The 144,179-nt window shown below is 41.6% G+C and overlaps 1 protein-coding gene across 7 annotated transcripts; it reads left to right on the top strand.

Annotated features, from left to right (window-relative positions):
• Positions 1-46,578: 46,578 nt before the first annotated feature.
• VRK1 (VRK serine/threonine kinase 1) lies at positions 46,579-126,379 on the top strand. 7 transcript variants are annotated; one of them, XM_040257073.1, is made up of 14 exons: positions 46,579-46,680; positions 72,571-72,685; positions 79,771-79,935; positions 84,648-84,703; positions 92,687-92,756; positions 93,630-93,717; positions 97,580-97,688; positions 97,808-97,900; positions 100,231-100,363; positions 101,144-101,264; positions 101,560-101,618; positions 105,296-105,474; positions 121,442-121,532; positions 126,138-126,379. In XM_040257073.1, the coding sequence occupies exons 3-14, from the start codon at positions 79,776-79,778 to the stop codon at positions 126,167-126,169; spliced, it is 1,191 nt and encodes a 396-aa protein (XP_040113007.1). In that variant the 5' UTR covers positions 46,579-46,680; positions 72,571-72,685; positions 79,771-79,775; the 3' UTR covers positions 126,170-126,379. The 7 variants fall into 7 exon arrangements, with proteins under 7 accessions (XP_040113007.1, XP_040113006.1, XP_040113005.1 ...); XM_040257072.1 differs by having other exon boundaries at positions 46,581-46,680; positions 121,445-121,532; XM_040257071.1 differs by lacking the exon at positions 72,571-72,685 and having other exon boundaries at positions 46,585-46,680; positions 121,445-121,532.
• The last annotated feature ends 17,800 nt before the right edge of the window (positions 126,380-144,179 follow it).

The following is a 144,179-nucleotide window of genomic DNA, read 5'->3' as shown; positions in this document are numbered from 1 at the left end:
GATATTTATGACTGTTGCCCAGAAAATTGGGGTTCGAGACCCAGGACGCCTACCATAAAGTCTGCACACGTGTCATATCCCCCTCATTGAAATCTGCCGGCAGCTAGATTCTCTGGGCCAGGACCCCTGCCAGGTACCCTGGTGGATGCAGAGTGAGTCTGGACCACGCACGTGCTCCGGAGCAGCCTGTGGGCGAGAGGGAAAAAAGCTGGAGGAGCCGACGTGGAGATCGTTCTTTGTCACTTAAAAAGCAATCTCGTTTGTTCTTCATTTGTCTTGGTGATGTGGTTCCCTACATCCCTGCCATTGTCTAGATGTAGAAAATGAGGCTTGGACCCCTTAAACAACCTCCTTGAGTCCTTCAACACCGAACTTCCTAACCTCGAAACTCATGTCTTTTCCTTCAACGCTGAACTTCCCAACCTCGAAACTCATGTCTTTTTTTTTTTAAGTTATATTATTAATGTATAGTTAGTTTACAATGTTGTGTTAGTTTCTGCTGTACAGCAGAGTGGTTCAGTTACAGGTATATATACAGCTTTTCATATTCTTTTCCATCATGGCTTATCACAGGATATTGAATCTCGTTCCTTGTGTGATACAGTAGGACCTTGCTGTTCATCCATTTTCTTTCATTTTTATTTTTAATTGGAGGATAATTGCTTTCCGATGTTACGTTGGTTTCTGTATATATATTGAATCTAGGAAAATGGTACTGATGAGCCTATTTCCGGGGCAGGAACAGAGACACAGAGGTAGAGAATGAACTTGTAGACACAGCAGGGGAAGGAAAGGGTGGGACAAATTAAGAGAGTAGCCTTGAATTATATACATTACCATGCTTATCCCTTTTATATATAATAGTTTGCAGCCACTAATCCCAAACTCCCACGCTATCCCTCCCCTCCCCCCTCCCCCTTGACAATCACAAGTCTGTCCTTTACAAGTCTGTGAGTCTGTTTCTGTGTGGTTGGTAAGAAACTTGGGTCTTTTTATCTGCTGGGCTGGATGCCACAGAGACCTTGACAAGGAAAGATTCCTGCCCTCTGGGGATAAGAAGGAAAATGTCACAGCAGAGATGGCGTTTGACTTTGATGTTCACTGATGGAGCTTGGCCAGTAAGAGAAAAGACACAGAGAAAGGCAAGTTGGCGTAGAGTTTGGGGGCCAAAATGTTGGCAGAAGTGACGTGAAGCCTTGTACCTTGCTTTTATGGTTTTATTTTTGAATGATGCCTTGATGTGGCGGTAAACATTTTGGAGCCCCCGTCATGTGTCAGACCCTGGGGTGTTAGAGATGAGCCAAGCAGATGAGGTGGTCCTTCTTATGTTCTAGTGGAATAGTGGCAGGGTTTTGAAGAAGATGGGGCGTGCTCAGATCTGAGTTTTAGGACAGCCCTTGTGGTGATGGTTCGGAGGAGGGGACGGGGTTAGAAGGTCCTTGAGGAGACTCCTGTGAAAGGCTAGAAAGTGACAAGGAGGGGCTGGCTTGGGGCCTCGGCAGTAGGGATCAGGAGGAGTGGACAGACTTGAAAGCAGCTTAACCTGAAATTCCAGAATGATTTCTGTGTGTGCCTTTGTCTGAATTAAGGCATTGCAGTCACTTAAATTCCTCTTTAGAATTGCCTTTGCTAAACAACACTTCCATATTTTGCCCTCAGCAAAGGTTACACAATGATATCAGGAGAGTCACCCAAGGAACACCACTGCATTTTTTTTCTTTTTTGTAAAATGACTATTGGGGACATAATTCATTACGCTGCTCAATGCCACTTATGCAAATATCCCTATGACAAATGCATTCTAGGGCGCTGGGCCAAGAAAAATTGGTTCTCCTGACATGCAGGCTGGATCGTACCTCTAGACAATAAGAACCCCATGGCCTGCCATCCTTCCCGCCAGGATCCAGGTGTCGGGAAACCCAAAGCTAAGTTTAGGCTTCGTTTTTGTAGCATTGTTGTTTAGTCGCTAAGTCGTGTCTGACTCTTTGTGACCCCATGGACTGTAGCCCACCAGGCTTCTCTGTCAGTGAGATTTCCCAGGCAAGAATACTGGAGTGGGTTGCCATTTCCATCTCCAGGGGATCTTCCTGACCCAGGGCTTGAACCCATGTCTCCTGCATTGCAGGTGGATTCTTTATTACTGCGCCCCCTGGGGAGACCTTTTGTAGCATTACCTGAACAATTATACCTCCCTGATTGGTCTGATTGTATTCTAGTTTTATGGGAAGCTTCCTTTTTAGATATGGAGCAGAGCGAAAGCCCAGTGATTGTCAGTCCATGAAGGGCTTACAGTAGCTTCTGACAGCATTGAGTCTGCGTATGGCTCCTGAACATCATTTCCCAAACTCTGTTCCCTGGTGCACAGAGGTTCTGTGACATGTTCCAGAGTAGGGGAACAGTCCCAGCTGGGGGCATCTTTTCATCTTTAGTGCATTTTAAAGTAGATATTACAAAAATATCTACTTAAGAGTTTTGGTAAAGCTGTTCTAACATTCAAACAAGAGTGGTTGCATGGTGTTGTTGAGTCCCTGGGTGTAAAGTGACCTGGGAAATGACTCCATCTCTTTGCAACTCAGTTTCTTCATCTGTAAAATGGCACTAATTGTAGTATCGCCTCAGAGGCTTAGGACAGTGCCTGGCACACAGGGAGCCTTGACTAGTGGCAGTTTTTGTTTCTGAGTGATCGTCCCCTTCTGGGAAAAGCTCTCCTGCCCCTGACAACAGAGGGAAGTCACGTGACAGATCGGCTGATGCAGGAAGCCCGATGTTTAGCAGCGGGTTGTACATTTTGCCTTCCTGCTGCCAAGCTGTGTGTTTTCTATTTAAAAATTGCCGGTCTTTGTTATGCATTTTATCTCACAATTTTAACATTTATTGGTGCAATTATTCAATGTTTACTTTATATTAAGCATATGGATCAAATTTGATCATTTCTTTTCACAATTAATTCAACTGTGAGACCATTTTTTTGCTGTCGACTTTCATTTAAAGGGTATCTCGTGAGCCTCCTATGGGCACCCTGACAAAACAGTACAATTTAAACAATATTCCACGGTCAAACAAGTTGGGGAATACTGCCTGAGGTTATATCTTAGTTGAGAATGCCCCCTTTGGGCAAGATTATTACGTGGAAATGCAGATGAAGCACCAGCCAACTTGCTCCTTCAAAACATCACCCCTCTTTAGAATGAAAATTCGATTTATTTAAGCCATGAGTGTTTTTAACTTGGGTAATAGTTCTACTCATCAGCACCAGCTTGAAACCAGTGTCTGTGTGTTTATCATTAGTTCATTCATTCAACAGTAATGTGCTGAGTCTTTCCTATTGTCCAGGCACCATGCTAAACATTGGCAACAGTGAGTTCTAGCTTCCATGTTCTTGATCTGCGTTATTCAATATGGGAGCCACAAGCCACATGTAGCTACTGAGCACTTGAAAGGTGGCTGGTCTGAGGTGAGATGGGGCACCAGTTAAATTCACACCGAACTTTAAAGACAATATGAAAAGGAAAGCAAAGAACTTCCCTGGAGGTCCAGCGACGGGGACTCCGTGCTTTCACTGCTAAGGATGCAGGTTCAATCCCTGGTCCAGGAACTAAGATCCCCCAGGCCACTTGGCCAAAAAACAAACAAAGGGAAGCAATATACTTTGCTTCCCTTTCCATTTAACTCTTTATTCTTTATTTCTAACGTATTATATATAATTATATATTGCATTTATTATATAATTATATATTGCATATATTATATAATGCATTCTATATGTATATAGAATGCATTAGAAATAAAGAATAAAGAGTTAAAATTAATGTTGGTTGCATATTGAAATAATTGTGTTTTGGATATGTTGGGTAAAATACAATTTATTATTAGAGTGAATTTCACCTTCTGCTTTTTCCCACTTTTGCTTCTGTGCATCCACTGGAAACTTTTAGGTTACATATAAAGCTCATATTCTATTTTTGTTGGACAGCAGGGGTCTAGATGGTTCACAGACACACAGCTGATTAATTAGGACACAACACATGGAGTGCTATAATTTTCTAGATCCCCCTGTCATTGGAGCCTGACTTGGAGAACAGACCTTAAATGCAGGATGTAGGAGTCAGCAAAGGCTCTGAAGTTGGAGTCATGAGTCTGGAGTTGGGATCCAGGGAACTCAAATATATTGGGGTCAAATGGTGGTTTGAGGGTGTATCTGTCAGCTTTTGCTGTGTAACAAACAATCACAAAACCACAGAGACATACAACAATGTGCAAAGCATACATTTGTATCTCAGTCATATCTCTGCAGATTGGCTGGTGTGGCTGATCTAAGCTGGACTTGGCTTCTCCCTGAGGATAGTGCTTAGGCCTGCTCCAAGGGCATTATGCCAGGACCCAGGACAAAGCGGCAGCAGCTCACGTAACTATTGAGCACTTGAAATGTGGCTAGTCTGAGACGAGATGGCAACACAAGTTAAATTCACACTGAACTTTAAAGATGATATGAAAGGGAAACCAAAGAACTTCCCTGGTGGTCTAGTGATTAGAACTCTACGCTTTCACTGCTAAGGATGCACGTTCAGTCCCTGGTCCGGGAACTAAAATCTGGGAAAAGTTCTCACGTGATGATATAGGGCAAGAGGCAAATCCCGCTTGTACAAATAATTTGTAACCCTTAGCTCAGTCACATCTAATAACATCCCCTTAGCCGAAGCAAGTCACGTGGCTGGAACCAGAATCCAGCAGCAGGGAAGTATACCCTGCCCGTGTGTACCAGGAGGCCAAGCAGAGTCCCGGTGGGCAAACCCTACATCTACTGGACAGAGAAACTGTTCCCGTGGAGATGGGGAGGAGGAAGGAGTGGATTTTGTTGAATAATAATCTGATCTGTTAATGAGGTGGGGGGCATGATTAGAAACAGGGCGAAGTTATGAATGCCTATTATGAAGGAAGCAGAGAACTCACGGTCCATGGGTAGGGTGACCACATAGTTGCCATCCACACTGAATACTTCTGACAGTGAAAGGGACATATGCATAATTACACTGGAACAATAGGATAAACCTCGACTGACTCGGGAAAACCAGGACATATATGGTCACCCTAGGGACAAACCAAACTTCCAACACCGATGTGTTTTGTTTTACGGCATTTCATTTACGCTTTCTTTTCTTTTTAAAATGGGCTTGAGTGTTCTTCAAAGAGGCAAATGTTCTCATGCTCAGCGCAAGCCCAGGCACTCTCTTTGGTCTCACATGTAATCAGATCACCTCTCAGGCATCGGAGATGCGGCTCCTGGAAATGGAGCTTGTTTATGGCCCTCAGATCCTGCATGGATGATGTGTTAGATCCCTAGGGCTGCTGTTCCAGTGATAGCCCATTTGGTGGCTTAACAGAACACAAACGTATTTTCTCCCAGTTCTGGAGGCCAGAAGTTTGAAGTCAAGGTGTCGGCATGTTTGGTTCTTTTCGGAAGCTGTGCGTGAGAATCTGATCCAGGCTTCTCTCTTGGCGACCGGTGGCTGCCCCCAGTCCTTGGTGTCCCTTGGCTTGTGGTTGTATCATTGCTCTCTCTGCCTCCATCTTCCCGTGGCTTTCTCCCCAAGTCTCCCTGTGTCTGTGTGTCAAATCCCCCTCTCCTTTCTCTTTTAAGGACCCGAGTCCTAAATCCAGGATGATCTCATCTGAGATTGACTTAATGACCTCTGCAAAGACCTTATTTCCAAATACAAAAGCGTCTAGGGGATGGGACTCGGGCATATCTTTTCTGGACGACACGTTTCAACCGAGGGCAGATGGGTTTCCAGGTGGGCAGTGGAGAGCAGAGTGAGTGTGGGTGGGTGCAAGGTATGTGATGGTGGCCCGAGCAGAGCTACCTGTCTCTCTTGGGAGTGGGGCTGGGGGAGCGCTCTGCAGGGGAGAAGGCTTCAGGGTGGCTCTCGAGGCTAAATGGAATTGGGACAGTGGGGAGAGGGCAGGGCAGCAGGTGGAGATCTGGCCAGAGAGGGGCTCATGTGGCTCAGAGGAGGTGGTCTTCTGCACCCTTATTCCTGCTTCTCTGGGATCAGTCAGGTAAGCTGGCCCAGTAATGCTGAATCCCCAGGGACCCGCCAGGGCTGGCACCCTACCTAAGCAGGTGTTAAATCGACAGAGAAGGATGGGAATCCCAGCCTGAAGCCCTTCGATGGGGTCCAGCATCCTCGGAAGGGAGGGCAGAGGTGTTGCTTTAGGACTGAGAGCAAAGGTTAGGGGCTCAGTCTGGATCTGAGGTGGGATGGAATCATGAGACCCCGGGGCGGAGTATGGAACCAGGGCCATAGGTGGTCTCTGCTTGCTGCCCCTGAGGGCGGGTGAGGCGAGAGGGTGTGAGGTGTCCTAACAGCACGGACTGAAGCCCGAGAAGCATTTCCGGGGCAGTGGGTGTCATTCATTCATTTGCTCATTCATTTATTCATTCTTCACGCCTTTCCTCAATACCCCTGCCCGGCTGGCCCTGACCTGGGGGAGAGCCTGAGACACACATGGGCTCTAGAGGCTTTGGAGATGCTTCCATCCCGGCCCGGAGGCTCTGTGTCAAAGCAGAGTGTGCCTGCTGCTCTGACGGGGAGGAGATGGTGTAGCAGAGGGTCCAGAGGGTATCTCGCCAGAACCCTGAGGCAGGGGTTCTGATCCGGGGAAGCTCTGAAGGGACCCCTCCCACTGCCCCAGGAGGACCCCAGGGTGCCCCCAACCCCAGGACTCTGCTTTTCTCATTTTCCAGGGAAAGGCTCCTTTGCCCCCCTGTTTGGGGAAGGACCATGTCCTGATCTGGGCCTTGGTGCTGTGCTCAGGGGCCAGCAGGCTCTCGGCAGATGTTAAATGCAATGATATCCACTTACTTTGGCAGCCCCTGCTCTGGTGCCCACTGACAACTCAAGGAGACACACATCTGAGCGCACGTGTGTGCTGCACACACACACACACAGCCTGTGGGGTCTGGCAGATGCGATTAGCCTCTGGGTCCCTCAGAATTAGATGCAGGTGGCTAATTGTCCATGCCAGGAGGCAACTGTGGGCACAATTACTCATGTCTCTGTACCCACTTGGGGCTAATAATGGGTGAGGGGAGGGGAGGAAGCCAGATAGTCTCTCCTTTCAGCCTGGGCTGTGACCAACAGCTTTGGGGGCAGTGTTCATCCTTTGGGCCTGGGGAGAGCTGCGGGGCAGGCGAGGGGGAGGCTTCCAGCTCTTGGGAGGATCAGGGGCCCCCTTGGGTCCTCACCCCTGTCCCTGATCTGCCAGCACAAAAGAGTCCGTGCGACCCAATCTATTAATGGTGCCTTCAATCCCTTGCTTTGGTGTAGCTTGTTAGAGTTTTCAAAAACCCTGTGTACATGCTATTGCATCCAGCAGCCATGAGACTGGGGGTATGTGGTCATTACAGCCCATTTTACAGATAAGAAAATGGAGGTTCGCCGGACGGTTGGCAGAGCCTCTGTTCGAACCCAGTCCTGGGATGCCAAGCCCAGGGTTGCCTTTTACTTCCCCAAGCTGTCTTCTGTCCCTCTTTGTCTTCCTTTCCTAGGGAAGGGTCGGGGAGCAGAGGGGTAACTCCCCAGGCACCAGTCAGCAGTGTAAAGCAGAGTAGGGCGGAGACACTCTCAGTGTGAAAGTTGCCTCAGTAAATTCAATATTATTTTATTTTTGGCTGGGCTGGGTGTTCATAGCTTTACACAGGTTGTCTCTTGCTATGGCACGTGGGGGCTCCTCCCTAGTTGCAGTGAGCGGGCTTCTCATTGCGGTGGCTTCTCTTCTTGCAGAGCAAGGGCTTTAGATTGCTCAGGCTCCAATAGTTGAGGCTTATGGACATAGTTGCCCTGCGGCACTTGGGATCTGAGTTCCAAGACCAGGAATCGAACCCATGTCCCCTGCATTGGCAGGTGGATCCTTAACCACTGGACCACCAGGAAAGTCCCGCCTCAGTACATTTTAAACAACACTTGTTTAAACATTGAAGGTCCTCCCTATTCAAGACCTGTTCAAGGAACCACAAGGAGATGGAAACGGAAGAAGTGGTCTCTGTTTGTAAGGTGTCTGCCGTCCAGTAGAGAGAGCAAGATGCCTGCGTGGCATCCATTCTACCAGCCTGGGCTCCAAACACTTCGCTAATCAGTCCCCTAACTTGCGGGGCGACTTTGGAAGCTTCTCATGACCTCTCTGGGCTTCAGTTTCCAGAGCTGCTTAAGCAGGGGACTGAGCCTCAGTGGTTTTTCAGGCCGTATCTGGTTTCTCTGGCTGATTTCCAACAATGCAGTTTAACCCACCCAGAGGAGGCGATTACTTCTGACTGGGGAGGAGGAACTGGAGGCATGTAGGAGTTGGAGGAGGGGCGCAGCCAGAAGCGTGTTTGATTTGGCAGGAGTAGGCCTGCATCATAATCCAGGTTCTGCTTAAACCTGCTTTGGGGATTGTGGGAGTGGGGCTTGTCATCTCAGGGCATATCACGCTAACCTTTCATGGTAGCTGGTCTCTAAGATGCCTTCAGATGAATCCCACCCTTTTATTGTTGTTCAGTTGCTAAGTCATGTCCAGCTCTTTGGGACCCCATGAACGGCAGCATGCCAGGCTTTCCTGTCCTTCACTATCTCCCAGAGTTTGCTCAAATCCATGTGCATCGAGTCAGTGATGCCATCCAGCCATCTTATCCTCTGCCACTCCCTTCTTCTCCTTCCCTCAATCCCAGTATCAGGGTCTTTTCCAATGAGTCAGCTCTTCGCATCACATGACCAAAGTATTGTAGCTTCAACTTCAGCATCAGTCCTTCCAATGAATAGAGTTGATTTCCTTTAGGATTGACTGGTTGAATCTCCTTGCTGTCCTTGGGACTTTCGAGTCTCCTCCAGCACCGCACTTCGAAAGCATCAACATACATAAAGAAAGGGTACTTTCATATTTTAATTATATTTTACAATATTTTTTTAAAAAAGATGAAACCATGAAAGTGAGAATATCAGTGCTGTTTCCACAACAAAAGCAACTCAGCTCTTGAGCTTCTAATTCTGAGAAGTCTGGTGTGCAGTCAGAATGGCCATCATTAAAAAGTCTACAAATAACAAATGCTGGAGCGGGTGTAGAGAAAAGGGAATCCTCCTACACTGTTGGTGGGAATGTACGCTGGTGCGGCCACTATGGAAAACAGTACGGAGTTTCCTCAAAACACTAAAAATAGAGTTGCCATATGTCAGCGATCCATCCCTGGGCATGGATCTGAACAAAACTACAATTCAAAAGGAGACATGCACCGCAGGGTTCATAGCAGCGCCATTCACGATAGTCAAGACATGGGAGCAGCCGAAATGTCCATTGACAAGAGGAACAGATAAAGATGTGGTACCTGTACACCATGGAGCATTCAGTCCAGTTCAGCTCAGTTCAGTCGCTCAGTCGTGTCCGACTCTTTGCGACCCCATGAATCACAGCACGCCAGGCCTCCCTGTCCATCACCAACTCCCGGAGTTCACTCAGACTCACGTCCATCGAGTCCGTGATGCCATCTAGCCATCTCATCCTCGGTCGTCCCCTTCTCCTCCTGCCCCCAATCCCTCCCAGCATCAGAGTCTTTTCCAATGAGTCAACTCTTCACGTGAGGTGGCCAAAGTACTGGAGCTTCAGCTTTAGCATCATTCCTTCCAAAGTAATCCCAGGACTGATCTCCTTCAGAATGGATGGGTCGGATCTCCTTGCAGTCCAAGGGACTCTCAAGAGTCTTCTCCAACACCACAGTTCAAAAGCATCAATTCTTCGGTGCTCAGCCTTCTTCACAGTCCCTCACATCCATACATGACCACAAGAAAAACCATAGCCTTGACTAGACGGACCTTAGTCGGCAAAGTAATGTCTCTGCTTTTGAATATGCTGTCTAGGTTGGTCATAACTTTCCTTCCAAGGAGTAAGCGTCTTTTAATTTCATGACTGCAGTCACCATCTGCAGTGATTTTGGAGTCCAAAAAAATAAAGTCTGACACTGTTTCCACTGTTTCCCCATCTGTTTCCCATGAAGTGACAGGACCAGATGCCATGATCTTCATTTTCTGAATGCTGAGCTTTAAGCCAGCTTTTTCACTCTCCTCTTTCACTTTCATCAAGAGGCTTTTTAGTGCCTCTTCACTGTACACAATGGAGTATTACTCAACCATAAAAAAGAATGAAATAATGCTGCTTGCAGCAACATGGGTGGAGCCAGAGGTGGTCACGCTAAGTGAGGTAAGTCAGACAAAGACAAATGCCATAGGATGTCACTTATATGAGGAAGCTAAGATATGACACGAATGAATGTATCTACAAAACAGAAACAGACTCACAGACACAGAGAACACATTTGCGGTTGCCGAGGGGAAGAGAGGGCTGGGGGAGGGCTGGAGAGGGAGTTTGGGCTTAGCAGATGCAAGCTATTTTATATATAGAATGGATAAACAACAGTTCCTGCTGTATAGCACAGGAAACTAGATTCAATATCTGATGATAAGCCATAATGGAAAAGAATGTAAAAAAAATGTGTATATCTATACACACACATATCTGTATCATCATATATATTATATGTATACTCATAATACATATATATACATATAATAATATATACTATATGTGTATATATATATACACATATAACTGAATCACCTTGGTGTACAGTGGAAATTAGCACAACATTGTAAATCAACTATACTTCAATAAATAAATATAAATATATAATACGTTCAAAAGCCTGGTGTGCATTAAAGTGGTATGCATTCATTAAGCCACATGGTGGGGCATTCGCTCATTCATTCATTCACCTGCTTATCTTCCTATTGTTCTATTAACTCAGTCAGCTATCCATCTGGTCACAGTAGCCTCAGTCAGAGAAAACCGCCAATGCACAGTAGAAGCCTAGAGAGAAATTTTCAGAGCAGGGAAACGGTTAAAATAAATCAAAATAAAATCGGAGCTGGCTCTGGTGCTTATTCTTGATGACACACAGGAAACTATCAACCAGCCATGCTACGTAATTGACCACTGAGGATTTTTTCGCTCTCAGTCAGTTTGAGATGTACCGAATCCAATATCACATCAGTGATTTGATTTGTTAATAATCAAATTGCAAATACCTTTTCATTTGGCTTCAAAAAGCAAACAGCCATTCGGAATAATTTTTATGGGTCTTGGAATGCAATATAAACTTAAAATATTGTGTTTGCAAGTCCTATTGGCATGACCGTATTATAATTTATATTGGCCTATTTTGATGTACAGTGGCATAATGAAACTTTAAAAAATATATTCTGCAGAGCTGCATCTAAAGCCAAGCCGGCAGCACAGATTAATGTAAGAACATCATGGGGATTCTTTGCATATTTTCTTAAGGAGATTTCTAGAGAATAACTATTCTACTCACCCAAACTTTAACTTCAGTGGGGATTGCAAAGGTTTTCAGAGTGTCACCTTTCGCAGCCCACTGGCTCTCCCCGTCCCGCGCCACTCTTCTCCCTCCCGTGCACCCTCACCCCTCCCTACTATTTGCATTTTTCTGAGTGTATTGTGTGTGTACCTTTCTGTAATCAGCGTTCTGTTCCCGCTACCTGTAATGTGCTTCCTCTCTTCTTTGCTTAGGGAATATCTCTTAGACATTCTGGCTAAAATACCATCCCTGCTGGGAACTTCCTCTGATACCCCCAGAAGTTATTATTTCCATCCTCCCACAGTAATTTAAAGAGGCGTCTATGATAGCACTTGTCACAGTGTATTATTGTTATTTGTTTACACAACTGTGACACGTTCAGTATAGAAGGTCCAGTGTCTACCACCATGCCTCATCCATAATACATGCTCAGTAAGTGTTTGGGGAATATGGCTGTGGGTGGATGGATGGATAGATGGATGAGGTGGGTAGATGTATGTATGTATGTATGTATGTATGTATGGGTGGATGGATAAATGAGGTTGGAGGGTGTATAAATGGATGGATGGGTGGGGTGGGTAGATGGATGGATGGGTGCATGGATGAGGTGGGTGGGTGGGTGGGTGGATGGATGGATAAGTGTATGTATGTATGGATGGATGGATGAAGTGAGTGGATGGATGAGGTGGATAGATGAATGGGTGGATGGATAGATATATGGATGGATGGATGGATGAGGTGGGTGGATGGATGGCTGGGTGGGGAGTGTAGATGGGTGGATGGATGAATGGATGGGTGAATGGATGGATGGATAAGCTGGGTAGGGGGTGGATGGATTGAAGGGGCATATCCTCCTAGAGGATAATGCTTTATTTGGCATTTGCAGCCTTCAAGCACAGGTTGTAGAGAGGCTTCAGGATATAGATAGGTTGTTGGACAAATGAATCTATTAGATTTCTTCCAATCAGGGAGCCCCTTACTTCATATATTCTTGTAGAGAATATAATGCATCAGCACAGAAAAGCAATGGAGGCTTACTTTACTTTTAGTGCTCTTATAATAGATAGATGTGTGAGGCTCCCAATTATAGCTGAATGAGACAGAAAGGAAAGAATGTATTTACTGAATGAACTACGCTAGTGGTAAAGAACACACCTGCCAATGAAGAAGACGGAAGAGATGTAGGTTTGAGCCTTAGGTCAGGAAGATCCCCTGGAGAAGAGAATGGCAACTAAATAACCATCGAACCACATCAACTTCACCCCCAATTAATTCGTAACAATTTAAGCTGCCAGATGCCTGAAGATTTGAGATCTACTCTTGATGGCTCCTAGGTTCTGTACCTTACTTGGAGAGGTTTTGCCCATTCAGCACTCTAAAACACGTTCTCTGATGTTTTACTCCTATGCTTTTACAGTTTAGAATTTCACTCAGTTTTCTGACTTATCTTAAATTGATTATTGCATATGGTTTGATGTTGGGTACTAAAATTATTTCTAAATGGAGAGTCAGTTATTCCAAAGTCATTTACTGAATGTTCCATGCTTTCCATTGATTTAAAATCCCACCTTTACCACAAGCCAAATTGTCATTTATACAATGGTTCTTTTTTTTTTGCACTACATATCTTATTTCATTAATACATGTGTCTATTTTTGTGTTGATACTATATTGCTTCAGCTACTATAATATTTTAGGATGTTTGATATTTTTGTTTTCTTAGACTCCCTTTTGTATTTTCTTTTACAAGTGCATTTGAAATCAGCTTACTAAGTTCTATAAAATTTTTATTGAAATACATAACATTTAAAGGTTAATTTACCTTAGGGAGTATTAACGTCTTTATAGCAGAGTTCACCATCTAAAAGCAGTATGCTATTGATTTCTCAGGGTTTTTTCTTTTTTCCAAAGAGGATATGCAGATGGCTTGTAAAGTTTATTTCTACATATCTGTTGGTTTGTTTGTCAATATTTGGCTTTTGACAAATAAAAAGTTTCTTATGTATTTTTAATTGGTCACTGTTATATAGAGAAAACCTATTCTCTCTATATCTCTTCTAGCCCTTTTTGAAACCTCATCATTTCTAGTCCTTTTTAGCAGGAAAGCAGATAATAATGCCTGCACATAATGGAAATTTTAATCTTCCTTTCTGATATTATTACTTTATTCTCACCTAATTGCTTTGGCTGGGACATCCAGGAAAGTGCTGAATAATAAAGAACAGCTATCCTTTTCTTGCTCCTGATTTTAATGAGAATGCTTCTCTGATACATCACTGGAAATTATATTTGTGGTGATTTCTGGTAACTACCGCATGAATATGCTAACCAGAGCATGGACTATCACTGTGAACTCCCCGTAAGAGAGGAATTAGCATTGTCTTATTTAAGCCACAGTATTTTGGAGTCTTTTTGTTTTACCATTTAGCCTATCAACTAATTAGTTCATATCTGGGATTCCACTCTACTGGATCAAGTTTCATTTTTTCCTTAATCAACTAATGATAGTTTTTAAAAATAATTTTTATTGGAGTATAGTTGATTTACATTGTGGTGTTAGTTTCTGTCGCACAGAATATCCAATCCTTGTTAGATTCTCTCCCCTCATAGGCCATTACAGAGTATTGACTAGAGTTCCCTGTGCCATCTATTTTATATAGTCCTTATTAGCTATCTATAGGTCCTTATTAGCTATCTATTTTATATATGCTGCTGCTGCTAAGTCGCTTCAGTCGTGTCCGACTCTGTGCGACCCCAGAGACGGCAGCCCTCCAGGCTCCCCTGTCCCTGGGATTCTCCAGGCAAGAACACTGGAGTGGGTTGTCATTTCCTTCTACAATGCAGGAAAGTGAAAAGTGAAAGTGAAGTCGCTCAGTTGTGTCTGACTCTTAGCGACCCCATGAACTGCAGCCTACCAGGCTCCTTCATCCATGGGATTTTCCAGGCAAGAGTGCTGGAGTGGGTTGCCACTGCCTTCTCCATTTTATATATCAGTTCAGTTTAGTTCAGTCACTCAGTCATGTCCGACTCTTTGTGACCCCATGAATCGCAGCACACCGGGCCTCCCTCTCCATCACCAACTCCCGGAGTTCACTCAAACTCACATCCATCGAGTACGTGATGCCATCCAGCCGTCTCATCCTCTGTCGTCCCCTTCTCCTCCTGCCCTCAATCCCTCCCAGCATCAGAGTCTTTTCCAACGAGTCAACTCTTCGCATGAGGCGGCCAAAGTACTGGAGTTTCAGCTTTACCATCATTCCTTCCAAAGAAATCCCAGGGCTGATCTCCTTTAGAATGAACTGGTTGAATCTCCTTGCAGTCCAAGGGACTCTCAAGAGTCTTCTCCAACACCACAGTTCAAAAGTATCAATTCTTCAGCGCTCAGCCTTCTTCACAGTCCAACTCTCACATCCATACATGACCACTGGAAAAACCATAGCTTTGACTAGATGGACCTTTGTTGGCAAAGTAATATAGGTTGGTCATAACTTTCCTTCCAAGGAGTAAGCGCCTTTTAATTTCATGGCTGCAATCACCATCTGTAGTGATTTTGGAGCCCCCAAAAATAAAGTCTGACATTGTTCCCACCGTTTCCCCATCCATTTCCCATGAAGTGATGGGACCAGATGCCATGATCTTCGTTTTCTGACTGTTGAGGTTTAAACCAACTTTTTCACTCTCCTCTTTCACTTTCATCAAGAGGCTTTTTAGTTCCTCTTCACTTTCTGCCATAAGGGTGGTGTCATCTGCATATCTGAGGTTATTTTATATTATTTATATTTATATTATGAAGCTATTGCTATTTTATACATAGTAGGGTATATATGTCAACCCTAATCTCCCAGTTTATCCTTTCTCTCCTCTTTCCCCCTTGGTGACCATAAGTTTGTTTTCTATGACTCCATCTCTGTGTTGAAAAGGTTCATTGGTACCATTTTTCGATAATGTTTTCTTTAAGATTTGCTTCTATATTTATGAACAATGTTGGCCTACAGGGTTTTCTTAATGTGTGCACTATTCTTGCTTTTAGTATCAGGGCCTTGCCAACCTGAAAGGATAAACTAGGAAAATTTCTGTCCTTTTCCATGCTCTATTATAGTTAACATATCTATGAAACTCTTTTTTGGTGATTTAGAAGAATTTGTTCTTCAAACTCTGTGGCATGGTGATTTTTTAGAAATAAAAAAGTCTCTGCCACCTTCAGCCAGGGTGGCAGAGACTGCTAATTGTCCACAATATCTATTCTTTCCTTTTTTTAAGCTAAACTTAAAAAATACTTGGTTTGTAGCTAGGTATAAGTGCCTGGAATGAGACAACTTTCCCTTGCTTCTCTTGTGGCTGGATGTGACCAAGTTTCAAAGCTCAGGTGGTGAAAGATTTCAGAATTCAGGTTATAAACACACTTGTGTACAACTTCTGGCACATGCCTTTAAAGGTGAGAGTGTTCTCTTTCTTTCCCTCAACGTGCTGCCTATAAAGTGGACCCAAGGAGGAAGCAGCTGACAATGAGGCTGAGATGGAGATCAATAAAGCAGAGGGAACCTGAGTTCTTAGTGCCACGCCAACTCTGGACAGTTGGTGGAAAGTTGATTTTCTTTTAAGCCACTTATTTTGGGTTCTGGCTATAACTACTCACCCCACATCTAATTAGTGTAAGTCATTTAGTCGTGTCTGACTCTTCCCAACCCCATGGACTGTAACCCACCAGGCCCCTCTGTCCATGGAATTCTCCAGGAAATAATACTGGAGTGGGTAGCCATTCCCTTCTCCAGGGGACCTTCCTGATCCAGGACTTGAACCCAAGTCTCCTGCATTGCAGGTGGATTCTTTACCATCTGAGCCACCAGGCACCAGGGAAGTCATCTAATTGGTAAAAACCACCTTTTCAATGACTTCTATTTTTTTAAAGTCTTCTTTCTCTAGTTGTACTGCTTGCTCATTTTCATTGTATATTTGTTTTCTCTTTGTCTCTTATCAGTGTCATTCTGGTCTCTTCTGGAAACACACCAGGCATGGTCTTCATGCAGGGTCCTTGCACCTGCTGTTCTCTCTGCCTGGAAAACTCTTTCCCCGCCCTCCCTCCCTTTCTTTTTTCTTTTCTCTGGGTCTATTATACATGACACCATATAATATGACTACAGATTGCTATTAAAATGATCACAGCTGAGGAAGGGAGGCCCCAGGAGGCACACTCAGGAGTTGCATTCAGTGACAGAAGACAACCTCCTCCAGGTCCAGAGCAGGTCAGCCTTGACTAACCAGGAATGGAGGGACAGCAGAAAATGCTGCTTAATTTGGGCACCTAAGTTCCTGGGTGTATGGGGGCTACTGGGGCCACCATGACAAAACACCACATGCTGGGCGGCTTAAACAACAGAAATGCGTTTTCCCCGCCAGTTCTGTAGGTCAGAAGCCTGAAGGCATGGTATGGGCCCCGGGGGAGCTTTGCAGGGGCCCTGGCCTACTGAGAAGGGTTTGAGTTTCAGGGTGGGCAGTCAGTGAAGATATTTGAGGTCTGGTGGCTTCAGAGCCACACTGCTGACCCCCTGGGCCTCTGTCCTACCCCAGGACTTGCTTTTGAGCTGTTTCATGCCGCCTTCAGTTGCTCAAACACACCCACCATATGTCTTTTAATGAGGGATGTGTGTGTGTGCGTGTTAGTCGCTCAGTTGTGTCCAACTCTTTGTGACCCCATGGACTGTAGCCCGCCAGGCTCCTCTCTCCATGGAATTTCCCAGGCAAGAATACTACAGTGGGTTGCCATTTCCTCCTCCAGAGGATCTTCCCGACCCAGGGATCAAACCCAGGTCTCCTGCATTGCAGACGGATTCTTTACCGTCTGAGCCACCTGGGATGCTTCTAGAAAAAAGGTCTGAGTGAGAACACTCTCCTAAGACCTGCGTGAGTACGTGCTAAGTCGCTTCAGTCATGTCTGACTCTGCCATCCTATGGACTCTAGCCAGCCAGACCTTTCTCCTGAGCCGCCTCCTTTTCTCCCAACCTAAGCACTTCGGCCACATGGATCATGTTCCTTCTCCTGAAGGAACAGAATTCTGTATGCAAAAAAAAAAAAAAAAAAAATCTTTTTAGCAATTTGTCTGCCCATGCTTCCAGAGCTTCTAAAACTCACTGTTGAGAATAAAAACCAAGCTCTAGCTTGAAAAGACGAGATCCAAAGGGTAAGAGATGGAGGTACTACCCATCTTGGCTGAATTATTGGGAAAACTCGTAAGTTCAAAGTTTACAGTTTCTCATATGTATGTTTTTACTTTTAAAATATTTATTTATTTATTTGACTGTGCCAGATCTCAGTGGCTCCAGGTGAGATCTTGTAGTTGCAGCACGTGGGATCTTAATTCCGGCACGTGGGATCTAGTTCCCTGATCAGGGATGGAACACAGGCCCCTTCGGTTGGGAGTGCAGAGTCTTAGCCACTGGACCACCAGGGAAGTCCCTCACACTGTTTATTTTTTAAGAGTAGTAGATGCGGATAAACTGATCTACTACAGCAAGGAGCTAACAAGTAAAACAAGGCAAATTAACAAAACACCGAGATCCACGATAGACTTTCATTTCGCAATACCGTCTATGCACAAAAGCCCCTGGTTGGAGCACTCATTTGGAATTTGTTGCTCAATGAGGATCACACTCATTGAGGCTTGAATAGTGGAAAATTCCCAGTCACTGTTCTGATGAGTGGGATTTTCCAGGCTCCTGTGAGTGACGAGCCAGACAGGCCCGCTCAGCCCAAGCCCGACATGAGAGGGAGATGCTAGCCGGCCCACCTTTCTTCCTCTGAACAAAAGCAGTGATGGCTTTGTCAGGTCCCATTTGGAAACACAATATCAATCTTGCCTTATCCATATTATTGATGGGTTGTGGGTATTCTACTGTAATTATGTCAAAAATGAAAGATTTCAAAATGTGATTGGCAGGCTGATTACAGTAATGCATGTGATTAAACCCAGGGCCTGCTTGTGTAACTAAAGGGAGACTGTCAGCGGCAATTAACTGTATTTTCTTTAAAGTTTGCCAAGATTTCTCTCGGTTTTCATTGTGTTGTTGTGAAAGAACCCACTAAGGCACCTGGTGGTAGGTAGTCTTCCTTACAAGGGCCAATGGGATTGGAGGGAAGGAAAAAAGAAACCCTGCCTCTTACAAGTGAACTTTGCCAGCCTCAGCGGCTAGTACCAAGGACAGGGCCCACTCAAATTCTCTCTCCATCTCCTTCTCTTTCTTTCTGAAACAGTTTTATTTGTTTATTTTTGACTGCAATGCTTCTTGTTATGCCCAGGCTTTTTCTGGCTGCGGCAAGTGGGGGCCACTCTCTAGCTGCGTTGTGCAGAGTTCTTATTGCTGTGGCTTCTCGTGTTGCAGAGCACGGGCTCTAGAGTTCCCAGGCTTCAGTAGTTGTGGTCCACAGGCTTAGCTGCCCCGTGGCATGTGGGATCTTCCCGGACCAGGGATCAAACCTATGACCCCTGCATTGGCAGGTGGATTCTTAATCACTGGACCACCAGGGAAGTCCCTCTCTCACTCTCTGTCTCGGGCTCTCTTGGTGTCCACCTGTCTCTCTTTCATCGTGTGTTTCCCCCACCTTTCAATTCAAACCCTTGGAGGAAGCCAGAAAGAGAAACACCAATACAGTATATTAACGCTTATATATGGAATTTAGAAAGACAGTGAAAGAGGAGAGGGAAAAGTTGGCTTAAAGCTCAACATTCAGAAAACGAAGATCATGGCATCCGGTCCCATCACTTCATGGGAAATAGATGGAGAAACAGTGGAAACAGTGTCAGACTTTATCTTTTGGGGCTCCAAAATCACTGCAGATGGTGACTGCAGCCATGAAATTAAAAGACGCTTACTCCTTGGAAGAAAAGTTATGACCAAACTAGATAGCATATTCAAAAGCAGACATTACTTTGCCGACTAAGGTCCATCTAGTCAAGGCTATGGTTTTTCCAGTGGTCATGTATGGACGTGAGAGTTGGACTGTGAAGAAAGCTGAGCACTGAAGAATTGATGCTTTTGAACGGTGGTGTTGGAGAAGACTCTTGAGAGTCCCTTGGACTGCAAGGAGATCCAACCAGTCCATTCTAAAGGAGATTAGTCCTGGGATTACTTTGGAAGGAATGATGCTAAAGCTGAAGCTCCAGTACTTTGGCCACCTCATGGGAAGAGTTGACTCATTGGAAAAGACTCTGATGCTGGGAGGGATTGGGGGCAGGAGGAAAAGGGGATGACAGAGGATGAGATGGCTGGATGGCATCACTGACTCGATGGACATGAGTCTGAGTGAACTCCGGGAGATGGTGATGGACAGGGAGGCCTGGCGTGCTGCGATTCATGGGGTCGCAGAGTCGGACACGACTGAGCGACTGAACAGAACTGAACTGAATGACCCAGTATACAAGACAGCAAAAGAGACACAGATGTAAAGAACAGGCTTTTGGACTATGTGGGAGAAGGCAAGAGTGGGACAATATGAGCACTGAAACATGTGCATTACCATATGCAAAATAGAAGACCAGTGCAAATTCGATGGATGGAGCAGGGCACCCAAAAGTGGTGCTCTGGGACAACCCAGAGGGATGGGATGGGGAGGGCGATTGAAGGGGTTTCAGGATGATGGGACACATGTACACCCATGACTGATTCATGTCGATGTAGGTCATGTCATGTCCAGTGGTTAAGAATCCATGTCGATGCATGGCAAAAACCACCACAATACTGTAAAGTAATTAGCCTCCAATTAAAATAAATTAATTAATTTAAAAAAAACCCTTGGAGGAAGGGATTTACTAGCTCACCTTGGGTCAGATATCCAATCAGATGCCCAACTGGCTGCCGTTATGTATGATGTAACTCCCTCCCTCTCACCTCTACCCGTGGCCTTGGCCTCAGATGGGTGGACTTGATGAACAGGTTCCCTGCCAGATGTGAAGGAGCAGGCGGTCACAGCTGTCCAGGTGACCCCAGGAATGGCCTGGCTTAAATTCATGTCCATCGAGTCAGTGATGCTATCTAATCATCACATCCTCTGCTGCCCCCTTCTCCTTTTCCCTTCAATCTTTACCAGCCTCAGGGTCTTTTCCAATGAGTCAGCTCTTTGCATCAGGTGGGGGTCACTCAAATCTTAGATGTCACTTCCTCTCAGGAGCCTTTCCTGAGTCCCTAGACAGGGGTCGGTGCCTCTTCTCTGCACCGCGCCGCCGCCATTGTTTTGTACTTGTGTAGAGAGTATCTCTCTCAAGAGGACTCATGAGTGCAAGGAAAGACTATGTCTTACCCACCTCTGTGCATGAGGCTCAGGACATAGAATGAGCTTGATGGATGCATCTTTGTTAAACAAACAACCTCTTGCGTTACCTTCCTATGGCTGTTGTAACAGAGTACCACAAATTGTGTGGTAAATGTCAAGAGAAAGCTCTGTGTCATGGCTCTGGAGGCCAGAGGGCTGAAGTCAAGGTGTCAGAGGTCCATGTGCTCTCTGAGGCTCTGGGGAGGATGGGTTCCAGGCCTCTCTCCCCCTGCTGGTGCCCCCTTGGCTTGTGCTCACAGAACTCCACTCTTCACGTGGTGGTCTCCCCGTGGGTATGCTGCTGCTAAGTCACTTCAGTCATGTCCGACTCTGTGCGACCCAATAGATGGCAGCCCACTGGGCTCCCCCATCCCTGGGATTCTCCAGGCAAGAATACTGGAGTGGGTTGCCATTTCCTTCTCCAATGCATGAACGTGAAAAGTGAAAGTGAAGTCGCTCAGTCGTGTCCGACTCTTAGCAACCCCATGGACTGCAGCCCACCAGGCTCCTCCTTCCATTGGATTTTCCAGGCAAGAGTACTGGGGTGGGGTGCCATTGCCTTCCCCGCCCCGTGGGTATGTCTGTATCCAAATTTCCCCTTTTTATAAGGACATCAGTCACTCTGGAGCAGGGGCCCTCCTTACTCCAAGAGGACCTCATCTGAACTTAAATTCCATCTTCGATGAGTCCGTGTGTAAATAAGGCTATCTTTCTGGGTACTGAGAGCCAGGACTTAAACATGAAATTTGGGGAGACCCAATAATTCAACTCACAGCAACTGCTTAGAAAGCTGGTCTCAAGGCTCATTCTCCCAGACCTAAGAGACAGTCTGCAAGGTCACTGAGGCCCACACACCACCTGAGACTGAAAGGCACAGATAACCAGCTCTCACGTTGCAGAGGCTCTTAGGTTCAGAGCCAGGATCTGTGTGCTGCTCTCTCCTCCCGGAGCAGGGCCCGAGCCTCTCTAGGAGTGGCCTGGCGAGGATGCTCATGCTAGGCCCCCAAGACTCTGTTTCTCCCTCTGAGGAATGGCCTCCCTGCCCCAGCATTTCTAGTCTGAAGACAAAGGCGAGGCCGAGCTTCTCCCTTAGCTCTTCCAGGTAGACTTTGAGCCTTGGGAGGAGATAAATGGCTTGAAATCCCCCGCAAATGCCTTCCTCAAAGGGAGGTTTTCACTGGCTTTGATGCAAGGTCTTGGATTTGACTCAGGAACGTAAGAACTTGCTGCAAAGATGACCTTGCCATGGGAATGAAATACCAGCTGACATGGTGTTTACTGCTTGCTCCTGGAACTGCATGAGATTCTCATTGATTAGTGAAATCCACCCGCTAATGATGTTGTTCAGATGTATGCCGTGTACTTTCTCAAGTGGGCCACTGTCCCTGTGACTTCAGAACTGTGGCTAAATGAAGTGACACCTGCTGGGTCAGGAGGCAGGGTGGGAGGGAACTAGGAAAGGAGCCTGAGAAGCGTGTGTGTGTGTGTGTGTGTGTGTGTGTGTGTGTGCGCATGCGTGCTCGCACACTGCTCCCTATCTTTTCACAGGTGATTTTTTACTCTATTTGATGCTCTGAGCTTGTCTGGTGTTCTGTGAGTCTCTTGCTGGGCACTAAAGCACCGCAAAATTTAGTGGCATAAGACAATGGCCCTTCCGTTAGAGGCACAATTTTGTGGCTTAGGAATGGAGACATTTGTGCTCCACAAAAGGTTGGCCTCAGCTCGGATGTCTTGTAGAATCAGAGATGGCCAAGCAGCTCTACCAAAGCTGCAGGCTGTGTTCCTTGCCTCTTCGCCACCCTGTGTTTGCTAAGACTGGATTATTCAAGATGAATTTTCCCTCGTATGTCTGATGACTGGGCTGGGATCACTAGAACAGCCAGGCCCAGCTTGGCATCTTGCTCCCAGTACACACCTCCGAGTGGCTAGCTCGGGCATCCTTCCAGCACGGCGGTCTTAGGTGAACTGGATAGCTGGCCCTCTTCCGGAGTGAGTAATCCAAGGCCAAGCCAAAACTCCAAGGGTTCTTATCACCTAGACTTAGAATTCAGTGTCTCTCCTCCCACATTCTGCTGACCAAGCAAGTCACTAAGGCCAGTCCCAGTTCCAGAGGAAGGGAAACAAACTCCACCTCTCCATCAGCAGAGTGCCAGAATCAGCAGCCATCTTTATGCTTTAAAGCCCATCCTGCCTATCCGCCGTGACCCAGTGTTCCAGCTGGTGGTCTCTCCACGCCCTTCTCCACAGGGTCCCAGAACCATCCTTCTTAACCACAGATCAAACCATGCCATCTTCCTGCCCCCAGCACACACCCACTCACAAATATAGAGTTCTTCAATTGTTACCAACCAGGGTTCTTGGCCTTCCCCCAATCAGTAGAAATTGACTAGAGACCAGAGGAGAAATTCAGGCAAGGCTTTACTGGGGGCCCTGCTTGCTTGTTTATTGAGGAGGAGGCAAGTTTCTTCCTTCTCCGGGATGAGAGCAGGGTGTGTCCAGGGATTGGGCCAGAGGGGTGGTTTAGGGGGTCTGCCCTCCCCACCAGGGGTACTGTGTACAAGGGACACGTGCCGTACTCTGTTTTTGCTCCCAACCCCCTGGCTTTGCTCTAGGCTGTTCAAAAGTGGCAGTTAAATATTTTTGGTCTCTTTGTATCTTTTGTCCAGAATTTGCCCCAAACATGCATTTTTATTCAGTCACTAAGTTGTGTCCGACTCTCTGCGACTCTACGGACATGCTGGGTGTCCCTGTCCTTCACCATCTCCTGGAGCTTGCTCAGACTCATGTCCATTGAGTCAGTGATGCCAAATGTGCAGGCTTGCAGTTATTTTCAGTACCATACAGTTTCTTTGTATCCTGTTGCTTGATGACAGGTGTATCCAGGTACAAACAAAGGATTCCAGGTCCCAACCTTTGTCATAATCTCCCCTGAAGGCTCCCCGAGTTCCTTGGTGTTCACAGCTCAGGAAGTTCTTCAGGACCCAGCCTCTACACCCTTCTCTACTCCTCTCCCTCATGTCCTGTTCTCCATTCTAATTTAGTCACACTACTCCCTCCATATCCACTGGAGAATTGCTTCCAGCCCCCACTGCCACTGTGGATACCAAATTCTCACATGCTCAAGCCCCTTTTATATAAAGGCCTAGTACAGTCGGGCCTCTGTATCCACAGTTCTAGATCCACAGATTCAATCATCTTGGAACCTGCAGATACAAAGCCCACTGTACTTGTCATTCTAGAAATCCCCCTTGTCTTTCTCCGGGGGCTTTACATGTGCTGCCTCCATAGCAGTCCTGCCTCCTCTGACTATTTCCTCCAGTGGCGGCTCATCTTTCAGACAAAGCATCTCTGACATCCGCCCCACCCCAGCCCACCCTGCAAGGTGTGCCTTTATCTCACACACTGTGTCATATCTGCTCATGCATCCTTCCTCCCTTTTAGACAATGAGCTCCTTGCAGCCAGGAGCCATATTCCTTTCTTTTCATGTTTTTTAAGTCTTTACTGAATTTGCTACAACACTGCTTCTGTTTCATGTTTTGGTCATAAGCCAGGTGGGATCTTAGCTCTCCAACCAGGAGTTGAACCCACGCCCCTGGCATTGGAAGGTGAAGTCTTAACCACTGGACCAACAGGGAGGTCCCAGGAGCCGTATTTCTGAGGGTGTTGTCTTTGCCTGAGAGAGGACACGGAAGCAGTGTACATACTTTGGCCACCGGATGCGAAGAGCCAACTCATTGGAAAAGATCCTGATGCTGGGAAAGACCGAGGGCAAGAGGAGAAGGGGGCAGCAGAGGATGGGATGAGATGGTTGGATGGTGTCACTGATCCAGCGAACATGAGTTTGAGCAACTCTGGGAGATAGGGAAGGACAGGGACTGCTGACAATGCTGCAGTTCACGGGGTGGGAAAGTGTCGGACACAACTTAGCAGCTATACAACCTTACAGACGCAGGGACCCAACCGAAAACACACGCTGGGAGTAACGAAGGGAGCTAGAATCAAGCTTCCTGGGCTTGGTTCTGAATTCCGGATGGCTTGGATGTCCTTGCTCAAGGGACGTGCCTGAAGAAGCTTGCTGCAGTCCAACCAGAACAGTTTCAATATCTGCAAATGGGTGTATGGAAAATGCAGTCCTCGGAAACGTGTCTTACTCACTCGCTGGAGGTCCAGCCCCACTGTGGGGTTAGCTTTTGCCTGGGCTGCTTCCAGAGAAGCCTTCTGGGGAAAAGGATCAATGGCAAAATTGGTAGATCCAGAAAGCCTTTTGCAATAAAAGCTTTTTATGCCTCTTGTTCAAAGCGTTTAAGTGCCTTTTAGATCACAGATTGAACAATTGACATTATAAAGTGGAACCTTTTAATACCAAAATACACTTCCAGAGTAAAATTCCATTATGGGAAAAAGCATTTCACGGCACCAGGCTAGATAATACTCTCATGTGTAATAGGATATATGAAATGTTTGATGATAAACAGAGTTTCTCAGCATTGTAATGAGATGATTCATGCCACTCTGTGTGTATATGTGTATATGTTGTGTACGCATAAGAAGTTTCATCTCATTTTAGACACCAGTTTCTTTATCTATGAGTAGTAAGAATTGGGGTTGATGGGCACTAAGGTGCTTCCTATTGTCAGATTATATGGAAAAGTCATTTTCCTACTCTTGTTTCCATTTTCTCCTTCTTAAAATGAGGGCTTTTGAATCAATCAGGAAACTTTTAGTTGCAAGTGATAGCTCAAACCGTCTTAAGCAAAAAAAAAAAAAAAAAAAGTGACTATCACGGCTCATGTCTCTACGAACCTGAGTGTTTTGGTTCAAGCAACGCTGTATCTAGCAATGTTACAAAGACTTGGTGCCCCTCTCTCTCTTGACATGGTCAGTCAAGCTCCTTCCCTTTGCACCAAGTTCACATTCTCGGCCAGGAGAGCAGAAAGAGAACTTTTTCTCAGTATTTCCCACCAAAGCCCCTGAGTCGAACCTCATCCCTCCCTGGGCCAATCAGCATTTTTGGGTACAATTACACTAGTTGGCCAGGCCTGGGTCACGTGACCACCCAGTGTGGAAGCAGGAAGTGGGGTCTGCCCCTTTCAGCTGTGAAGAAAAAGTTATAGAGGATGGTTCCCTTTGGCCTCCTAGGAAGCTGCTGATAGAGGAAGGAGGAGAGGATGTGGGGCAGAGGAAACGGCAGATATGCATTTGGGGTTGAACTCGCTCTAGCTGGCCTGGAGGCTTGCTCAAGCTGTAGACACTTATGAATAAGAAATGCCTGGTGCCAGAGGCACTTTTGAGATGATTAAATCCCATGTTTTTGCTTCAAGTTAAAGAGACCGAGGCTCAGAGGGGAGAAGTGACTGACTCAAGGTCACTTGAGTCTTCAGTAGCAGCCCTACCGCAAGCACTCAGGCCTCTTAGCCTCAGCTTCACACTCTTGGACTCTCCTCTTTGAACTCTGCAGCAAGAGAGGCCTCCTGGAAAGGGGTGACCCAGGGGAGCCTCTCCTCGGTCTGGTTCAGGCTTTGCTGTTTATACTAGCTTCTGCTGATAGCAACCCTCCGGCACAGCAAATTTGAATATTTCAGGTTGGCTGATGCCTTCTAAGTTTCCTTAAACAATTAGATGTGATTTCTGATTATGTTACTGATTTGCTGTGTGCTCTTGGTCAGGTCACTTAACCTCTCTGGGCAGCAGTTTCGCAATTTGTAAATTTACCCTTATATCAGAGTTCCTCCTTATTGCTCTCTCCCCACAGGTACCCCCAGGATCTCTTGTGTTCTAGAAGACCTCCCAGGGGGATCTCTTGAGTGTATTAGAATACATCTCAGGAATGTATTAAATGGCTTTGTGTTCTAGAAGCTCATCTAATACATTCCTCCACAATCGAAGTTTCCATGAAGGCTTGACTAACTTCTCTAAGGAAGAATTTGTATTTAACAAAGGATTTAAAGAGTACAGGGGCTTTCTTATAATGAGAGTGTTCCAGGTAGTGTGGGATGGACATATACCCAGCTCTGGAGAAGACCACACCTGGGTTCAAACTTTGACTCTACCAGCTGGTTTAACCTTAAACTTCTGGTAAAACCGCAGACGCCCTCTGTTTCCATCTCTGGAGAGTGGGGATCCTTCAGAGTGGTTGTGCTTGTGCCAGAGCAGGATCCAATCTGGGGAGGACGTGCGGCAGCAGAGGACATGCCCAGCAGCACCTGAAGTCAGAAGGAAATTGTCAGCACAGCCCCCCTCTCTGTATCCCATTTAAGGGAATAATGGCAGTGACATTGCCACTCTTGTGTTATGGGTTGAATCATGTCCCCATCAAGATAAGTTCAAGTCCTAATCCCTGTACCTGCACATGCTGCCTTATTTGGAAACAGAGTCATTGCAGTTGTAATCAAGTTAAAGATTTTGAGATGAGATTGTCCTGGGTTTAGGGTGGGTCCTAAATCCAGGGACTGGTGTCCTTAAAAGAGAAAGGAAAGGGAGATTTGATGGACACAGAGGAGGAGGCCGTGAGGAGACAGAGGCAGAGATTGGAGCAATGCAGCCCCAACCAAGGAGTGCTGAGACATGCCCAGAGCCACGAGAAGCTGGAAGAGTCAAGGAAAGGTTCTCCCCTAGTTTTTGATCCTGATGACACTTTGGGGGGATTGTTTTTTTTTCATTTGTTCTTTTAATATTTATTTTATTTATTTATTTGGCTGCACCAGGTCTTAGTTATGATATGTGGGATCTAGTTCCCTGACCACGGATTGAACTTAGGCCCCTGCATTGGGAGTTTGTATCCTTAGCCCCTGGACCACCAGGGAAATCCCCCTGCTGACACTTTGATTTTGGACTTCTGGTCTTCAGAACTATGAGAGATACATTTCTGCTCTTTTAAGTCACCTGTTTGTGACAATTTGTCATGGCAGTCACAGGAAACTAATACAGCTACCAACCTAAGTTTATGATAAAACAGAAACTTTGGGACTTCCCAGGTGGCTCAGTGGTAAAGAATCCACCTGCCAAGCAGGAGATGGAGGTTTGATCTCTGGGCTGGGAAGATTCACTGGAGAAGGAAACGGTAGCCCACTGCAGTATTCTTGACTGGGAAATCCCATGGACAGAAGAGCCTGGTGGCCTGGCGGGCTACAGTCCACAGGGTTGCAGAGTCAGACACAACTTAGCAACAAAACAACAATAACAAAAACCTTCCAGCTACTGTCTGTTCTGCTCGCCTTCATAAGCTCTGCCCTTTGTGGGATTCCCCTGGTGGTCCAGTGGCTAAGACTCCAAGCTCCCAAAGCAAGGGCCCTGGTTTGACCCCTGGTCAGTGAACTAGATCCCACAGGCCACAACTAAGAGTTCACATGCTGCAACTAAGACCCAGTGCAGCCAAACAAATAGATAAATGATAAAAACAGAAACTTTGCAAGTTCTGTGGCCTTGACTCAAACTGCCTTTCTGACTACAAAGTAATTTCATCTCTCTCTCTCTCGCCCCTCCCCTCCATTCATTCTCAGCATGTGCCCTATCTTTATGTTCAGTCTGATTACCCATGGAAATTTCCCCTACTGAGCTGATTAATCAAAATACTGAGTCATTCATATTACGCTTATAAATTCCTGATGGTGCTTAAACATAGTAACAGATACGTGCAAATAAACCCAGCTACAACCAGAGTGATTATTGATGATTTAATTCCCTCCAGAATCATAAGAGGGAGTGAAATTATATGGCGGGACTGCATTTTTAATGATATGTGTTTACTAATAGGAAACATATCAATACATTATACATGCATAGGCTTTGGTGATTCAGCCACCTCAAACTATTCATTTGTTCATTCAACAGATTTTTATGGGCCCGGGTACCAGGCACTGTGCAAGCCCTCTGCTCTTAAGGAATCCTTCTTCTCGTGCAGGAGACAAGCAACTGACTGTGCGAAGACATTGGATGTTGACTTCGAAGGTGAGAGCTTTAAAGGAAGAATACAGTGTGCTAAGAGAGTAAAGTTGAATGCAGTGGTTGAGGGCGTGGGCTCTGGAGGCAGACTCCTTGGATTTGAGTCCTAGCCCTTCCACGCATTAGCTGTGTGCCTAAAATAAACTGCTGACATTGTTGGGCTCCCTTTCTTAGTTCCATAATCCTTCAGTTGGCTTCAGTCCCTCAGTCGTGTTTGACTCTTTGTGACCCCATGAACTGTAGCCCTCCAGGCTCCTCCATCCAAGGGGATTCTCCAGGCAAGAATACTGGAGTGGATTGCCATGCCCTCCTGCAAGGGATCTTCCCGACTCAGGAATTGAACCCAAGTCTCTTGCATCTGCTGCATTGGCTGGCAGATTCTTTACCACCAGCACCACCTAGGAAGCCCTTCAGGCCTGGTACTTTTTGCTTCTCAATGGGTAGCCTGTAATGAACCAGAAATTAACCTGAAATAACCAAGCTCCCCTGACTTGGGTTGGACTCAGTCTCCTTTGCAAGGGGCAGCAGCTGGCTTTGCCTGCTCTTTCACCTTTCCAATTGTTGCTTCCCTTTTGTGCAGCCTTGGAGGTTTTCTCATGCAGCTGATTCTTCAGTCTCAAAGGTCTGTGATTTTCTTCTTGAGTTCTAGCCACCTTGTGGCATGTGGACTGTGGAATGTTCTCAATGGAAAGGTCTGATAACCATGGGTCTCCCACACAGTGGCTCCCTTCTTTCCAGGGTCAAATCCCCTTCAGTCTGCCTGCCATTGGCTACCGTCCTGTGAGAGATGAGCATGACATAAGTGAGTCCACCATTGCCGCTGGAACTCGCTGTTTTTCCTTTTGGCTGAGCTGGGTCTGTGTTGCTGCATGTGGGCTTTCTCTAGCTGCAGTGATGGGGGCTACTCCACTGAGGCACATGATCTCGTTGCAGTGGCTTTTCTTGTTGCAGAGCATGAGCTTCAGGTGCACTGGCTCAGTGGTTGTGGCACATGGAATCTTCCTGGACAGGGGGTCGAACCCACGTCACCTGCATTGGAAGGAAGATTTTTATCCATTGTGCCACCAGGGAAGTCCTTTGACTTATTTATTTTATTTTTTTGATCTATATTCCCTCCTTGGGTTAGTTCATCCATCCTCATGGATAAGCCACTTTCATGTCTTTTCTTTGAAATTAATTTTTATTGCTTTATAATGCTGTGTTAGTTTCTACTGTACAGTAAAGTGAATCAGCCATGTGTATACGTATATCCCCTCTTTTTTGGATTTCCTTCCCACTCAGAGAGCACTGAGTGGGGTTCTCTTAGCTCTACAGGAGGTCTTCATTAGTTATCTATTTAACACAAATTATATATAGTGTATATATGTCAATCCCAGTCTCCTAGTTCACTTTGCTCTCCCTTCTTTCCCCGCTTGGTGTTCATACTGTTCTCTATGTTTGTGTATCTGTTTCTGTTTTGCAAAAGAGATCATCTATATAATTTTTATAGATTCCACATATATTCATTAATATACAATGTTTATTTTTCTCTTTCTGACTTAGAGTCTGCATGACAGACTCTAGGTCATCCAAGTCTCTACAGATGACCCAATTTCCTTCCTTCTTTATGGCTGCGTGACATTCTATTGTCTGTTTCCATTTCTAACAAACTGACTGTCATGATGATTCCCAAGGTTTTCTTTCTACCCTCTGAAATGTGCATAGATGTGAACATAAAGAGAGCAATGGGCCTTAAAGATGTAGAAGTTGGAGCTGAACAAGAAGTGCAAGCAGGCAGCATTGCAAAGTTTTCAGAAAAGGAAAGTGAAACTAGGGCAGACTCTAGTGTTATAAGAACCATTATCACTTCTTTTCTTTTAAATTAATTTTCTGTTGCTTTATAAGAAGGAGGAGGAGCATGTTCAGGAGGAGAATATGCTTTAAGGAGAGATAATGGGCCAACCGTGGGCCAGTGGTCTTGTTCTCCTATCCTGAGAACCTAGCATAGTACCCCAGCTGTAGTAGGTGTTCAATAAACCTTTGTTAAACAATAAGTTAACAAACTTCGATTTACACAAGCAGATTCCTTGAAGGGCTCTGCACTGTGTCCTGAATCCTCTTAAAGTTCCTTCTCAGATTTCTAAAACACCTGAGGCTTTATCTCTATCCTGTAAGACCAATGCCAGGCAGCGGAAACAATGATCCAGCTCATAGATTATCCTGTGGCTTAGTTTTAATTTCCAAAGATAAATGTTACCTCTGTTAGGTCATGAGTTCTGCCTCTGCTGCAGGTGTTAGCTTCTGAAAATATTGTCTGAGCTCAGCTCCCTGGTGAGAAATACAAATCCTGGGAAATTGCAACCTGGGTTTCTTTTATAATGGTCACTAATGGTCTGCAATCAAGGCACACCTGTTAGAGGCAAAACAACAATTGACTTGTTTGCTTGACATGCATATGATATATCAACAGCCTGATTATTCACTCTCTCTCAAGGTATTATCCAGAGAAATATATGCAGAAAGAGTGGGGAAAAGTCCACTGACCTAGTTTCAGTAGGCAGTGTGGACTTATCACGGCTTTGGAGTCAAAGAATCCCAAGTATAAAAGCCCACTGTCACTAATGAGCCACAGTCATGGTTAAAGATCCTATTCTCACATAATAGGAAATTATAACCACGCTTGCCTTTCAGGATTGATAATAAGGATTACGTAAGTCAGCCACCTCTCAATGCCTCCCATAACAGATGTGCAATGCCTTTTCATTCCAGTCCCATTTTGCTGTCTTCTAGGAATTCTGTTAATCTCCACCTGATCTTGACACTTATGTCAGTGATCAGATTTCTGAAGGTCTGGGACCATGTGTGTTCTATGTTCCTTTTGACATCAGTGGTCTTACAGCACAGAGACAAAAGCCTCAGGGGTTTTAAAAATCTGTCAAGCAACTTTAAGAGGATTCAGGACACAGTGCAGAGCCCTTCAAGGAATCTGCTAGTGTAAATCAAAGTTTATTCATTTATTGTTTAACAAAGGTTTATTGGACACCTACCACAGCCCAGGTAGGAAGAGCATAATCATTGACATCTCAGAGTTGAGTTCAAATCCTGCCTCAACCACTTATTGGTTGTGTGACTTTGGGCAAATTGCCTGCCTAAGTTCTCTAAGACTTAATTTCCACATCTGTAAAATGGGCTAATTATGGTACCTACCTCATAGACCTACTGGGAAACCCAAAGTAGACACTAGATATGAAGTACTTGGCGCCATTTCTGGTGCATGGTATGTGCATATCTGCTGAGATATGTTCAGTTCAGTTCAGTTGCTCAGTCGTGTCCGACTCTTTGTGACCCCATGAATCACAGCACACCAGGCCTCCCTGTCCATCACCAACTCCTGGAGTTTACTCAAACTCATGTCCATCAAGTCGGTGATGCCATCCAGCCATCTCATCCTCTGTCATCCCCTTCTCCTCCTGCCTCCAATCCCTCCCAGCATCAGAGTCTTTTTCCAATGAGTCAACTCTTCCCATGAGGTGGCCAAAGTACTGGAGTTTCAGCTTTAGCATCATTCCTTCCAAAGAACACCCAGGACTGATCTCCTTCAGAATGGACTGGTTGGATCTCCTTGCAGTCCAAGGGACTCTCAAGAGTCTTCTCCAACACTACAGTTCAAAAGCATCAGTTCTTCAGTGCTCAGCTTTCTTCACAGTCCAACTCTCACATCCATACATGACCACTGGAAAAACCATAGCCTTGACTAGACGGACCTTTGTTGGCAAAGTAATGTCTCTGCTTTTGAATATGTTATCTAGGTTGGTCATAACTTTTCTTCCAAGGAGTAAGCGTCTTTTAATTTCATGGCTGCAGTCACCATCTGCAGGGATTTTGGAGCCCAGAAAAATAAAGTCTGACACTGTTTCCACTGTTTCCCCATCTATTTCCCATGAAGTGATGGGACCAGATGCCATGACCTTTGTTTTCTGAACGTTGAGCTTTAAGCCAACTTTTTCACTCTCCTCTTTCACTTTCATCAAGAGGCTTTTTAGTTCCTCTTCACTTTCTGCCATAAGGGTGGTGTCATCTGCATAACTGAGGGTTATTGATATTTCTCCCAGCAATCTTGATTCTAGCTTGTGCTTCTTTCAGCCCAGCGTTTCTCATGATGTACTCTGCATATAAGTTAAATAAGCAGGGTGACAATATACAGCCTTGATGTACTCCTTTTCCTATTTGGAACCAGTCTGTTCCATGTCCAGTTCTAACTGTTGCTTCCTGACCTGCATATAGGTTTCTCCAGAGGCAGGTCAGGTGGTCTGGTATTCCCATCTCTTTCAGAATTTTCCACAGTTTATTGTGATCCACACAGTCAAAGGCTTTGGCATAGTCAATAAAGCAGAAATAGATGTTTTTCTGGAACTCTCTTGCTTTTTCGTTGATCCAGTGGATGTTGGCAATTTGATGTCTGGTTCCTCTGCCTTTTCTAAATCCAGCTTGAACATCTGGAAGTTCATGGTTCATGTACTGCTGAAGCCTGGCTTGGAGAATTTTGAGCATTACTGTACTAGCATGTGAGATGAGTGCAATTGTGCGGTAGTTTGAGCATTTTTGGCATTGCCTTTCTTTGGGATTGAAATGGGACCTGTGGCCACTGCTAAGTTTTCCAAATTTGTTGGCATATTGTGTGCAGTACTTTCACAGCATCATCTTTCAGTGTTTGGAATAGCTCAACTGGAATTCTGTCACCTCCCCTAGCTTTGTTCGTAGTGATGCTTTCTAAGGCTCACTTGACTTCACATTCCAGGATATCTGGCTCTAGGTGAGTGATCACACCTTCGTGATTATCTGGGTCATGAAGATCTGTTTTGTGCAGTTCTTCTGTGTATTCCTGCCACCTCTTAATATCTTCTGTTTCTGCTAGGTCCATACCATTTCTGTCCTTTATCGAGCCCATCTTTGCATGAAATGTTCCCTTGGTATCTCTAATTTTCTTGAAGAGATCTCTAATCTTTCCCATTCTGTTGTTTTCCTCTATTTCTTTGCATTGATCTCTGAGGAAGGCTTTCTTATCTCTCCTTGCTATTCTTTGGAATTCTGCATTCAGATGCTTATATCTTTCCTTTTCTCCTTTGCTTTTCACTTTTCTTTTCACAGCTATTTGTAAGGCCTCCCCAGACAGCCATTTTGCTTTTTTGCATTTCTTTTCCATGGGGATGGTCTTGCTCTCTGTCTCCTGTACAATGTCATGAACCTCAGTCCATAGTTCATCAGGCACTCTGTCTATCAGATCTAGGCCCTTAAATCTATTTCTCACTTCCACTGTATAATCATAAGGGATTTGATTTAGGTCATACCTGAATGGTCTAGTGGTTTTCCCTACTTTCTTCAATTTAAATCTGAATTTGGCAATAAGGAGTTCATGATCTGAGCCACAGTCAGCTCCTGGTCTTGTTTCTGCTGTCTGTATAGCGCTTCTCCATCTTTGGCTGCAAAGAATATAATCAGTCTGATTTCGGTGTTGACCATCTCGTGATATCCATGTGTAGAGTCTTCTCTTGTGTTGTTGGAAGAGGGTGTTTGCTATGGCCAGTGCAGTTTTCTTGGCAAAACTCTATTAGCATTTGCCCTGCTTCATTCCGCATTCCAAGGCCAAATTGTTTCTTGACTTCCTACTTTTGCATTCCAGTCCCCTATAATGAAAAGGACATCTTTTTTGGGTGTTAGTTCTAAAAGGTCTTGTAGGTCTTCATAGAACCAATCAATTTCATCTTCTTCAGCGTTACTGGTTGGGGCATAGGCTTAGATTACTGTGATATTGAATGGTTTGCCTTGCAAGTGAACAGAGATAATTCTGTCATTTTTGAGATTGCATCCAAGTACTGCATTTTGGACTCTTTTGTTGACCATCATGGCTACTCCATTTCTTCTAAGGGATTCCTGCCCACAGTAGTAGATATAATGGTCATCTGAATTAAATTCACCCATTCCAGTCCATTTTAGTTCGCTGATTCCGAGAATGTTGACATTCACTCTTGCCATCTCACGTTTGACCACTTCCAATTTGCCTTGATTCATGGACCTAACATTCCAGATTCCTATGCAATATTGCTCTTTACAGCATCGGACCTTGCTTCTATCGTGAAGCAAGGTCCGATGCTGAGATATGTTGGTTGCTATTATTTAAAAATATTTTCCTGTAAACTAATTGATAGGCTATGGGTTTAGTTAAAGCCAGGGAGGTAGTATTGGTGATGATGTGTGGAAAAAAGGAAAAACACTTTCCACACAGTGACTATATTTAGCATCATGTCTGTCCAATTCTTTTGTCATGAAAGGATTTTGTTTTGCTCAGAGCCCCCTTGAGTCTCATAATAATGCTTTTATATAGTGCCTTTTGTCTCAGAATCTTGGAGCAGTCTTGAAATCAAAACATAACAAGAGCTGGGTGGTTGCAAAGATAAAAGCAACAATTTGCTTTTGTTTTTGGAAAAGCTCCTCTAACTTTCCTAGTTTGCAACTTGGCAGCTGGATGTGAACATATATGTGTATGTGACCTGGGTCCATGGCAAACCCCTGCCAATCCCCGATGGCAGCTGCTTGTAGCTTGGCTCTTGGAGATGGAGTGAAGTGCACCTCCTGATGTTCTGAAGGAAGAAAATAAGAGAAGGATGAGCAGGAGGAGGCAAAAACTTTACAGGAGCCAGGAATGTTACACATGCTATATCATTGAATCCCAACAACTGCTAGCATTTACAGATGAGAGAGGAAGCTCAGTGAGGTCAATAATTTATCCAAGGTCATGCAGCAATTAAATGTAGAAAGAAGTTCCAGAATCTGTTTCCTTCATAAAACCTACACTCCTATCACATTACCACACCACTTCCTCCTTTCTTTAAGGATGTTTGCCTTCACTTTCAAAAAGCATGGGGTGGGAGAAAGGAGGAAAGCTCCACATCACTGAGAGAGTTCAGGAGTGTCAGATCCAGTGTGCAACGTGGGGAGTGAAACAAAGAGGAGAGATGGTCTGCAGACAAGTTTGAGGAAGCAAACACCAAGTATCCTAGAATTTAATAAATTCTAAGGCTCCCTGGTGGCTCAGATGGTAAAGAATCTTCCCACAATGTGGAAGACCAGGGTTTAGTCCCAGGGTTGGGAAGATCTTCTGGAGAAGGGAATGGCAACTCACTCCAGTATCCTTGCCTGGAGAATTCCATGGGCAGGGGAGCCTTGCAAATTGCAGTCCACAGGGTTGCAAAGATTCAGATGCGACCAAGTGACTAACACACACAAGGCTCCATCAGTTGTAAAATAACCCATTATTTCATGTGCTACTAATAAGGAAAAAATAAAACCAACACCAGTTACAATGGCATCGATCAGTTATAGGACATACTCTGATTTTAGAGACTTTTCACATTTTAAAATGTGAAAAGCTTGCTTGTTAGAAATGATACAAGATGTCATTTATCAGGGTCAGTTCCTCTCCCATATTAGCTGAAGTTTAATGCAGGGTGCAATGACCATTCCAGGTATTTTAAGCACAAAGTGATTTAATATAGGGAGTTAAGTGAGTGACCTCGCTCAGTCATGTCCGACTCTTTGCGACCCCATGGACTGTAGCCCACCAGGCTCTTCCATCCATAGGATTCTCCAGGCAAGGATACTAGAGTGGGTTGCCATTTCTTTCTCCAGGGGAACTTCCTGACCCAGGGATCGAACCTGGGTCTCCCACATTGCATGCAGGCGCTTTACCCTCTGAGCCACCGGAGGTTAGATACTTATAAAATTGCTGAAGGGCTAGACTAGCGGACACTACTGAGAGCACGACAGAACTGCTTTACCTGGGAAGCACTAGCTCTGCTACAATCAAAAAGAGGAGGAATGAGGAGGCTGCCATAGGGACTAGAGAATTCAGGAACTCTGCTGGAGTTCTAGTCACTTGCACAGAACACAGCCCACCACTCTCAATTCCAACAGCAACTGCAAGTTTGGCGGAGAGGTTTCTTTAAATTAATTAATTTATTTTAACTGGAGGCTAATTACTTTACAATATTGTGGTGGGTTTTGCCATACATTGACCTGAATCTGCCATGGGTGTACATGTGTCTCCCATCCCAAGACCCCCTCTCATCTCCCTCCCCATCCCATCCCTCTGGGTTGTCCCAGTGCACTGGCTTTGAGTGCCCTGTTTCATGCATTGAACTTGGACTGGTGATCTATTTCACATGTGGTAATATACACGTTTCAATGCTATTCTCTCAAATCATCCCACCCTCGCCTTCTCCCACAGAGTCCAAGAGTCTGTTCTTTATATCTGTGTCTCCTTTGCTGCCTCGTGAACAGGGTTGTCATTACCATCTTTCTAAATTCCATATATATGCATTAATATACTGTATTGGTGTTTTTCTTTCTGATTTACTTCACTCTATATAAAAGGCTCCAGTTTCATCTATCTCATTAGGACTGTTTCAAATGTGTTTTTTTTTTTAATAGCCGAGTAATATTCCATTGTGTATAGGTACCACAGCTTTCTTATCCATTCATCTGCTGATAGACATCTAGGTTGCTTCCATGTCCTGGCTATTATAAACAGTGCTGCAATGAACATTGGTGTACATTTATCTCTTTCAATTCTGGTTTCCTTGGTGTGTATGCCCAGAAGTGGGATTGCTGGATCGTATGGCAGTTCTCTTTCCAGTTTTTTAAGGACTCTCCACACTGTTCTCCATAGTGGCTGTACTAGTTTGCATTCCCACCAACAGTGTAAGAGGGTTCCCTTTTCTCCACACCCTCGTGAGATGGTACCTCATTGTGGGTTTGATTTGCATTTCTCTGATAATGAGTGATGTTGAGCATCTTTTCATGTTTTTGTTAGCCATCTGTATGCCTTCATTGGAGAAATGTCTGTTTGGTTCTTTGGCCCATTTTTTGATTGGGTCATTTATTTTTCTGATATTGAGCTGCATAAGCTGCTTGTATATTTTTGAGATTAATTCTTTGTTGTCAGTTGCTTCATTTGTTATTATTTTCTCCCATTCTGAAGGCTTTTCATCTTACTTATAGTTTACTTTGTTGTGTAAAAGCTTTTAAGTTTACTTAGGTCCCATTTTTTAATTTTTGCTTTTGTTTCCATTACTCTGGGAGATGGGTCATGGAGGATCATGCTGTGATTTATGTGATTTATCATGCTGCATGATTTAGCGTTTTGCCTATGTTTTCCTCTAGGAGTTTTATAGTTTCTGGTCTTACATTCAGATCTTTAAGCCATTTTGAGTTTATTTTTGTGTACAGTGTTAGAAAGTGTTCTAGTTTCATTGTTTTACAAGTGGTTGACCAGTTTTCCCAGCACCACTTGTTAAATAGATTGTTCTTTTCTTTATTGTATATTTTTGCTTCCTTTGTCAAAGATAACATGTCCATAGGTGCATGGATTTATCTCTGGGATTTCTATTTTGTTCTATTGATCTACACTTCTGTCTTTGTGTCAGTACCATACTGTCTTGATGACTGTAGCTTTGTAGTATAGTCTGAAGTCAGGCAGGTTGATTTCTCCAGTTCCACTCTTCTTTCTCAAGATTATTTTTGCTACTCAAAGTTTTGTGTATTTCCATACAAATTGTGAAATTATTCATTCTAGTTCTGTGAAAAATACTGTTGGTAGCTTGATAGGGATTACATTGATTCTGTAGAGTGCTTTGGGTAGTATACTCATTTTCACTATATTGATTATTCCAATCCATGAACATGGTATGTTTCTCCATCTATTTCTGTCATCTTGATTTCTTTCATCAGTATTTCATAGTTTTCTATATATGTCTTTTGTTTCTTTAGGTCGATGAAGAAAGTCAATGGTGAATGTGATTGTTTCCTTAATTTCTCTTTCTGTTTTCTCATTGTTAGCATATAGGAATGCAAGGGATTTATGTGTATTAATTTTATATCCTGCAACTTTACTATTTTCATTGATTAGCTCTAGTAATTTTCTGGTGGTGTCTTTAGGGTTTTCTATGTAGAGCATCATGTTATCTGCAAAGAGTGAGAGTTTCACTTCTTTTCCAATCTGGATTCCTTTTATTTCTTTTTCTTCTCTGATTGCTATGGCTAAAACTTTAAAAACTATGTTGAATAGTAGTGGTGAGAGTGGGCACCCTTGTCTTGTTCCTGACTTTAGGGGAAATGCTTTCAATTTTTCATCATTGAGGACAGTGTTTGCTGTGGGTTTATCATATATGGCTTTCATTATGTTGAGGTATGTTCCTTCTATGTCTGCTTTCTGGAGAGTTTTTATCATAAATGGATGTTGAATTTTGTCAAAGGCCTTCTCTGCATCTGTTGAGATAATCATATGGTTTTTATCTTTCAATTTGTTAATGTGGTTGTATCACATTGATTGATTTGTATTTAGGAGTCCTTGCATCCCTGGGATAAAGCTCACTTGATCATGATGTATGATCTTTTTAATATGTTGTTGGATTCTGTGTTGAGGATTTTTGCATCTATGTTCATCAGTGATATTGGCCTGTAGTTTTCTTGTTTTGTGGCATATTTGTCTGGTTTGGTATTAGGGTGATGGTGACCTCATAGAATGAGTTTGGGAGTTTACCTTCCTCTGCAATTTTCTGGAAGAATTTGAGTAGGATAGGTGTTAGCTCTTCTCTAAATTTTTGGTAGAATTCACCTGTGAAGCCAACTGGTCCTGGGCATTTGTTTGTTGGAAGATTTTTGATTACAGTTTTGATTTCTGTACTTGTGATGGGTCTGTTAAGATATTCTATTTCTTTCTGATTCAGTTTTGGAAGCTTATACTTTTCTAAGAATTTGTCCATTTCTTCCAAGTTGTCCATTTTATTGGCATATAGTTGCTGATAGTAATCTCTTATGATCCTTTGTATTTCTGTGTTGTCTGTTGTGATTTCTCCATTTTCATTTCTAATTTTATTTATTTGATTCTTCTCCCTTTTTTTCTTGATGAGTCTGGCTAATGGTTTGTATATTTTATTTACCTTCTCAAAGAACCAGCTTTTAGTTTTGTTGATTTTTGCTGTAGTCTCATTTCTTTTTCATATATTTCTGCTTTATTTTTATGATTTGTTTCCTTCTACTAGCCCTGGGGTTCTTCATTTCATCTTTTTCTAGTTGCTTTAGGTGTAAAGTTAGGTTATTTATTTCATTTTTCTCTTGTTTCTTGAGGTAAGCTTGCATTGCTATGAACCTTCCCCTTAGCACTGCTTTTACCGAATCCCATAGGTTTTGGGTTGTTGTGTTTTCATTTTCATTTGTTTCTATGCATATTTTGATTTCCTTTTTTATTTATTCTGTGATTTGTTGGTTATTCAGAAGCGTGTTGTTTAGCCTCCATATGTTTGTATTTTTAATAGTTTTTGCTTGTAGTTGACACCTAATCTCACTGCATTGTGATCAGAAAAGATGCTTGAAATGATTTCAATTTTTAAGAATTTACCAAGGCTAGATTTCTGTCCCAGGATGTGATCTATCCTGGAAAATGTTCCCTGTGCACTTGAGAAAAAGGTGAAATTCATTCTTTTGGGGTGAAATGTCGTATAGTCCAAACCACCCTTAGTTTTGATAATTTTCTAGAAGAACTCATGGAACTCACCAGAAGCTGCTGTACTCATGGATACATTTTATTGTGGGCCAAGGATGCAGATAAAAATTGCAAGGGCAAAAGCAGAGCCCAAGAGATTTCTGAATGTGGAGCTCCTCTCCCTGTGGAGTTAAGACAGTTCTACCTTCTCAGCATCAACGTGTGACCGTGCACACAGAGTGTTACCAACCAGTCACCTAAGTCTCAGTGTCCAGGGCTTTTACTGGGGCTCCATCACAAATGTGTGATTCATTGTCCATGTGCTGAGCTCAGTCTCCAGTCCCTCCAGAGGTTGACCGATACCATATGACCCAAAGAATCCACGCAGATTGCATTATTGATCCTTCTAGCATGGCCAGCCACCACACCAAGTCATATTGTGGGACAATACGGTGACCCAAGGCTCCCAAGCAAACATAGACACTCCCAACTGACATTCCAAGGTCTTAGAGATCACCTTGCTGAGGACAAAGGCCAGAGCTGTTTTGGGGCAAGGTTAAATTCTTTAGGATGCACTCACAATTGTACCCACCACCCCTCAACCAGGAAGCTCCTACTGCCACCCACACAGCTGCCTTCTGACACAAATAGCATTACACACGGCACTGGAATATTGCTGCAGAAAAATCCCACGACTCCACGACTGCATTGACACTTCACTTTGCCTCCACATCTTCCTTGAAGAATCTCACGGGAGGAACCTAATTTACATCCAGAATCCAAAGCCCTAGGATGCCTGGGAAACACAGCTTTTAGATTTGCAGCCTCTGCAGCAGGCAATGACAGTAGAAGGCACTAGAAATGCGTGTAAGTCTCAGTACCATATCTGCCACTCCTCTCGACAAGTAGACAGAAAGCAACCCATTCGCTGGCCCCTCACGTCACCCCCGGCTCAGGGAGTTTCACCAGCAGAGTGTGAAACATTTCAATCACTCTCAGAGGCTCACACATTAAATTTTTCTGTACCATTAATTTCTCAAATCTTGGGGAAGACAAATAACTATGGCATCTTTCAAACCTGCTCAGGAGATACAAACACACGAAATGATGAATGGTTGGTGCCCAGCATGGAGAGCAATTAAATGTTTGGTCTTCTGGATCAGTCTAAACCTTGGCTTAAAGTCCAGATGCATCAGTCACTAGCTGTGAGACCTTGAGTCAGTTACTTACCTTCTCTGAGCTTTAATTTCTTTATCTCTGTAGTTGAGGGAGGGATAATATCAAACTCCAAGGGTTATTGTGAAGGTTTCTTGAAATGTTTGTAAATTATTACACAATTCCTGGAAAGTGCTTAAAATTTAATAAACGGATGCTGCCATCATCATTATCATTATCATCATCAATGTCATCATTATCAGGATGAAGGAAAGGCGAAGGAAACATTTTCCTAGGACTTTAAAGCCTCTTTCATCCATTTCTGACCTCAGTGTGTTAGTCGCTCAGTCGTGTCTGACTCTTTGCAACTGCATGGACTGTAACCCTCCAGGCTCCTCTGTCCATGGGATTCTCCAGGCAAGAATACTGGAGTGGGTTGCCATTTCCTTCTCCAGGGGGTCTTCCCGACCCAGGGATTGAACCATGGCTCCTGCATTGGCAGACAGGTTCTTTCCCACTGAGCCACTAGGGAAGCCCGCAATCATTGATTATTGTATCATTAAATCTGAAAGAACCTATCTCTTCTATTGTGAGAGGTGCTAGATTAGTTCAGCTGAGTAACTAGGTCAGTTTTACCTTGACTATGAGGTCTGGCAGAACAGTGTGTTCTTCCTGCTTTCTCAGTGCACGGAGTCTTAAGTGCCACCATATTATCTCATTACATTTTCTAAGAGTCAGCAGGTATGACTGGTACCAAGGTGGATTTAGAGTTAGCCAGCCCTCTTGGCTGCCACTAGCAGTACAACCTTGAGCAAAACATTTCATTCCTCTGGGATTTTGTATCCTCATCTGGACACTGGGGATTATATTACCTACCTCTCAGAGTTACATGAGATAGTTTTCCCAGCATATAATAAATGCTCATAAAAATCATAGTTACTAGAATTTGCAATCATGTCTGTAATCATGTCTGGATTATAAATCTGTAAGGATACTGTAGATTGTATCAACCACTGTATCAAGTGGTTGGCACATGGTAAAATTGCCAACTTTATCCTCAAAAGTCCTTGCTAAATTGGAAATAGGGTCTCTGGACCACTGGGACGAGATCAAAAGGGGATGGAGGAGTAGGAACCTGGGCCAGGGCACTCAGGAGACTTCAGAACATATTTTGTTCCTCATTCCTCTCCCTTTCCCCTCCCCCCAGGAGGTAATAATTTCTTGGGTTGTTGTTAGGATGCCTACACTGAGCAAGGGCACCCTAGCAGCTTTGTTTCATGAAGATCAAAGCCCTTCTCAGACACAACCTTGTCTACCTCTCATTGGCCTTGGGAGGCGCGGAACTGGTTGGTCCAGGATGCTTGTGCCCATTCTATAGATGGAAAACAACAAGGGCAAGGACTCATAAACTGACTCATTGTTAGGTCCAGCATCTGCTGAAGCCCGCCAGGGCAGTGTTGCTTGCTAATGACATTCATGCTTCTTTGAACTTCACAGACTGAGCTTCTGTTATGATCTAGCTACTGCCAATCTCCTCTCCCTTTCCCAAAGTTCCCTGTATTACTGTTCCCCATCTGTGTCTTTATACTCATGTTACCAGGGTTGGAGAGTGCCTGGAAATAAAGGAGGGCACTTCAGAGCCTGACTATGCAGCAAATCAACACAGATGCCATGCATAGATTTTCAGCTGGTCTGTTTTTGCCAGGCAGGAGGAAAACAATTAATTCAGGCTGAACCCACTCATGACTCACCTTGCTTTATCTACCATGATCCATTGTCCAAGAATCTCTTTACCCAACTAAAAGCCAGCATCTTCCATAAATCTTTATCAGAGCATTGAAATTATTTCCCTCTAAGAAGTATCCTCGTGCACTGAGGCTATGCATGCTGCTAAGTCACTCAGTCGTGTCTGACTCTGTGCGACCCCAGAGACGGCAGCCCACCAGGCCCCCCCCGTTCCTGGGATTCTCCAGGCAAGAACACTGGAGTGGGTTGCCGTTTCCTTCTCCAAAGCATGGAAGTGAAAAGTGAAAGTGAAGTCGCTCAGTTGTGTCCAACTCCTAGCGACCCCATGGACTGCAGCCCACCAGGCTCCTCCGTCCATGGGATTTTCCAGGCAAGAGTGCTGGAGTGGGGTGCCATCACCTTCTCCAGAGGCTATGCATAAAGGGGCAGTAAAAGAAAAAAAAATTTTGGAAGCTGCAAGTAGATTCAGGCAGCCTGGAATCATGTAAAGTTTTCCATTTTTCCCCCTCTTTAAGAACGGAGATAATACATGTGAAAAAGCGCAGTGTCTAGTACATAGTAAGACTTCCGTAAACAATCATTAAATTGGAAACCCCAGAGTTCCCAGAGGTTAGTCCAACTCCTGGTCACACCTGATGTGAAGAGCTGACTCACTGGAAAAAATTCTGATGCTGGGAAAGATTGAGGGTAGGAGGAGAAAGGGACGATTTTAGCATGACAGAGGATAACGTGGTTGGATGGCATCGCTGACTCAATGGACGTAAGCAGTCCATGGAGTCGCAAAGGGTCAGATATGACTTAGTGACTGAACAACAATGAATATTTGTTTGGATGGCACAGATATTTTTGAATATATGGCAGGACTATACTCAAGAACTTTTCCTCTCAAGTTCAATTCTTAAATCCTAAAGCCCAGATCTATCAAGTCCTCATGGGTCATCTTCTGCAGAACCCAAGGTATCAATGCATAACATCCTTTGAGGGCTCCTGTGCACACACAATCAGACACACAGTCTCTGTGATAGCAGTGTGGACTGATGTCCTGCCATGCACCGGTAGGACATCTCAGCACCTGTGGTGGTGTCGAAGATGTTGTCAGTTGCCTTGGTGCATGGTTGCATCTAAGCATTGTTTAACAGTAAGTCATCTGAGTGAGGGTGAAGGAGCCATGAGCTGCAGAATAAATACATTCCATTCTCACCTTGGAATATTCCAGGCCTTGTTGATTTAAGTGTGTTTCAACGCCAGGCAGTTTTCAACCTGGTGTGAAGGGAGGGACCCTTTGCACATATATGGTGAGGTTAGGGGAACATGATGATGGTGGGAAAAATAAGTCCTGTTCCAAGACTCCTTTGTGTGTGTGTGTGTGTGTGTGTGTGTGTGTGTGTGTATGTGTATGTGTGTGTGAATATGCGTTTGTGTGTGTATACATGTGTATGTATACATGTGTGTCTATGTGTGTATACATGTGTGTATACATGTGTCTGTGTGTGCACACATATGTGTATATATGTGTGTATGTGTGTGTCTGCACATGTGTGTGTGCATATGTGTGTGTCCATATGTAGACTATCTTTCTCTCAATGGATTTTGGCCACAGATTCTTGCTGGGGAATTCCACACCTGTGAGATGTTTGAATCTTGAGACCTTTTTGCTGACAAGTATTCATTGAGTGCTCACCTTGTGCGTGTGTTTCCATCAGAGTCTCCACAAGAAGCAGACGACACATTTAAAACAGAGTTTATCTGCAGAGGGTTTATTTGCAGTAAGACTACTGGCAAAAGTGTGAGGGCGGGAACCGTGGGGATGGAGCAGTAACCTTGGCGCAGCAGTGGTCCTGGGGTTATCAGCTGCAGGTCTGAGGCACAGAGGGAGGGGGCTGTCACTGCAAGCTGGAGAGGAGGGCCAGGCAGCAGTGGCCTTCAGCCGAGGGCCCAACCGACTGCAGAGGACCTTGCCAACCAGGGGAATACTTACTTTCAGCAACATCTCTCTTTCCTTCCACTCCTCTGTGGGGTTCCCGACCGGCCAAGTCCTCCAGAAGCCTGGAGCCCAGGAACCTGGTGGTGGCTTGGACAAATCAGCCTCTAGGGGGAGGAGGGCAGGCTGGAGGAGCATCCGGGGCATTGGAGGGTATCTGGAGGGGCAAATGCACCTCAACAGGCAAAATACTGCACTGTCCAGTGGATGGGGATTCCAGGTTCTGTGAGGTCCGAAGTTCACACAGTTTTGGGGGTCTGCTTGGCACCCCACTCCAGTACTCTTGCCTGGAAAATCCCATGGATGGAGGAGTCTGGTAGGCTGCGGTCCATGGGGTCGCTAAGAGTCAGACATGACTGAGCGACTTCACTTTCACTTTTCACTTTCCTGCATTGGAGAAGGAAATGGCAACCCACTCCAGTGTTCTTGCCTGGAGAATCCCAGGGACAGAGGAGCCTAGTGGCTGTCGTCTATGGGGTCGCACAGAGTTGGACATGACTGAAGCGCCTTAGCAGCAGCAGCAGCTTAAAGAAAATCATACAAAACTATCTTACCTTGGCAAAAAACAAAAACAAAAACAAAAAACAAAAAACAAACAAACAAAAACCCAAAAACCAAAAACCCACTAAAATGGTTAACAGAAGGCTTTGGATTAGACGTGCTTAAGCCTCATTAGTTTCACTGTAAATCTCCCTCCGCCTATGACTTTGGGGAGATTGACCTACAACAGTATCGCTGCCCTAAATAAGCTTACTGTCTCATGGGTATGGATTACCAAAGACTTAGACAACTGATTAGAATTACAAAGCAAACTATAGCATAAGATAATTACGGATGGAATACACAGATTAGGTAGGCATGGATGTAGGCTTTAACAGACAGGATCTAGACTCGTGGCTATGAGTGGAGAGAATAATACTCTCTGCTCTTTATTGAGCATCTACTACAGACAAAGCACTGTCTCTAGGAGACCTCATTTAATCCTGACAAAAACAAGATATTGAGACTCATAGGGGTTAAGTTATTTAGTTCACAAAGTTACAGAGTGGAGGAGCCGAGATTTGATCACGAGCTGTTTGCTTCCAGAGCCAGGCCCTAATATACAGAACCAAGCAGCTGTGTGACCAGCATGCAGGTGTGGAGCAGTAGGTGGGAAAATGGAAGCACCACTTGGCCAAACGGGAATATTCTTTTACATCCAACTCTTTTCAACACATTATTTAATAAATCAAGCTACTGCGAACACGGGCGATATTAACTTCGGTTCCTAGGGCTTTGACGGATACAGCATCTGACCAGAAGAACGGATTCAAGAGACTGTAGACCGCATTTCCCAGAGGCCCACAGGGGCCGAGCCAACGCGATCTCGCTTTGCCAGTGAAAGACTCCATTTCCCAGCACGCAGTGCGAGGGCCGCCCGCGGCTCCCGGCATTCCTGGGGGGCCGGCGGGAGCCAGCGCAGGCTCCGCCCATCCCGCGCGTTCCTGCTCGCTCCGCCTCTCCCTCTCGCCTGAGCCAATGGGAAGGCCCCATACTGCAGGGTGTGACGGGGCCGGCGCCGCCGCGGAGTTGCGAGTCGGCAAAAGCGGCGGGAAGTTCGTACTGGGCAGAAGGCGACGGTCTGCGGCTTGGGGTAGGGCGGCCGCGCGCCAAGCGGGCCGAGGGCGCCGGCGCAGAGCGGGGACTGGAGGGGGCGGGCGGCCGGCCGTGCCCTCGGGCGGTGTCGAGGGCTGCGGTCGGCGCGGCGCCGGCGTCCTCTCCCGCCGGGGCTCCCTCAGGTCCCGCTGCGGCCCTGGGTTTCCTGCACCGGCCGGGCGGGTCCCCGAGGCTCAGCTTCCCGTTCTCTATGGCACGTAGGCCGGTCAGACTCGCGCCGTGTCCTGGTAGCTCGGGCCGAGTCTGGGAGATGGCCCTTGTAAAGCCAGTCTCGACTGCCAGGGTCTTTCCGCCCTCTCGGAGCTCATACTCTGCAGGGGAATCGGAATAGAAGCAAGTAGGACCATTTGCAGATGCCTAAAAGCTCCCTAGTAATAGGATAGGCGACGGTGGGCCGGAGTGGTAGGGGTGACGGAGAGCATCTCAGGAGGTGACGTTGGTCCTGAGACCTGAGATGGGGGAAGGAGCCTGCTCCCCAGAGGGTAGCGTTCCAGGCGTTTCTAACCAGTCGGTGTCCGGCTGAGGCCGGGTAAGAGCTTGCTTGCACTTGACCGCAAGGTTCAAGGCCGTGAAGCTCCGTGGGAGAGTTTTACAAGGGATTTTAGCATCCTTCTGACGTTTTTTTGTTGCTCCTCCGTAGCTACGGGGTGGCACCCTTTGCTGATGTAGCCGTATTCAGGGGCAGCAAGTAGTTTTTCCTTTTGTCGAAATAATTTTTGGCTCTGGTGTCAAAACTCATAGGTGATTTATTTAAATTAGACAGAAAGCACCAGAGTCTCTGGTTGAGAGAGAGAGGGAGGAAGGGGACGCAGACACTAGGTTCCTGTTGAGGCCACCCGTTTTTCACCGCCCCCCCCCCCCCCGTTTTTTTTTTTTTACTTGGTGTTGACTCTTCCTTTCCCTTCCCCATCTCTTTTTCTTGGAACAAACTGGAAATAACCAGTTTTGCTGTTGGGAGGGTGGTCCGTTTAAGGAACTGTTGAAGAGCCTCATTAATGACTATTTTTTCATTTCTTTCTATTTTAACTGCAGTTGCCCATCTGTGGAGTCTGAACTTTGTGAGAATTAAAAATAAATAAGGCAGCATTTATTTTTAAGAGTTCAGAATAAAGGCACCTTACCTTTCATGACCTGTTGAGTGTGATACTTTCGGGGAATAATTTAGTCTACAGTTTTGAAGAAGTTTCACAGGGCAGCAGGGGTTCTTTATGTTGTTGTTTAGTCCCTCAGTTGTGTCCAGACTCTTTGTGACGCCCACGGACTGTAGCTCTCCAGGCTCCTCTGTCCGTGGGATTTCCCAGGCGAGAATACTGGAGGGGATTGAGTTGCCATTTTCTCCCCCGAGATAGGATGACGTTCATCAGCTGTCTGTAGAAGGGAATTCAGTAGTCACTTAACACAAACTTCTCTGCTGAAGCTGCTACAGGTGCTGTTCTCTGTGCATGTCAGCATTGCTCATTAGATTCTGGGATAATAATAGTAACCCAGCTTGAATCTAGTGACAGTAAACTTGTGTTAAGCATTACTGTCTATTTATTATACTGGTATCTAGTGCAGGGCTTCCAGGTGGGTCAGTGGCAAACAATCCTCCTGCCAAGTAGGAGGCACAGATTTCATCCCTGGGTTGGGAAGAGCCCCTGAAGAAGGAAATGACAACCCACTCCAGTATCCTTGTCTGGGAAATCCCATAGAGGAGCCTGGCGGGCTACAGTCCATGGGGTCACAGAGTCAGAGGCGACTTAGCGACTAAACAGCGACAGTCTAGTGCAAATACCAGGTTTAGAGTGTAATGGCTTATGTTAAGCACAGCAAAACTTGTGAGAGGATATTTGTTAAACAAATGAGAAAATGAAGGAATGTGACATTCGTAGAACCTGGCATATAATAAGTTAGTAAGTGCCCAGGAGATGGTTATGTGGAAAGCTTATGCTAAGTTTTATTCCAGGATGCAAGTTGTATATTTAAAAATTAATAGTAGTGCATTGAAAATGTTGACAGACCCTAAAATTAAATTTCTTAAATAGGCCAGGCTTTTTCTTTTTTTTTGAGAGCTAATGTGAAATAATAATAAACAATGTAAGTGAGGGTCCCAGATGTCTTGGAAAGAAAAATACGATTTTTATTTTGACAACTATGTACATATTTTTCCTTAAAGCCATCCCTAGTAAGATACAATGTGCTATGAATAGAATTTTGGTTTAAAAATTAAACCTTTGATAGTATTCTTGATTTGATAAATAAAACTTACTGGAAATGAGGCAAAGCTTAAAAATTTACCTCATATCAAAATGAAAGATGTTTCCTGAATTTATGCAAATGTTAGTATCTTCATAGGATCAGGCATTGAACCTAATGGAAATTAAGTGCTGCCTCTCTGTGTGTGTGGCTGAGGCTTTCATGGAAATTGGTTTTCGTGAGTTTTAAGAATGGATGGGTTATCGAATAGGCCTGGAGAATGTTTTTCAGACTGGTAGTACATTTTGCATGTTTGCCGAGTTTATTTTTCAGAGTGAGCAGAGATGGACTTGTTTATTCACCAGATTTCCTGTGCCTAGAACTGTGCTGGGGGCAGAATCTGTTCTTGGGATTGTAGTATCTTGTCGAAGCAACTTTTCTTTTAAGCTAATAGAGGTCATTCTTTTGAGCTTTGGTTATTTAGCACGCAGCACATGAAAAGTCAAGTGTGTATGGCACATTCGAAAAACTATACTGTTAGTGGTAAAATGTAGAAAACAGGAAACTTTTCATAAGGGTGTAAGGATGATATGGAAAAGTGATGGAATCCTGCTAAAGCATTTAGCTGGGTGGTGTAACCTAGATGTGTTTATACTCTGTGATACATTTGGCCCTTTTGACCCAAATTCCTGTGAATGTGTTCTTACTTGCCTTTGCAAAGATGTGGAGATTCATGTTGATGTATGGCGAAAACCACCACAATATTGTAATTAGCCTCCAATGAAAATAAATAAATTAAAAAAAAAAAAGATGTAAAGAGGGCCATGCCCTTTAATATCTTGCCCCCTTAGCTTCTGAATGATATTTAAGTACCTAACATGCCACGGTTGTTGTTTTGAACTAATTTCTAGTGGTGCTCCATCTCTCCCAATGTCACCTTAAATCTTTGCACTCAAACTCAAGCGCATTCTACTCTTTTCTGGATAACATGTGGACAACACTTGAGGAAAGAAAAGCTCTCTAGAGTCTGGATAGGTAGGGAATCTGCCCTTCCCCTGTAATTGGAGTTTGATTTTTAATATTCACTGATAAATACCAACAGCAGAAAACTACTTCTAGTAACATTCATTGGTGAATTTATCAAGAATTTTATTAGCCATGGCATCTTTGTCAGCTTGGTTTGAATTGTGTTGTTTGTTTAGTCTTCATGGAGGTAACGTGGATTTCCATGATTCTTGGCAGTTAGTCCCGTCTCTCCATGGGTCTCTGAGCCAAGAGAAAGGAACCATCTCCAATTTGAAAATGAGATACTGTCCGCACTGCCCAATGTTTAGGGTGAATATTAAACCTGCACGTAGCCTGAAGTGTTGATCAAGAAGCCATATGTATCATGCAATTAAGTTGCAGGGTTATTAATTTTATTAATTTGAGATTTGGGAATGTTCTGGGCACAGTTGTCTTAACGGAGCTCAGTACGCAGTCTGAATGAGAACTGGAAAGCCAGTGGGCAAAGGGCAGCACCATCTTTTACTTTTCACGACTTTATAGTTTCCTTCTGTGCATTTATTTAGTTTTCTCTTTGCAGACTGCCAGTCTTGCTGCTGTTCACGTTTGGGGCAGATAGTCTAGTTAGTGCTAGCTCCTTGTTTCAAGAATCCCAGAGAGGCTCCATTATCTCTGTCAGTTAGATCCAAAATTTTTAAAAAAGTCATGAAGTTAGAAATCTTAGAGCTAAGATAACTACAGCTTTATTTCAGATTAATTGCTTTCCTCAAATTGTCTTACGAAGTATTAATAACAGCCGAACAAATGCCATTGTTTGATAATGCTGTGTATAAATGCATTGTGATCACATGGTGTGTTAGAAAGTGCCATTAAGGCTTCAGTCTTCATAGACTGTCAAGAACGTAGAGAAACAAACTTTTGCTGTTTCTGCTGGAATTGTTGCTTTCGTTCCACTTGTTGTTGTAATTTACTATTTAACATGGTAGCAGAGCTATCACTGTACAGATTATATCTAATTATGCATTCTTTATTAGAGGTAATAAGGAAAAAAGTCTTTTGGGAATCAGGGGCAAAGTTTTAGAAATTCATTAAAAAAAAAAAAAAACAACTAAGGCCAGGATATAACATTTAAGAGGCTTAATCTTATTGGTTTTACAAGCTTTTAGAAAATATTGTAGAAATTGTGACTTTCAAATGCATTACTTCACATGTTGCAGCCCATGAGAAATGGTGCAGCCACTCTGGGATTTAGTTTGACAGTTTCTTAAAAAGTTAAACATATACCACGCACATGACCCAGCAGTTGCACTCCTGGGCATTTATCCTCAGAAAATAAAAACTTATGTTCACATGAAAACCTGTATGTGAATGTTCTAGTGGCTTCGTTTATAAAAGCCAAAACCCAGAGACAGCCTCACGCATCCTTCAGTGGGTAAATGGTCAAATAAAATGACCTTTAGCCATATAATGGAAAACGACTCAACAAAAAGGAGCAAACTACTGAGTTTGGATGGAGTTTAAAGGCATAGTACCGAGTCAAAAGGTTGTGTGATTAACACTCCATTATATGACGCTCCCAGAACGATAAAGTTATAGCAGTGGAGGAGAGTTCAGCTTTGCCACAGTGAGAGCTGGGAGTATGATGTTACTATAGTGGGGTAGCCTGAGGGGGTTGCTTTGGGGGTGATTGAACAGTTTTGTGGCTTGGTTATTGTGATGGTTTTAATTCTTTACATATGATGAAATGTCACAGGGTGTACACACACATGCAGGGTAAGAACTGAAGTTTGAATGCTGCTGCTAAGTCACTTCAGTCGTGTCCGACTCTGTGCGACCCCATAGACGGCAGGCCACCAGGCTCCCCCGTCCCTGGGATTCTCCAGGCAAGAACACTGGAGTGGGTTGCCATTTCCTTCTCCAATGCATGAAAGTGAAGATGCTCAGTCGTATCCAACTCTTAGCGACCCCATGGACTCCAGCCTACCAGAAGTTTGAATAAGTACTTAACACTGTATCAGTGAGTTTCCTAATTTTGATCACGATTATGCTCCATGATGTTGGGTTGTAGGAGTAAGTATATGTTTTATCCACTAAGAAACTGCAAACTTTCCCAGAGCTGTACCATCTTACAGTCCTGTCGTCACTATGTAAGTGATCAGTTTCCCGCATCTTTACCGGCATTTGGTGTCAGCAGCATTTTTTATGTTAGCCATTTTAATAGGTGTGTATCGGTATTTCAGAATGGCTCTAATTTGCATTTTCCTGATGGCTAATGATGTTCAACACCTTCCCATTATGCTTGCCCTTTGAAGTGGTTCAGAACAAGCCTCCACAAAATGTGTCACTATAGCAAGTGGATTACTTTAAGCCAAAGACAGTGAAGACCCAAAAGATTTCAGAGCTTTTTACTGCCCCCTCAACTGACACATCAGTTTAGATAAGGAGCCTGGTCAGAGAGAGCTGTTACCAGAGATAACTTTTAACTGAAAGACCTAACTGTGTGGCATCTAATAACAAACATCTGATCACATGTCTGAGTTACCTTCCTCCTCTTTGAAGTCCCAGCCCCATGTCCCTCCTCTGCTCAGGATGGCAAATAAGCCTCAGTGGCCTGCCCTGCCCTTGGGTCCCATATTTTTATGGAGGTACAATTAAATTTGTTTTTTTCCTGTTAATTTGTCTTAGGCCAATTTAATTGATACAGTAGCAAAAGAACCTAGAATGGTAGAGGAATTTTTTTTTTTTCTTTCCCACACAGTCATATCTTACTTTGTTCAAATCATTTTCCCATTTTCTAATTTGTTTTCTTACTGTTGAATTTAGAGTATTCTTTATATATTCTGAATACAAGTCCTTTGCCAGATAAGTGATTTGTAAATGTGTTCTCAGTCTGTGGCTTGTCTTTTCATTCTCTTACAGTGTCTTCTGCACCACAAAAGGTTTTAATCTTCATGAAGTCCAACTTACCAATGTATGGATCATTTTTGGTGTCATGCATGTCTCAGAACTCTTTACCGAACCATAGGTCAGGTAGATGTTCCAAGTTTTCTCCTAACTGTTTAATAATGTTATGTCTTACATTGAGATTAGTGAATCTCTTTTGGGTAAAGTTTTGCATGGAGTATGACTTTTAGGTCTTTTTCTTTTCTTTTCCTTTTGTGTATGGATGTCTGCTTGTTCCAGAACCATTTGTTGAGAAGACTATGCTTTCTCCATTGAGTCTTTCTTTTTTTTTTTTAATGTTTATAAAAAATCAGTTGGCTGTAAACTGCAAACAAAACGAAGACAGGAGGAAATGAATAAGCAATTAAGTATGAAAATTAATACAGATGTCTGAAGGTATAAAGACTCATGGCTTGAGTCTTGAAAAAATACATAGAGAGATTTGAGAGGAAGTGGGAAAACATTTTAGAGAATAGCATGAGGAAACTTAGGTCCTAGAGAAAATAAGAACTGGCTCTTTTGGGGTGTCATGGGAGAGAAGGGGAGGAGGGACATCAGGGGAGGATAATTCGTTCATGTGTCTAGGAAACTGCTGGCTAGTTTATAATCAGTTTATTGACTGCTAGAAGGTACTGTGGGTTCTGGAGCAGGAAGAAGGATATGGTAGAAATAGTCTTCAAGAGACTTTTTTTTAGGGGTATGTATGGCAGTGATGGGGCTTCCCAGGTGGTACTAGTGGTAAAGAACCCGCCTGCCAACTCAGGAGACGTGGGTTCGATTCCTGGGTTGGGAAGATCCCCTGGAGGAGGGCATGGCAACCCACTCCAATATTCTTGTCTGAAGAATCCCACGGACAGAGGAGCCTGGCAGGCTACAGTCCATGGTGTCACAAAGAGTTGGACACGACTGAGTTACTAAGCAAGCACTCAGATGGCAGTGCTAGGTTAGTAGGAAGAACGGATACAGCCATGACCCTGACAGTGTTGTTACTTTATGACAGTAAGTCCCTTGTATTTCTCAGAAGGGCTTTGGTAGATTTCAGACTTTTGCCGCTTTTTCAGATTTTTCTCCTTAGTGGTGGCTACTGAGAACTCTGCTGGACTTTCTAACTCCTTCATATTAATGCTTCCTGTAGTAAGTTGTGTGTGTTGGCTCATTGTTGACTTTGGATGACATTTCTTATCAGGCCTAAAAAGAGTCCAAGAGATGAGCAACTGAAATGATGAAAACATAGAAGAGTTGATGAATTGGTCCAATGAGAAAAAGTTAATGGAGTCTCTTTTTATCATGGCTAAAAGCAGACTCAGGGGTTATTTAATCAGAACGTCCTGATACTTGTATTTGAAGAACCACACAGAGAGTGGTGATGACCAGCTGTTCTTCAGAGTCACCGAGGACTGAACAAGGACAGACAGCTCAGATGACAGGATTAGGGTTTTAGTCTGAGGAAGGACTTCCCAGGCAGTGAGAACATAAGATGCTTCCTGCCAGTGATGGGTCTTTAGAGAGGGAATAGGAAGCCTAGATGTAGTCTAGGAACATTTTTCTCATAGTTGAGGATGTGACAGGTGACAGCCCCTGAGTCCTAATTTATTAATTTGTGACCAGAAATACTCAGTTTTTGTTTTCTTAACAACCACTTCCTGTTCTTGATTTCTTTCCCTGAACAAATTATATTTCTTTTTCTGTTCACCTTTGGGAATCTCATTTGGTTTCTGCCTTCTCTTGTGCATTTAAAAGATTATCTTAGATGTAGATTAGACTTCTATCATTTAAAAAATAGCTTCTCAACAAATAGAACTTTTTTAATGTCAAACTGCTAAATATCCATGCATTTTTACTTTTTAAAATTTAAAACATGGAAAAGCATATCATCTCGTTTTTATAAAACATCAGTGATGACTTGCTGAGCAAAGGATTTTACTGCATAAGAGATTACCATGACGTGTATTAATGAAAGATTGGCAGTGTGAGAAGCTTTCGTGCGATCACTTATTTGCCTTCAGAGCAGTTTTTCTCTTTGATTTAATTTTCTTAGTCTGATTCTTTCTACAAGTCTAGATCTTTTCCCCACTGAAATGTTTAGATTGACCAAGACTGTTTCACTCATGATCACAACCCTTCAGTATTAAAACGGAATTTTTTTTTTTTTCTGCAGAAGAGCAAGCTCTTACAGTGCTATGCAAGCTGCCCATTTAAAACTATCATTGCTTGGCACCTATGCCCTAGTGACAGTTTGACCAACATGTGAGCAGGCACACTGCCATCCTGACAGATGGGCGTGCGTAGAGGCAGCCAAGAAACCCGTGTATTTGTTAAGGGCAGGATTCCCAGTCGGGGATGTTCAAACGTCTGTCCATCCTGAGCGTTCACGCCTATGGATAAAGGGATGTCATCATTAATCTCAGCCTCTGACTGAGATTCCATGGGTATGTAAGAGCTTCTTGGCGCTTACAGAAGTAGGCAATTGGGGACAATCAGGATAATTGTCCTCTCCTTCATCCCAGGACTACTTCAAATAATCCTTTTTTTTTTTTTTTCCTAGCCAGCTTGGTTTGCATTGAGTACAAAACTGTTCAGACATGGTCCCGATACTTCTAGAATATATGCTGTTGCATTTTTTTTTCTAGCCTACAGAAGCTCTGAAGCCGTAGGTATTTATGGTGTGGACAGTGATGTACATAATTGGTTGGAGTCAGGTAGACCTGAGTTCACAGACTGATGGCTGTGTGACATCAGGGTAACCTAATTTTACCATCACATCAAGGTGAAATAATAGCTGTTTCATGGGGTGGTTGTGAGAATGGCCTGTGAAACATGTACAGTGAATTGGCTGGTGTAATGACCGGGCCACTGTATGCGTTTAATAAGCGTGTATCACCATCGTCATTGCTGTAATACACCTGAGGGCATTTTTCTCTGGAGAGTTACCTGAAACAGGAAATCTTTTTTCCACTCATTTCCTATTAATACCATTCTTGAAAGTCATGTATTGGATATCATCACATTGTTTAGTCTATAATGGATTGCCTCCAACAACAGGGAGCTCACTACCTATAGAAAAGGGTTATTCAGACATGGAACTGGTGACATTTTAGATGAGTTGCCCTTTGTTGTGTGGGATTATTCTCTGAATTGTCGGGGGGCACAGAATTGTCCCTGTTTGAGAACCACTGCTCTCTGCTGTTCTTAATGAAGTGTTGACTGTTAGTAAGTACTTTCTTGGGTTGAGTGGAAGTCTTTATTTTTCCTACCCAGTTCTGTCTTTTGGAGACATGTAGGACAAGCTCAGTTCCTCTTCCACATTATGGTCTTTCAAATACTTGGAAATGGTTATCAAGTCTTCTCAGTCTTTATGAGTTAAAACGTCATCTAGTTCATCAGCTGTTTCTTACAAGTCTTCATTTCATGTCATTTCACCACATGAGTGACTTTCCTTTGATTTAATTTATTTTTATTTTTTTAAATGGTAGTGCTTAAAATTGAGTACAGTACTCCATGCAGGGCTTGATAAATTTAAAAAAAAAAAAAAATTGAGTTGCATCCCTTACTTGAGATACACTTTTCTGTTAGGATAGGAAAGATTACCTTTCATCATCTACATGCTTTCAGCTGTATCCTTTATTATCAGCTGTATTCTCTTAATGACCACGTGATATGTTGAACCTAGAGTTGAGTAAAACCCTTAGCTCTATTTAAGCCATGTCTTCTTTAGCCTGTTTTTATGCATTAGTTTTGGGGTTTAAGCATGATAACTCTGCTTATCCTGTTAAATTTTTTTTTTTTAATTTAGCTAACTGCAATCCAAATTCTTGGTCAACTCTGAAGTTTTTAGCTTAAAAGAACAAGTAGGTGATAATGGTGCTGTCAACTGAGATTGAAAATATGGGAGAAAGGTATGTGTGTGCGTGCACGTGTCTGAAAGGGGAATTGGGGATGGAAACCTGGGAATCCTGATATTAAGAGGCAGCTGGACACAAAGGAGCCAACAGAGGAGACCAGGAAGGGGTGGGCCAAAAAAAGTAGGATGAAAATGAGTTTATCTTGGAAGCTGGAGAGATTGTGTGTTAAATACTGGGGTAGATCCGTGAATACAAAATGAATAGGACATTGTCTCTGCTTTCTGCTCCTCCTGTTTTTATTTGCCCCATGGTTTAACTGTTCACTTAATGGTATTACCTAGTCAGTTATGCCTGAAAACCTAGAGTTACTCTTTATTTTACTTTCATACCCTCCCTGCTGGCTTAGACGGTAAAGAATCTGCCTTCAATGTGGGAGACCTGGGTTCGATCCCTGAGTTGGGATCCCCTGGAGGATGGCATGGCAACCCACTCCAGTATTCTAGCATGAAAAATCCCATGGACAGAGGAGCCTGGTGGGCTGTAGTCAGAGTTGGACATGACTGACTGACTGAGCTCACACACATCTGAGATTCATTCATGCTGCATATGGTATGTTGCGTGTGTTGGTAGTAGCTCTCTAATTCTGGTTAGCTGTTATTGTATAATTCATGATTTTTTTTGTTATTGATTACTACCTAACACCAAACTTAGTGGGAGTTAAACAGCAACCATATTACTATGCTCATGGATTCTGTGGGTTAGGAATTTGTTTAGGACAGCTTGCCCTGTCGTTTCAGGGTTCCTCACTGACGTGTATGGCGCTTTGGCTGGGATGTCATGAAGACCAGGACCCTCTGGGATTGTTGACTGGAGCACTTAACTTTTTTTTTGTTTTTTTGAAAGTGGCTGTTTGTTTTTCCAGTGGTAAATCTAAAACAGTTTGAATGGAGGCAAAGACTTCTAGTTGAAACTTGCTTTGCTTTTTTGCAACTTTTGAGTAGATTGTTTGGATAGTGTTCAGATATTGCCGCTGGAAAGGGTGTAAACAGGGTCGATGATGGTCTTTAACCAGAGGAAAGTCATCGTCTGTATCCAGAAGCAGAGATTTCCATTGAGACAGAGAGGTGGTCACTGGTATAGTGGTTGCTCTGAAGGTGGCTGTGCCCTGGCTGCAGGTTCTCCACGGGGCCTTTGGCTCTTCAAGGATGTGGAGTGGGTTCCCACAGGAAGCTTGCCGAGAGTGACTCATCCTGAGGTCACACAGCATCACTTCCACTGTACTCTATTGGTGAAATGGACACATGTCTGCCTGGATTCAAGGGGAAGGAACTTAGACCTCACATCTTTATGAAAGGTGTGTCAAAAGTTCTGTGACAATTTTTAAAAACTACCATAAATGGTAGACACAATTTATCCATTCTTTTGTAATTGTAGATGGATATTGGAATAGTTTCTACTTTGGAGAAGTTTTGAAGAATGCTGCTGAAATCATTCTTGTTCATCTCTCTTGGTTCACATCTGTATCCATTTTAGTTGAGTAGACCAAGAGTAGAATTGCTAGTCCCAGTGTGTGTGTATCTTTAGCTTTGATAGTTACTGCCAGTTTTCCAAAGTGTGTACCAATTCATGCTTCTATCAGAAAACACAGTTCCCTTTGCTCTTCAGCTTCACCTGTGCTTGGTACTATCAGTTAAACATTACTTTTTTTTTTTTTTTAAACTATTCTGTGGTTGTGTTGAAGATCTCAGTGTGGTTTAATTGACATTTTTTTGTTAACTGGTGACTTGAGCACCTTTTCATTTGCTATTAGCCTTTTAAATATCTTGTTTTATAAAGTGTCTATTCAAGTGTCATTCGCCCATTTTAAACAAATTGTCTTGTCTTTTTTTTTTCCTTATTGAAATGTTGGGGTTTTTGTGTATTCTGGATATGAAGTCTTTGTTGAAAATATGAACTATAAAAATCTCTTTCCATCCTCTGGCTTGCCATTTCACTCTTGTGTCTGTAGATGAACTGAAATTCTAAATTTTAATCAATTTCAGTTTACAAATCTTTTCCTTTTTGACTAGTGTTTTCCGTGTCTTGTTCACAAAGTTTTGCTATTCTGTGGTTGTGAAGATATTTTCTTATGTTATCTTCAAGAAGTTTTATCCTTTGACCTTTCACATTTAGGTCTCAGTCTCCAGGAATTGATTTTTTGTGTGTGGTGAGGTGAGCCAAGTTTCCTTTTCTCCCCGTTTGCTTATCTCCACAGCTAGTAGCAGGTAGCACTGGGCCAGGTGAGCAGCAGCCTGAGAGTGAGCATTCTTGCATTCTCAGCCTTCATCTACCCTTAACGCACCTTCTGAACTTGGGCAGATTATTAAAACCGTCTGGCCTCAGCTTTACTGTGGTGAGCCTGCCATCTAGTTTTTCTTCATCACGGCGGCAAGGCCTTGCCCCGCACGTGGTGTTCTGATCTTGCTGTACTCTGTCCCTTGCCAGGAGCCCACCGTCCTGTTTTGGTAAGCCATGGTTCAGGGCACCAGTTTCAGGTTGAATGCCATTCACGTAGACGCAGCTTTTCATTTCACTTGTCCTTTCCTTCGGTTTCCTACTTGAACTTCTAAGAACCACAGATGACAACGTAGAGTTTCAGGGATCAGCAGAAGGCATTCGTGATCAAATGAGTTACAGTCTCGGTGAATTCTCTCTCCCATGTGGCAGTTCCTGCAAATAGCTGTGTACTGTACTGGTGCCCTTCAGTGAAGCGGTCAGGAACCACACTGGTGACATAGCAAAATCTGCCTTTAGCTGGTTCCTCTGTCTTCTTGGTAGTCTGTGTCGGGGTGATTTCTGTCCTTCATTCAGAAAGTATAATTTCCTTATGCAGAATGTCATAACTCCTTCCTTTGTCATTCTTGATATCACATTTTCCCTGTCATTAACTTTTTTTAAAAAAAGCTTTATTGGGACTTCCCTTGCAGTCCAGTGGTTAAGACTCTGCGCTCCCAGTGCAGGGGTATGGGTTCAGTCCCTGGTCGGGGAACTAAGATCCTGCATGCCACCTGTCATTAAAAAAAAAAAAAAAAAAGGCATTGTTGAGACACAGTTCAATTATCCTATAGCTCACTCATTCAAACAATTATCATATAGCTCACTCATTCAAAGGGTATTGTTCAGTGTTAGTCTAGCCACAGGACTGTAACCATCACCATAATCTAATCTTAGAATATTTTCATCAACCCTGAGAGAACTCCCCCTCCAACTAACTAGCAGTCAGTCTTCATTCTCTCCCACAAGCCCCAGAACCCTGCATGCATGCTCGGGGTTGCTGAGTCCTGTCCGACTCTTTGTGGTCTCATGGATTGTAACCCACCAGGCTCCTCTGTCCATGGGATTTTCCAGGCACTGGAGTGGGTTGCCATTTGCTCCTCCAGAGAACCTTCCCGACCCAGGGCTGAAACCTGTGTCTCCTTCATTTACTACATCAGCAAGCAGACACTCTACCACTGCACCACCTGGGAAGCACCCCTAGAGCCCTAAGAAACTGCTAATCGGCTTTGTCTCTACAAAGTTACCTGGTTTTGAAATTTTACATGATTGAAGTCATACCATGTGTGGTGTTTTGTGAGTGTCTTCTGTCACCTAGCATGTTTTTAAAGTTCATCTGCGTTGTACCAGAATCTGTGCTTTGTTTCTTTTTATTGCTGAATAAGATCCCAGTGTATGGATATATCCCATTTATCCATTCATCCATCGAAGAACACTTGAATGGATTCCACTTGTGGACTGTTATGAGTAATGCTACTGTGAACGTTTATGTACAGGTTTTTTATGTGTACATGTTTTCATTTTTCCTGAGTATATACTACCCTTGGAACTGCTGGGTTACGTGGTAACTCTGTTTAACTTCTTTTTAGGAATTGCCAAACTGTTTTCCAAACTGACTGCATCTTTTTTACATTTTCACTAGCAGTTATTTGAGGGTTCGGTTCTCTCAAATCTTCACCAGTTCTGGTGATTTTTCTGTCTTTTTGTTCATATGTGTGAAATAGTATCTCATTGCAGTTTTGATTTTTATTTCTCTTAATGACTAATGAGGTCAAGTATCTTTTTGTGTGTTTCTTGGCCAGTTGTTTATCTGTTTTGGAGAAATGTCTATTTAAATCCTTTGTGTGTTTTTAAATTGGTTGCCTTTTTCTTATTGAGTTCATTAACCTTCTAATGTTCACCTTGAATCACCTTGATGTATTTGCAACTAGAAACATTCTTCCCTCGATTTTCCTTCCTTTATATTTCTTTCCTTTTGTTCAGGGACCATTTATTTTTCCTGAAGTGAGCAGGCAGGTCAAGAAGGTTCTCTAGCCCTTTTGCATTCTCTTGGCAACAGATTCCATTGGCAAAATATGTAACTCTGAAATACCTTAGAATGAAAAATATACATCTCCTGGTTATTGGAATAGATCCTTTTGTAGTTCATCCTACTTCTAAAATGAACCATGCTTCTTCCCTTAAAAACCAGTAGGGTAAGCACCTGGTTAAACTTTAACTCAGGTCATTTTAGTTAAGGAAAAGGACCTGGAGAAGGTGGACCTTGTCTCAATAGCAGGTGGCCCTGGACCATGGCTTCATTCAGCCTAGTTTTAGGAAATAGCTGTTGGTTTCTCACCAAGTGATATGTTAGACTCAAGGGAGACTGGGGTAAGATAGATTCCCTGACTTCATATCCTCATAAAATACATCAAACAAGCACAGCACATAGGCAACTCATGGTGATACAGTGTCATAGGCATTGTGAGAGGTGTGCAAGGAGGTATGGGCTGGTGCTGTTATCACTTTTCTTTTGCATGTAGATTTTTGAGTACTTGATTTTATCTGGACCTCTGAGTAAGGAATGGTAACACAAATGCCATCATCCAGATGCTGAGGTTGCAGAAGAAACTGACTTTAGAATCTTCAGCATTTTTCACTGGAATCTAGAAGATAGTCTCTTCATACTATTTTTATACAGTATTTTCTTAACTATTTTATCATATATTCTGCAGTAGTTTATCACATCAAGTTTTTCCAGCTGAATTTTTGTCATGTTTTGTATTAGTAAACCGCAACTAGAAGCTTTTTTTCTGGGGAGTTCTACATTGGTTATTTTGTTATTTTTGTCTTCTTGATCTTTGGAAGTCATCCTTCTTTTAACAGTAGGCTGTGTATTTGTAGTAACAAGGATATGTTTCTGTTTTGTCTTTTATACTGTTTTTATGATGTTTATATACTTAGTCATTAAAGAAAATATTTTACCACCTAAAAACTTTTCATTTTGCAAGTGATTCTGCAGTATGCACTCTACTCTCTCAGTGCTTAATTAGCAAAAGAGGCATTTTTTTACAAAAAATTATACTTGCCATCCATATTTTTTGATTCTTGGCCCTGTTGATGTACTGTCCCGGGTTGTGAGACCAGAAAAATATCCAACACTCTTGGGGTCGAGTCAGAGGGGAAGGGTGGCCAGCTGGAAGGGCTTCATTGTCGAGGGCAAAAGAAAAGCGAGAGGAGTGGCCCGGCGTCAGGAGCTGGCCCTGCGTCCTCCAGCTCAGCAGCCAGCCTCACAGAATGCCTCAAACCAGGCTTCTCCGCGAGCACAGAAAAACAAGACAAAGCACAAGCAGAGCCAGGGTTGCTGCCATCCGCAGAGTACTTGGCTAGAGTGAGTGACCACAGCTTCTTTACCAGTTACCACTTTGCCTTTGTTCCTGTCTCCTCTCAAATAAGATTTATGGAGATACCCAACATAGACTCCCCCTGCTTTCTAATTGCACCCAGTTTAGAGAAACTCTGGCTTCCCTGAAAAGTGAAAGTCACTCAGTTGTGTTGACTCTGCGACCCCATGGACTGTACACTCTGTGGAATTCTCCAGGCCAGAATACTGGCGTGGGTAGCCTTTCCCTTCTCCAGGGGACCTTCTCGACCCAGGAATCGAACCGGGGTCTCCTCCACTGCCAGCAGATTTTTTACCAACTGAGCTATCAGGGAAGCTTCCCTCCTAGACCCTCCCCAGGCTTACCCAAGCAAAACCTAAATCCTGTCATAGATTCTTTTTTTTTTTTTTTTAGATTAATTAATTTATTTTTGGTTGCCCTGGGTCTTCGTTGCTGCGGACAGGCTTTTCTCTAATGGTAGGCGGAGGCTGCCCTTCATCTCGGAGCATAGGCTCTAGGCCCGCAGGCTCTAGTAGTTGCAGCGAGCAGGCTTTAGTTGCCCTCAGCATGTGGCATCTTCCTGGACCAGGGATCGAACCCATGTCTCCTGCATTGGCAGGCTGATTCCTATCCACTGTACCCCCTGGGAGTTCTTTACAACATTCTCTTATCGAGATGCCCCACTGTTCCGTGGGTGTGTGTTCTTCCAACTCACAGGACTAGAGGTGTGTTCTGGTGGTCTCTTACTGAAAGGTAGATACCAGAGACAGAGCAGTTTTAGCAATCACAGTAACAAAAGCTACAGGGGTAAAGTTTGACAATTAAAAGAAAATCAGCAAAATCCAAAGTGTGGAACACCAACAAGGGAAAGAAACAAAAAAGAGGGAGGTGGCACTTGTCTGCTTAAGAGATTCAGAGACATCAGCCAGTTACAGTGACTAAAAAATCAACTATAGGAAGACTTTTTTTTTTAGACACTTAGGGATATTTGAACACTTATTTATTAAGTAATATTAAGGAATTGTTATTTTGTTAGATGTGACAATGTTGATGTGGTTGTATTTTTAGAAAGTCCTTGTTAGAAGTAAATACTTCTTACATATGAAATGATACTGTGTTTGCGGTGTGCTTCGAAATACTCTTGGGGGAGGGGCTGTGAATTGGGTATACCAACTGGTGATATGTGAATAATTGTTGAAACTGGGTGATGTGTACGTAGGAGTTCATTATATCCCTTTTTTACTTTGTATGCAATTGCTAATTCCTCTAATATTTTTTAAGGTTATTTGTATTTCCTTTTCCGTGGATTTGCCTCTCTCTGTCACTTTGCCATTTTTCTGTTGGGTTTTTGACTTTCTTATCATCTATAAGATTCTTTAATATGTACTGAGAAAATTAGCCTTTTGTCACGTATTCTGTAGATATTTTTCATTTGTCTTTGTTTATGCTGTTGTTAATCTGTGGAGAGTTTTTATTTTGTCAAATTTATCAATTTTCTTTAGGCCTATTTTGTGTGTTGCATAGAACACCCTTCTCTGGGATTCTGAAAAGTTTATTATGTTTTCATGCAGAATTTTTTAATGACTGTAGCCCTGTTCTGATTTACGGTGACTGTTTGGTCATCTTAATTTTCTTTAGAGTATTTAGAAATAGTCTTCCTTGGAGCCCTGCTGCAAGAATATACAAGGAAGGATGTTGTTCAGTCGCTATCCTGTGGAGATTTAATAGTGAACACCTGGAGAATTAACATGCCCAAAGTTCGGTAGTTAATTTTTCCGCCACGCTGCACCCCTCCCACCCCTGCAGCCATAGCAGAGCTAATGGGAAATCTGTCATTTAACAGGATCATCAAAGTGTGCTAAATGTTATCTTATAAATTAGCAATATAGTTCAAAATTTCTAATTTTAGAAAATTTTCAGTGTTTTCTTCACATAAAGAAGCATTCCTTTTAGCTCTTTTTGGTAGAGCTTCTGGGTCACGGGGCCAGGTGCTGCCTCCCTTTGAATTCGGCATCTTTAAGCTTGCTCCTTTCTTTGAGTTGATGCCTTCGTCTGGGCAAAGCAAGGAGTTTTCCAGGTATTACTGTAGTGTCTTCTTCACGGTTGATTCATGGAGACCTATTTGGATCTTTTAACCACTACATCAAAAGTTGGAAGGAGAAGTGCACAGCAGAAACCGCATGAAATTGTTCCTTTTGGGGGGAAGTGGTGGCAGTGAGGTGTCTTGGGCTTGTGTTTTAAACTACCATGCTGTATATTTTCGGTTAAATTTCGTTCTGCAATTAGTGTTCCTCTTTTAGAACTTTTAGATATCATTTAAAGGAAATAAAAGTTGAAGTACATCTGATACTGTATTTTAAACATTTAATTCACTGTACTAAAACTTTTTATAAAAATCTAATGTTAATCACTTTTAATACAAGTTTAAAAAATCTGAATAGGAGGAAATTTTTCTCCTATGAAGATAATCTACTTTATTTTCCCAAGTTAGAAGTTTGAGTCTTCACCTAGTTCTTTGCAGCTTAGGTGCGAAAACATTGACTAGTATGACAAATTGCTTCTAAAGATTGTGTCACAGTCTTAAGTTTAGCTTAATGTTTCTTTGAGTTTAGCTTAATGTTCTTCAGGAATAAACCTGTGAATTGATAGGATCATTATCTATGGAAGTTCACTTCTAAATTCACATGATTTGTTGTGTTATATTTGACTCAGATAGTAAAGAACCTGCCTGCAATGCTGGAAACCTTGGTTCAGTCCCTGAGTCAGGAAGATCCCCTGGAAGAGGGCATGGCAGCCCACTCCAGTACTTTTGCCTGGAGAATTCCACAGACAGAGGAGCCTGGTGGGCTGCAGTCCATAGGGTCACAAAGAGCTGGACATGATTGAGTGACTAACACTAACTGACTTGTTAGTGTTGCTGAGGGTATTCATAACAGCCATGATTACTTTTCATACTTGTATTGATATGCATGGTTCTCTAAGTGAAACTAGGAGATTGATTGAAACGTGAAAGTGAAAGTTGCTCATTTGTGTCTGACTCTTGGCAACCCCATGACAATAAAGTCCATGAAATTTTCCAGACCACAGTACTGGAGTGGGTAGCCTTTCTCCAGGGTCCCAACCCAGGGATTGAACCCAGGTCTCAGGCATTGCAGATGAATTCTTTACTAGCTGAGCCACAAGGGAAGCCCAGGAGATTGATTGGGTGTCCCTAACAGGAAGTCAGCATATTTGAAAAGCAGACATTACTTTGCTAACAAAGGTCCATCTAGTCAAGGCTATGGTTTTTCCAGTGGTCATGTATGGCTGTGAGAGTTGGACTGTGAAGAAAGCTGAGTGCCGAAGATTTGATGCTTTTGAACTGTGCTGTTGGAGAAGACTCTTGAGAGTCCCTTGGACTGCAGGGAGATCCAACCAGTCCATTCTAAAGGAGATCAGCCCTGGGTGTTCTTTGGATGGAATGATGCTGAAGCTGAAACTCCAGTACTTTGGCCACCTCATGCAAAGAGTTGACTCATTGGAAAAGACTCTGATGCTGGGAGGGACTGGGGGCAGGAGGAAAAGGGGATGATAGAGAATGAGATGGCTGAATGGCATCACCGACTCGATGGACATGAGTTTGAGTGAACTCCAGGAGTTGGTGATGGACAGGGAGGCCTGGTGTGCTGCGATTCATGTGGTCACAAAGAGTCGGACAGGACTGAGCAACTGAACTGAACAGGAAGTCAGAGGAAACCTTCCTGCTTCTCACTAGTTTATGGTAAATGGTAGTAACTCTGCATTCATTCCTGTGGTCATCCTCACAGTTTTGTCTCAACTGTAGGATTTGTGGGGATAAAATGAAGTAAATATATGAAAGAGACCCTGTATATTGTTGGGAAGCATATATAAACTCAAGATTCTATATTTTTCATATAATTTCTTGGCACTCATCAGATACATTAATCAACTTCTGATTAGCTGGCTCATTTGTAAGAGAATTGTCTTTAGATGTATTGCTTTCAAATTATTCTTGATACAATTTAGCAAAAGAGGTGATGAAGTTCTTATTGACTGATTATCTTCTAGTTGATTTTATTCTTTGACTTATTGTAGACTGGCAGGAAGCCATTTATACCAAATATGTAGTTATTTCTTAATTTCAAATAAGTTTGAAATATGAATGAAGGTTTTTGGCCTGGGGTGGGATGCGAAAAAGGTGATTTGGGTGAGGCAGGGGGAGTCGTTCTGAATCATTCATTCACTACTTTATATTTTTTACCCAACTTCTGCAGTGAAGGAGGCGCGTTTATTAGAATTTCCTGATGCAATAGAGTTGTATGTAATAGAGCCCTTAATTGAAAATGATTGACTTAATGAGGAAAGGAAGGTGTGCCAGAACACAGTTGACCTCTGTATCCATTGGTTCTGCATCCACAGGTTCAGTCAACTGTGAATTTAACTAACTGTGGATCAAAGATACTCAGAAAAAATTTCCAGAAAATTCCAAAAGGTGAAACTTACATTTGCCAGGTGAACAACTATTTATATAGCATTTGCATTGCATTATTATAGATAATCTAGATATGATTTAAAGTATATGGGAGGATGCGCATAGGCTCTATGCAAATACTATGCCATTCTATGTAAGGGACTTGAGTGGATTTTGGTTTCTAAGGGCGTCGAGGAGCCAATCTCCTGACCATGTGGAGGGATGATGTATGTAGACCAGTGGTCCAGACTGCACTTCACAGCTGCCTGTGCAGGATTAAAACAAGGCCCTGGGGCCCTTGTGAAATAGGGTTAGTGTTTCAGAATTCTCCGATAATCACGATGTGTAGCCAGGATTTGAGAATTACTGTTACTGTCTCCCACAGTGGGTAGTTATGTAATCGAGTTTATACTTTTCTTTCGAACTTCCTGCCACTCAGTGAAAAGGGGGAAACAGGAGTTTCATAGCTCTTAATGGCTTAAAACTTCCATCACTGAAGAGGCACTGTTTTTCCCACCATGAAACTAATAAAGTTTGATCTTCTAGATGTCTGCAACTGCTCACTTTCTTTAATAAATAGTTTTTATCAAAGAATTCAGAAACATTCTTTACCTGGCGAGCTTTTATTGATCCTGGTTTGAAGCTGATGGTCTAATATTAAATCCTAACTGTGTGATGGTGTTTCTGCATGAAGCTAAGTGCAACTTCTTGAAGCCAAAGGTTGCATTTTATTTGTGTTTATATTTGTGGCCCCAGCACATATACTGAGGTGTTCTATAAAGGCCTTTGGAGTAAATGAGTTCAGATGTTTCATTTCCTGGTGAGCTAACTTGCCGAGAGATAGAGCTTAGAAAATCTAGAGGAAGAGATGGTTAGCATGTTTCCTAGACCATCTGTCACTAATATTGATTGTTTCCACTTGGCACTGGAGACTTGTTTTTTGGGGAGTGGATAGCTTGTATAAAGTTAAAAAAAAAGTTGGAAAAACCTCCTGTTATTCTGTATCCCTCTCTGGTGGCTTAAAATCAGTTTTTAAAAACTTGCCATTCTGACTAGTCAGGAAGCATGAAGGCAGGCGTTGGTTATTCCAGTGGCCACACTGTCCTAGTAGCTGGTAGCGGTTTCTGCCTTGCCCCCTTTGCCCCCCAAGTCTGTTGGACGCCTCTACCAGAGTGCTCCTTTGAAAACCTCAGTCAGAGCATACCAGTCCTCTGCTCCAAACATTGCCATGATTTCCCACCTCACTGAGGTTTAGAGTCAGTGTCCTCACAGTGGCCTGTGTCCTGGACGTGATGGCTGCACCTGGCCCTCTTACGTGTCTGACATCAGCCAGTGCCTCTCCGCCAGCTGCGCCAGCCTCCTTGCTGTGCTGGGCAGGCGCTGGCCCTCGGCCTCTGTGCTTGTGGCTCCCTCAGCGTGAGATGCCTTTCGTCTCCATCACCGCCTGGCCGGCTTCCCTTGCTTTCTTGTTGTTTAGTTGCTAAGTCGTCTCTGACTCTTGGATGCCATGGACCATAGCCCGCAGGCCTCCTCTGTCCATGGGATTTCCCAGGCAAGAATACCAGAATGGGTTGCCATTTCCTTCTCCAGGGGATCTTTCTGACCCAGGGATCGAACCCACATTTCCCGCATTGCAGGCAGATTCTTTACCACCAAGCCACCTGGGAAGCACCAGTCTTGGCTTGAATGTCACTTTCTTGTGTGGCTTTACCAGATCACATTTCAGTTTCAGCCCCAGCTCCCCTACCCCATCCCTTATTCCTTCTTTATTATTTTTTCTGTCAGTACTTGTCATCATTGGACATAGCACATGTTTCAAATTTGAAAAAAAATTGTCTCTCTCCTCAAATAATGAGCTTATGCTCAGTGAGGGCAGGATTTTTGTCTGATTTGTTTACTGCTTTATTTCCATCTGCTGGAGCAGTTCCTGGCACAGAGGTAGATATTTGTTGAGCAAATGAATTAATGAAGCAGAGACTATATATTGTAGTACAGAATTCTGTATGATTCAGTATTATTTTTATTTTAAATTTTAAAGGAGGCATAGCAAAGTTTTGTATTTCCTGTCCCAAAGTTGCAGCCAGTTAGTGTAATAGCATTACCACCTGACGTATGTGTATGTTAAAGGGAGGGTAAGGTCTAGTCCTAGTCTGTGCTGTTGAGAAATGAATTTTGATCCTTTATAAAACCAGTCCTACCTTGAGGTGACTTTAATGACAAAAGCACTTAAGGTTTTAGATTTATATCAAGTTCAGCTTGTAGATGGAATAAATTTTGAGGATGGAATAATTCACATTAGCCAGAAACATTTTAAAAATGTAAAAATTTTGGTGAGAAATTGGTCAGTGGGAGAATTCTTGACTTGAGTAATCAGAGTGTGATTTTCATCCTGACTGATTTGAAGGATTGTGAATCAAGATGCAAGTATAATACCTTTTCCTAATGTCCTGTTTACCCTTTTGCTAAAGTCAGAAGTGTCTTTGCAGTGGCCCCTGGGGCCCCCCTTGATCTGTTGCTCCTGTGATCCTTCTCTGACTTCTCCTTTCCCCTCGCCCACTCCACACCAGCCACCTGGCACCCTTGCTCTCTCTGCTTGCATGGCACACTCCTTACTTAGGGGCTTTGCACTGCTCAGCCCTGTAGCCAGCTTTCCCACTTCCCTCTTGTCCTTGCTTGGATCTCCCCTTCTCAGGGGGCCTGACAGTGACCTCTCTGTTGACACCACACGCCGCCCCCAGCCACTGTGCTCTCCCTGTCCTCTGTCGCCTGACATGCTCTTCTTCTCTTTAAACATAGCCTGTACACCCTCTAAAATATTAGATAGTCTTCCCATTCTGGTAGGTTTTATTCTCTTTCTTCTAGAATTTGTCAGAGGTAGGACCTTTGTCTGGTTCCTTGGAGAGCAGTGAAGAGCTAGAGGAGAACTAGAGCAGTGCTTGGTGAGGGGCAGGTGGTCAGTGAATGCTTGCTGAGTGCATGAATGCGTGAATGAATGAACAAACCATTCCTCTCCTTCGTAAGTTCACATCACTCACAGTTGACCTTTATTTACTGCTGTGATAACGGATAGATTTGTATAATTAACATCTACAAGAACAGCATTTGAAATAATACCGCTGGTCTCTGTACCTCCGCATTGTAACCTGGGTTAGAATTTCCTTCCTTGTGAGGCTGCAGATTCTGCGTCATATTTATACCGCATTTTGTGTACCCACCCACCCGTGGACAGGCACCTCGGTTGCTTCCACGTTTTGGTGGTTATGAATAGTGCTGCTTTGAGCACGGGTGTGCACATACTGCTTGAAGGCTATAAACTCTTGAGATCTGTTAGCTTAAGGAAGTCACATCAATCAGTTATGTTTTCTGCATATGCCTCCATCTTACTTTTAAAGCTCTTAGCTTTATTTCCAGAGGTCTTAATTTTACCTAACAGCATGTTTTTCTTTTATGTAATTTATTCTTATAAATTTGTATTGTGGTGTAAGCTGTGGAAATATAGATGGTCTGCTTTTTTAGAGTGAAGCAATCCTGGAAAAATATACATCAAAAAGTGGAACGAGTTCCTTGAAAGAATGAACTGTTACTCACTGTTGTGTCTCCCAAATTATCTATGCTGTGAGGGCCGGAAGCAGTAGATTGAGAACCAGGAAAGTGTTTTGTTGAGAAAGCAAAAGCAAGAGAATTAAAGCAAAGTGCAAGAAAAGCAAGAGAAAGGGTGAACAGCAATGTTGAGTGCTGCTGGGGAATGAGCAGAGTGAATGAGGTGATTCGAAGGGTACTTGGGTTTAGTGCCCTGAGTAGAGTGGTTGGAGTGGACTCATGATCCAGATGGAGTGAGTTGTGGTGACTTGAGGTGAAAGGGTACATTCGTAAGAACAGGTAATTTAAGATGGTTGGTACTGATGATAGCAGAGGGGAATTAAAAACTTTTTTTTTTAATAGGCATGCCATGAGCATATTTAAAAGCTGATGGGAAGGCTCTAGTTGAGGGAGATGTTGAATGTTTGAGAGAAGGGTTAATTAATAGTTTTAGTCAGGAAGTAGGAGGGGATGGGATACAGGTGAAGGAGCTGGTGTTGGAGGATAGAATGGAGGCAAAGTTGGACTTGAAGTGGATACAGGTGGCTTGGAGGTTTGAGTCTTGGAAAGATAGAGAAACTCCCTTTGAAGTTTCTGGCTTTTTTCTCTAAATTAGGAGATGAGGTCCTCTGTTGAGAATTATGAGGTAGGGAGGAGAACGACAGTTTTGAGGAGACTAAATAGGGTTTGATACGGATTTCAATTGCTGGGCTTTTCAAAGGAGTGGCACTGTCTGCTCAGTTTGGATGTATATTAAGCATAAAGTTAGATGTCAGGTACTTGAGGAAAAAATAACTTATTAACCTTTTTGCTGCATACTTTGACACATTGAATTCTTACCAAGTGCAGTGATTGTAAGACAGGTCTCGTAGTTAGGGAGCTCATAAACTTATAGGGAACATTTATCAAATGCAATAAGCAGTAAGAACAGGACTGGAACTTGAGAGGTCATGTCTGACTGCAGAAGAGCTAGATCTTTGTGTATGGAAAATATTTTCAGCAAGTGTATATGGGGAGTGGGGGCGAGAAAGTGCTCTCTACTGCAAAGAATAGAGCTAGCAATATGTTGGTACCATGTTAATGGCCTGGTGAATAGTCTAGGTTGTTCAAAATTGTCCTTGAATCAGCGTGTCTCTGTGCAGTTTTAAAGCGTCAGAGAACTTACGACTTTAAAGAAAATTTCATAAAAATATATGATCCCCTCAGAGAAACTCAAGTACACACCTATTTTAGGGAAAATGTATGGCTAGTCATCCGATATGTGACAAGCTTTACACAGCATTGTAATTTCCCAGTTTGGATATGATGAATTCAGAGCTCATTGAGTGTAAGCAGCATTATTGAATTCATTCAAGCTTTTTTTTCCTCTCTTCAACAGAGGATTAAAAAAAACCTCCAAATTTGAATCCAGGACTTAGAAAATGCCGGTTGTCTAAATACAGTACCATATTGTGATAAATATAGCTCTTGAAATTTTAAGAATCTTTTCACAAAACTTTCTTTTAATATTCATAGCAGAACTTTTTTTGGAATGTTATCTGAAAAACAGAGGACCATTTTATTATCAGAGCTGACTATTAATTAGGGTATTGTTTCAGATATAAAAGTTGATCTGCCACTGAAATTCTATTTGAATATGTATAGTTCCAAGCTTGCTTTGTGTATTTAATAACTTTAGTACCATAATTACTCTGTTTACAATTAAGTTTTGGTGAATATGCTAATATGGAATATACCAGCGAATGATTTCAGTAAAGGGTGGTGTTGATTTACATTTTCACGTGCTTTTTACTTGAATCTGAATTTCATTTAATGTCAATGGGAGAAGAAGTGGTCATATTATGTAATGGTTAGTGGCAGTGAACTTTCTTTTCTTTGAAATCTCTCTCTTGGATTGGGCATCATAACTTGGATTTGCTTTGCTCCAGCTGGGCAGAAATTATGCAGAAAGATTTAATTTGGTGGAGGTTTGTTCCCTCTGGTTTATTCTTTTAATAGAAACCTTAATGTAGGTATTGGTCTCATTGTTAACAGAAACCTATAATATACTAAAGCAATTGTTTAATTCCAATGAATATTTTAAGTTCTTTACTGAGGCAAATGCTTATGGTCATGTTATTTATTAGTTTTTGACCAGAGACTTCTGATTTTAAGTACTTCTCCTTTCTTCTTTTTAGAAATCCTGTTAAAAGGACAAGGAGATTGAGACACACAGACTTCATATTCTCTGAAGTTCGGAGCCGTCTTTTACTCTGAACCAGAGAATAAGAGGAGTGACCAAGTGGAGCGCAGGTCAGACAGGGTGCAGGGGCTGCCAGGAGGGGGCTCCCTGAGGTCTGAGGCCTGATCAGGTCTGGATTGGAGGCAGAAGAGGGCCCAGGAACACTTGCTGGATGAGAATGTTCCAGTGTGGTTGGTGCCCACGTGTATGTGCGTACACAGAGATTTGCCAGCCTTTGTGAACATTTATGCAGCTTATCAATTTATTGCCTCTCAATTCCATAAACATCTTTCTTTGCTCTGTTGATGATGCTTGAACTAGACCCTGTAAGCATTTTTCCTCTCCAGAACAATGTTAGGTTAGTCAGTAGAGGGTGAGGGAGGGACATTGCTAGGCAGAGTGGGGAAGGGGCTTCTCCTGCTGTTGCAGTGTGCTTGGTCCCCACCCCCCACCCCTTTTAAAGCATGGATGAGCAAAGGATGCTTATCCTCCATGGCTTTGTTTAGCATCCCAGTAGCAGTTACCTTGTTTCCACCAGGACCCCAGCAGGTGGAGTCCTGTGTACAGCAGGCGCCCTCGAGGGCTCTGCCGCCCAGTGGGCTGTGCCCACAGCCCATCCAGTGAGGAGTTCCTTTCTGTCTTCTGTCCTTTGATGTTGTAGACTGTACCTGCTCCCTGCCTTTGCTCTTCCTTAGAGTTCTCTTACCCCTTTTAATAGTCAATAGTACCTTTTACAAATTAATAATTTTTTATTATAAGTTTTTTTAAGTTACTTATGCATTTTAACTCCTGATTGGATCCTGACTGTTAATAACACTTAAGGTTTGTATAATCAGCTGCTAATTTTACATAAATTTAAAAATAGAATGAAATAAGTCCTGTGTATAACTTGATTAATTTTAATGATGTGAACATATAATGTAGATATTACCCAGACTGGGGTATGGGACATGACCAGAGCCCTAGAAACCTTCTGAGTCAGTGGTCCTGCTATTTGACTTCTGTCATTATGGAGTGGGCTTTGCAGGTGACGCTAGGGGTAAAGAACCTGCTTGCCGGTGCAGGAGACTCGGGAGATGCGGCTTCAATCCTCGGATTGGGACGATCTCCTGGAGAGGGAAGTGGCAACCCACTCCAGTATTCTTGCCTGGAGACTTCCATGGATAGAGAAACCCGCTGGGTTCCAGTAGTCCATGGGGTTGAAAGAGTAGGACACGACTGAAGTGACTTAGTACATCACGGATTCATGAGATGAATCATGGAGTGTGTCGTCTTGTCTGGCTTCCTTCTATCAACATACCATTTGGGTGCGTGATCTTCAGTCACAAAGTCATGTCCGACTCTGCGACCCCATGGGCTGTAGCACACCAGTCTCCTTTGTCTTCCACTATCTCCCAGAGTTTGCTCAAATTCATGTCCATTGAGTTGGTGATGCTGTCTAACCACCTCATCCTCTGCTGCCCCCTTCTCTTTTTACTTTCAGACTTTCCCAGGGTTAGAGTCTTTTCCAGTGAGTTGGCTCTTTGCATCAGATGGCTAAAGTATTGGAAGCTTTAGCTTCAGTATCAGTCCTTCCAATGAATATTTAGGGTTGATTTCCCTTAGGATATGGGCTTTCCTGTAGCTCAGCTATAGAGAATCCACCTGCAATTCAGAAGACCCCAGTTCAATTCCTGGGTTGGGAAGATCCCCTGGGGAAGGAATAGGCTATCCACTCCAGTGTTCTTGGGCTTCCCTGGTGGTTCAGATGGTAAAGAATCCTGCAGTGCGGGAGACCTGGGTTCCATCCCTGGAGAAGGAAATGACTACCCACTCCAGTATTCTGACCTAGAGAATTCCATGGACAGAGGAGCCTGGCAGGCTACAGTCTGTGGAGTCTCAAAAGGTTGGACACGACTGAACGACTTTCACTTTCCTTTAGGATTGACTGGTTTGATTTCCTTGCAGTTCAAGGGACTCTCAAGAGTCTTCTCCAGCACCACAGTTCGAAGCATCGATTCTTCAGCACTCAGCCTTTATGGTTCAACTCTCACATCCAGTTCTCACTGAGAAAACCAAAGTTTTGACTATACTGACTTTTGTTGGCAAAGTGATGTCTCTGGTGGTTCATCTATTTTATTGTATCTGTTTTCCTGTTGATGGACATGTGGGTTTCCAGTGTTTGGCCATTCTGAGTAAAGCTGCTGTCATCCTTTAACGTGGGTTTGGTGGATGTGTTTCCATCTCGCTTTGGTATGTGCACAGGAGAGGAATTGTTGGGCCGGGTCGCAGCTCCTCACAACAGATTTTCAGTGTGGTTGAACGTTGGCTCGTGTGTGAGAACTCTGTTTGCTCCACATCCTTACCAGTACTTGGTATTGTCAGGCTTCCACAGTGCTGTTGCTAAGTCACTTCAGTCATGTCCGACTCTTTGCAACCCCATAGACGGCAGCCCACCAGGCTCCCCTGTCCCTGGGATTCTCCAGGCAAGAACACTGGAGTGGGTTGCCATTTCCTTCTCCAGTGCATGAAAGTGAAAAGTGAAAGTGAAGTCACTCAATTGTGTCCTACTCTAGTGACCCCATGGACTGCAGCCCACCAGGCTCCTCCGTCCATGGGATTTTCCAGGCAAGAGTACTGAAGTGGGATGCCATCGCCTTCTCCATCCACAGTGCAGATCTTCACAACTTTTTAGGGATAGATAATTTAAATGCTGTTTAAACTCTTTATATTGTGGTAAGAGAAGACAAACTTCTAAAGTCTTTTTATGAAGTGAGCATAACCAGCTGCATTTGTTTAAGTCTTTTGTTTGTCCTCACATTTTAAAAGATAGGTTGTTCCATATGTAACAGATAGCCGGGGAAGTTTGCTCTATGACTCAGGGAACTCAGACTGGGGCTCTGTGACAACTTAGAGGGGTGGGATGGGAGGGAGGTTCAAGAAGGAGGGAACACATATGTATCTGTGGCAGACTTGTGCTGATGTATGGCAGAGACCTACACAATATTGCAGAGCAGTTATCCTTCAATTAAAAGTAAATGTTTTAAAAAGGTTGTTGACCAGATGCTTATTTGTTAATCACTGTCATTGTCGCCCTCTCACACCCAGCAGAAGCCAGCTCTGAGCACTGACGTGCCTGTTGTTTGTCTGTGGCCCGTCTAAGATTGTAGGACTGCCCGGAGGGGGACCACCGTATCTTTTTCTACAAAAAGCCACCGGAGGAAAGGAGTTTCAGTTAGGATTATTCTAAAGAAAATTCTGTGTTGTAGTGGCCCCTTTCTGTCAGAGCAGCAGAGTATATTTCAGTGACTTCTTCACATTCACATGGAGTAGATAGAGGTATGAGGGAAGTTTTAACCCAAGGATGAGGTTAGTTTCAAATACTAACTAGTAACCAACCTTCCATTCCATTCCATTCCATTCCAAAGAAACTGGTGATACAGAGGACCTATGTTATGCAAGTTATATGAGCTGTTTTCTATAGTTTACTTGGGTTTTTTTGATATATATGGTGGTGGTTTCGTTGCTAAGTCGTGTCAGACTCTTGAGACCCTGTAGACTGTATGTAGCTCACCAGGCTCCTCTGTCCATGGGATTCTCCAGGCGAGAGCACTGGAGTGAGTTTCTCCAGTACATGCGCATCTCCCTGATGTGGATGGATGCCTGACTAAAGGGGAAGAAAGCTGGATTCCCACCTCATATCTTACACCAGTATAAGTGTAGACAGACAAAAAATTAGCAAAGAATTTTATGAAACCATAAGATATCTAAAGGAAAACATGGGAGATGTTTGGAAAAAAGTAATTTTACTGGGAGAGGTCTTTCTAAGGATGACATAAAACTCTAGAACTGAAAATAAACAATGTCAAAAGACAAATAAATTGGGACGATTAGTTGCAATGCCAAGAACTAATTTCTTTAATACATATAAAATGTATAAGGAGTGCCTGTGAATAAAAAAGCAAAAGGCCACCAATAGTTCACAGGAAATGAAGTACAGGTTTTACTTCGGAATCTTATTTTTTCTTTCTTTTTTTTTTTTGTGTGTGTGTGATTGGACCAAGCTCACGGAGTATGAAAGACTTCCAATTTTGATCTCTTGGTGATTGTTAATTATAGGAACAGTCATTTTTTAAAGTTTAAAAACCATAAAATATGTCACAATTCAGAAAACCTTATTATGCACATACAGACATAATGAATCAGAGGGAACTTTTATCATGACCACCACTTGTGTCAAGAAAAATGTGCCCACCGTGGGCCCCATCCAAATCCTGACTTTCTTATGCTTCCCCAAAGTCACCTCCAGCTTTTATGGTAATTGCTTTCTTCTCTTTGCAGTTTTATCATTCAAATGTGTATCCCTCAACACTGTGGTTTAGATTTGCCAGATTTTGTTAGATATGTTTTAAAGTCTTTTAAAATCTAGTTTTCTTCCTCCCCATCTCTTTTTCCCTCCTTTATCTGTTGAAGAAGTGGGACCATATGCACCACAAGGGTATCCTTCCCACAGTTAGAATTCTGCTGATTGCATTCCCGTGTCATAGTTTAGCATATTCTTCTGGTCCCTTCATATCCTGTGACTTGATAGGCTGAATCAGATTCAGGGTCTGTTTATTTTTTGTTTCTTTTTTGGCAGGATTTTTTCATGGCTAGTGGTGTGTTCTTTTATCGGGAGCCATATACTGTCTGAATAGTTCTCTCCTTTTGATGTTAGTGTCTATCAGTGCTCCATGCCTGGATCCCGCAATTCATTAGGAGGTGGAAGTGGTGTTAAGTTAAAACCATTCTTACTCACTTATTAGCTGAAATTTTTCTGTGTAAGGAGAAGTTTCTCTTCATCTTCTATTTGGTTACCTAGTGGTACAATTCATATACGAAAGGAAGGATGGATGCTTGATTATTTCCCTTTATTCACTGGTTTTCAAAATTGAGTGGTTTCTTGCTATCCTCTGGAGGTGACCACTTAAGTTTTCTTACTGTTACAAACTCTTTGATTTACCCATTTTGTGTGTTTTAATCCATTATGGTTATTATCTTTACTGACTCAAATTGGCTCATCTTTGGTTAGTGGTAGCATCTTCCAGGTTGACTCCTTAGACATATTTGACATAACTCTAGTAGTTTTTGATAGCGTCCTTGACATCTAGAAATGATGAGATCTTCCAAGATTATCTTGTACATTTCTAGCTCCAGACCTGAAATCAGTAATTTGTTCAAGGCACCGTTTTAACAGGAAATAGTATTTCAAGAATACAGTTTGTACACTAGGAATGCTCTTTGTTTGCTACTGCGTTGTTTCTTTTTCTAAGCTTCTTTATTTGTGAATGGGGCTTGGGAATACAAAGGTATATGTCTCTGTGTGTTTATATATATATTCTTTCTGTAAAAGAGAAAATACCTTTTGAATTAAAAACAATACTTCGAAATACAATCCTGCCTCTTCTTTCATCTGCATCCTCTTCCATATTTGAATCCTGTTTTTTTAAGGACACAGCAATGGTAGAATTAAAACATCACATAATTATTCATTTGCATTATTCCATGTCTGCCTACAATATCCTTAGTTAACAAAACCAAGGATCATCACAGTATGAGCGAAAGTTGATTTTTTTCAGCTTGTTTTTCCGTTTTTTGCAGTTGTGCTATGTCTGCGTTGTCAGAACATATACCTATTATATAGTCTATCGTCTCCTTTATAACCCTTGTTGAGACTCAGTTCTGCAAATAATTATCTATTTACTGCTCACTGTCAGTTCTTACAGTGACGTTTCTTTAGTCATTTGGGATATCTGAGGCTTGTTTTCTAGTGGATTCTTACTCCTTTCCCTCATTTCTATGTTGATAACACTTTGAAGTCTTTAGACTTGAAATTTAATTGAGTATAGACTCTTTGGTTCGTATTTTCATTCCTTGAGTCTTAAATATGTTACTTCCCTTTTTTCCTGGCATAAAGTGTTGCTGTCATTGTGATGACAATATTATTTTACTTTCCTTACAGAATATCTTCTTTTTGGCCTGGAAGCACAAAGAATATTTTCTTCTACTGTTAATTTCAGTAATTTTACCAGACTAGGCTGTGTCTTAGAGCTGGTCATCCTGGGTTGATTAGTATGTAGGTGTGATCTTTCATTTTGTAGTTTCATGTGTGTGTTTTTTTTTTAAGTTCAGGAATCTTCTCTAATTAAATCATTTAAACTGTCTTGAATGCTATAAGGAAATTAATAGGATATCACTCTGGTGGTTTGATAAAGTTGGATAAAATTTAAAAGGCATTCCTTTTAGTATTTGATAGTACTGTGTGTTTTAGTTATTACACTCAATCTATTTAACTGTAGTTGTCAAAATCACCTCTTTTTGATGTTTTGAATATGGGCTGTTACGGTTGCACTGAAATGCCACTCAGGAAACTCTTTTAATGATTACAAACACATTAAGAGAATTAATTGATATGATATTAATTGACATTCATTTATTTTGAAAGCTTAGGATATAGACAATGAAGATATATATCAGTACTCTGTCAGGAAAAGTTAAATTTAAAAATTCCCAGTAAATTAATAAAGAGCATTTGCATAAATGGAGTTTATAGGTAGAATTGATAGTGGGTAGATACTTGCTTAAATTTTCCAGTCTAATGTGGTGTGTATGTATTTAGAATATCTAGGCTCAAAACCAAACTACATAAATTGTCAAGTCTTAACAGACATCGTTTATCTGAATAGCCATTTCACATGTTGCAGACTACCTTACAGCTTTTATCGATCTCTTTTCTTTCTTTACTGTATCTTTAATATAGTTTTAAGGAACTATAGAATCCTAAAAACTGTTTGTTTTAAATATTTTTCAATTAGTAGATTAAAATAGGTTTTTCTTAGAGTTTGAAATTACACACCACCCCCATACACTGTTAGCATTAAATAGCATTTTTAGTCATAGATGATTTTGTACCACTGGAACTTGAAATGTTTTCTAGCAGGTAATTGCATGGATCATGTTACTTATTGCTTCCTCTTCCAAGTTAAGAGATAAACAGAATTGAGCACTTATGAGTCCTTTATTTAAACTTTGGAGTAAGTAGGAATTTGAATAGCATCTTTGCCTAGAAAGCTTTCCTCAGTGAAAACATTTTCAGCTTTTCCAGGATTATAATTTTGAGTGTTGCTTTGTTTTATAGTGAAAATGCCTCGTGTAAAAGCGGCTCAGGCTGGAAGACAGGGCCCTGCAAAGAGACGTCTTGCAGAACATTTTGCAGCCGGGGAGATAATCACTGATATGACCAAAAAGGAATGGAAACTGGGGTCTCCCATTGGCCAAGGTGGCTTTGGTTGTATATATCTTGGTAAGTATTCCACCACTTCTGATTGTCAGTCCAAAGATTTACAAGTTTGTTTTCAAAATATTTTCTTAATTGCAGACTTTTACAGGATGCTCCTAATAGCCTACGTCAACATAATATTATTAGGCAAAAATACCTCTCTGATGTGGGAGTGGAGAAGACGGTTGATGTAATCACAGCAGAAATAGAGGATAAAACATCTCTAGGGTTGCCACTAGTGAGCATAGGCTTCATATTTCTTAGATATTCTGTATGCTGTTAATCTCCTTTGAGACCCAAAGACAGCCATATCTTTCTTTCCCCACCTCCACCCAATTAGGATACATTCCCTTTGTTTTAGTGTAATTTGGAGATTTTTCATATCTTTAATAGGCATGGATATTTTTCTTTCTATGCAACCTTAATAGTCATCATGGTGGAATTTAAGAGAATGACCTAGAAATTGCATATTAAGTCTGAAATGTGCTATTTAATTAGCATATTATTTAAATTTTAGGGGACCCATTGTGAAACCCTGAGATACTGTAAGTTTGTTTATTTGAAAAACATTTTACCTGATTGCTTCTAAAGCTGTGTCTCTCAGAATATTAGTATTGATACAGTGCATTTAATGATTGCTTTTGACATTTCTCTCTGACTTTTCTATTGTATATTCTTACTCCTCTAATCTTTATTTAATTATTAAGTTTCTGTATGAGGTTTATAAAATTTTCTTTTTAAAAACTTTCCTTTTCTTTCAAGCAACATCTTCCTCACAATACTACTATTAATACTAGATTAGCATCGTATGAAAACTTGTTAGAAGTGTACTCTCTTGAGTCCCACCCCAGACCCACGAATCAGCAGCTGTAGGAAGAAGGTATATCCCTGTGACTGAAAAAGCCCTGCAGGTGGTGCAGGTAGATGCCTGGAAAGTTTGAGAACCACCGACATAGATGAAAGAGCAACTGCTCTTAGTCAAGAGGGGTCTAACTCAACTAGGACCAATGAGTTGTAGTTGGTTAGCTGCAGTCTCTAGAGGTATGTTCATGAAACATAGTTTGAAAACCAGCACTTTACTATATTTTATAAATACTGTGTCTCTAGATCAGTGGCACCTGTCTTAGGGGAAATAAATTGTTTCTTTAGTTTTATTAAGAACCAAACCCATCCCAGGGACCTAGACTATCTGACTTAAAGCCTTCATAAGTCATGAAAGGTTAGTAGCTATACTAGACAGGTCTATATTTTTGACCTTGTAATTTAGAGATGGCAATTCTGTAAGCTTGCTCTACTACAGAATGTGTATACTGAAGACTTCCTATGTTAGGAATGGGAGCTTGTCTTAAAGCAAGTAAATTCTTCATTTTGTGTTAGTTAAGTTGCCTTTGTAACCTTTGGCAAATTTGCAGCTTGCTTTGCATGTGTGCTGGTTGTTTTATCTGTATTGGTATTTCTCATCAGAAAGTGCCATCTAATAGTATTTTTAATATTCAGTGGTTTGACAGATTTCTGTAATAAAGCTTTCACTTTTAAAAAACTAGATTGATCTGGAAAAGGAGTTTTCTTCAGTATTGCAGCCTCCACCTTATCTCTCTGCCCATCGACACCAGAAGGGCCATTTTCAAGATAATCAGCAGTTTCTGCTAACTGATGGTTTTCTGCTAAAAGATTGGCTTTTTGTTTAACTACTTCCTGCAGCATTTGACATGGGTTACCTCTCCTCCTCATAAACGTTGCTTCCATTGTCTTTCATAATACACGCCTTCACCTGTGGTTTTCCTCCTGCCTCTTGATGTGCTCGGTCATCTTTGTAGGTACCTCTGTGCTCTCAGCTCGCTTTTCCTTCTGGGTAGTCTCTCTGAGTGATCTCATTGAGTCTCTTGGCTTCCGTTGTCTCTTTTTTGTTGATTTCCATCTTTTATTAGTAGCCAAGGCCTTTCTTGGTCCCTTGAGTCCAAGCCCATAGTCAGTGACCTACAAGGGATCTCTGTTTGGGTGACCCACAGGCATGTCTAAAATTTATATCATCCTCTTCCATCTTGTGATTCTGTCAGGATCAGAAGAAGATGATCTGATTGAATGACACCCTTCAAGCCAGATACTGGAAAGCATTCTCAAGTGTTATTACACTAATATTCCTGGTATTTCTTCTGGTGCTGTTGCTTCAGCTATGAGACTTCTCAGATACATTCATTTCTCCTCTCTTTTGCTGGTCCTGCAGCATTTGCTGGTCCTGGAGGTCATTGTCAAGTCTTGTCTGGATTCTCAGTATAGCATTGACTTTTCTCTGCTCAGCCCTGCCCTCTCACATCCTGTTATTCACGTTGTGGCTTGAGTGATCTTCTTATTTTATGCTTCTCCGATGGCTCCCCCAGGGACCTTCGGACGAAGTACCGGACTTTGAGAATGGCATCCCAGACCTTCCACGCAGTCTGGTCTCTATGTAACTTTTTTCCTCATCCCTTTTATTTCCTCAGAATCTGTCTTTGACTCTCATGCTGCCCTTTGCCTCTTGATCTTTGTATGTGATGTTTCTTTTGCTTTATTTTTCCAAAGCTGAACTTAGGGCAGGTGGTATCTGATTATAATGCTCCTCTGTTAACTCTTTCATAGTATGTTTCACGCTGCACTGATATTACTTTTGTTTTTCCCAGAATAAATATGTCCTCCTTGACAGTGAAACAACTCTTCTTCTTTCCTGGTATCTGGCGTTTTTTTCAGCATTTGTTGTTTGAATGAATTATCGAGCTTCCCTTTCCCCCTTTCCTCATTTGAATTGTGCAGTATTTTGGGGATACTATCCTCATTTCAACACTTGCGCATTAAACGCTTATTTTAAAAAATTTAACTTTGCCCTGTTATTAATCCAGTGTCTGGGTGATGTAGTCACCACAGCAGGACTGTTCCTTAAGGAGCTCAGACGTACTCTTTTGCCCATTTAGCTGTTTTTATGACTCCGTGGTCCTTCTGTTGTCTGAAGTATTTTAGCTACAGCCTTTTCACGGCACTGCTGCTTTCCAGCTGATTGGTGTTTTCTCCGTTTCCTTTGCCCGTCCCTCTCCATCTCTTCAGCTTCTTATGTGAGAATGCCTTAGGGCCCAGTCCTAGGATTTCTTCTTTCCTCTGTCTATACTCATTCCCTAGGGGCCCTTCCAGTTTCATGACTTTGAATGAATAGCATTTCTGTGTTGATGACTCTCAAATTTCTTTATCCAACTTGGACCACTCTTCTGAACTCAAGACTTGTATGTCAGCTGCCTGTTTAACACCAGAACTTGGATGTTTAATAAGCATCTCAAACTTAAGACACCCCAAAACACCAGCTCCTCCTGCAGTTTTCTGTCAGCAACTTCCTCTTTCCGGTGGCTCCGGCCAAAAACCTGGAGTCATCCTGACCCCCCTCCCCACCCCACCTTACCCTCTGTATCTAATTCATCAGCAGATCTTGTTGGCTCTTCTTTAAAAGTATGTCCACAATCCTACCACTTATCACCACCTTGTGTGCTGCCGCTGTGGTTCACACTGCCGCCATTCCTCACCCAGAGTATTCTAATAGCCTAGCTTAACTCTCTGCTCTGCTCTTACTGTCCACCCTCCATTCTCCACAAAGCCACCCGCAGAATTCTTTAGAAAATCAGTCTGAGTTTACCATTTCTCTTCTCCATTTTCCAGTGGCTCGCCATCGCATTCATAGCCACAGCGTTAGGTCGCCTGTCTTTGTAGTTGTTCTCTGCTGCTTTTCTGGTCTGTGCCCTGTTACTTTGCACCTCACTTGTTCCTCTCCGGGCACATGTAGGCCTTTGCGCTGGACTGCCTGGAATGTTCTCCCAGATTATTTCCATGGCTCCATCCCTCACTGTCTCCAGACCACTGCTCCAGTGACACCCTATCACTGAGGTTCCTCTTACTAACTTGCAACTCTCTACCTTCCTTTCCTGCTTAATTTTTCTTTCTCTTGCACTTACTGCCATCAAATATACTTTATATTTTAATCGTTGTCTGTGTCCAACTACTGAAATGTTAGCATCATAAAAGTAGAGATTGTTTGCTCCTATTCATTGCTAAATCAATTTCTTAGAAACTGGCATGTAATAGCTATCTGGTAAAAAATATGTGTTTAAAGAGTGTGGGAAACCTTATTTTCCTAATTCAGCATTTCAGGGTAACTATGCTTCTTATTTGCACAAAATAATACTGACAGCCACATTAAAATTATTCTGGATGGCATTTCAAAGGTCTAGTGCCAATATCCTGAACCATTGATCTATCTTTACCCCAAATGAGTGCTTTTTAGAACTTTAGCTCCCTCTCTTTTTACCTTTCTGTCTAATGCTACTTCTTAAAAGGATTCCCTAGTTTGTTAAATTTAAGAAATTGTATCACTTATCATCCTCTTGGGAATTCAGAGCATATGTTAGCATATCAAAGAGCATGAGTACTTTTGAATTAAAGAAATCTTTAACTCAGTTTTCCATACTTAATTGATGATCACATTGAAAATAGCAGCAATTGTAAGATTACTTCCAATTTCAGACATGTTAAATTGTGGGGAAAAAGTCTTAAAATTGATGAAATATGCAGTAATGATATCCTGAGACACACATTTGGGAACTGAAATTTATTCTACCAAGAGGTTATAGATATACAGATCTAAATATTAATAAAGAGTTAGTAATAGGCTATAATAGTGCTACTTCTTGTTCTGATATTATATATGTCACTTTTTCAAACAGCTGATATGAATTCTTCAAAATCCGTGGGCAGCGATGCACCCTGTGTTGTAAAAGTGGTAAGGAAATGTTTCTAGCTGATTTTTTTCTTTTCTGTTGATTTAGTTGTTATATATATTTTGTAAAGCATTCTTTTTAATAACTAGAATTAATTAAACCATAAGGTACTACCATAATGTTTCATAATTATTAAATGAGACAAAACGTAGTTTTATAGTTTTAAATAATTTGAATTCAAAAATTCTCTCCCCTCTTTTGAGTTAGAGTGACACTAGTATTTGTGGAAAAAATGAATGAAAGGCTGGAGGTTTGCAGGTGTGGAATAAAAATATTTAGCTCATTCTTTCTATTTCAGCTGTATTTATAATAGATGAGATGCTTTTTTTATATCCTACAAGATTATACTACTTTCATGAACTTTATTTTGTCATGCATTTGCTTCTGAACTTACACTTGGTCAGGTTTTCTTTCTGTTTCCCGTTCCGTTATCTTTCCCTTCCCCTTTGAATTTAGTAAATACAGTTATTTATTTGTGGTCACTTTGAAACTTCTTTTTGCTACACTGACGTTGAAATTAATTTGTAATGGGTAAAGGCAGATGATATCTTGTCTAACATAGACATACTCTGAATAGCCGGGTCAATTTATATATTGGCACTAAGAAGCATTTTAACTACTATTTGCTAGTAAGTGAGGGTGTGTGCATCTTGTTGCTTACCAACATTTGTAACTCCCCTCTCAAAAGTCTTTATTATGTATGAAGAACATGTTTTTGTTAAATAGAAGAAGTGAAAGGGTGTGTTATTTGGACAGATTACCACAAAGTTCCCCAACGCTGCTTTTTTTCCTAAAGGCTACAGATTTCTGGAATTAGAATTACCTCAAGGTTTTTTGTTTTGATTTGTCTTATTTTACTCTCTTTTTTTAAAAAAAAGAATATATTTGATCCCATTTGAGTTAATAACTCTTGGATCTGAGTTGTTTTTTGATTGTTTTCACCAAGTTTTTATTCACGTGTAGTTTTTATAAGGAAATAGATATGAAATAAACAGTTTGAATCCTTTTTTGACAAGTGCATATGCCTGTATAATCCTACCTCTGTTAAAATACTGAGTATTTCTATCGCTCCCAAAAGATTCTGGTGTCATTTTCTGATCACCGTGGAGGAAACCACTTGTCTGAGTTTCCTTCCTCCCTGTGGACTGTTTCTAGAATGTCCTATAAATGGTGTTTATGCAGTACATTCTGTTTTGTCTCTGACTGCTTATGCTCAGCATAGTGTTTTAAAGGCTTGGGTATATTGCTGGCATCTCAGTTGCTTGGTCAGTCTTTATGTTTATGTCGTAGTATTATATGGTAGCTATATTAGAGTTAGTTTTCTATTTCCTGTTGATAGACATTTGGATTGTTTCCAGTTTTGGGCTCTTATGAATAGACCTTCTGTAAATACTCTGGGCACTGTTTTTCTTGGATCAGTACCTAGAATTACTGGTGTATAGGGAAGGTGCATATTTAAATTTATAAGGAAGTACTAGCCAGTTTTCCAAAGTGCTTGTTACTGTTTGACACAGCCACCAGTAACATGTGAGAATTCCAGCTGCTCTGTGTCCCCTTTCGCACTTGGGATTGTTAGGTATGTTGTTGGTGGGTTGTGACCGTGATACCACAAGTATAGTGGTGTCTCATGGTTTTAGCTCATGTTTACTTGCTGACTGGTTTTGAGCACTTTTGCATTATGATTGCTGACAATTTATATATTTTCCTTTGTGGAGCCGCTTTAGTCTTTTGTGGTCTTCTGGCACCACCCTTCTCCCTCTTTTTTTTAATAACTCAGCTTTGCTTTTTATAATTCAGTGTAAGAGTTTTTCTGTATACAAGTCCTTTCTTAAATATATGTGTTGTAAATCTTTTCTCCTAGTTTGTAGTTTGTCTGTTTATTTTCTGAATACTTTTTCTGCATCTTTTGAGATGAATCATAGCATTTTCTTCTTTTATTTTGTTAATGTGGCATTTATATTGATTGATATTTGAATGGTAAACTGGCTTTGTATTCTTAACAGACATTCCAGTTAGTTACGGTGTATTATGCTTTTTGCATAATGCTGGAATTGATGTGCTAATATTTCATTAAGGACTTTTGCATCTTTGTTCATGAAGGATGTGGGTTGTTAATTTTTCCTAATATTCCTGCAATGAAAGCATTTCTCATCTCCTTGTTTGGTGTAGGTGTCAGGCTTCTTGGCGCATTGAGCTTGGTCTCCCCTTCTGGCCCCACAGCGTCTCAAGTGTCCTGTCCTGGGGCTCATTTGCTTGTCTCCAGTCCTTTAGAAGTCACAGTCCTGTACTGCCTGTTTGGTCAGATGTCTGAGAATAGTAATTTTCCTGTATTTTGTCCAGTGTTCATATTTGTTTACTGCGAGAGGGCTAATTGGATCCCAGCTATTCCGTCATGCCTGTGGGTGGAAGCAGCCTGGGTAACTTTAGAGTGGATGTGATTGGTTTGTTTCCCCTGCCGTTTCACTTTTCTTTATGCCTTTTCATTTTGGATTTTTCTTCTTTCTCATGTATTAAATTCCTTTGAAATACTTAGTTTGCTGCTATATCAGAGGAACAAAAGTTTGTACTATTGGGTCATTTGCATGGAATTTACATGGAATATTATCTGCATTTGTCTTTGATACAACTAATTAAAATATTAAAATCTATGGGTAAGATTAGTTTCTTCTTAGAATCTTTAAATAGTTTCCACTGTGGGAAGAAAACAAGTTCCCTTATGAACTTATCATAATAGTGAGGTTCAGAAAATAACGGTTGCCTCTGACCACTTGGCAGCTGCTTTACCTGCACGGTTATTTCTAGGTCTCAGAGGAAAGTGCCTGAGCCGTGGCTTGTAGGTGGGGCTGCTATGTAACCGTGTCTCTTTTTCTTCTGTGTAACCTTAGCTTCCTTAAAGTATGTTTTATTTTAGACTTATAATATTTTTCTTCATTATGAGTAGTTCTAAGAATTTGATTTGTTATTCAGTGTCTTTTTCGCTTACAGAATTATGAAAGTAAATGGGTAGAAACAAGTTCCTCACTGCTTAAGGTAGCAAATTACATTTCTAAGTTAAAAGCCATTTGTCATCAACCCTGGTTCAGTCCTCTGTGTCTCCTGTCTCCTAATTTGGTTCTACTCCCATTCGCCTATATTACGTCTTCTCTTTGTAATTAGGACGATGATAAATATTCAGCTGATTTCTCTCTTGCATTTAATATTTCAGTAACATTTTCAGTGTCCTGGTTTGTCTGTGATCCTGGAAGAATGCCATAAGCAAAATAATGTTGACTTTTTTTTTCCTGTCTAAGAGGTGGGTTAGTGACTGCTGTTGGTCGTCTTCCCTCATACCTGTCTTTCCTGAACTCCTTTAAACCGCTGTAGCCCCCATTCTATATAGTGTCAGCTGTTTTACAATTTCAGATGCTAATATCCTTCTCATGGCTCTACTTGTTTTAGTTTTTTATGTGTTAATTTTATCTCCCTAACTAGATTTTAAGGGCCTTGTTTTAAAGTTTGTTTTCTTTATGCCACCCTTAAATGCCTGTTTTATTCTTTTCAAAACTTTTTGGCCATAATTGCTCGCCACCTTGTAACTTCCTGATGCGCCTGTTTCTGTCTCTTGTCTGTGCCTTTTAGCACAGGCCTGTCTGTGATTTGTCTTCACTTGTGATAGGCAGTGCCATAGCTCTGTTCATTATTAACCTGCAGTTCTTTTATTCTCATAGAGCTTTGTAGAAGTCAAAATGATTCATCAAATACAAACATGTGAAATGATTATCACCTCTTTCCAGTATTAAGATCAGAACTGTTTATGAACATTTGCTGTTTAAACATGAGGAGCTGTTAGATATCATTTTTTTCAAAGAACAAGTACTATTCTTTGGGGAAGCTTCATAATTAATTACCCAAAAAGCAAGATATAAAACTATAATACAGAGGTAATTTTATAAAATAGCTATATATAGAAAGAAAATATAGTATTTCCAGGTTTTCTTTTTTTTTTTTTTTCCAGATTTTCTAAAGTGAATTGGTATTTTGTCTTTAGAGAAAGAAAAAAAATTATTTAAGAAATAAAGGCAAATTGATTTTTAATGTGAAATTAGACTTAATAATTTAATAGCATATCAAATCAAACAGTGGTTCTCAGCTCCAGTTAACACAGGATAATTACAATCTCCAAGTGCAGGGCTGGGTTATCTGTATTTTTGGTAAAGTCTCCTCAAGAAATTCTGTTGGGCATCAAGGTTGAGAGCTGCTGGTGGAGTCTGGCGCCTAGAGCACCGTAGTTCTGAAGTCTTCAGTGGGATTCTGTGCTCATGCCATGCTTACCTTTGCCTGGTATCCTTTTATTCCCTGGGGTGGCCAGGTACCCTGTGCTTCTGGTAGGGTTTCTGTCTGTGTGGAGGACTGGTTAGAACATTTGACTACTGCACTCGCAGTTTTAACGGGTATGCACAAGAGCTCCAAATACTAATCCACGCATTTCTTACATTTGGTCTTGAAGTGAAGTAACGACTAACACATTTAAGATAGATGTGTAGGTATATGCTAGGTATAGTCTCCAGAGAAGGCAGTGGCACCCCGCTCCAGTACTCTTGCCTGGAAAATCCCATGGACAGAGGAGTCTGGTAGGCTGCAGTCCATGGGGTCACGAAGAGTTGGACACGACTGAGCGACTTCACTTTCACTTTTCACTTTCATGCATTGGAGAAGGAGATGGCAATCCACTCCAGTGTTCTTGCCTGGAGAATCCCAGGGACGGGGAGCCTGGTGGGCTGCCGTCCATGGGGTCACACAGAGTCGGACACGACGGAAGCGACTCAGCAGCAGCAGCAGCAGGTATAGTCTCTGTCCTCCTCAGTGACCGTGTCTGATTAACCCTTACTGACTTATGGGAGTGGTCCTGGACTCACAGTGCTAGGGCACCAGTGATAGAGACCTGAGAGACACTCTCTGTATTTTATTTCAGGAAAGTAAACGTGCAGAGAGAAATGGTAAATTGGATAATGCAAGGAGGAAAACGTCTTTCTGTGTTTGTGTCTTTTTTTTTTAGTATTTATTTACATGGGGTCTTGGTTGTGGCACTCACACTCTTTTGTTGTGGCATGCAAGTTTCTCTCTAGTTGTGCTGCCTGGGCTCAGTTCCCTGACCAGGGATTGAACCCCTGTCCCCTGCACTGCAAGGTGGATTCTTAACCACTGGACCACCAGTGGACCACCAGAAGTCCCTCCTTCTGTGTTTCCTTGTTAACAGCTTGTAGAATGGATTACTTCATCCAGTCCCCCTTTGTGGTCATGTCCTGAGCTAGTAGCAAAACTGGGGGTAGAGGTCAGGCTTTGGGATCTGGTATTCTAACAGTTCTTTATGTTATAGTCTGTTCCCAGCGTGTACTAATAGATATCTGTAGTCCGAAGTTCTCTGGAAAGAAGTTGAAGACTGATGTTTAATTTCCCACACTGATGTAATGAGAAGTGACCTGAATTTTCAATTCATATATCATAATTTTTTGGTAGGAAGGAGAAACTTTATACAGCTTCATTTTTAAATGGCAGCCAGTTGCTTTTAGATGGTGCCGTTGAAATATATCACATTTTAATTTTTTTTCTGTTGTCATCTTCATTTTGACACTTAGAAGTCTTAAAGAAACGTTTAGTGATATTCTAGTTAAAATGTCAGTCCCAATTTCTTTTCTAAATCTTGGCTATTATAGAGTTGGCAAAGTATTTTAGATTTGAAGTATGTTAATAAAATTTTTAGTTATGAGTTAAGGTATTTTCTTCAACAGAAATAGCTAGCTTTGGCTGGAGTGCAATGCCAAGGAAGTAGGTCTTTTATTTTGTTATAATGGAATTTTATTGAATTAGAAGAAAGGATGAAATGAGATCAAAGAGTCTTTATTGTAATGGGACTTTCAATATAATAGCTTGATTTATATAGGTTGATTCTTATTATTATAAGTTTAATAAATTATTGCCTGAAGGAAAGCTTGAAAATTAAAGTTGATATGACATAGGTTGAAACTGAATAAATCAGAATTTTATACAGATGGTAATAAGCCAGGAATGTGTCTTAGGAAACTCCTTTCAAACCTGAGTTATGAGCTGCTCTAAAAGTTAGCCTTTGGAGAGTAACTTCCCAAAATTCCTCTCCTGAATTTCCATTTCTTACAGAGTCTGTTACTCCTGCTGCAGGCGTGTTCTCAGCCATGGGCTCTAAGCATTCACAAATGTCTGTCTAGCTCCCATTGCTGCAAGGAAAAGAACTACAGGTTATGGCAAAACTTGTGGTTGTGAGTCCACAAGGTAGTGATTTGGCACACCTTAGTATATTGGTTAGTTTCTGCTTCTTAAGACATGGTATATAGCCCTTGTATACCAGTCTCTTCCAAAGCTTGCCTGTAACAAATAAGGCTAGCTTATTTTCCAGTTCTGATACCAGTATTATGTACATTGCTTTTTTGCTGTGGAATACTTATTCTTAGTGGCTGCTGCCTGACTCTGCATATTGTCTAATCAGTCTTCCTCTAAGTACTTTAGGAATTTCTATTCTGAATAACAGGAACTCTGAGATGCTAAACTGTGTATTTAGAGTAGTTTTGTTTAAACTTTAAGGAGCATAATTAACTTGTCTGACAGTGAGAGTATCTTTGAAAAACGTGAACATATATTAAGTATTTGCATATTTGTGGAAATCTACATATTTCTGCAAATTTTCTCTCTGGTAAGGTAGTAGACTTCTCTTACCGCTTCTTCTAATGCTCTGCTGACCCTGGAACTCCAGTTACACAGACATTCTGACTGAAATAACTTTCTTCCCGAACTTCTCCAAAAGAAAACAGCCCCAAAATTAGTTTAGAAATATTAGCCTCCTTATTTGAAAATTTGATACTTTTCAAAATCTTTTAGACTGTTAATAATTAAGATAATATCAACATAAACTATCAAACATTAAATACTGATCAGTTTTATTAGGCAAAATTAACTATCTAGAAAGTTCACAAAAGTATGTTTCCCACCATCCCAGATTTATTTAGCTAGGCAAAACTCCCAACAGGCTGATGTTTCTTATTTTTCAAGTACTTTTTTATGAATGTAAGCCTCATTACAAATAATTTTGACCGTTCATATCCCTTAAATGAGTATAGTTCACTAACATTGGTGGAAAACGTGCTTGTTGAGCCTCTTTTCCCTCTGAACTTTAAATTATCATGTGGGGAATAAATTGTAGGGTTCCCTCCTTGAAAATCATAGGAATGAAAGCAAAGGATCTAGTCATATGGACATGTTTGCTTGCTCTGGGGTTCCAGAACACTTGTCTTGGTGATAAGATTGGTTTCCTGCCAGTTTTGATGTTAGATATAACTGTAATGAGAAATAGGAAAGGAATGGGATTTTGCCACTAACGGGTTAAATCAAGTGTTGAAATTTTTGTTAAATCTCAGAAATAATCTTGTAGCACCTTGGTGAAACAGTTAACATGGTTGCTGGTCTTTGCTTAAGAGACAGTTTAATAATGGTGAAAATAAGGTTAACAATTTTTCTTAAATTTCTGCAAAGATTAAGCTGTATATCTGATTTTGTATAGTTTACCACATGTAGAAATGAACCCTGAGAAATACAAGACTTATGGACTCTTCTGAGACTATCTGAAACATATCCAAGCATTTTACTTAATCTCAAACACAGTTTATAAACTGAAATGTCAAAATCATACTCTTGGAAGAGGGCTTCCTAGGTGGCTCAGATGGTAAAAGAATCTGCCTACAATGCAGGAAGCCCAGGTTCGGTTCCTGGGTTGGGAGGATCCCTTGAAGAAGGGAATGGCTACTCTAGTATTCTTGCCTGGAGAATTCACGGACAGAAGAGCCTGGTGGGGGAACAGTCCATGGGGTCACAAAGAGTTTGGAAAGAAAAATTGATATATTAGTGCTTTTTGAAGGTTCATTGAAAATGACTCAGTGATGTTAACTAATGTGTGTACTAATGAACTCTTTTATTTTAAGGAACCCAGTGATAACGGACCTCTTTTTACTGAATTAAAGTTCTACCAGCGAGCTGCCAAACCAGAACAAAGTAAGAAATACAGTGCACACGTGTTCGCACTTTTAAAATGACCACTGGTTTTGTTTTTTGTTTTAAGCCAAGATTAAAGCAGTATGGTTTTATTATTTTTTACTTTATAGATAGATTGTACTTAATGAGATTTGTGTGAAAGAATTTTGATCTCTTAATGGATTTGTTCTGATAAGATTTCACTTATCTTGATAATATAGAGTTAATAAATAATATGTGATTTAGGACATAGTGTTAAAAACTGAGAGTTAGCCCTAATCCATGAGAATGGCTCAGGGATCTCCAAACCTTCTTCTGAGTGTTTTCCTCAGTTCTGGAGACCCTGACTTGCAGGGTTGCCATCACGATGAACTAGAACAGACCGCCAAGGGAGAGGGCAAGATGTCTTCCCGCTCCCCTGATCCTGCCTGTCCTGTCCCCTTCCCCTGTTCCATCCCCTCTGCAGATCCAGGGAATCTCCTGGTAGGCTGGTATTGGGTTTGGGAATCTCTCTAGAGGCTCTGTCTCTCCTCGAGCTTGATTTCCTGGCTGAGGACCTTTAGAATGAGGTAAAAAGTAAGACTCTGGAAACAAGTAAACACTTAGGTAACTGGAGATATTAATCTTAATGGCAGTATTGTGGTTTGACTTTTTAAAAAAATGTCTTTTGCAGATTTTTCATTTTAAAGACAACATTTAGGGCAGGATAGCACAATTTTGTAGGTTAATAAAAATGTTTCAATTGTAAAGTACTTTTCATTTATTGGTTATTATGTACTGTTCACTTATTTTTTGTGAATTAAGGTAGAGTCTTATGCATTCTGTTCTTGAAGATATAAAAACCTGCTTATGTATAACAAAACTGAAATCACAAACATGTGTTTTAACTTGTAGTTCAGAAATGGATTCGTACCCATAAACTGAAGTACCTGGGTGTTCCTAAGTATTGGGGGTCTGGTCTACATGACAAAAATGGAAAAAGGTAAAAACATGCGTGTTTTGTTTTTCTCCCATTTTGAGCATTTATTGTTCAGTTTGATTAGTCAATAATTATGTACTGAGCGCCTCCCTACAGTACTGCTTGGCCTTCACCTGGGTTGTGTGGAGTGTCTTCTGCCGAGATGAACAAGGTGTTCTCTCTCATCTCGGGGGCTTGTCCCAAGTGGTAGCGGCTGCCTGGAACCCAGCTGACAAGTAGGAACACAAAGCCAAATGTGCCTGCGTTATTTTTTTCCCCTTAATAATGAATAAGCAAAGAGAAAACTTCATGTTGCTTATGTCACAGGGAGCCCTCGGGCTTCAGTATGGCATTTCCTGTTAGAGACATCAGTATAATCTGCCCACCTTGATGAGGTTTCAGTCTAGCTAATGAGAAAAGCAAAGTTGTTTGAAACAACCAGAGACCAGTTTAAGTGCCAAATTGTGTGATTCTGTCTCTTGTGTGTCTTAGGAATTCAGAGAGGAGAGGACATTGTTGGCAGAGTTGAGTTGGAGGAAACCTCCAATGCTTTTGATGCATAATTGACACTTTAAAAAATATTTGATTGAATGAATAGAGTGTCATTCAGCAGTGCTGGTAGCTGAGACTTGGGGAGTCGATTTGGTTGGAACTGGGATGTACTGGTTAGATGCTCTCAGCTGCAGGTAAAGATAAAACTGACTCAGCTCTCTTAAAGTCAACATCAAGTGCCCGGGGTTCCTTTATCTTGGCTTTGTTCTCTGTTAATTCTCCATTGTGCAGTCTCATGGTGACTGCCTGTTTCTAGACTTCACATGCAAACAGTCCCCCCACAGCAGAAAATAGGGTTGCTTCTTGTGAGTTTCAGTTTCCTGGCAGGGAAACCATTCCCAAGGGTCTTGTGGCCGACGTCCCTCCATGTTTTCTTTGTTGGAGTTTAATCAGTGCTCATTCTTAAACCAGCCACTGGCAAGGGCAGGGTGGTCACAGCGATGAGACAAGGGAAAGGATAGAGAGCCTGAACCTGAGTGGGGCTCCGCCGGACAAGATGGAGACCAGAGGAGCTGCTGGTGGGCGGCCAGTACTCTGCACTGGGAAGTTCTGATCCTGGAACCCAGGGAGCCCGGCAACTCCAGGGAATGGCCAGATAGCATTTTGTTATAGTTTTGCTGGGACAAGTTTCTGTAGTTTTCATGAAATTTTTTAGAGAAATAGTATAGAACAGACTAGACGCAGACACTTGGTTTCAAATCTGTGTTTTGCCCCTTAAAATGTGTGTGACTGGGTACGTTACTCCTTTCTGCCTCTGTTACCACATCTGTGAAGCTGAGTAACACCTACCCACATAATAAAGAGTATTACATGTAAAGCTGTTAGAATATGTGTGAGTGTTAGCTTTACTCTCAAAGGGGTCTTTAATCCCTTAAATATTAAGAACTGCTGGTTTACAAAAGCACTGTAGACAAGGAATAGCATCTCAAGCGGGGAGTGACCTGAACACGGGCAGAGTAGGCTTCTGGCCTTCGCGGTGGCCTCCTGGCCATCTGTCTTTAACAAAGAAAGGGTGATTGCACGCACATGACAAAGAGAAGGAAATGACTTGGAGAAACAGGCTGAGGCAGGTAGTGAAGACAGGGAAGAAAGGGCTCTTCGGAGCCTGTGTGCGGTAGGTGGCTGGAAGCTACTGCAGGTGCTTAAATGAGGAACAGACACGTTTGAGGTACAGCTGACCCCCCATTGACTCTTGGTGACCTTACCACTGAGCCCGTGTCTTCTGTGACATAGAGTTGGCTGCACATATCTTCTGAATGGGAAGGTACATCACCTGTAAGGTAATGATTTACTTTTTAGATTGAAGCTCTTAAGAAATAATCATTTTAGTTCTTAGAAAAGTTAAAAAAAAAAAAAAAAAAGACTCCTTCCCGCCCTCCTCCCCTGCCAGAAGTCCTTACTTCCTCCTGTAAGTCATCTGAAGTGATGTGAATATAGTGCTTAGCACAGTGTTAGGCTCGTAAAAACGTTAGGTGCTATATCGTTATTAAATCATTTACGCTGATTTATAGATTCCCATTACTTGCATTGTTTTATTCAAGTCCCCAGGAAAGTGTACATCAGTGGTTTTGCTTTAGAGACGCTACTTGGAAGTAGCTTTTCTGTTAGTGCTCAGTGGTAGAAATAATTTTGTGGAAGAATGTGGTAAAGATTTCTGTGCAGTATACAGAATCTTGCTTCATTTGCTGTGGGTGAGAAGAGGGAGGAATTGTTGAGAGTAGCAGTGGGGTGATCTGTGAATAAAGACAGAGCTCCGTGTCCTGTGATGTGTTAATAGATCTCCAATAGAATTAAACCACGTGTGCTTCAGCTCCCTTTCAGAGTGTCAGTAGAGGCTGTATTTTTGTTACCTACATGTTATTTTATAATAATTACACAATGATATCACTCATTTGTAGAAACAAACACATCCATGTGTCCTTGGTTTCCTCCCTCAACCTCTCAAAACCTGTTGTACAGAGGAGATCAGGAAGTCAGCATCTCTGTTCCCTCTTTATTATGTTTGAGGTCGGGGCACTGAAGGTCTTAGAAAACTGAGGACATTTTGCCACTGACTAATTATGTGACTTTGGACAAATAACTTTGCCTCTATAAATGTTAATTATTTTATTAAAAGATGTTTAGAAGGATATCTAATTCTTTTCCAGCTCAAGAATAGGTAGAATCTTGGATTTTTTATTTGGCATATTGCCTTTTAACTGTTAGCTCTTCCTTTTTCCTATAGAATTGTCATGCTGTATTTTTATCTTAGAAATGTAAAATATGTAAGTAAGATTTTTGTGTCCTACTTATGTTTATTTATTTTGATATATTTAGTGTGGTGGTCAAAAACGTGGATTCACCACTTCCTAGAGGACAAATGACTAATGATGAGTTTTCTTCTGCTGTAAAATGGGGCTCCTGGGGGTGCCTGCCTCATAAGGGTGATGGGAGGTTTAAATGCACTGACATTAATACATCTAAAGTGCTTAGAATAGGACTGTTCTCATATTTCAGTAAATGCCAGCTGTTGTTGTTACAGTGATTATTAATCTTATTCCCATTAGAAAATAGCTTCATACATTTTGACTGTTTGATACATCTTGGTTTTTTTATTGATTTATTGAATGGTTTAACTAGACAGCTCAGAATAAAGATAAAAGTGGTTCACAGATCAAAAGATGAACCATGTCACTGCGACCAGGTGATGCTTTCCAGTGCCCTGAAGTGTACTGTATACACAGCATACAGAAATACATGTATAGTTACTGAATCGTAGAGTTTGGGTGCTGGAAAAGACCTTAGAAAGCGTGAGGCCCCGCTGTCTTGTTTGACACCTATGGAAATTGGGGCCCAAACAAGAAATGTGACTTTTGTTACAGCATCTCGACAGTCTTGATTTTAACAGAATGTTAATACTGCTAAAATGTCCCTTAAAAATAGAGAACAGTCACGGACAGGAAGCTGATATCCAGAAGCATAAATAAATTAACTTTAACTATAACAAAAATCAGTGATATTAGCCTTACTCAGATTATTTTATCCTTATTATCTTTACCATAAAGCATCTGTTGTCTTCTCTCTGTGGGTGTTTTTTCCTTGCATTGAATACGGTATCATGTAACTTATTGAGACCAGGAGACCCCTAAGATAAAAGGCAAAACCAGGACAGCCCTTGCAGCTCGTGAGATTTTTCATTGGAAGAACTGGTTTCAGATGTCTTTCTTTCCTTTCGCTCTTTACTTTCTTACTAAACATTGCCTTGAAAAAAATTATTTTGAAAGGAGAGTACTCATGGCAAAGTAGGTTTTCCTGAGTTACATTTTGTTCATTGACTTTTCTTGTTTGTCTTTAGTTACAGATTTATGATAATAGATCGCTTTGGGAGTGACCTTCAGAAAATATATGAAGCAAATGCCAGAAGATTTTCTCGGAAAACTGTCTTGCAGCTAAGCTTAAGAATTGTATGTGAGCTACATTCTTCTTGTTTTTAATCCAGTAAAGGCTAGTTGTGTTGACGCTTGGTCCTCTGCTGGTTGGTGTCAGGTACTGCATTAATTTATTGTATATGATGCTTTCATAGCTGGATATTCTGGAATATATTCATGAGCATGAGTATGTACATGGAGACATCAAGGCCTCAAATCTTCTTCTCAGCTACAAGAATCCTGACCAGGTAGCTTTATAACTTTAATTTCTACTGTTTAAAACCTGTTGTTTGAAAACAAATAGAGTTGCTATGAACTTTTGAACCCATGCAGAAGTTTTACTTTTTGAAGTAGATATGGTAATAATAATATTTCCTCTTGACACTTTTATCTAGTTAACATTCTACATTTTTTATGCGATTTGTTGGCACTTTATCAAGTTGGCTATTTTGCCCTAAATAATATTCAGAAGAAGTACTTGTGATACAAAATGAATTTCAAATAGCTATTTGGGGGTGGAAGCTTAAAATTACATAGTGCACCAATGAATTATGTTTGCCTGTCTGCTTTGTCATTTTTTTTATTTCCTTTGTTCAAGAAATCCATCAAATGTAAGTGTTCTGTTACTTGGAAAATTTGGTCTTTAACATGTTGATTATTGAAATCAATTGGTTTACAGAAATATCTTAGCTGTCGAAATTTGTATAGGGTTTGGAATTCAAATATGCATTTTTTAAGCTTATTACATTTACTTTGTAATTTTCACTTTTTAAGGAAAAGAGAAAAGCTGATGTTATTATACCTTTATTTGGGTCAATTTAGTTGGAGTTAGAGGGGTTTATAATTTTCTTGAAGCTGACTCCATGATTTTGGTAAAAGTCAGGTTTCAATTCAGTTCAGTCGCTCAGTTGTGTCCGACTCTCTGCGACCCCAGGAACCGCAGCACGCCAGGCCTCCCTGTCCATCACCAGCTCCCGGAGTTCACCCACACCCATGTCCATTGAGTCGGTGATGCCATCCAACCATCTCATCCGGTCGTCCCCTTCTCCTCCTCCCCTCAATCTTTCCCAGCGTCAGGGTCTTTTCCATCGAGTCAGCTCTTCGCATCAGGTGGCCAAATTATTGGAGTTTCAGCTTCAACATCAGTCCTTCCAATGAACACCCAGGACTGATCTCCTTTAGGGTGGACTGGTTGGATCTCCTTGCAGTCCAAGGGACTCTCAAGAGTCTTCTTCAACACAGGTTTAGTTGAAGTCATAGTTGGGCCTCTGTATTTAATCTGTTTTACGTATGTTCTCACTTCTTAACTTGAGCTTGTGAAAGAAAGGGATACTTAGGCATTTTAGGTGTGTTAAGTCAGTATACTGTACTTTTTTCTTCTTTGTCTTGGGCCTGACTTTGAATTCCTCTTGCTTAGCTTTCCCTTTCTCCTGTGGCTCCCCTTTCTTTTCCTGTCCTCCCCTTCCCTCTCTCTGTTACGGTGGCTGTAAGGAGCTATATAGGTACCACAGAAGAAAGTTGCTGGTTAGATAGAGCAGGCTAATGGAGAAATCCTAAAGGCAGCCACAGAATCTCCAGGCAACTTACTTTATTTGCATTTATGTTAAAAATAAGCAAGCAAGCAAACAATACATAGCTAAGAACCTGAATGGAAAGGATTCCGTTAATTGAAGTAGACCAGACTTATATAATAAATACAAATATAATTTCTCTTTACAGTTGACTGAAATATGCTGCCTTTTGTTCAGGTGAAGATATTTTTGCAGCTTGGTTATCCTTTGGGCATAGGCTTTGGATGGGATAATTTTTTTAGTATTAGATGTATGTGCTCAATCCAGACCCATATTTTTACTTCACTTTCCTCCTGTGACCAGATGCATACATCTGCGAGACAGTTACCCGGAGGTGGAGATGTAATATGTGGCTCTGGGACAGGAAAGCCAAATTTATTAACTTTGTATGCTAATCAGATGTACATGTACATGCCCATAGATATGTGTATACATTATATTAAAATTTAGTTTTAATTATGAAGACTTGACTTTAACATATAATATTTAAATGTACCTAAGCCTCATCTAAAAGTTCTTCAGGTCATCATTATAATCTTGAAAATATTTTTATGAAGTGAATTGATACTTGATTATTCTATAAGTAAAGAGAGGGAAAACTAACATGCCATGTGTCAGCTAAGTTAACACTTGCACTCAGTGTGTGGCAGTTGTATTGCGACAAGTATTGATGGTTTACTCTGCTCAGTTTTGTTTTCGATGCCATAAGAAAAAGTGTATGATTTATGATCCTTGCTCAAATTGAGGAGACAAGATTATTACAAGTAAAGCACATACTTGTGTAAGAAAGTCAGGTGGTATTATCTGCACTGTAGCTACACGGTCATTTAATGTTTTTCTTTAAATAAAAGGTATTTCAGAATTAAGTACTTGATGTTGTTCGGGTGTTGGATCAAACATGTGGGGTGTCATAGTGTGGCTTTGTGGGGGAATCTGCCCTCCAGTGACAGTATTCTCTTTCTGAGCTTTACAGGCTTTAATTTGTCTTGGTGCTTGGACATTTATAGGTGTACTTGGTAGACTATGGCCTTGCTTATCGATACTGCCCAGAAGGGTCTCATAAAGAATACAAAGAAGACCCCAAAAGATGTCACGATGGCACAATTGAATTCACCAGCATTGACGCGCACAACGGTGTGGGTATGTCCGAGGCACCTGAACTTTAGCTACAGCGCCAGTGCTCTCCACTGAATTCCTGTGGCTCTTCATCCCGCATCAGTAGATAAGCAGACGGATCAGAACTGAAGAGGCAGGATGGGGCGGGGGAAGAAGAGAGAGCTTAGGCCCCTGCGTTTGAGGGACAGGGCACCTGCTCCCCGTCGTCCTCTTGCCCTTCAGAGGTCGTGATGGGGTGGTGGCGAAGTAGTGCGGTCAGCTGCAGTGAGGCTTCTTTTGCTTTTCTTTAGCTTAATTGGAATGCTGGGGGCTTTCCCCCATAAAGGTCTGTGTTTTTTTATGCAGCTACAACTTTGTAACCAGTAGACTTACTTTGTCACTCATTCAGCTGGCCTATTTCTTCAGCTGTTGTTTCTTTTTTCCCTGTGTCCAACACTGTGGAGGAGCTAAAACCCCCAGTTCTCTGGGCTTCTTAATAGCTTGCAGCATTTTTAATATCTTTACATTTTCCAAGGGCACTATTAAATGTGTCATTGCTTTATAATTTATTTCGTAGACTGGTAGTCTCAGTTTGAAATTGTAGAGTTTTGCCAGTTTGGGTTATAGAGTAAATTATTAGTTGGAGGTAAATGAGTTATTTGATACTGCCCAGTATTTGGTGTTTTTTTCAAAATGGAGTCAAGATTGTATGATGAAAAAGAAGACCGTAGGGTTGACTCTTTTTACCTTATTGCTTTAGATATATCTGAAATTCTGCCTTAAACATCATTTCACTGTGCTGAATCTGCTTCTTTTGTTTCACAGCGCCATCAAGACGCGGTGACTTGGAAATCCTTGGTTATTGCATGATCCAGTGGCTTAGTGGCCACCTGCCATGGGAAGATAATTTGAAAGATCCTAACTACGTTAGAGATTCCAAAATCAGGTAAAGGAAAACTTACAGTAAATTATTTTGGGCAAAACGATGAGGCAGATGTTTGGTCAGAACTTCTTCACGAGGACCATAGCTTTAACTGACACTAATGTAGAAATAAGAAAGTACTTGTTTAACAGTAAGATTCCTTGCATTTCTTTTTGTTGAATTTATTTTAGAAGAATGTTCGTAAGTGTATTTAGGATAGCACCGTGCTGCTTAATGTGCTCTTTACTGTTGTTAAGTATTAATAACTGTCCATGGCATCAAGCATCAAACAATGACTCATTCTTTTAATTTTTAACAGATACAGAGAAAATATTGCAAGTTTGATGGACAAATGTTTTCCTGAGAAAAACAAGCCGGGTAAGAAAAGACTTCTTCAGTGTTCATAAGGATTTTGTTTTCTGAGAGGAAAAGCATCCTGAGGTCCGTAGACTAACAACCCTTAATGTAAGAACTTCCGTGTCATTAAGTGTAACCATTTCACCGGGGCCTTGCTTGCATAGGCCTTTCCACAAGTGGCCTTAGTTGTTATTCAGTGCTTTCGGTCAAGGAACCACATTTCATTCAGTAATACAGCTCTTTTCTTAGTTGAGGCTCTATTTTGTGCCTCAGACTCTCCTAGGCGCTAGGGATACATCAGTGAACAAAATACATAAAAACTCCTGTCCTCATGAAGCTCTAGTTGGGAAAGGTAGACAGTAAACAAGTGAGTAAATTGCACAGTTTATTGCATGGTTAGTACTGTGGCAAAAACGAAAAACACAGGAAATAGAATTGGAGGGATGGGGTGGGTTGTTACTGTAAATAGGATGGCCTGGGATGGTCCTCCTGTAGAGGTGCCATTTGAGCAGCTGTGGGAAGGAGACAGGGAGTGAGCTCTGGGGGAGAACGTGTCCACGCGGAAGGAACATGGGTGCCTGCTGATACCTGCATCTAGGCCATCACGGGCTTTGGCTTTTACTTTGAGCAAGAGTGCATGAGGTGTGGAGGGAAGGAGGGATGTGAACTGTCTGTCTTTAAGGGAACTCTCTCCAGCTCCTGTCTTGAAGATTGACCGCTAAGGAGGCAAGGCCAGGTACAAGCAGGAGCCGGTTAGGAGCCTCCTGCTTTAATCCTAGCAAGGGAAGTAGCAGTGCAGGTGTGAGCAGTGGTCAGTCTGGATATATTTGGGTCTTTTCAAGCCTTTGCTCAGTTGTCTCCTTTTCAGGGAGGTCTACCGTGAGCTTAAGCGGTTTAAATTTGCAGCCTATCAACCACATCTGGAAGTGGAATGTTACTGCTTTTTCAGCTTTGCTCCCTGTTGCCTTCTCCCAGTCACCAACCTCTTCCTCTGGCCTAATGAATCACTAGCACAACTTCCAACATCAAGGATTTCTCTTTGAGCTATATGGAAATGGAATCAGAGTGAACAAAACAGATAATTTCATGAGGGCAGGGATTTTTAATATTCTAGTTTCTGGTGGCTTTCTTTTTCTTTCATTCGATACTGCATTTGTGAAATTCATTCCCATTGTTACATTTTTTTTAATGTTTTTATTTATTTTTTAACTTTATTGAGGAATAATGGACAAATATAATTCTATAATGTGATGATTTTCTATGTAGGTATACCTCATTTTATAGCGACTCACTTTATTGCACTTTGCAGATATGTTTTTCTTCCCTACTAATTGAAAGTTTGTGGCAACCTATGTCGAGTAAGTCTGTTGGTGCTGATTTTTCCAACAGCATTTGCTCACTTCCTGTCTGTGTCAAACATTGTGGTAACTCCCACAATATTTTAAACTTTCATTATTATTATACTTCTTCTGGTGATTTGTGATCAATGATATTATTGCAAAAAATTACGACTCACTGAAGGCTCAGATAATGGTGGCCACTTTTTAGCAATAAAGTGTTTTTTAAATTAAGGTATGTACATTTTTTTAGACATTGTGTTATTTCACACATAATAGACTACAGTGTAGCATAGACATCACTTTTCAATGCACTGGGAAACCAGAAAAGGTGACTTGCGGTTTGTGATACTTGCTTTATTGCGGCGGTCTGGAGCTGACCCGCGGTGTCTCCCAAGATCTGCCTGTACGTGTAGACTGGAGAACGATTACTAAGACGAACATGATTTAACACCACTGTCATCTCTCATAGTTCACAGTGTTAACAGCGGCCTTTTCTTGAAAAGACCAGCCTTGCTCAGGGATGCCACCTTTGTGTTCAATCATGTGCGAATCTGTGAGTCCGTCTCTGAGCTCTTTCATAGTAGCTGTTTTTTTTTCTGTTCTGGGGGCACACTGTCTTAATTACTAGAGCTTTCTCTGGTAGTTTAAGTCCTCTGGCACTTTTTCTTCTTTAAACTTGACTTTGCTGTTTTGCGTGATCCTTTGTATATCTGTACATTTTAGAATCACCTTGTCAGTTTCACACATATCCTCTCCCTCTGCAGTGTGCTGAAAGTTTGATTGGGATCGCAGGGACTCTGTGGACTAATTGGGGAGCATTGGCATCTGTATATAATTGATACTTTATAGCTTCCATTGAATTTGGTGTCAGTGTCTCTGATCTGTATTTTATAGTTTTCATTTGGAAAAAATCTTGCCCATCTTTCATTATATATGTTTGTAGGTATTTGATGCTTTTGGATGGTATTATATGTGATATGTTTTTATTACTTTTCTAGTTGCTTGTTGCTAGTGTATAGAAGTAAAATAGATTTTTAAATACTTTATGTCCTGGGATTCTGTTAACTTTGCATATTGGTTAGAAGGTTTTTGATAAATTCCTTAGGCTTTTCTACATGCACTCTCATGTTGTGAATAAGCCGTTTTGCATCTTCCATTCCGCTCAGTGCCGTCTGTTTCTTTTTTTGCCTTCCTGTACCGGCTAAAAGCTGCAGGACTTTCAGGCAGCATGGAAATGGTGCAGATGGGCTCCCTTGCTGTTCTTCTGTCAGAAGGGAAGTCCAGTATTTCACCACGCTTGGTGACGTTTGCTTTCGGTTTTCTGTAGATCCCCTTTATCAGATTAAGAAAGTTGAAAGGAAGGATTTTCGTTTCTTTTTTCTCATGTACCTAAGTATTTAGAATCATGCTTGACATGTGGGTACTTAAAATGTCTGAATGAATGAGTGAATGAATGAATGAGTGTGTGTGGAGCACTGACATAATATCTTGATTTATTGGATGTGGGAGGAGGATTTGAGGAGCTGGGAGAATGGGATTTTCTATAATTGAGACAGAGAAAACCGTAGGGTGAGCAGGTTTTAGGGGCTGGTCAGGATTTTGGATTTGGTTGGGATGTGAGATGCCAGTTACAGAACCAGTATATGAGTCAGTGGAAGTCAGTGGATATACAAGTCTGGAGGTCAGTGGAAAGGCTGGACTGGGCATATACATGTATGAGTCATTAACCCAAAGATGGATTTTTAGATGGATGTTGAGAGGTGTTGATCTTGACTAGTAAGATTTCTTTTTATGGGTTTGGTTCTGCCTCAGTGTACAGTAGACCTTTTATCATTCACAAGTAGGTTTTTCTCTTTTATGGGACAACCAGGCCTTGCTTGTGTTTCTTTTTTTCAACCTGATCTTCACGTTTTATTTTTCATTTACCCAAAAAATGCAGCTGTCTTCTCTAGAACTAATGGCTTCTGTGGCAAAAAAAAAAAAATTCTGGCTATGGTATTTATTGTACTTAAGCACATTTTACTTCATAATATTTATTTTAGGTCCTTTTAAAAAGTAGCTTTAAAATTATATTAGTAATTGTTTTTATATATATTTAAATTTTAAGCTTGTCTTCTTTCTTACTGTCAGAATTAAAAGATGTTTTTTGCATTGTATCTAAAAATACATTTTTAAATTTGACTTATCTGACATTTCCTGAATTCAAAATCATACTTTCAATGAAGACTTGATAGAAAAAAATTTAACAAGCTATATATTTGCATTCTAATGTTACTGTAGTTGTGGATCATTTTCTTAGAAGAGGTAAGTATGTTGTATTTATGATAAAACTACAAAATAATTGTGTTACTCTTTTAGATGAAATTGCTAAGTACATGGAAACAGTGAAATTACTGGATTATGTCGAAAAACCTCTTTATCAAAAGTTACGAGATATTCTTTTGCAAGGACTGAAAGCTATAGGAAGTAAGGATGATGGCAAGCTGGACCTCACTATTGTGGAAAATGGAAGTTTGAAAGCAAAACCAGTGGCAAAGGTGAGTTTTGTTATTGAATTTTCCTTTGGGTTACCTGTGACTGTTTGCAACAAATATAGGCAAGTAAACCAGTAGCTCAGTAAAGAAAATAGCAGATTGCTCTGCAGTTAAATATTTATCATCATTACATAAAAGCAAACTCTATGATATGGAAAAATACATAGAGGGTTTTAGAAAAATGAGTATGTATTTCTTATGTCTGGTAGCAAGTTAAGAAATCCCCTGAACGAGTCTAACTTGGGATACTACTATCTAGCAGAGGAATTTGGGTGGAGCACTCAATTCACATACTGTGTGCCCTTTTCTCCCATGTCACCCCTTTCGGTTGATCCCGTGTTTCACTGTTTCCTTGTTGATTGGTGTGGTCCAAGTATTTGCCATTTGAAAATTGGTTTTGAAAAATTATCATTTGAAAATTGCATTTGAAAGTTTCCTTATTTGTTGGTGTATTTCCCATTTAAACATTATTTTGCTCTTTACAGAAATGTCACTTCATAAAGCTGTGTATCTGTATATAAGAAGATTAATTTTTTGGAAAGAAATGTTAAATAATAAACCTATGGTAGAAGTATTGTACAGACTTGTAGATAACCCCTGGTATCACTTTAAAATTCAGATTTTAAGGTATGCATTATCTTGCTGGTTATTTTTAATAATTATTGATTAACTTTTTCCTTTTTTAATCTGAAATTGTGTTACTTTTATATGAAAAAGGAAGACTACTTTTAGAAGAAAAATATGTTTTTACATTATTGACTTTTAATTGTCATTAACTCTGTAAATTCGAGTAGATTTTTTGGAAGTCTCATATTCCAAACTGAGATAAAGAGTTAAAAACAGATTTTCTCCCTTTAAAATAAGCAACATATTAAAAGTTTTTCATAATTTTTTTAATTTACAGAGGAGATAGGAATTTTGAAATTGGATCATAAATTTGACTTTTTTGGCTAATAGTAGATTTCTTTATAATTTCATCACAGAATCTGGAATTATACATATGCATCTATATATACATCTTCTTGCTTTCATAAGTTTTGTCTTAATTGCACCTTATTCCATTTTTGTGGTCAACGACCATGAGGAAAACCATATCCAGTTTTATGTGAAGAGGATAAATTGAAGACTGAGTTGGATTTTTCAGGAAGGTGGTAAACTTAGAATTTGCATATATGTATAAACATACAGCTCACATCTTGCTCAGGACAGATTTTTGTGCGTTAATATTTATAGCTGGCTTCTGTAATGTTTTGCTCTAAAATTTTGCTGATTGAAAAATAACTGTTGTCCTGAGAACTTGTCCAGTGCCATCTCCCTTCCCTGTGCAAATCACTGTTGTTTGTAACTACCTGCTGGAGAAAATTTTGTTTCCCCAGGTTGGCTGACTTTACGGCTGAATAGGTCAGTCTGCTGCAGAGCTAACATCTGTGACCTTACAATTCTCTTGTGTCCTTGGATAGTTCAGAAAGCTGGAAATTTCTTGTTAGATCATCCCCTACATGCATAAAGCTTCATTTAAGGAAAGAACATGAATAAGAAACTGAACTGTTAGGTTTCCTTCATTGGTTTGCTGCCTTTTTTTCCCCTCCACCTCACAACTGGCACAGGACTGTTTTTGTATTGAAAAGAAATTAATCAAAGTTAAGATTAGGTAAGATCCTGAAGCTGCTTGTTAGGCATTTAACTGTAGATTAATTGTTGATTTTGTTAGCCTTTTGTTTTTTATTTGTAAAATGAAAGAGTTAGTTTTTGTTTTTAAGCATCAGAACACTTTCTTCAAATAAATTCTAAATATACCACATCTAAAACAGATAAAAGCAGAGCTTCATCCAACTTTTGAGTCTGAGGACTTCCAACAAGAGAAAGCTTTCTTCTCTGAGAAATTAGTATATTCCATCTCTTTTTTAGGAACGTGTATTTAGTTGAAATTCCTCTTTTTTTTTTTTTTTGCTCTGATTTTCAGAATTTCAGAGCTGAGTGTAATGGTTTGTCATAGAAGCTGTATTAATCCTTATAATTGCATATTTATTCTTTTCCTTTGTCATAATTTTTTTAAAAACTTAAATAAAAGTATACATTCTTTGTATTTAGGACACTCAAATCTGACAGAGAAGGCAGTAGTAACCCACTCCAGTATTTTTGCCTGGAGAATCCCAGGGACAGAGGAGCCTGGTGGGCTGCCATCTATGGGGTCGCACAGAGTCGGATATGACTGAAGCGACTTAGCAGCAGCAGCAAATCTCTGAAAAGGATGAGTTTAATCAATTCAATGTATATTTCTCTTTATATTCCTAAGAGATAAGAGTTAAAAAAAAAAAAACACCTGTAAGAATTGATCAGCAGTGAAATGAAGCACGGCTTCAATCTAGTATTTTACAGCCATGTTTGGTTGTGATACAGTAAATTTGGAAACTGTAGTGAAATATGAATATATCCCCTTGTAACTGTTTTTGGTCTCAATAACCTAAGGGTATTATTTAAAGCACAGAATTTGGGTTTGACATAAAGCTGAAGTAGAAAGATACTAAGTATTAGTTTCTCCTTTAAAAGTACTGCAGCTGAGGATTTCAGCTGTTGATTAGAACTCCACACTTAGGATCTGCTGGTATAGTTCCAGCAGTTATTGGATTCACTGTGTACTCTTAAATCACTGTTTAGCAATTATGTGTAAGGTCTAATTCATGTACCTGATCTAGGCTAGGTCCCTGGGGCTACAGGGATCAATAACATGTAGTTCTGTCCTTAAAGAATTTCTCCCTGTCCCATCTGGGTTAAGAACAGCTTAATTTACTGGAAAGAACTCAGCAAGTTAAAAGACATTAATACCTCCATTAGCTATTTTTTTTATAAGGTTTTGATTAAGTTGCTTGCCCAAGCCAACAAAAAGAGCTGTTCATTGGAATCTCTTGGGTCTCATCCCTGGAGATCTGCTGACTAGGTCTAGAGTGTGGGCCTGCAATTTGTTTTTTTTTTTTTTTTTTTAATTTTATTTTCAAGCAATATATATTGTTGCTCCCTGTAAGTGATATCCAAGTACCCTTTTTTTCTACTTTCCAATTTTTTGTTTTTCTAAGTTATGTGATGCTAGTTGACCTTTTCATAGTTCCTCTGAAAAATCATTAACCATTGTTAAATAAATAATAAATAAATTCCTGCTGGCACTCAGTCTGGAACATGGTACAAAGAACTGAACAAGAGCAAAGAAAGATCTTCCAGCTCTGATCAGTGGCCTGCAGCTGCTCTGGTGGACAACTTCTGTCTCTTTGATGTGATCACATCTCAGCATCATTGAATTTGCACCATGTAGCCTATAACTGAAGTCAGATTGCTCCAAATATACCATCTAAATTTGGTGAAGGTCTGTCTTGCTGTTTTTGTATGGTAGAATAGCAGACTGTATTTTAATTATATAAATTTAGATTGTTGCAGTTGATACATTTGTTTTTTAATGGTAGTTTGCTGTTAAATCTATATCTAAGTGGATTTGGTGTTTACTAAGAATTCCTTTCCCTGTAAATCCCATTCAGTTCAGTTCAGTCGCTTAGTCGTGAACAACTCTTTGCAAGCCCGTGGACGGCAGCACACCAGACTTCCCTGTCCATCACCAACTCCCTGAGCTTGCTCAAACTCAAGTCCATTGAGTCAGTGATGCCATCCAACCATCTCATCCTCTTTCGTCCCCTTCTCCTCATGCCTTTAGTCTTTTCCAGCATCAGGGTCTTTTCTAAGGAGTCAGTTCTTCACATCAGGTGGCCAAAGTATTGGAGCTTCACCTTCAGCATCAGTCCTTCCAGTGAATATTCAGGACCGATACTCCTTTAGGATTGACTGATTTCATGTCCTTGCTGTTCAAGGGACTCTGAAGAGTCTTCTACAACACCACAGTTCAAAAGCATCAGTTCTTGCACACTTAGCTTTCTTTATGATCCAACTCTCACATCCATACACGACTACTGGAAAAACTATAGCTTTGACTAGATGGACGTTTGTCAGCAAAGTAATGTCTCTGCTTTTTAATATGCTGTCTAGGTTTGTTCTGATAGCTTTTCTTCCAAGGAGCAAGTGTCTTTTCATTTCATGGCTGCAGTCACCGTCTTCAGTGATTTGGGAGCCCAAGAAAATAAAGTCTTTGACTGTTTGCATTGCTTCCCCATCTATTTGCCATGAAGTGGTGGGACCGGATGCCATGATCTTAGTTTTCTGAATGTTGAGCTTTACGCCAACTTTTTCACCCTTCTGTTTCATTTTCATCAGGAGGCTCCTTAGTTCTTCACTTTCTGCCATAAGGGTGGTGTCATCTGCATATCTGAGGTTATTGATATTTCTCCTGGCAGTCTTGATTGCAGCTTGTGCTTCAGCATTTCTCATGATATACTCTGCATATAAGTTAATAAGCTAATAATATACAGCCTTGACATACTCCTTTCGCGATTTGGAACCAGTCTGTTGTTCCATGTCCAGTTCTAACTGTTGCTTCTTGACCTGCATACAGATTTCTCAGGAGGCAGGTCAGGTGGTCTGGTATCCTCATCTCTTTAAGAATTTTCCAGTTTTTTGTGATCCATACAGTCAAAGGCTTTAGCATAGTCAATGAAGCAGAAGTAGATACTCGGCTGCAGTTCTCTTGCTTTTTTGATGATCCAATGGATTTTGGCAGTTTGATCTGTTTTCTCTGCCTTTTCTAAATCCAGCTTTCACATCTGAAAGTTCTCAGTTCACGTACTGTTGAAGCCTGGCTTGGAGAATTTTGAGCATTACTTTGCTGGCATGTGAAATGAGTGCATTTGTGCAGTAATTTGAACATTCATTGGTATTGCCCTTCTTTGGGATTGAAATGAAAACTGACCTTTTCCAGTCCTGTGGCCCCTGCTGAGTTGTCCAAATTTGCTGACATATTGTGTGCAGCACTTTCATAGCATCATCTTTTAGGATTTGAAATAGCTGAGCTGGAATTCCATCATCTCCCCTAGCTTTATTCATAGTGATGTTTCCTAAGGCCCACTTGACTTCACACTCCAAGATGTCTGGTCTGGCTCTTGGTGAGTGATCATACCGTCATGGTTATCTGGGTCATTAAGATCTTTTTTGTATAGTTCTGTGTATTCTTGCTACCTCTTCTTAATATCTTTTGCTTCTCTTAGGTCCATACCATTTCTGTCCTTAATAAATCAATAAGTCCTATTGTATCAATAAATCCCATTATTGATTACTTTGAACGTTGTCTTATTTGGATTTTGTCAAGTATCTTTTGTCCCTAATTTTTAAAAATCCATTAAAATAAGTGAGATTATATCTGTGCAGTGAAAGTCACTCAGTTGTATCTGACTCTTTGTGACCACATGGGCTATACAGTCCATGGAATTCTCCAGGCCAGAATACCGGAGCGGGTAGCCTTTCCCTTCTCCAGGGGATCTTTGCAACTCAGGGATTGAACTCAGCTCTGGCTTCCACATTGCGGGTGGATTTTCTAGCTGAGCCACAAGGGAAGCCCTCCCTGTGCAGCACAATGCACAAATAAGTGAGAAATTTGAACTTCACGAAAGTGAACACATGGATTTAAATGATCCCTAAATCAGGATGTGGATCATTCATTGAAACCTCTCTCAGCCATTACCCCTTCATTAAGAATAACCAACATTATGACTTCTAACATTGTGAATTCATTTTGCTATTTAAAAAAAAACTTGGCAGTACCACCATATGTTTTGTACACTTTTGAGTCTTTGATTTGTATTTCGAATTTCTGTGCTGTTGCAAGTAGTAAAAGTCTTTTTGGTTTTTGTTCCTGTATAGTACTCTGTTATGGAGAAGGAAATGGCAACCCACTCCAGTACTCTTGCCTGGAGAATCCCATGGACGGAGGAGCCTGGCGGACCATGGTCCATGGGGTCACAGAGAGTCGAACGTGACTGCAGTGACTGAGCATGCACGCGGGACTCTGTGATGCGACTGTATCATGATTCATTTGTTTCTTGTGCTGTTCATGGACATAGGCATTGTTTCCAGTTTTTGGTGATTGCGATTATACTATGAAAAAACACTCTTATAAATTCTTTTAAAAAACACATAATTAATTCAGGTTGGGTGTAGAGTTACCAGGGCATAGGGTCTAGGTATGCTTAATAGCTTTAGCAGATCCTGCCAAGGCTCTGTCCCCTCTGCTCTCCCACCAGCAGCTTAGGAGAGTCTCAGTTGCTCACTGACACTAGTTATTGCATTATGTTAATTTTATCTACTTTGGTAGATGTTTACTAGTATTTCTTTATGGTTTCAGTTTCATATCCTTGGGAATATTGATTTTGAACACCTTTTCATGTGCACATCAGTCTTAACCCTTTTGTGTGTGTGAAGTGCATTTCAGGTCCTTTAAAATATGTCAGAGTTGTCTGCTTTTCTTTGGTTGGCTAAGTACTTAGTATATACACAATATATGTATTGCACATTTTTTAATACAGTCTGTGGTTTTTCTTTTCACTCTCTCAATATGACATCCTTGATGAACAGAAGTTCTTAACTTTAATGAAGCCTAATTAATCAGGGGTTTTGGTGTGTGTTTGTTTATGGCTAGTGCTTTGTGTCGGAGAAGGCACTGGCTCCCACTCCAGTGCTCTCGCCTGGAAAATCCTGTGGACGGAGGAGCCTGGGAGGCTGCAGTCCATGGGGTCTCGAAGAGTCGGACATGACTGAGCAACTTCACTTTCACTTTTCACGTTCATGCATTGGAGAAGGAAGTGGCAACCCACTCCAGTGTTCTTGCCTGGAGAATCCCAGGGACGGGGGAGCCTGGTGGGCTGCCGTCTATGGGGTTGCACAGAGTCGGACACGACTGAAGCGACTTAGCAGCAGCAGCAGCAGTGGTTTGTGTATTCTAGTCTAGAAAGATTTTGTTCACAATCATCATTTTGTCAAGAAATTTTGTCTTTTTCACTTAGGTCTGTAATTTAACATAATCTGATTTTGTGAATGGTGTGAATTGGTGTTTATTTATCCTCTGGTTATCTAGCTGATCTGAACCATTTACTGAGACGATCATAGTGTCCCTAGAGCAGGAAGCTGGTTTTCAGGTGGCCACACGTGTTTGAATGTGTTTCTAGATACTCTGTTCTCTGCCACTGGCCTGCTCTCCTGTGTTTGTATCAGTGCCACACTGCTTGAACTACTGCTTTGTGGTAATACTTGATAGTTAAGTTCTCCAGCTTTGTTCTTCTATGAGATTGTCTTTCTATTTTTGGCCCTTTGTACCTATAAATTTTACTAATCTCCTCAAAAATACTAATGGGATTTTGATTGAGATTACATTGACTTTGGGGGATAACTGACATCTTCACAGTATTCTTTTCTCTTCCATGAATATGGTATACCTCTATATTTATTTAGGTGTTCTTCCACTTAACCTCAGTGATCTTTGTGGTTGCATCTGATGGTGTAGAGAATATACACATCTTCCATGTCTAACTGCTTACTTAATTCTTAGTCTGTTCCTTTTGCATCATCTATAATCATCCCAGACCTTTCCTTCATGTCATTTAGTTGTCAGCTCTGTCTGTGGTTTTTGAAATTTCTAATATACTTATAAATTCCATAATGATTATTTTTCTGCTTGTTAGCTATCTGGTTTCCTTGTTATTTCTTTTTCTTTTAATTCTCATTTCTCATTTCTTTAATTGTTAAAATCTTTTTTTAAGCCTCCAGTTTACTTTATGAGTTTTCTTTTTGAGAGGAGGACTATGTTTTCTTCAGTAGTGGCATCTCCAGCTGTGTATTACATGCTGTTATCTGGGAGGGCACCTTACCACAGGTGCCTCAGATGATTGTAGTGCAAATGAAAGGCAGGGGGTGGCCTTCTTGACTGCATATTAAAATCACCTGGGAGCTTTTAAAAATTCCGCTACCTGGCTTACGCCCCAGACCAATTAAACCAAAAGCTATGGGAGTGGACCTAGGGCTCAGGATTTTAGGGTGATTATGTTGTGCAGGCATAGCTGAGAACCACTGCCAACCAAAATTTGAGTATCTTAGAATTCTAGCTTCCATGTGGAAAGCATTCCTTTTGCAAATAGACAAAGCAGGTATTGGGCATTTAAGTCTAAAAAGAGTTTAAATAATAGCACTTAGCAGCTTCATGACCAGTTTGTATTCGTAGACAGTTATTCATACATGCCATGTTTTAATTTTTATTGGAAGAGATAGAAAAGGAAATTTGGCATCATATAAGTGCTTTGAATTGGTTTGTAGGGAGATTTATTTTTGGACATAATAAACAGATATGCTTAAAAGATATGCTCAAAAGTTAGATCTCAAAAGACAGTATTAGACCAAGATTCCATTTTTCTGTGATATCATGACTAGTTTTTAGGAATTATAGTAAACATTTGTGTGAATTTATTTTTAATAAGGGATGAGTTTTTTAGAAGTTATCTTTCTGTGGAAATAATAATGTTGCCTATCGTGCTCATAAGATTGTTGTGTGGATTAAATGAGATTTAGAGAGTGCTTAGAACGGTGCTGAGCACGTGATTGATGAGTAAGTGTTAACTGCAGCTTTAATGCTGTTTCACTGAGTACATTTTCTCAAGTCTTTCTGGTGTCTTGATGTCAAGAAAATAGAGTCAAATGAAATAACTTTTATTTGACTCTTTCAATACCTGTTGAACTAAGATCATACATCACTAAAGTTCAGTTTATGCAATCAAGTATATCAGGCAGATGGGAACGAAAACTGGCTCACATTGACTTGGTGAGTGTGTGTGTTCAGGTTGATTGTTTGGAATAGTAAATGATGGCGAATGGGTAAAAGTTGATTTTGCAAGAAAGACAAGATGATAATTGCTGTGAAATAAAGGTTCCAAACTGGAGCTCCATAACTCACTCATATTAAAAATGGTTAAATTAATAAGTTTGAAGTTAACTTTCTTCCCTCAAGCTGTTGATTGCTACTAAAGGACCTAGGCAGTTGATGTAAAGCAGAGGACTTCTGATGCCAGAGGATTCTGTGTTCACCATTCACCTGTGTTGTTTAGGGATTAGAAATGTTGTGGCATAGATGTATTGTGGGGGGAGGTCAGGCAGTCTGTTTTTAATAGGAACTCTAATGCAGCCTGGTTTAGGAAACTTGTTCATGAATGCCTTGAGAGCGTTTAATTCCCCACCAGTACATAGAGAGGGTTTGGTTTTCATTGAAATATGTATTTTTATAAATATTGGCCTCTTTAGTTTGCAACATTACAGCTTCAGAGTCTTGTGCTTTTAATTCTTAGTTTGAAATTTACCCAGGGGACTTGATAGTGCTCAGTGCTGGTTATATCATCCTTGGGTCTCCTTTGAACATTTATGTGGTACTCTGTAGTCTATCAGTACTTTTACGTTATTTTGCATATACTTTACAGCACTGATATGATATATATATCTACAGATGATGAAAGTGAAAATCAGAAGTTAGATGAATTGTTCAGGGCCATACAATCATTAATTATTATTATTATGCATTTGTATAGTTTTTTCCCTCATATGAACTCAAGGCACTTGAAAATCTCCTAGTGGTTTTAGATATAAAATATTAAAGACAATTAAAGCATCGCTAGCTATGCATTTGCCTCTCCCGGTAAGTTGCCCTTGAAACACCATGACTTTGCTGGAGGTTTTGACGTTAATGGCACAGGTCATGGAAGCCTCAGGTCATATTAATTCCAACACAGAAGAGAGTCTGTCATGTGTTAGTCTTTAGACGTTTGCTTGTTGAATGTCTGGATACAGCTCTCAGTTGTTCAGTGATCACAAGTTTGATCATATTTGTGGTGCTTGTGATGTGAGTGATGATAGAGTCTCAAAAAGCTATTGTTGCCAACACTGTGGAAGATGGATTTACTGTTTCCCAAAGTGCTTATATTGGGAGATCTTGCCAGGTGGTGATTGCCCTTATTACTTGATGAGAGTAAGTTCTCAGTCATGTAGTATTCCTGAAGATCACCTGCTCAGATTCAGCTTGTTTTTCAGCTCGTTATCTGCTCAGTGGCTGTATTTTTTTTTTTTAGGAGTGTGGGTGACAGTATTTGCTCCAGATAAGCAAGTGGACGTTTATGCCTACTTGTGAAAGCAGTTTTTGCTAAAAAATGTGTTGCCCATAGAGCAAGCAATCATGTGTGCTTGCCACCAAGTTGCAGTGTTTCCACTTGTTTATGTATTTTGACAGAGTTTACAGATGCAGTGGTTTTATTTGCTAACTCATGAGTTAGCAATGATCCTTGCTGCACCATTTTCATATAATTACAGGCAGTGCTTCATTCTTCATGGCATAAGAGTGTGGTAGCTTGAACTGGTGAAGGATGTAGATATTCCACATTTTGTTAGCCATCTAAGGAAAACCAGGGTTTGACCATGTTGTGTTGCCTGTGTCACTTTACAGATGAATTAATACTTCACAGAGTGAAATTCTATATATGTGTGGTTACATTGGACTCATTTATGGAACTCTGAAATGACTTCTTATCAGTGAAAGTGTTAGTTGCTTAGTTGTGTCCGACTCTTTGCGACCCCCTGAACTGTAGCCCGCAGGCTCTTCTGTCTGGAGATTCTCCAGGCAAGAATACTGGAATGGGTTTCCATGCCTTCCTCCAGGGGATCTTTCCAACCCAGAGATCAAACCCAGGTCTCCCACACTGCAAGCAGATTCTTTACCATCTGAGCCACCAGGGAAGCCCAAGAGTATTGGAATGGGTAGCCTGTCCCTTCTTCAGGGGGTCTTCCCAACCCAGGAATCAAACCTGGATCTCCTGCATTGTAGGTGGATTCTTTACCAGCTCAGCTACCAGGGAAGCCTGGTATGCAGTAGGTGCTTAGAAAATACATGATGGGGTTCCTGCCTCTTTTCCAGTAGAATCAAGGTTGCCGTGGAAGGAAATTACAGCATGTGTTATTCTTATCACAACCTTTAACACACAAACTCATTTAAAATAATAAATCACTTTGATGTATTGTAACATTTAGACCATTCTTTAAATTCATCTGCCCTTCACTTAAGTCACGGACTCATTTCCTAACCCACCTCCCATCTTTTCATCTCTTCTCTTTTCCGTTATGTCTTATCGTTTCCTACTTTTTCTCAAAACATTTCTAGAATTACTTAAGGTCCATTTACATGGTTTTTAAGGGGCTTGCATCGTCAGCTCTTTGTTTTTACTATAGTGGTGGACTACTTGCTCAACAGGTGCAGACCCCTAGATAGGGATGCATGTGTAACATGCATAATGGCAGTTCGCTCCAGGGTGGGAGAGCAGGTAACCAGGGCGTGGGCCTCGTTCATATGTAAGTGCTCACTGGCTCTCCAGGAAGGGGTCTGTTACAGTGAAAGTACCGCAATTGGTGACCACCACGTCACTCTGAAAAGTCTTGTGGGAGGAAGTATGGTCCTGTGGAAGGAAGTTCTGATAAGAACCATGAGCTCTGAGTCCTCATGGTCTTACCCTCACCAGATTGAAATACTGAACAAGTTCTCCCAGCTTTTCTTCTGTCCCAGCCTCAGTTTTTTCTGCCTAGATAGTGAAATTTAACTAAGATCCACTGGTTTTATAAATATTGTGGTGTAGCGCGAAGAGTCGGACACGACTGAGCGACTTCCCTTTCACTTTTCACTTTCCTGCATTGGAGGAGGAAATGGCAATCCCCTCCAGTGTTCTTGCCTGGAGAATCCCAGGGACGGGGGAGCCTGGTGGGCTGCCGTCTATGGGGTCACACAGAGTCGGACACGACTGAAGTGACTTAGCAGCAGCAGCACATAGGTTTCTTTACTGTCATAGAAGATACATTCTGTCTTTTTCCTTTTAGTTACCACTAGTAACAAATATTCTATTTCTGGCTACTGTTAAGGAGTATAATAGTAATTTGTAAAGTGTCTACATTTGCCCGATGATTTCAGTAGCCTTAATCAAAGAAGTCCAGTAAGATTAACTGTCTGTTGCAATCTCATGTTTGTGTGTAGAGTTCTTTGTTTGACACATGTGCAATACCAAACATTTAAACTTTTTAAGCTGTGCATTCTAAGTTTCTATAAGAAACACTTTTTAAAAATGTGGTTTCCTATGAAGGGAGGGAACAGAATAGAGGGAACAGTAATTTTTTAAAAACTGTGTAAATTTGTTTGCACTGTGTCTTCATTGCGGTACATGGACTTTCTCTAGTTGCAGCGAGCAGGGGCTACGCTATAGTTGTGATGCACTGGCTTCTCATTGTCATGGCTTCTCTTGTCGCGGAGCACAGGCTGTAGGCACGCGGGCTTTAGTAGCTACAGCAGATGGACTCGGTGGTTGTGGCCTCCGTGCCCTCGAGCACGGACTCAGTGGTTGTGGCACGGGCTTAGTTGCTCTGCAGCATGTGGGGTCTTCCCCAACCAGGGATCGAACCTGTGTCCCCTGCATTGGCAGGTGGATTCTTATCCACTGTACCACCAGGGAAGTCCCATGTAATAAACATTTATGACTTTTGTAATAAGCAGGGAAAAAACCCAACAACAGTCCTTGAGCACACATCTCCTTTGCTGTAACCATGAATTTGATTGGCTTCTCTTAGATGCTGCTGAAAGCATTTAGAAGTTATCTTTGGAGAAGGAAATGGCACCCCACTCCAGTACTCTTGCCTGGAGAATCCCATGGACGCAGGAGCTTGGTGGGCTACAGTCCACGGGTCGCAAAGAGTCGGATATGACTGAGCGACTTCACTTTCACTTTGGATGTTTGAGTTGGGGTGCAAAGAATTGGTCCTTGGTTTTTGTCTCTGAAGACTTTTCTTCTCTTTTCCCTTAAAACAGCTTACTGGCCTCCATTCAGTTAGACTGTTAGTAAGTTATCAGTTCAATGCATCTAGCTGATTTGTCTTCCTGTTTTTAAATTAGAGGCGAGAAGCTGCTAATTAAGTTGTAGCCTAGCATATCTAGGCACTTCAGAAATACAATGTGTAATGTATGCACTCATGCCCTTTGAAATAAACCTGATTTTTAAAAGATATTCTAGCCATGCTGAATTAAAAGAAAGCCTTATCCTAAGCTTATGAATTACTCTTGTATGTCCTGTAATATTTTGGTTTTGTTTATAAATGTAAGAAAGCGACTTGTGAGACCTGATATGGAAAATGTCAAAGTCAGAGCTCAGCACACTTTGTGAAGTTGTTTTCTGTTCACAGAGAACCAAAATAATGCACTGTCTGAAGCCCAGGATGCTGTCAGGTAACAAAGTGAAGCATTTGGTGATATCGGGAGAAAGAAGCTGGCAGCACGTTATTAGGAAGTTTACTCATTGCCTTGTAAAATGAGTAACATACTTAGATATTCCTTTTGTTGTTAATTGGTCTTAGTCTGTAGACCGTTGGTCCTTTCCATCTTTACTGTATGCATTGTCAGAAGAGTTGGGCAAGAGACACCCAACTGGAGCGTGGATTCATGAAATTCAGTGCTTTCACCAGTGCATCTTGCTCAAACACAGGTGTTTCTTTTGTTGGTTGAATACTGTCTGATTTTCATTCCTCTGTAATTTACCTGCATGGGGATAAAGAAAGCTCCTCCTTATTAAATAAGCTTGAAAACAAGATGAATGCATTGGTTTCTTGGGTAGAACGTATTGGATAGCTCCCTTTATAATGAGCAAAATCTGCCCTCCTAAAACTGGAAAATGCATTCTCTCCCGTATGGAAAGCAACATAGTACTGAAATATCCCTCCTTAATTTTGGTCCGAACGAACAAAAGTGTCTGTGTTTATTCCTGCCTAATGCATCACAAATCTGCTGACATGCTAACCTTGGAGTCTTGGCTGGCGTTAATCAGGCCTGTGCACCGGCAGGAGAGAGGCACCTAATGCGCTCCATCAGTGCAGTTTGCATATGGAAGTTCTCACAGGGGAGCTGCCCCGTGCCAGCTGAGGGTTACCTGCCCACTGCAGTTATTGTATGTAATTATCGAACCAATCTGTTCAGCCCAGCAGGGTTTAGATGGTAATCATGAAGCAACACTTTGGAAAAAAAAGATGTAAGGCACTCTCCCCTTCTCTCATCACTTATGTGAAGTTACAGCCACTCTTCAGCTATTTTTGAGAAGCAATACCTCCCTATACAAATCTGCTAAATGAATGCCTTTGAAAGTTTCCTAAGGTTTAGTCAGGATATTATTTTTATATTTGCAACACATTTTCTTCAGGACTGTGGTGGGTATGTCTGAGTTCTCATCTTTCCACAGCCACCCTCAGCATGTTTTGAAACAGTGGGATTAATTGTGGTACATAGATAACAACAGTTCTGACCATTTGGCGGTTTTAAGATGATGTCATTTGGATAGAGTTGTGGTTTCCCCGTAGTTGTCTGTGGAACGGAACCCATGCTTGCCATTAGGAAAAAGAACCATGTCCTGTCAGCAGGCATTATATATACTCTTCCATAGCTGTACACAGTACAGCCTGAAGCTGGGAAAATTACTTTTTCAACAAAGTTTAACTTAAAACGAATTGTTAGGAAAATATAAGGGAAGACCTTCTGATGTGCTGTGATCTCTGAGATTTGGGAGGTATCAGATGATTTCCTAAATACTACAAACTTACTTTAGGAAGCCAAGAGAAGCTCTGAGTTCTCATGTGGATTTCAACGCATTTAAATTTGAGACTACATGGGATAATAGCTGTATGAAAAATACAAAGTTTTCGGTTCATTACTAATGTCCTTCTATAGGTATACCCACATAGAGAGATATAAGGAATTTTAGGGAGGATATACACACACACACACACACACACACACACACATACATACATACATACATACATACATACATACATACATACATACATACATACATACATACATATACATATGATTGGAGAAGGAAATGACAACCCACTCCAGTATTCTTGCCTGGAAAATCCCATGGGCAAAGGAGCCTGTGGGCTACAGTTCCTGAGGTCACAAAAGAGTCAGACACAACTTAGCGACTAAATAATAACAAATGTATATAATTATGACTGATTCGTGTTGATGCACAACAGAGACCACCACAACATTGTAATTTTCCTCCATTAAAAAAAAATAACCGGATCACTTTCTGTATACTTGAAACTAACACAATATTGTAACTTAACTGTATTTCAATAAAAAATAAAATTAAGAAAGTAAAGAATTTTAAAATGGTTTACACAGTATTGAAGTAGTTAGAAACTATAGTTGTGATAGAAAGTAAGAAGAATAAGTTATATGAACATTTGGAAAGAATTGGGTGTGATAGAATGTAGGCTTTAGCTCCTAAGTATTAATAACACTTGCCTAGAAAAGTACATAGAAAACAGCAAAGGCCTGAGAGGGTATTAGAAAATCCATTCTGTTTCTGAGATTTTAGGAGCACTGTATACTTTTAAGACTCTTCCTTTACAGTAAGGTTTATGGCCTTCTTAAACTTAAAAAAAAATTTATTGAAAGTTTGCTGTGGTTGATTAATGAATGCAATTTTCCAACCAACTTACAGGGTATAACCACTGATGCAATACATGGGCCAGGTATATATTTTCCTATTAAATGAATTTACTCCCCCCCCAATACCCCCCTCCACAATGTAAAATGGCAAAAGTAAGTATTATTGGCTTGAGCAAGTCATGGTATCAAATTTGTAAAACACCTTGCTTTCTAAAAGGGTTTCTGTATAGTCAGTCCAGGTGGCTAAAACATGACTTTCAGTGATAAATTATAAGAAGCATAAAAAGGTGAATATAGCAAACGTACCCATTCCTGTGCTAACTGTATAGGTAAAGTTTCTCTTAACCGCATTTTCTCTCATCCCTTACCCCTTCCTTAGGTGACTCCGACCCATGAAGCTGTGTATATTCTCCTGTGTGTTCTGGTGCACTCAGTCCTGTATAGATACATTCATGCTAATATCTGGTAAGCTTGTATGTTTACTTAAGCATCATGCGACATTTCTTTTTCTTTCTTTTAATTTTTATATGTAAGAAGAGAAAGAAAGAAGCTGAGGAAAGCGTAGAATGTAGTGTTGAAGACATGGAATGCTTGGATAAACAAACAGAAGAGGCCACGCAAACCCGTAAGTTGAACGATCTATTAGTTCTTATATAATAAACGCAAATTTCATTTCTTCCCACTGAATAAAGGGTTAACTGTTTGGGTCATAACATTCTCATTGTATAATTTTAAAAAGTAAGAGAAGGTCTTAGACACCATCCATCACATTGTCCCTTGTTCATGCTTTGTGTTATATAACTCTCATCATGTTTCCAGTAATCCTGAAGTTGGGACCAGAAGTTGGTCTCGTTTTGCAGATACGGAGCCCAATACACAGAGCATTCACATGACAGAATGTTGTGGAAGGGTTAGACGGGGAGACCAGAACACTTAGTTCTCTGGCTGCTCTCTGTCCGGCTCCCCACTCTTAACCACAGAACTCTGGCCTTGAAGGGCCATGCCAGGTCAGGTGGTTAGTACATGGCTTACTGCAGGGTCTGCCAACTCTTCTGTCAACAGCTTGGGCTGCAAGGAATTTAAGCCTTGAATCATCGCTTTTCCAAGCTCTTGAAGCAGGAAGCGAAGTGTGAAGTCATTTCTTCAGTGACTCCTACACTGGTTCTGAGAGCGTGGCTTCCAGAAGTGACCTTAGCAAGGCAGCATCTGCAAAGGGCAAGACGAGGTGGGACTTCGGTCTGGTTAGTGACTGGCCAGCTTGTGGTGTATAGGCACACCTGTGGGGCTCAGAAAACGGGGGGAATGTTCCAGGGTTCATGAGAGATGGTTTGCTTGCCTCGGTGAGGAGAGATTCAGAGCTGGCTACAGTACCATTCTTCACCGCCCCCAGGCCCCCCCTCCACCAAATCTCTCTCCTCTTTGTCTGCCTTTTATTAGTTTGTTGGCCCTGAAATATCTCTGATTTCTGAAAGAAAAGGCTTATCTTTGGAAAAATTTCATCAAAGTGTCGGTGCCCTGTAGAGCCAGGCCAGTGCTGTGCTTTTCCTTCCCTTTGACGAGCTGCACTGGTGCATGTTTGTGGAAGGCAGAAATTGACTTTTGAGAGAGAATCACCTTCACCCTGATTTTACGATCATTTTCTTCATTGTATATTATGGATAGTTCGTCCTTAGGTTTATCTGAATTTACCCAAGAGAATCCTTGGGGCATCTGAAGAGGGAGTGTATAGCATCACTCTGGAAGCTAAAGGCTTTGAAACAGTGCCTCTCACTTTTCTGCGGCCGGCTTCCCATTCCCTCCTGTTTTTGTTTCCCTCCCCATCCCCTGTCTTGTTCATTTTGTTATTAAAAAGTGAGGATTCCCCGGGGAGCAATACATGGAAGTATGTCTCAGCCAGAGGCTAGTGGCAACAGCTATGATGGAGACTGGGAGCCAAATTAAGGAGCATTTATAACAATCAAGCAATGTTTTTACCTAAAGAAACCCCTTACATTTAAAACAGGCAATTTTAGTTTAGGAGAGGGCCTGAGTTGTTACAGTAAGGTTGATACCCATGTAGACCGAAGCCATTTCCCAGCTGTGCCTGGGGAGGCCTCCTGCCTCCTCCCTTCATGCCTGAGAGTCGTTTGTTCCCTGAACTTTGCTTAATGAGCATCTGAGATATTTGTTTTGGTGCTGATTTTCAGTTTGACTGTAATTATGAAAAGTGTTTTTTATACCTAAAATTTTAATTTAAGATCCTTATACCGATGGTTTTTTCTGTAAGAAAATATATTAGTATCTTTGTTTTACTTATTAATGACAAAAGAAGAGAAATAGACTCCATCACTAAGAACAATCCAGATTTTTTTGATGTTAAAAAAATGAAGATAATAGATTCTCTTTTACTCACATAAACTCTGAATTGCTTTAATTAAATGCTGTTATTTTCCTATTGTAATTCTTTTTCTCCATTAAAATATAAGGCTAGTTAAGGTATTTTGCTATCTGAATATTCATAAATGAGAGAAATTTTACCTGAGATAGTAAAATATTATTGCTTCTTGCAAAGAAAAAAATCCATCCAGGGGTTCATGAAAATGTATGTATTTGTATTCATCAATTTAAAGTAACTTGAAGGAGAAGGCACATTATTACATTTGAATTTTTTAAAGAAATACATAATACGATTCAGTGAATTCTGTGTTTCTAGAGCTTTAAGATTTTGTGTCAGAAACATGTTTCAAGAATGGTTACCTCTAACAGCTGCTTTAGAAATGTCAGTTTCTTCATTAACAATTTTATTTTCAAACACAATTTATGGTTTACAATATGGTAAGAGATTTTTCTCACTGTGTGATCTTTCAGAATGCTGTGCCTAGCAAAATGGGAGCAACTTTCCTTTAATATCTATTTAGACCATTTTAAAAATGTGTATAATTTTCTTGATACACCTAAACTCATTTTGACTAGCTGGAGGTCTATTGTGTAAGAACACTTTCTGAAAGCTTTCAAAATGTGTATTGTGTAGGTTTTCTTGAAGAAAAAGAGGGGTGACAGGGTGGTTTTCAGGAAGAACAGAGGCCTCTAATCCTTTTATTTTTATGCAAGGCATAATTTTTACCAATTGAGGAAATTTGGTAATTTGCTGCAAGTAATTTTTTTCCCCCACAAAATGATAAACCTTTAAAAAAACCACATGTATTCTGGCATTTCAAAACCATGCCAATATTTTAGAATTGCACTAAAAATTAGTTAATATAGCCATGATATTTATGGCTAGTATACTTTGTCCCTACTGTTCATACAATAGACAGTACTCAACAGCCTACTCTTGGTGATGGTATTTTTGAAGTACCCTGGACTTTGGACTATTCCTGAGGGTTCTTTGAGGAAAGCATGACATGTTTACCCCTTGAAGAGCTATGGTCTAGTAAAGGAAGAGATATTTCTAAGGCACCCTGCAAAGAAATTTCCCATTTTTTTCTCTTCTGCATCATAGAAGAGTATCCAAATCTTGTATATTTTAGTTTTCAAATACTAAATTTTACACATTAGTCTTATGATTGGGCCTTTTACCCATAGTAAAATATTAAGAAAATGAATATATATTTTAAAGGGATTGGAGGAGAAATAGGTTTTTTCTTGAAACAGTCAGAATTTGTTATTAGGAGCCATTTTCAGTTGATACCTGTAGCAAGGTGTCTAAGTTGCATAATACTTATTATATAATAAATACCAGGTGGTGATGGCATTTTTAGTTGCAGTGGAGAATTTGAAATCTAGATTGAATGGGGATAAGTAGCAGTGGTATTTAAGAGTAGAATGTCAAATTAGGACATTAATGAGAAAGTAGTTATAACTGTTAACTTTAGTGTCCTTTGTAATGTGGCAGTAGATTCAGATTTTATTGAAAGGGAGATGTATTCCCTTTGACCTTGATTTTGTGGTATTCTATTATGCCAGTTTCAGACAATCACAGCGGTCTCAGTTTTCTTTGCAAAATTAATTTCAAAGTTATTATAGTAAAAACCTAAAAATCTTCCCTGGCATATTTTTAAAAGGAGGCCATATCACAAAAATTGAAGAAAAACTCTTAAGCCCACCATAGTATATAGGCTGAGCACTATGAGTGGTGGTGAAAAAAAGGGCATTTATATAAGATTAAAGTTTGCATGAATTGAAATGTATGGCCACTGAATAGAAACTAGAACCTGGAAAATTAAAAAAAAAAAAAGAAAAACTGATCTTCCAATTAAGTATCTAAATAAACCTATAATCAGAAAGCCGTTAGAAACTGTGATTAGACATGTGTGGTAGATATTTTGTCCTAGATTCAAAGGATGTTTTGTTCACTTCAGAAGAGAAATATTGATCTCTTCGTTGTTCAGTGCGCTCATTGATCACTTGCAGGCTCCTCGCTGCCCTCACCCTGGTTCCGCTGCTCTTTACTGGCGAAAGGAAGCCCGAGGCCTGGAAGGCACACTCTGCTTGCCAGCACAGGCGGCTGTGATTGGGCCGGGCTTGTCCTTCTGCCTCTGCTGTGCTCGAGGTGGAGGTGGCCTGGGGTGTGGGGGGACAGCGTCTCCTTGGGGAGGCGGATCTGCGTGCCCCAGATAAAGAAGCGCTGGCTCCTCCCAGCGCAGGAGCTGTCCGAAGGCACGATAGGCAAATGTCAGATGTGCGGCTTTTCTAGAAGGCGACTTGATTGGAATCTGCTTAATTCCTAGTGGACAAGACTTTGTATTTCGGAATAGCCCACTGCTCTCCTGCCTGAAGAGTAGAGGGAGCAGGCTTTAAAAAGCAACACATCTAGGCAGAATTCCTGGCTTTTCATAATAGCATAACTCAGTGCTTTCCCCCAAGGAACACCTACCTCGTTGCTATGATTTATATTAGGAGTTAATGTTTTAAATTGCACAATAAAAATTTGGGGGAGAAATAGTTCATGACCAGTGTAAATGGAGTATATTTTACCAGTGGATGCATTCTCATATAACCTCAAAATAGAAGGTAGACTGTTAGCATGTCTTTTGACACACTAAAAAAAATGACACAATTTTCTAAGATTTTCAGGGTGTTAACAGTTATAAATTGGTGTCTGAATTTCATCTCTACTGACTACTCCACAAAATCGTAGTCAGTTAGATTTTGAATATTAGTAACTATATATGGAAATGCTTATATATTTGTTATTTTGCTTTTGTAAATTAATGATTAATGATTTAAATCTCTTTGTTTTCTCTTCAAGGTTCAAAAACCAGAAAGAGAGTGCAGAAGTAAATATTGTGAACTGGTTTTTCTTTTCTTCCTTTCATTTGGCTTTCCTCCTTTCAATTCGACCTTTTCCTCTTTTTCTGTATTAAGTGTTTTATTTTCACGTGTGTCTTGTGGAAGTGCGGGTAACAATGAAGTACCTATGTGTTTGAAAAGCAGACTTTTTTTAATTAAAGAAATACTTTATACAGTTTATTAAAGCCTAATTTATAAAATGTAGCAGTTTTAAGGTTATACCCTTTAAGATGTCCCATGCAGTTTGTTTGCACTTTTTAATTGTTGTATGTTTTCCAAAGTATAAATGTCCGACAAAAGCCTTACTTTTAAGGAAATACACAACTTAAAATAAAGGTCCGTTTTTGCTTGATACAAATACACAATTTGTTGTGACCATAAGATTTTAGTTTGTATTGATCTTGTTCAGTTTCATAAGCATTTATTAATCACCTGCTGTATGAAATGAGAGGTACAAAAAGGAGGGAAAGGATTATGGAAGAAAACATAGAATAGTAAGTATATCAGTGAGAAATGAAATATGTATTTGAAAGATTACATGAGAATTAGTTAAGTGTGCAAGCTGTATGATAAGAAAACAGTTATCACATGGTAGCATGATCAAAGATGTTATAGACTGGCTTCCTTTAAGGAAATACTGTCAAATATATACATGTGACTTATTGTTCATGTACAGGAGATTATTTTTCTTATAAGTTTTTTATTTTTTGTAGTGTATATTTGTACAGAAAACCAAATACTTTAGAGTTTAAGTGATTAGAAATTTTAAAATGTGGACTTTTTATAGTTGCATTAGGAATAAAACTTGGAATTTAAACATAAACAATTTTAAGATTTGCTTCATTAGAGAAATTGGAATCGGATTGGATTTTCTAAGGGTGGAATGCCTTATGACTTGTAACCTATACAGTGTTTTTAGATGGCCTTTTATTTAAATATTTAAGCGTTTATTTAATATGTATTCAGAATATAAATAGCACATTAAACTGGCAATTTCTCTTGCTTAGGACAAGGCTAAAGTAGGTATTAGAGTTTTTTCAAAAAGCAAGTTGATTTGAAGAAAATATTAACTGAATAATAGTACAGGTGGATGTAGACAAACCAGAAATTGTCAGGGTTGTACCAGGTTTGAGCCACTCGGAACCAACACAGAGACTTTTCCCTTTGCTCTCTGGTGTGGGTGTTCAGTTGTCACATGAAGCGTTTGTCACTTTGGTGGTTGGATATTGAAGTGTGCAAAGCAGATCTGCAACTTTCCTTTGAAGGTTAATCTTAAATGCCTCCTGAAGTTCTTGGGCTCTGTGTCTTTACAGAATAGAGAACTAGATTTTGGACAGAACCTCCTCCAGTTTTCTGTAGATTGCTGGATTTTAGTAATCATCAGTGCTATGGACTCAAGTTTATTTGCAACACCTAAAATCAACTCTTGAGTTCTGTTTCAAACACATTGACGCTTAAAATAGGATAAAATGTGTGTGGCGTGTTTTTGTGTATATGCCTTAGCCTTTTTATTTTTCAAAACACAAAAACATAGCAAAAACCTGTTGGTTAAATATTAAGAAAACAAATATTTCCTCACATATTGTTTTTAACAAGTGCTGGCATTTTCTTGAATGTTACTCTGTTGGCAGGGCTGCAGAAATGGAGACCCAGTAGCCACAGTAGCCAGTTTGATTTCTCAGCTGCATCCCTCGTTCTGCTGTTCTTCTCCCTCTGTCTGGTTTTTCTTACCCCATATATTTCTCTAAGAAGTGGTTAAATAACCGCCTCATCATTCGGAGTTAGGCTTTTGATCCTTGACTTTTTCAGTTCCATTCTGGTTGTTTTCAGTCTTGTGTTGTCTTTCCGGTCCCTGCATCCAGGGCGTTTGCCTTTCTTCCTTCTCTCTTTACCATGCAGCATCCACGTGGAATGTGTTCCTGTCCCCACCGTGGCCTGCCTTCCCCTGTATTTTCTTAGGCTCTTAGTGATGAGCGAGGGTTTCAGCTCTGTTGAGGACCCACACCTGTACCAGGCACTTGCCTTTAGACAATGGGAGCTAGAGGTGCTCTGTATTTTCTAGAAAACAACTGATAAATCTTAAGATAACCATCGAAGCCCTGGTGTAAGGTAGCTCCTAGGTGTTCTTCAGTAATGATCTTTAAGACAAATCAAACGCTAATAGGCCAGGGCAGCAACCCCCCCACCCCCGCCCTCACCAGTTACTTCTTTAGTTTCTAACTTAAATGTGCATATCAAGAGCTTAAGTTGCATAGCGGTAAATAATTGGTGGAGATATAAACACCTCATTGTATTTGTGTGTTATGCTGTTTATCCTTTAAAATTCTATTTTTAGTGCTCTGTGTTCTTCTGTCATCATAGAGTGTTAGTAATACATGATCCCTGTAGAAAATTTAGAATATACAGAGAAATGTCTAGCTATATTCTACCACACACAGGCAACCTGCGGTTAATATTTTGACACATCTTTTCTATGCATTTTTGTCTTTAAACATCATACTTTACATATCTTTATATTCTGCTTTGTAAAGTGAACGTTAAATACTTACCATGTTATTACAGATACTTTGTAAATATAGTCTTTGTGCTTCCATAATACTTTTTTCTTATGAATTTGTTATATTTTCATGACCATTTCCCTCATATTGGACGTTTAAGTTTGTTTCAATATTAGGATATTATAAACAATATTCTTGGATAAAATTGGGCAGAAGTCTTTGTCCACATGTACAAGTGTTTAGTTGCTAAGTCGTGTCTGACTCTTGTGACCCCATGGGCTGTAGCCCGCCAGGCTTCTCTATCCAGGGAATTCTCCAGGCAAGAATACTGGGGTGGGTTGCCATTACCTTCTCCAGGGGATCTTCCCGACCCAGGGATCGAACTCGGGTCTCCTGCACTGCAGGCAGATTCTTCACCGACTGAGCTATGAGGGAAGCCCTAAAGTACTAACACACGTTTCAGAGTCTGGCTAGGTTTGGAAGTATTTCCTTAGATTTTCCAAAGGGAACTTTTGGGTGAAAGACTATGAAAATGGAAGGTTATTGGTGCATGTTATCAACTTGCTTTGCAAAATGACGCCAGTTAACACTTGACCCAATAAATCAGTGCTCAGCTTAACATTTTTGTCATCTTGCTACTAACTGTTTATACTTTACTACTAATTTTTACACTTTAAGGTAATTGTTTTAAGTTGCTAGTGAACCTGAGCGTTGATTTGTAAGCTAACCATTCTGCTCGCTTGCTGGATGTGTATGTTCCCACTGTTTGTGCAGCGATGAGCTTCTGTCATGTTTGTTGCTGACTTTTCTCCTCTTTTTTTTTTTGAAGACTTAATTTTTGTGGCTTTCATCTATTGATCTTTTTCATCGTAATTTCTGCCACTGTTTTAAAATATTTCCCATCCTGATATCAAATGTTTACCAGGGCTTTTTTTTTTTTTTTAATGCTTCTGAATTTTTAATCCATGTGAAATTTAGTGTGGTATATGTATACCATCGGAGAAGGAAATGGCAATCCAATCCAGTACTCTTGCCTGGAAAATCCCATGGATGGAGAAGCCTGGTAGACTACAGTCCATGGGGTTGCAAAGAGTCGGACACGACTGAGCGACTTCACTTTCACTTTGCTGTGTATACCGTGAGATAAGGATCACAATGGATTTTTTTCCAAAGAGCTAACCAGTAGTTTCACTACCATTTGTTAAATTATCTTCCCCACCCCTTTCCCACTCTGGTCTGTTTTGCCTGTTTTATTACATGTTAAGTTCTTATACCAGGATCTGACTGTCAGTTCAGTTTCATTGATCTGTCTTGTCTGTTCTTATGCCAGCACCACACTGATTTAATTAGTGCCGTTTTACTTATTAATTCTTATTTACTGCCCAATCCACATTAACAGAAATAAAAATGAAAGAAAAAAAATTCATTTCTGATCTCACCACTGCCACAAAAATCAAACTCTTATCCTTTGGTTGTATTATTTTTCAGTCTTGTTTCATGTAATTTTTCCAGTTGTACTGGTTGCACTGTTAAAGTTTTGCATGTGTGTCTTTTAAAGTTCCACAGTTTATTCTTTGTACCTGTCACTCATTAAGCTCTACTGATATAAAAAATACAAAACACACTGAAGAATTAACATTGGAAAGGGGTTCTTTAGGTAAATACAGCCACACTCACTATATTAGCGATTCTGTGCAGTATGTTGTTGCCCAGATGGTTTAGGCAACTCATACCACTTGGTTGTTATTTTACAAATAAAATAATTACTGTTTCCACTGTACTAAGGCTGTGTTATTCATATATTGGAGAGCTTTTTTTATTATAACAGTAGCATTTTGCAGCTGATGAGTAGTAGTCCTGAATTTTTGTAGTCTTGACTTGTCATGAAATTACCTGGAAAATTTCTCCATTGAGCAAAGTACGGATTTATTTGTGAATTGCAAAAGCCTCTTCAGAAAAACTCTTCTTTTTGTCTTGGTTAGGTCTGCCATTTGTCATGGGTCTGAGTTATCAGTGGAAATAAGATAATCTTTGTGGTTGGAGTACAGAGGCAGGAAGGAATTTTAAAGGCACGAATCCAGCCTTGGGTGGGGGCGGGGAGGAGGTGGGACAGTAGTCTGAAATCTGTTTCCATTTTTCTCTAGGTTTTCCTGCTTCTGGTGTCTTAGAAGCAAGTGGTCATGATTTAGAAATGTGATCGCAGTTATGTAAATGAGTACATTATAACACCTGGGCCTCAGTTTGTTTAATAACTAAAAAATTGCTGCATTTTACAATTTTTCTGACCTTAACACAAAAATCATAGTACAGAAGTTCATGGCGCACCTTCTCGGTATTCTCAGATGTGAGAGATGTCTCAAGCTTTCCTTATACGGATGTACTTAAAATTCATAGTGAAGCGACTGAAGGGTCTGCTAACCCTGAACACTGTGACATTCTAGGGCTGTGTATCTCGGAAGATTACATCTGGAAGTACACATTGTTCTGTTAGATGGCCTGGCCGAGAGAAATGGTTTATTTCTTGAACTTTTCAAGGTAGAGACCTGTGCCTTTAAGATCCTTAAGAAGACATTCATGTTCTAGGCACTTTAGGTTCCACACTGCACTGCCCACCTCCAACCCCTTAAAAAAAAAAAAAAAGCCTTTTTTTTTTTTAATCTTCTTTTTTTTTTTAACCTCTTGTAGAATATTTTGGTGCTGACCCATGAGTCAGTCTACCTGGAGGAGTGCTATGCACGTCCTTACCTGTTCAGCACTGGTTGCCAAAGTGTGTGAAGTGTGGTCCACACGTAAGCACTCCATCACCTTCTACCAGCCACCGAAGTTGTGTTGTTTTGTTTTTGTTCCAGTTTCACTGAGAAATAATTGACAAACGTCACTGTAGGTTTCATAAGGTGAAAAGCACCTCTCAGGTTTCTCTTCCACAAATTCTTGGCAGATGTTTAAAAACTTAAGACCAAATACATAACTTACCCTATAATTTATCATTTAAAATAGGATCGTTTAGACATTTCTTAAGATACATGTGCAGTTACAGTGGGCTCCCCCAACCCCCCCCCACCCCCCCGCCACCGCACTTTCTTAAAGCTCCTAACCATGCTTTTGAAAAAGAAGTCTGTATTCCAGGTGCTACAAGGCCCCAAATAAGTCTTTGATATGTCATGCAAAGTGTTCAGAAAGCAAAGGTGGCCGAAATTACATCAAAATGGTTTCCAAGGCCCCGTCTGTTCGTTTGGAGGTCAGAGGAACCGCAGCCTGCAGAATCACAATTCGGGGTCAAGAATCCAGAACCCCTGCTGTTCCCAATGAACTGTGTGATGCTCACAGAAGATGTTCGGAAGAGAGGGTCGCGCTAAGGGAACAGTCCTGATAATACCTGGTTGGTCTTTTAGCAGCAAAATCGGGGTGGGGGGGAGATGGGGGTTGGAGGGGAATACGAAACTTTTAAAAATGGTGGTTGTGGTTTTTTTTTCTTTTTCCTGGTGTTATTGTTGGTGTCCCTATTTGAATGTAAAGTCCCTAACAAAAGAAGCAGACTGCCTTTAGACTGCATTTACTGCTCTTGATGACTCCAGTTGTGTGTAAATATTAGAAAACAGCGGGGTCCTGCATTCCAAGAATCACTTGAGCAGTGCCACGAAGACAAGTATCCTGACTGGTATTGTAGTCATACTCCCCAGCTCTCCTGCTGTTTCTAATCTGTGCGCACAGCCGTGGAAAAACTGGACTGACATTCACAGACGCAGCAGGGAGACACTTGACTAGGGAATGTTAAAGACTCCGGCACCTCCGATTCAAAGTGGCCACCACACACGATAAATCTTCACAGAGCCAGTCTGCACTTCCCCGATGCCATAATGAGGGTATCTGTAATGAAGCAAAGAAGTGGAACTTTCACCACCACTACCACTGACCGCCCCCCGCCTCAAGCTCAACTTTTTAGCAGTCAGATATTTATTGTTGTCTTTTTCAGACCTAAATATCTAACAGGAGAATCTCATTCCGTGTCATGAAGGCTCTTTTCCTTTTGAACTGCTTTCTGGAGACTGTCTGCTTTCTTCCTCACTCCTCACAGGGTTTTACCGGGAGATTTCCTCAGCAAAGACCACCTCCCCATCAACCGCATAAAAAAAGAATTTCCCGGAACCTGTTGTAAACTGGCATGGAGAAGAGGGTCAGTTGCTTTCTGCCTCGGGTTGGGTAGACTGCCTTTTCTGCTGTGTCCCAGCAGGCTGCCCGGTCTGCATGCCATGATACCAGTAATGCAGTTAGGTTGGCTGCACAGTCTCTGGTTGACTTCAGTTAAGACTTTCTTTCCCTATGGGAATAAGACCAGACAGACTGTCATTTGCTATTACTAATTCTGCTTAGCATTATTACTGGAACTTTTTTTTTTTTGTAATTAGCTATCTTATTTGGCTCTTAAATTTTAATAGCCAATTGAAGCTACGTTTTAGCCAAGTTCCATATCTAAATTGCATTCAGTCCATTAACAAAGTTGGTTAAAAGGCTATTAAAACAAAAGCCAATATATGGTGGTTCGCACTTGTATCTCTGCGGCAGGAGCATGCCAGCCTCCCCCCTAGCTCAGTCTCTTAAGGAACTTTCTCTCCCTCAAAGTTACACATAAGCTGGACTCCCACTTCCTTCTGAGTGGCAAGAAATCAACATTAAGATTTTTAGTATGTTAACATACTAGAAAATGTCACTGCCGACCCCCTTTTCCTTTCTGTGAGTGTTCTTTTGGGATTTGGTTTTATTTGGTTGGTGGTGGAGGAAGAAAAGGGGCATTTAATATTCCAACTTAAAATTGACAGGTTTTGAAAAGTGAATAATTGAAATGATGCTTTTCTCCATTTCAGCTGATCAAAATTATTAGCAAAACCATCTGAGGCACCTTCTGGTAGAATTGTAGTCTTGCTGGGTTTTAGTTTGTAAAACATTCTGCCAGACATTAAAAAAAAAAAAAAATTGTAGACGAGCCAGCACATAGGCTCAGAGCCCTCGTGCTTAATTGATAGTCTCTATTGTTCGTGCTTTTTAATTCAGACCATTTCTAACACTGATACCCCCAGCCCTTTGCAAATTGGTTTGCCACAGTTTTACTTTCTACATGGCGTGCCCCCTCCCTCCGTACTGGGACAGTTCGTCTGTTTTTCATTTTCAAAGATCCTTAATTTCAAGTTTTTTTTATAATTTGTGAAACAGGCTGTCAAAAGAAATTAGACTAGCCCAGGCACGTTCAGTTGACATTTCCTCTCTGAATCGTCAGGACCCTGGGAATGAAGATGTGGGGAGAAACTAGCCGGCAAATAAGTCCTGTCACCCTGACTCAGACTAGTGCATCCGAAGCTCATCCCCACCTCCGGTTGCCCATCTTGCCCATGACCTGTTTTGAAATGGGAATAGTTGATCCCCATCAAAAATGTACAGATTTATTTGTGTGGGTTTTTTAACCCCAAATGGTGGCTTTTTAAATTTCCCCATTCAGAAGATATTAGGAATTGTAGTTTATCTTAATTTTTAAAGCAGGAAGCATGTTTGAATATTTTACCCTCCCCAGTGTCTGGCTGTTACTTGGGTTAGCTTTCACTCTCAGAACTGTGAAGCTGTAGCTTTGCTGGTGCTATCCTCCCTACTGAAGGCCACCTGGCAGACAAATTCTAGTGAAACCCAAGCATTCATTATAGTTACATTTCCACTGTAAGTGTGTTTCGTAGTCCACATTCACACATGATCTTTCATCTGGATTTGCTCCTGTAGCCTTTGGCTAGATGACTGGGCTGCCATCAGTGAGAGAGTAACCCTCCTTGACGAGGGTGAAGAGCTTCACCTGTCTTAGAAGAGGACCAGAAATGCTGGAGGGCCTCTCTGGTGGTTTCTGTCCTCTGCTAGAAGCTGAGAGAAGAGGCCAAGGTCATTTTATCCCATGTTAGATTATGTGCAGTCAAATTTTATTGTTGAGCCACTCAGTCATGTACAACTGCAACCCCACGGACTGCCGCACACCAGGCTGCAAACTCATGTCCGTTGAGTCGGTGATGCCATCCAACCATTTCAGCCTCTGTTGCCCCCTTCTCCTTTTGCTCTCAGTCTTTTCCAGCATCAGGGTCTTTTCTAATGAGTCATCTCTTCACGTTAGGTGGCCAAAGAAGTGGAGCTCCAGCTTCAGCATCAGTCCTTCCAAAACAGGGTTGATTTCCCTTAGGACTGACTGGTTTGATCTCGTTGCTGTCCAAGGGACTCTCAAGAGTCTTGTCCAGTGCCACAATTGAAAAGGATCCATTCTTCAGCACTCAGCCACCTTTATGGTTCAACTCTTTAAGTCTGTCAAATTAATATCCTATTAAAAATGTATATGTAACTAATTGGCCTTTGATAAAAATAGAACTGGCTTTGAAAATCAGGTCAAACTCGAGAGGTCAGGGCTTGATGGTTTCTCCGGTGGCGACTGAAGGCAGAAGCAGCCCTCCCGTGGTTTTTCAGGGGACCCTGTAGCTGATGGATGGCCTTTGTGGACTTTAAGTGAATGTCTGCAATATATGTTAGACCTCCCTTATCCATACATCATTTTAAACTTAATTTTTAGGAAATACTCATTTTGAATAAGTAGTACATGTAATGGTACATGATACTAAAATCAATAGGAATAAAAGTAGTAATTATATAGCACTTGTGTAAAAATATTGTATGTCTACTGTACTTTTAAAAACTGTATAGAGAGGATGATGGAAAAAAGTGATTGGCAGAAGTTTTAAAATAGCATACCATATAACATTTGGGAACCTATAGTATATTACATATATATGCTAAAAATCAGCTGGAGCCTGCCCTTCTTGCTCTGTTGAATGCCAGTAAGTCCCTGGGCTCCTGCAGAGCTCTGCACCTAGGGCATCTCCTGGTTGTAGTATTGAACTCCGTGTCACTTTGCTGTCGTGTATCCTGTCCTGGTTTCCACAGCTCCTCTCGTGATCCTCTTACTTTGCGCTAGTAATCTTCCCGAAGCTTCTTTAAAAACGTGTGGGAGGCTATTAATTTTTTTAAAATCTTTTCATCTCTGAAAATGTATAATCTGTCTTCATACGTAATAGATATTTAGCTAGGTATAGAAGCCTAGGTTGAAAAGTCTTTTCCTTTAGATTTTTTAGGATTTTGCACCACTGCCTTCTGGCATTTAATGTTGCCAGAGGGACGTCCAGTGCATTGGTTCCCTTTTCTCTCTGAAACGCTTAGGATCTTCTCTTTAACTTTGCTGTTATAATAGTTCATGACTCAGCGAGGCATCTTGTCATTTGCTGTATTAGGAAATCAATTATTTGTCAGTTATTGAGAATTTACTTTGTCCCAGGTACTGTTCAGGACACTGGAGATGATGTGTGAATAAGACAGATGAGGTTTTCACTCTCAATAGAGCTTATAATCGGGTAGGGGAAACTAAGAAATACACAGATAGCTATAATTATTTCACATAATGACAGGACAGTGAAGAACATAAAAGAGAAAAATGAATTTGGAGGACGTCTGTGGGACAGCGTCAGGGAAGACCCCTCTCCCTCTGATGAGATGATGTCAGAGCGGAGACCTGGCGAGTGAGGAGGAGGAGGAAGCAATCCAGAGAGGATGTTCTCTGTTGGAGGCAAAAGGAAGCGTGAAGGTCCTGAGCTGAGCGTTTTTTGACGGGCAGGGAGTAGAGTTGGGAGAGAGGTAGACGAAAGACTGGCAGAAATGAGGTTGGGCAGCTCAGCGAGGTCACACCGCGCAGGGCTGTAGGAGAGAGTCTGGGTTTTATTCTCCTTAAAATGGAAAGTCCTTGGAATGTTACACACGGATACAAGGGGAGTGGTCGGCGCCACTTCCCCCTTTAAAAGACCGCCTGAGACAGCCTTCCGAATGGGAGAAAATAATAGCAAATGAAGCAACTGACAAACAACTAATCTCAAAAATATACAAGCAACTCCTGCAGCTCAATTCCAGAAGAATAAACGACCCAATCAAAAAAATGGGCCAAAGAACTAAATAGACATTTCTCCAAAGAAGACATACGGATGGCTAACAAACACATGAAAAGATGCTCAACATCACTCATTATTAGAGAAATGCAAATCAAAACCACAATGACGTACCACTTCACACCAGTCAGAATGTCTGCGATCCAAAAATCTGCAAGCAATAAATGCTGGAGAGGATGTGGAGAGAAGGGAACCCTCCTACACTGTTGGTGGGAATGCAAACTAGTACAGCCACTATGGAGAACAGTGTGGAGATTCCTTAAAAAATTGCAAATAGAAATGCCTTATGACCCAGCAATCCCACTGTTGGGCATACACACAGAGGAAACCAGAATTGAAAGAGACACATGTACCCCAATGTTCATCGCAGCACTGTTTATAATAGCCAGGACATGGAAACAACCTAGATGTCCATCAGTAGATGAATGGATAAGAAAGCTGTGGTACATATACACAATGGAGTATTACTCAGCCATTAAAAAGAATACATTTGAATCAGTTCTGATGAGATGGATGAAACTGGAGCCGATTATACAGAGTGAAGTGAGCCGGAAAGAAAAACACCAATACAGTATACTAACACATATATATGGAATTTAGGAAGATGGCAATGATGACCCTGTATGCAGGACAGCAAAAAAGACACAGATGTGTATAGCGGACTTTTGGACTCAGAGGGAGAGGGAGAGGGTGTGATGATTTGGGAGAATGGCATTGAAACATGTATAATAACATGTAAGAATCGAAATACCAGTCTATGTCTGATGCAGGATATGACACGCTTGGGGCTGACGCGCGGGGATGACCCAGAGAGATGTTGTGGGGAGGGGGGTGGGAGGGGGGTTCATGTTTGGGAACGCATGTACACCTGTGGTGGATTCATGTCAATCTATGCCAAAACCAATACAGAATTGTAAAGTAAAAATTAAAAATAAATAAATTAATTAAAAATAATAATAATAAAAGACCGCCTGAGGTGCCCTGGGAGAACCGGCTGCAGAGGAGCGGGAGCAGTGACCCCTGCGGAGGTCGTCTCAGACTCGCACGACGTGGCTTGGCATCCACCGCCCTCCCGGCCAGAGGAGACTGCTTCTCAGTTCCGAGAAGCATTCTTGTTGTCTTTATGTCCTTGCCGATTTCTCTGTTTTATGTCTTAGCAGTTACTTGTTGGACCTCTTTCTTGTTTTTTTCTCTAATTTTTTTCATCCCAGTTTTGGGGAGGTTTCCTTCATTTTATCCTTAAACATTTTAGAGATAATGTTGAATGTTTAAGGCCACAATGAGTGGGGACGGAAGACTAGGGTCCAAGTGAGCTGCCTTGTTTGCAACCCTGCATCTCTCTCCCCAGCTCCCTGGGAAACCTGGGGTCCTGTGCTGCCCAGGGGAGCCCTCCAGGGGCTGCTTCTGTACTGCTACACCAGTGGGTGCCCGCTGCCTGCCAGGTGCTGTGTAATTGTTGGCAGAGGAAAGGGCAAGCAGAACTATTAAAGGAAAATATTTCTCTAAGGAGTGTGCTCAGAGCTCAAGAAAAGTATAGAGTCAGGAGGACATGTCCCGTGAACCGAGCTGTCCAAGCACTGACCTCCTGCGCCCTAGGGGACAGCCAGGATGCGCTGGTATGTGATGGTTGAAACACGGTGATTTTTGAATAACCCCTAAAAAAGTAAAAAAAAATAACAGAATGGGCAAATCTTCAAGTGTCATCATCACATCATATTCTGCATTTATTTAAACATGCTGATGTAACTCTTTTTTTTCATTTTAAGCCTTCCTCTTTCCTCCCGCCCTCTCTTCCTTCCCTTCTTCCTTCCTTCCCTTTTTCCTTCCTTCCCCCTTCCTCCCTTCCTCTCTTGTATATTTCCTTTGCCACTAGTTAGGAATCAAAAGAGTGAAACTTTAGCAAAACAAAGGGTCCTGGGAAAAGTGCAGAAATGTGGGCATCATATCATCAGGTGGTCGTAGCTGGAGGGCAGAGCTCCCCAGACAAGTCCTCACTGTCCTGCTGTCTTGCTCAGTCCTTCTCTCCACATTTCCTTTTTTATGTGAAGACATACGGACTTGCATATCATGCTGGTGTTGAGTAGCTCAGTCATGTCCGACTTTGTGACCCCATGAACTGCAGCACACCAGGCTTCCCTGTCCTTCACTATCTCCCAGAGTTTGTGCAAACTCAAATCCATCGAGTCGGTCATGCCATCCAAGCATCTCATTCTCTGCCACCCCTTCTCATTTTGCCCTAAGTCTTTCCCAGCATCAGGGTCTTATCCAGTGAGTTGGCACTTGGCATCAGGTGGTCAAAGTATTAGAGCTTTAGCTTCAGCATCAGTCCTAATGAAAATTCAGGGTTGATTTCCTTTAGGATTGACTGGTTTGATCTCCTTGCTGTCATTCATTCTTCTGTAGACATGACACTTTTTTTTTTGGAGCCCCCAAAACGTCATGTCTACAGATGAAATAAGTTACCAGCAACCGCAGCTTATACTTAGGATGATATCAGAAGTCAGAAGAGTCTGGACAGTCTTTCTGATTATCGGTCCTTCTCCCTCAGCAGTCCTTGAGCCTCTTGTCTTGTCTTTGTAGCAGCACAGCATCTGGCACATCATTGATGGGGGATAAATATTTGTTGAATGAATGAATGACTGGCTGGAAGTTGAGGAAAACTGGGAAAACGAAATTAATCTGCCAAGCATTAATGTTCAGGGAAAAAGTATTGGTTACCCAAGAGTATCAACTTCCCAGGTGGCACTAGTGGAAAAGAATCCGCCTGTGATGCAGGAGACCTCGGTTCAGTCCCTGGGTCGGGGAGATCCCTTGGAGAAGGACATGGCCACCCGCTCCAGTATTCTTGCCTGGAGAATCCCATGGACAGAGGAGCCTGGTGGGCTACCTCTGGAGTCGCAAAGAGTTGGACACAACTGAGTGACTAACACTTACCGAGAGCAGGATGAAGAAGGCATGGCCCAGCAGCAAATCGTAGGGAAGGGAAGGAGACGTAAGCTGCTGACTGTCCCCTGGGCCAGGTCAGTGGAAGAGCAGTCACCAGCCAGAAGCTGCTTGACTGATACACTCTGCAACCAATTGACCACATCTTGGTGCCCCATTCGCATGGACCCAGACAAAGGGAGGTGTTTCCAAAGAGGGTAGGAAGGATAGAGGATGGTTAAGAAACCATGCCACACCAGGAAACAGTGGGAAAGCGGATAATTTCATTTGGAGAAGAGGACAGAAGTGGTGTCAGGGAGTGTGGTGGAGAAGGTCAGTGTCGGCAGAGAACTGAAAATCTGTTTTGTGAACGAACAATATGAGTCCTTGGAGACTCCACAACCCAGCCTTCCCAGGAAAGAAGAACTGGGAATACTTGGTCAGCAATGTGAGTGGCGTTCATTCCTAAGCAGGAAGGGGTTGAAATACAAGTTACTGACATCAGATCATAATGTAGCAATATTAAGTAATGGTGAGAGCTGAGTTTTCTTGTAGCTTATGGAAGACAATCTTGTTTTAGAATTACCAGTAGACTGCGAGGACAGCCTCAGTCGTTAACTCCCTTGGGTGCAAGCCTTGGTGGCCAAAGGTGAGCAATGATAGCACTGATCCTAGAGTCAACAGAAGTGCAGAAGCTTTTAGATTCCTGCCCCCGCCCCCACCCCACCTCTTTATTTCATTTGGTCCAGGAATGCAGGTGAGAATCCATCAAGCATTTTCTCTGGCTGAGGGCAAGCCCAATGCTACACACAGTTTCAGATCTCTCTCCCTGTCTCTCTGTGTCTTTCTAGCTCTGGCTCTCAATCTCTACCCTCTACTCTCTCCTCTCCCCACCCACCACCGACTTTTCAGATAGAATGTGGTACTCTCCCCTGTTTGGAAATCAAGCACCAAACCGGAAATAAACCAACTTAGAAAAGGCAGAGGTTCTTAACTCATAGCTCCCCTCTGTTTCCAGAACATGGACGTGATGGACTTGGTCATGGGGCAGTAGCTGAGATCACTTAGAAGGTGTTCCAGGTGGCTAAGACAGTGTTTGTCAGAGTCGTGTCCGACTCTGCGACCCCACGGACTGCAGCCCGCCAGGCTTCTCTGTCCATGGGGGTTCTCCAGGCAAGAATACTGGAGTGGGTTGCCATGCCCTCCTCCAGGGGATCTTCCCAACCCAGGGATCGAACCCAGGTCTCCTGCATTGCAAGTGGATTCTTTACCAGCTGAGCTACCAGGGAAGCCCCCAAATATAGGATACCTAGTTATTTTTGAATTTCAGATGAACATGTAACTTCTTCATATAAACATCTCCCCAGGATTGCCTGGGACATACTTTTTCTAAAAACAACTATTCATTATTTATTTGAAGTTCCCATGTAACTGGGTGTCTTGTGTTTCTACTTGCTAAACCCCACCTGAATTGCACCTGCTGCTAATTTCCAAATGATGTGAGACAGTTTGGGAAAGCACCCTGCCAAATAGCCATGTGGAAGCAGTGTCTCAGACTGTCTTCCCGAACACATCATTTAGGGATCAGTGAGGTACACGATGGAATGCTAAAGACAAATGGCTTTCATCTGCTTCCAAGAAAAGCCTGATACTGCATCTTGGGTTACTAGAAATCCTCTTGATTAGACTCCACAAGGAGAGACCTACAGCTACGTACCCACTCCAAGGTAACAGTTAACCCTCAACTGTAGCTGGATGCAGGTGGGCGAGGGTAAGTCTAACCTGCTCTCTGCAGCAAGAGCGTGATGCCGAAAACCAAGGCAGACCTTTCCACCTACCCGCCAGTAGTCTGACAGTGGAAGCAAAGCGGAGCGGGTCCTAAAGAATCGGACTCTGGCTATTGCATGCCTCTCCTAGAATTCTCTGTCTTCTGTTTACGGTGGCAAGAGAAGAAAAGGGAGTGAAAGTCTTGTGTTTGGTTTGGTAACCTGTTTCTTTCTTTGCTGTGGCCTACTCTGTCTAAACACTTGGCATGTTTTTGAGCCACTGGGTTCTGGGGGAGTAGAGTCCCGTTCTCAGGGACCACCATCTGAGAGCCTTTCACTCATGCAGAGAGATGCTTTGGGCTGAGCGCTGGTCTCGTCCATTTCTTATAGTAACCTAAGGGACACATCCCCATTTACTAGACGGGGACCCTGGGGCTTAGGTCCCAGGCTGCGCTGGGATGGGGTGCCCTCTCCACTACCTTGCAGGCGCCCTGGGCATCTCACACTCCATGTAACACAACCCAGAATGCATTTGGGAAACAGAACGCTCACTGTGATCAGGTGAAGTGCCCGAAGTCCCCATGTCAAGGTAGGGCTAGTGTGCACCCACCTAGAGTCACCTGGTGTCTTTAACCGGGTCTCCAGGAAAGGGACCCCGAGCAGGGCCGGGGTCTTGAGGCAGGAAGCTCGCTGAATTGTCTGGGGACTGACAGTGGGGCATGCCTGTGGGTGCTGGTTTAACCACTTCCTGGCGGGGAGGAGTCTTGATCTATAGTTTGACAATTTCCCTGGGGTAAAAGACCCCCCGTGGCTGATTTCTAGCCACTGATGTGACGGGAGGTAGACTTGGGAAGAGGTGCCCAGGGTCGTATATCAGTGCCCATGGGGAGTGAAGGAACAAGCCAGGCAAGACAGAGGGCGAGGTTAGACCACGCTGTGGTCACAGGCCCCAGCACCTTCCCTGAGAGGAGGGGGCCCAAACCTTTGTGCTTTCCTGGGTCACCCTGTCTTTGGACAAGGGCTGCCCTTCCTCTGCTTCCACAGCGTGGGGGTGCGGCCCTCCCAAGCTCCCTTCTACAGTGTGGTCGCATCTTCTCACTGTCTGCTCCTCACCAGCAGGAAGCACTTCTCCTTAGTTCGCATCTCCCACGACTCTTGGCATCTAGAAGGTGCTTGACAAACGTCAGACCATGAAGCGGCGGATGGACCAGTGATGGGATGCATGTTCAATAAAGGTCTGGGGACCACAGCCCCAGTCCAGCTCACATTTCAGGCTCTTGGCTGCATGTTTTTTTCTTTCACTTTTTCAATTAATTTAGTCCTTTAGGAAGATCCACGTTAGAAAGACAGAAAGTATCAGCTCCCCAATCCGCATCGTTAATGTGTGTGTGCGCTCAGTTGTGTCCAACTCTTTGCAACCCCACGGGCTGTAGCCTGCCAGGCTCCTCTGTCTGTGGGATTCTCCAGGCAAGAATACTGGAGTGGGTTGCCATTTCCTCCTCCAAGGGATCTCCCCGACCCGGGATCAAACCCACATCTCTTGGGTCCCCTGCACCGGCAGGCGGATTCTTTACCGCTACACCATGGTACGTCCCTAATGGAAAGTGGCTATCTGAAGAGTATTAGAAATATTAAGACCATGAACTCCTTCCTTGGATATTTTATCCCACTCCCATGTGCCCCGTCCACAGAGGACAGCTGGTCCGGGGCAGGACTCCCTGGGAAGAATCTGCTCTGACTGTGTGCCCTGCTAACTACAGAGGAAGGAGCAGTGAGCCATGCCTCTGGAGAGTTCCTTGTCTGACATGAGGGACCTTCTCTTCATCTATTATTTGAATCTATTCAACCCTTCACCTAAATGACCCAAGAGTCACCCCAGATGACCCTTAGGTGTGTGTGTTCACACATGCAGAAATGGGAAATGGAATTGCAGAAACTAGCATCTGCCATTTTTCCTGTGATGGTCAGAGAGTTGCTTCCCGTGGCCCCTGGATTGTTTCATCAGCCTTTAAAAAAAAATTTACTTATTTGGCCATGTAGGGTCTTGATTGCAGCATGTGGGCTTGGCTGCCCAGAGCATATGGGATCCCAGTTCCCTGACCAGGGATCAAACCTGTGTCTCTCACATTGGAAGGCAGACTCCTAACCACTGGGCCACCAGAGAAGTCCCTCACTGGTGCTTCCAAAAGCTTCACTGTTTGCTCTTTCTTCCAACTGCCATCCATCTCCCTAGAAATCTCTGTTATCCTGGTTTCTGTACTCTAATAGTGGCCATTTCCTAGAAAAAATAGTATCGACTTTTAACACTGATGTCACCATCATACCCTGAAGGGAAGAAGAAGGAAGACTCAAGAAGGAGCTCTATTTACTGCACAGAAAAACTAATTGGAAATAAAGGGTTTGCCACTCACAATTCTTGACAATGTCATGCATCTTAAACAGCTGGCAGTTATTCAAATGAGCTGCTCTGTCAGCCTCCATGTCTTTGCTCAGGACACTCTCGCTGCCCCCAAAGCCCTTTGTTCTCTTTTGCAATGAACTGCTGCTGCTGCTAAGTCACTTCAGTCGTGTCCGACTCTGTGCGACCCCATAGACGGCAGCCCCCCGGGTGCCATTGCCTTCTCCATTTGCAATGAACTAATTCTTAATAATTCTTTAAAAGTCTGGCTTCACGTCCTCCAGGAAACCCTCCCTGATCCCATCATCCTGGCTTAGATCCCATCAACCTCCTAGTTGCTCCCTGTTTTACATTTATGAACAGCTAGTTTTATAATTACATATCCGCTATGTGGTCTTTTTCCAAAAA

The sequence above is a fragment of the Oryx dammah genome, unplaced genomic scaffold (genome assembly GCF_014754425.2).
Source record: "Oryx dammah isolate SB20612 unplaced genomic scaffold, SCBI_Odam_1.1 HiC_scaffold_16, whole genome shotgun sequence".
In the NCBI taxonomy this organism is placed as follows: Eukaryota; Metazoa; Chordata; class Mammalia; order Artiodactyla; family Bovidae; genus Oryx; species Oryx dammah.
This window is presented reverse-complemented; position numbering and strand designations above follow the sequence as displayed.

What these genes read in the sequence shown, in the direction of transcription:
- VRK1 (XM_040257066.1), top strand. Translation starts at nt 57,962, where the DNA reads ATGGACACATGTCTGCCTGGATTCAAGGGGAAGGAACTTAGACCTCAC. An exon ending in GCTACAAGAATCCTGACCAG is followed by an intron (nt 97,901 to 100,230) that starts GTAGCTTTATAA and finishes GGACATTTATAG; the next exon opens with GTGTACTTGGTAGACTATGG. An exon ending in TGACGCGCACAACGGTGTGG is followed by an intron (nt 100,364 to 101,143) that starts GTATGTCCGAGG and finishes TTTGTTTCACAG; the next exon opens with CGCCATCAAGACGCGGTGAC.